The sequence below is a fragment of the Pseudochaenichthys georgianus genome, chromosome 18, assembly GCF_902827115.2.
Source record: "Pseudochaenichthys georgianus chromosome 18, fPseGeo1.2, whole genome shotgun sequence".
Lineage (NCBI taxonomy): Eukaryota > Metazoa > Chordata > Actinopteri > Perciformes > Channichthyidae > Pseudochaenichthys > Pseudochaenichthys georgianus.
Window position 1 is genome coordinate 10851069 of NC_047520.1, and position 144179 is coordinate 10995247.

At 41.1% G+C, this 144179-nt stretch overlaps 7 protein-coding genes, 2 long non-coding RNA genes and 3 other non-coding genes across 17 annotated transcripts; 2 read left to right on the forward strand and 10 right to left on the reverse strand.

Annotated features, from left to right (window-relative positions):
• Positions 1–3422: 3422 nt before the first annotated feature.
• sox19b (SRY-box transcription factor 19b) lies at positions 3423–8765 on the reverse strand. The gene is made up of 2 exons (XM_034106616.1): positions 7780–8765; positions 3423–5493 (listed from the first exon to the last, which is right to left on the reverse strand). The coding sequence occupies exons 1-2, from the start codon at positions 8436–8438 to the stop codon at positions 5235–5237; spliced, it is 918 nt and encodes a 305-aa protein (XP_033962507.1). The 5' UTR covers positions 8439–8765; the 3' UTR covers positions 3423–5234.
• A 10242-nt stretch (positions 8766–19007) lies between these two features.
• Positions 19008–25845, reverse strand: eif4a1a (eukaryotic translation initiation factor 4A1A). Its single transcript, XM_034105711.2, has 11 exons — positions 25779–25845; positions 24347–24389; positions 24065–24197; positions 23578–23717; positions 22646–22814; positions 22129–22238; positions 21692–21835; positions 21026–21163; positions 20584–20673; positions 20074–20153; positions 19008–19944 (listed from the first exon to the last, which is right to left on the reverse strand). The coding sequence occupies exons 1-11, from the start codon at positions 25799–25801 to the stop codon at positions 19800–19802; spliced, it is 1215 nt and encodes a 404-aa protein (XP_033961602.1). The 5' UTR covers positions 25802–25845; the 3' UTR covers positions 19008–19799.
• Positions 21305–21443, reverse strand: LOC117464128 (small nucleolar RNA SNORD10). Its single transcript, XR_004554022.1, has one exon. It is a non-coding gene; the product is annotated as a small nucleolar RNA SNORD10 (small nucleolar RNA).
• On the reverse strand, positions 22358–22495 carry LOC117464126 (small nucleolar RNA SNORD10). The gene has a single exon (XR_004554020.1). It is a non-coding gene; the product is annotated as a small nucleolar RNA SNORD10 (small nucleolar RNA).
• Positions 23249–23387, reverse strand: LOC117464127 (small nucleolar RNA SNORD10). The gene has a single exon (XR_004554021.1). It is a non-coding gene; the product is annotated as a small nucleolar RNA SNORD10 (small nucleolar RNA).
• Positions 25846–26789: 944 nt separating the features above from the next.
• Positions 26790–45320, reverse strand: senp3b (SUMO specific peptidase 3b). The gene is given in 14 exon segments (XM_034106125.1): positions 26790–28165; positions 28168–28188; positions 30689–30739; positions 30918–31001; positions 31258–31395; positions 32415–32492; positions 32597–32644; positions 32817–32964; positions 33613–33691; positions 33694–33723; positions 36328–36441; positions 41541–42260; positions 43006–43131; positions 44970–45320. Coding segments are annotated over 13 exon segments (1689 nt in total). The 5' UTR covers positions 43094–43131; positions 44970–45320; the 3' UTR covers positions 26790–28075.
• Positions 45321–46823: 1503 nt separating this feature from the next.
• Positions 46824–47693, reverse strand: LOC117463840 (C-C motif chemokine 5-like). The gene is made up of 3 exons (XM_034106313.2): positions 47531–47693; positions 47339–47450; positions 46824–47157 (listed from the first exon to the last, which is right to left on the reverse strand). Exons 1-3 carry the CDS (start codon positions 47598–47600, stop codon positions 47064–47066), a joined length of 276 nt encoding a protein of 91 aa, XP_033962204.1. The 5' UTR covers positions 47601–47693; the 3' UTR covers positions 46824–47063.
• Positions 47694–48789: 1096 nt separating this feature from the next.
• Positions 48790–49643, reverse strand: LOC117463561 (C-C motif chemokine 4-like). Its single transcript, XM_034105876.1, has 3 exons — positions 49497–49643; positions 49305–49416; positions 48790–49123 (listed from the first exon to the last, which is right to left on the reverse strand). The coding sequence occupies exons 1-3, from the start codon at positions 49564–49566 to the stop codon at positions 49030–49032; spliced, it is 276 nt and encodes a 91-aa protein (XP_033961767.1). The 5' UTR covers positions 49567–49643; the 3' UTR covers positions 48790–49029.
• Positions 49644–50498: 855 nt separating this feature from the next.
• tbc1d14 (TBC1 domain family, member 14) lies at positions 50499–95246 on the reverse strand. 5 transcript variants are annotated; one of them, XM_071206647.1, is made up of 15 exons: positions 95223–95246; positions 94434–94595; positions 89653–90397; positions 81878–82001; positions 73346–73470; positions 72225–72307; positions 71503–71620; positions 70395–70501; positions 60740–60814; positions 58739–58827; positions 58494–58565; positions 56742–56870; positions 53785–53894; positions 53436–53694; positions 50499–52750 (listed from the first exon to the last, which is right to left on the reverse strand). In XM_071206647.1, exons 2-15 carry the CDS (start codon positions 94480–94482, stop codon positions 52694–52696), a joined length of 2142 nt encoding a protein of 713 aa, XP_071062748.1. In that variant the 5' UTR covers positions 94483–94595; positions 95223–95246; the 3' UTR covers positions 50499–52693. The 5 variants fall into 5 exon arrangements, with proteins under 5 accessions (XP_071062748.1, XP_033961763.1, XP_033961764.1 ...); XM_034105872.2 differs by lacking the exon at positions 95223–95246 and adding an exon at positions 94891–95125; XM_034105873.1 differs by lacking the exon at positions 95223–95246 and adding an exon at positions 94669–94875.
• LOC139435788 (uncharacterized) lies at positions 65321–66740 on the forward strand. The gene is made up of 3 exons (XR_011644979.1): positions 65321–65399; positions 65777–65962; positions 66129–66740. It is a non-coding gene; the product is annotated as an uncharacterized lncRNA (long non-coding RNA).
• A 1603-nt stretch (positions 95247–96849) lies between the features above and the next one.
• kiaa0232 (KIAA0232 ortholog) lies at positions 96850–110435 on the reverse strand. 2 transcript variants are annotated; one of them, XM_034106422.1, is made up of 8 exons: positions 110105–110435; positions 107638–108207; positions 107180–107320; positions 104276–104345; positions 104091–104175; positions 100593–103950; positions 100319–100427; positions 96850–99733 (listed from the first exon to the last, which is right to left on the reverse strand). In XM_034106422.1, the coding sequence occupies exons 2-8, from the start codon at positions 107872–107874 to the stop codon at positions 99717–99719; spliced, it is 4017 nt and encodes a 1338-aa protein (XP_033962313.1). In that variant the 5' UTR covers positions 107875–108207; positions 110105–110435; the 3' UTR covers positions 96850–99716. The 2 variants fall into 2 exon arrangements, with proteins under 2 accessions (XP_033962313.1, XP_033962314.1); XM_034106423.2 differs by lacking the exons at positions 107180–107320; positions 107638–108207; positions 110105–110435 and adding an exon at positions 105201–105313.
• An 18195-nt stretch (positions 110436–128630) lies between these two features.
• LOC117463846 (uncharacterized) lies at positions 128631–134540 on the forward strand. Its single transcript, XR_011644918.1, has 3 exons — positions 128631–129362; positions 133269–133333; positions 134006–134540. It is a non-coding gene; the product is annotated as an uncharacterized lncRNA (long non-coding RNA).
• The last annotated feature ends 9639 nt before the right edge of the window (positions 134541–144179 follow it).

Consider the following 144179-nt stretch of genomic DNA (forward strand, 5'->3'; position numbering starts at 1 on the left):
GTATGACAAAGAAGTCAGAGTATAGAATGTTGGAACATGTCAAAAGACGACTCAGTATAGTATGTCAGAAATATAAAAAAATACAATATAATATCAGAAAAAAGCGTTGTATGATATGTGGAACATTTGAGAAAAATGGCATTGCATTGTTGGCTATGTCAAAAAGGTATGTCTATAATGTTTTAAATCTGAGAACAAGTTAAGTAAAAGTAAAGTATGTAGAAAGTATGCAAAGTAAAGTCAGGAAAACCACAACATAGCAAAAGATGGCAAAAATATCAGGGGGGGAAATGATGTTGACAATGTCCAAAAGAAAGCATTGTATAATGTGAAAAATTCGAAAATGAAAACATAGTATAGTAAGATGAATATATCAGAAAAAACAATATATTACTGCATGTCGAAAAGACAGTTTAACAGTTTCATGTGTTTACATGTCTATGTGAATGTGCGTGCGTGCGTGCGTGTGCGCGTGTGTGTGCGTGTGTGCGTGCGTGCGTGCGTGTGTGTGTGTGTGTGTGTGTGTGTGTGTGTGTGGGTGTGTGTGTGTGTGTGTGGTGTGTGTGGTGTGTGTGTGTGTGTGTGTGTGTGTGTGTGTGTGTGTGTGTGTGTGTGTGTGTGTGTGTGTGTGTGTGTGTGTGTGTGATTGCCCTGCTAGATAAGAGTTGTGTCTACTCCTGCAGGAATGCAGCAGGTGTACGTATTAGAACCTCCTTTTGAAGTGTGTGCTCTCCTGCAGCAGTGTTGCCAAACTCATTTCTGTCTTTTTGTGTTGATATAATTCCTAATTCCTCCTCTTGCCTGTTGGAATTCTCATTGAGGACAGAGACAACAGCAGCATATGAATGAGAGCTTGACCTGCCAGTGAGTGAGCATAAATTAACTTCCAATCCACTCTGCAGAAACATGCAGGTTATGACTAGATTGTGTGTCACCACAGTAAATGCCGATTGGCACTTAAACCCCCTGTTGGTAAGCACCACCTGATTCTCAGGCACACACTCTCACACACACAGCCTGACCACAGTTCTTTGTGGAGACTTTTAAGTCACTCTCGGCAGATCCATGGCAACCACTTGTTGAAGCCTCACTGCTTGTTGCTAAGTGATGGGATGTATTGGACCAGAAAATCCTTCCATTGACACTCACTCCACCCCCTTCTCCACCCACTCTTCTCCCCACCCCATCCCTCCCCGCCCGTGAACCGCAGCCAAAACAACCCACATATATGCAGGAACTTCCGCTGGTTACAGGGCAAGACAAGTTGGTTCTTTACCCAAATGTACCTAAAAGGTGAACATTTAAAGGTGTTATGTTCTACGTATTTGACATCCTCCTAAGATTAATAGAAAAAAATACTTTACAACAGCAAATAAAGAAACTTTGGTTTAAAGAGTTCAACTGTTTATATAGACATATCCAAGCTCAAAACAAATGTTTTGAAGCACCCTATTTTTATAATGTTCCCATGAGTCCTTGAGAAAGTTCCATAGGATCTTAATGAGGTTCAAGGGATCCTTGAGAGACTCAGGAAGCTCCAGTGGGGGTGCAATGATAAACAAAAGTAACACTCATTTTGATCTCATTTTCAGATGCACCATTGCCCATTGGAACCATTGACACAATTAAAAAGGCTACATGAACTACCATATTACCATCAAATGTTAAATGTAATCACTTTCAGACAAAGTTTTAGAAACTGCTTTCTCCTCAGACCCCCCCTGCATCTGTTCTCCTCCTCCTCCGGTTGATCCTGGTGCCCTCATCTTCCTCCCCCTCCTCCCCCTCCCATCCCCTCCCCTCAGTGACCGATTAGCCGGTGCGGGGTTCTCCCCATTTCCATGAGAAAGGCGGCGGTCGGTGAAAGGGTTAAGCCAGAGGACGAAGCCCCCCAAAAAGCAGCCCTAATTTTCTGCCCGGCGGGGGAGTGGGGGGAAGCGGGGCGCGGGAACAAAGACGCCCGGGGGAGGAGCGGAGACTCCGGCTTTACTATATGCACCTGCGGCCTGAAAAGCCCCGGACAATGCGCCTCCGACACGGCCAATTACGAACGGGCCATCCACCCGCTTTCTCTGTGGAGGGACGGAGGTGGGGGGACGGGGGGGACGGGGGGACGGGGAGGAGGAGGGGAGCGGAGAAAGTGAATTTTAAAAGAGGGTAAAGATAAGAAAGTAAATAATCGAGCTTTAAATCATTCCAGGCACTATAGACTGCCGCCCCCCATTCACCCTCACCCATCACATCTCCCCACCCCTGGCCCGGGCAGCCATGTTTCCCCGCTAATGTGCACTTTTGTCCGGGCTTTTCTTCCGAGCAGCGCTGACGGCCTCGCTGTGAAAGCGAAATAAAGGTCGGGTTTGATTGCTGGTATGCCATTCTTATTCTCGATAATGGTTCGGATGGATGAGGTCATGTTTGAAGCAACAGCTGAGAAACAGCCAATAATAGTCTCTGCTGACACAGAATACACCTGAGATACTGATGCCACTGGGACTTGTGAGAAGGGATGGCTTTAATTATAGTAAGCACAATAATCTCATGGGGGAACCATAATTAAAAGCCTATAATATAGGCCAAGTGTTTATGTTGAGAAATGTGATGAGAAGTCTAAATAGAATGTTTGAAAAACAAACCATAGGCCTACAAAAATACAACATAGTACAATGTCGATGTCAGAAAAAAGCACTGTGGAAAATGTTAGATAAAACTGATGTAGTATGGTATGTCTAAAATATCGTTAAAAAAGACCTAGTGTATGTTGTAAATATTAAAACAACTTAGTAGCTATAGTACATTGAAATTAAGTTAATTTGGATAATTCTGATAGGTCTACTTAAATCATTATTTCAGCCTTTAGTAAACCCAAGCACTTAGTTTAAATCTCTTCTTTTCAGAATTGAAGTTTTATCAGTCCAAAATTACCATTGACTTCCATTTATTTGTATGAATATGAAGTGTCTTGTGTGTCGATTGAATTTTCCATCCACTAATTGAACAAACTATTTTTCAACTTTTGTAGGAAGTTTTTTAAGTTTGCTTTTGGATTTACGTATCATATGGAAATAAACCGGCCTAAATTACATTTAAAAAAGATAAAACTTTACAGCGTAATCCAAGTTGTGTAAAATATGGAACTAGTCAAATGCAACTCCTCAGAAATAACTTGCATTTAAACAAGAATGTCATCTTTTTGTTCACACTGTCCACTGTTTATTTTAAGGTCAATGTTGGACTAGGTTCTATATGTATTGACAGTTATATGTAAAAACGTCTCTTAAGTGTAGTTGAAAACCGATGTGTCTGAAACTCCAGGAACAAGCTAGCAAGTGGACCTTGAGCAAGGATATTTTTCATCAGTGTGAAATGAGAATTAACTTATTGCTGTTGAACTAAAGTACACAAAAGCAGATAGCGAGACATCATTGATGAAAAAGGATTTGTACTTTTTATTAATATTGTCATGAATGCCATAACAAAGATTTTTTTAATCAAAAAAAAGAATCAAGACTCTTAGTATAAGAGCCTAAAAATGTATACATTATTTACATGAATGCTACATACAGTAACTCTAGTATATGGCAGCATTTACATACAAGAGAATTCAATCTAAAAATAGAGATACAAGTCAGTATAAAAGTTAAACACTTGGGTAACAATGTAAACATTCACGCATTACTTTAATAGAATTGCTCTCCCTTTTTCAAAAATAAGTAAGGCATCTGTTTCCAGTGCATGTTGAGTTAGTAATGGAATGCTTCAAAGTTAACCGTCGGAATAATCTACCACATTCAATATTCACAGTGTTTGAAGTTGAATATAAAGTTCCCTTTAGGTCCATAGCAGCACTAGTAACCAGACAGCAGGCTAGACAACAACAGCAGTCGGATTCAAAGAACCAGGATTAAAAGCACTTATTTTAAAGAACGATAGAATAACAGGTAAAGTTATCTGGAAAGGTTTAGAACAGATTTGCTGGAGATCTGAATCCTGCTTTGATACATTCTCTTTACTGGTAGTAAAACACAAACAAATTGACAGGTCGAAAAAGGTGCCTAAAGGCCTTTTGTCAATCCAGGTCACTTTGTGGAAGACGAGTCGTAATCTGCTATTGGGAACAAAACAACTGAAATGTAGCATTTCAGATTACATTTCATCCACTTACTGAAAAGCCTAAAAACAATAAAACTCTTGCCTAGAGCAAAGTGACAATGAAAACAGAGCGAGCGCCAAAACAACGCATCTGAACACTTACATCAAAAGATCAAATCTAAAACTAAATGATAGCAAATAAAGGTCGTACAGGCAGCAGAAACAGCATCACCCCTCTCCCCAGTGTAACCAGTGTAACCAGTGATCTGAAATGTAGGCTGAGCAGCAGCCTGGCTCTGCGTTGTGAAGAGACACCGCAGATCAGAAGCGGTTCTGGTTCCTGTGGATGCAGTGCTGATTGTCCAACAGGTGTTTTCCCAGGCATCCCACAAGATTTCATCAGTTAAAAAAATACACAAAAAAGCAAGCGTACTAAACCAAAGCCAGGGCAAAGAGTGTTCATTTCAAAAACAGCTTTCAGTTGTGCATTTACTTCCCCACCGACCCCCGCTCACATCACAACACATAAAGACTCAACGGGCACTTCAGCTCGGGTGATTGGTCTGTGTCACCAGCTGAGAGATTGTGTTGCCGTGACGTTTGTCTCCGTGCTGCGGCTCTGTGGTCCAACAGTGGAAGACTGAACCCGCCGACAGGCCCTGAGATCGGAGGTCACGAGTGCCAGTGTTTAGGGAGGGGTTAAATGGAGTCTTTTGACTTATTATGGAGAAGTTCTAAAAATATAAAAAGACAGAAAAAGGCAGAAGTATGTACACAGTAAACAGACGTGGCCCCTGTCTTCACTGCAGTCCTTCTGCTGGAGGGTGGTGGGCAGGGGGGGGCTCTGTACGTGTGGTGGTGGGGTTTATCTTTACTGGTGGGGCACCACAGAGGTAGAAAAACAGCTTTTCAATTAATAAAAACGTAGTCGTCACTTCACGTCTGTAACGGCAGGCACATCTGGATCTGGTAGACTACTGAGTGCAGGGAGAAAGTTTCCCTTCACACCGCGCGTCTCTTTGTCTTCAACGCCCGACTCCATCTCCTGTCCCGCCAGCTGTGCATCTTGAGCTTTCCAGGTCCTCCCACTCGGTCTCCCCCACCCTCCCCATCCCAGCTCCCCCCTTGACTCCCCACTTCCAGTCCTAGATGTGTGTCAGTGGGACGGTTCCGGAGAGGTAGTGCTGCTGGACGCTGGTGTAGCCCCTCTGTGCTCCAGTGGGGTCACTGCCGTCCCCCCCCGGCCCGGGGATGTACATGCTGATCATGTCCCTGAGGTCCCCCTGCAGAGGGCCCCGGTGGTGGTTGGGCACCCCGGTCGGAGGAGAGTGGGACACCTGTTCTGCCTTCACCATGGACATGACGGGACTGGGCTGCTGGGGACTGCTGCCGTAGGACATGGGGCTGTGGGGGGGGGGGGGGAAGACCCATGTTAGACACCATCAGAGTTTAAAATATAAATAGAAGAGAGAAATCAGAACATAGTGACATGTACAAATTTGAATTGTTGCAACACGTTTTAATTTGTTTAGGATGCACTGCATCAGGACTCTTCCCTTTCATCAACGTGTGTTTACTGTGTAACAAACTCACTTCAAATGTGTGAAAAAAAGACAACTTTTAAAACAAACTGAATATTCAAATCCAAAGACAAGGGCTGTTCCAAGATCAGCCACATTAACACTAATTAACTGTGGGAAAAGCCTCTGCAGTGAATAGAATAAAATATCAATTTGCATCTTCTGTAGGGTAATGGATTCTGAATGTCACAGCATTTAAAGTGAAACCAGATTTTTCTCACACCTACGATCCTAACTGAATCAGCAGTTTATTTTGTACGTTGAGGCAGTTGCATCAACTTCAGTGCACTTCTAACGGTCTGGGCCCCAAACAAGTATTATACATTGAGGCCTCTGGATCAAGACGTCACATAATCAGGGTTAAATTGCTCAAGGAAAAATACCTGCCAATAAAAAATTATATTAATTTGATTCATTAACTGGAAACCTGACATCATATGTGTTGAAAGAAGAAAACAAGATATTTTGGTCAGCTTCACTCCAACTCTGAACTCAAGTCACACAAAAAAGCATAACAAGACACAATAGGAGAGAAAAGGGTTTAAAAAGTCCCAAGTCATGGCAAACTGCATTGAAGCATCACTGCAGAGACAGCAACAGAACACTACAACATGGTGACTTGTTTTACACAATGTCCCATCTAATAAAGCTGAGTTGGGTCTAGTTTTATAAGCTTACCGCAAGAGAAACTTATATAGTGAAATAGTTTAAAGATACTAGGCTCCGAGTTTACATAATTACCTTGACCTCACATGGTAGGACTTCTGAGTTTCAGACTTATTTGTCTTACTTTAAAAACTCTTTCAAAATAATGTTTGTGACTCCTTACAGGAAAGGACAGGGATCTTGTCCTTTCCTGTAAGGAATCAAACATTATTTTGGGCGTATGACTAAAAGCTGCTGACAGACGAGTAACTGATGAGGCAAACCAAAACAGCTTTCACCTGCTGGAGAACAAAGCCGTTAACGCTTCAGTTGAGTCACCTGTCAGAAAGTGACCAAATGATAAAAAACTAGAGTACATTTCCACATCATCTATCCTCCTCACATTTGTCAAAGTCTTTGTACTGAAGGGGGACATGAGACCTGAGGCAGGGACCCAGAAGTGGAACTGGGACAATGGTTTAGCAGGAATAGGGGATTGTGGGTAAGGGACCACACACAGAGAGGCCCTTCCTACCGTCAAGTCATCCTGATCAACATTCCAGGCAGGACCCAGCCCAGAGCAAAGCGTCACACGCATAACAAGTAGGCACCAGACTGAAGCCTGTTGTTCCTGTGACTCAATGGGACTGAATGTACTTTATCGCAACATTTCCACTTGATTAAAGTCTCACTTTAAAGTGATGTCTCGCATCAGGTGCACTCTGTAGAATGGAGGTATATTTGCAGCTCCCTTCCTTCTTTCTGTGGTTCACATTAAATCCATTTAGATAGTTACAAAAAATAAAAAGTTAAATCAAAGAACATGTTTTAATGTTTCTTCAAAAGTTTGTCAATTAGTCACAACAGAACAAATATATTTTTTTTTTAATGGAGGGGGCCTAAGTGACTAAAGAGCTGAATTACACGGACCAACTTATAAAAAGATAAAACCTTAAGGAAACTAAAAATCATCAATTAAACGACTGTAGTCTCTGCGCATGCGCTCCCAGTTGAAGTAGTGCTTGTGTGAACTCTCCACTGATTGTCATTTAAAAGCATTTACAATAGATGTATCTATCTTTTTAAAGCATTTTTAGGGAGTCGGCATCACATACAATCATTTAGTGTATGCCTTGTAAGTAGTACTTCAAGAATTAGTACTTTTGATTAACTCTTTAATAATTTAAACGCGCCAGATTGTGACGCAGGTGGATGTGGCTATACCGTGTAGTTGGAGACCTTGTTTGGTGGTTCTCATTTAATTAAGCATGCTTCTCGAATTCAGACAATTTCCTATGGCATATTTAAATATAAAATAGATTTAAATCACAATTGAATTAAAGTCAGTAGGCTACGTGTTGTCCGCACTTTAGTTAGGATATGTTCTGTCAAGAGGAACGACAACGTTTCCAAATGTTTAAGTCAGTTACAAAAGTTATTATTGTACACCCGAACACACGCTCACCTGTAAGAGTTGGCTCCGTTCATGTAGGACTGTGCAGCAGTCATCGCAGGTGGGTACTGCAGGGCGGACAGGTCGTACCGGTGCAGCTGCTGGGTGTAGCCGAGAGCCTCGCCCTGCATGCCGGCGTACCCCCCAGTGGGGCCCCAGCCGTAGCTGTCCATCCTGGGACTGCCACCTTGGCCTTGCGCCGCCACCAACAGGTTCCCTGCTGACAGCGGGTACTTGCCCACCTGCGTGTCCTTCTTCAGAAGGGGCTTCGTCTTGCGGCGTGGCTTGTACTTGTAGTCGGGGTAATCCTTCATGTGGACGGCCCGGAGCCGCTTGGCCTCGTCGATGAAAGGCCGCTTCTCGGCGTCCGTCAGCAGCTTCCACTCGGCCCCCAGCCGCTTGCTGATCTCAGAGTTGTGCATTTTGGGGTTTTCTTGGGCCATTTTGCGCCTCTGTCCTCTGGACCAGACCATGAAGGCGTTCATGGGCCGCTTCACTTTATCCATGGGGTCGACTCCAGGGGGACACGCAGTTTTGGAGCCCGGGTGAGAGTTGCCATTGATGCCCATGCCCCCAGTCATGTTGCCGGTGACCGGGGACATGCCCTGAGAGGTCTGGTGAGAAGGCGGCTGGCCGGTGGGCTTCAGCTCGTGTTCCATCATGCTGTACATGTTGGAAAGTGAAGTTAAGACGGGTAACAGGAGAGTTAAACGCGGAAAGCCTTCGTCGCCGTCCACCTGGCGACCTGTGGCTTGGTTTAACCGGGAGCACCGGGTGATGCAAATCAACTAATTACTCACGACGCTTCCCGGGATTCAAAACACTGCAACGGACGAGCAGTGTTCACTTAAATGATATAAGTCTGGTTGTGGCAGTCATTACTTTGTCACTGAGATACACAAAGGTGATTTAAAAGCTTCTCCTCAGTGCTGTGAAAAACAACTTGTTGTCAGACGGCCAACTCTCACACTGAACTCTTCAGCTGCTCACTACCAAAGTTGCCCCGCTCTCATGCGCAGGCAGCTCTCTGTGGACCAATAAGAACGCGAGGAGCTTCAGAGCGTGTGCGCGCATGAATTTGCAATTGAATGGGTTTCGAGGACGCGCAAAACACTTGTTGATGACGGTGGGGGTGGGGGGGGGGGGCATTCCAGAGAGACAAGGCCTATCTTATTATTCAATTATTGTTAACCACCTGATCAATTGATTCACATTTAAATCGAAGGGTGTTTAATCAAAATTGTCCACAAAGGGAGTGTTCAAAAATCACTGCGTAGGGTTAATTAAACACACACACACACACACACACACACACACACACACACACACACACACACACACACACACACACACACACACACACACACACACACACACACACACACACACACATGTTTAACCTGTTTTAAACCTCAAACCACATTTTATGAAAGCAAAAATACTTCATAGGAAAAAACATAAGATAAGATAAGATAGTACTTTATTGATCCCAATTCGGGAAATGTTTGTGTTGCAGCAACATCATGCATTTAAATGAATGATCCCTTCAGGCCCCCTGTTGGACTTCATTCCTTCCCATTCTGCAGTGTATTTGTATCCACTTTGTTTAAGTGCCCATCAGGTGCAGTGGGGACTGCAGACAGACTACAAGTGGCAGCTTCATTATCATGTCCAGACTTCACAAGGCTTCAAAGTTGGTCAACTACTAGGACACAGCACCCCTCTTCACCACCTTTATCTGCATCGTATGGGCCCCACAAGGGTCTGGGTCTTCGTCTGCTTTGCCTGGGTGGTAACCCAAAAGATCACGACCAATGTAGGGCAAATAAAATAGGCAAAAGTTAGTGATATAATGACTCAAGGCAGTTTGTTAATATGTTGGTTATAGGCTTGAATCTTCAGTTCCCAATGGTAATTGTAACTTTTGTTCCACTCCCAACTTTGATTTACATCCGTCTTAACTTAATTTTCACAACACAGCCCTTGGCCATTAAGAGGGTAAACTAGTTCGACTCAATCAAAAACCTTAACATTATTATTAGTCCAGGCTAACAGCAAATAAAATGCTGTTGTGTCTTCTTTAAAGCGACGCTTTTGAGAAGCCTGACCCTCTTTTCAGACGATTGTGCTGACGACATGTCCCTATACACGGGTATTGATTCAGCTACAATGGCACAGAGAATTACTTTAGAGCTGCGGGAGAATGAGGAAGATCTTTGTAGGTTTGGCGAAATAGACCTCTTCTTTTGCTGTCCTCGGGAGTCTTTGTTAGCAGCAGTGTTTTCGGAAACTACAAGGACCGCGCTGTCTCCGATTCTACTCAACTTCATCCAGAGTTGGCTTCACTGAGGAAGTAGATCAATCCTTTCATTTAGCCTGGCAAACAAAGTGACATAGAGAAGCTGTTTGTTCACTTTTTGACACTTCTGTGGTATAATGCTGGCCAGAAGTGGGAGAAGTACTCAGATGTTGTACTTTAGTAAAAGTAGAAGTACCACAGTGTATGAATACTCGGTTTTAAGTCAAAGTCTGGCAAAAAATATGACTCAAGTAAAAGTAAAAAAGTATTATCATCAAAATATACTTCAAGTACCAAAAGTAAAAGTAGTCGTTGTGCAGATTGGTCCATTTCAGAATAATATATATGATATGTTTTATAATGATTGATCATGAAAGTGTTCTCAAAGCTGGTAAAGGTGCAGCTAGTCTGAATGACTTTGTAGACTGCAGGGTAGCTGGTGGATTCACTCCAAGTGGAACTACAGTCTGATTCAACACTTGGTTAGATTTCACATCATTCATCCACATCTGTAAAGTAACAAGGTACAACATAAAGGAATGTAGTAAAATAACATGTTTTACCTATGAATTGTAGTGGAATGGAAATACGCAAGTAAAGTACAAGTCTCTCAAAATTGTACTTAAGTAGAGTTATTGAGGAAATCTACTTAGTTACTTCCCACCTCTGTGCATGGCCAACATGAGCCATGGCCCCCGTTTACTTCCCCATTCCTCCCACACTGTGCCCAAAGTATTTGTTATAATCTTTTCTCATTGCCTCTGTGTTTTTGCATGGAGTCTGCTCAGTGAAAGCACCGTCACTATACATGGATGGATTTAACTCAGGAGTCCTAACTCTCCATGCAGCTAATTAGTTTGGGGACGCCAGCATTGTTGGTGACATCACCAGATCAGCTGGGATCATGTGATTACACATCAACATATCCATTCACCCAAATAATCTCATCTCAAAGATCCACTTACTTGCTTGTTTTGAGCTTTCAATTGTGTTGACAGCGACATTTAAACTGTCTTTGGATGTAAAAAAAAAAAGACATTTGACATTGATATTGAACCAAATACAGCACGTCCACAACACGAGATAGATAGTCCTGCTTTAATTGTATTCCCAACTGTAACTCTTTCGGTTTGCTTTGTTATGGTTTTTAGAGGGATATGCATGTTTAAAATAAGTGGAAGTACATCCAGATAACTCCAGTTTGAACTTCTCTCATAACTGAATAAAGGACTACTGCCGAGAGAGGAAACTGGTGAGCAGCATGTTTGCAGTGGAAACAGCTTTGTTTCATGAAATGCAGAAGAATGACTCTTTCTCCAGCTTCCCGAAAGGGCAACTCCATCAATTGTCTTGGGAAGTACTACTTCTATATCCAAAGGGAGCTGTGTTAAGTTTACTGAAACACATCTATAGTGAGTCGATGTTATTTGGGGCTAAAGACGGTTGTGTATAAGATTAAAGAAACAAAGCGGAAGTGCCTTAAAACAATGAATTCTGAGGGCCAGCAATGCTCAATTTCACTGGTTGCAAAAAGAGGTCTGATTCTATAAAAGTCTATGAAAAAGTGATCCTTCTTCTGATTTGATTTATACTCTCCGTTAGTATTTTCTGATAAGTTAATGATCTCAATTGGTAGTTTTAAGTCTTCTGCAATACAGGGTGGTGTTCATTGAGTAAATGATGATCCAGTTCAGAGAAAATTAGACAATGAAGCAGAGTATGATTTAGGGTGTGTCTATTTTGTGATTGACATTGAGTGTTTCAACCCTTTTTTTCATGATCAATTCATGGCTGCCTCGAAAGTCTTGTTCAGTGTTCAGTGATTCTTAGCTCCATCCTCTGATGTTGTTTCTGATTCCAAAAAACAAAGATGGAGATGGCAAAAATGCCAAGTTTGAGACTTCAGAACAAAACACCGCAAACCAGTGAGTGAAGTTGAAGTGGTTACGTCCACTTCCTGTATACATTTTATGATCTGACATAATTAAAGCAGAGGAGTCGTCTTTTCTTGATGTCATCATTTTTAAACATCTAACTGCATCAGAGAAGCACAAGCAGCTGTCCAACAAGTTATTTGGCCGTTAAATGTTTCTGCTACATGGCTTCAGTAAAACCCCATTGCATACCACTCTAGGTCAATCACCTGTTGGATATATCATGACTAAAATCCTGCCAGGCCGTGAACAGGTGAGAATCACTGCCACACACACTCCCATGAGCACAGGTGAGACAAATGCATTCATTTTTGTGTTTTTAATTGATTTGTTGTGAAGGTGTGTGTCGGCAACATCCCACCATAAGTGTGTGTAAGCGTGAGTTTTAGTTAGTTGGAGAGTGCTCTACTGTGTGTGTGTGTGTGTGTGTGTGTGTGTGTGTGTGTGTGTGTGTGTGTGTGTGTGTGTGTGTGTGTGTGTGCGTGTGTGTGCGCGCGCGCGCGTGTGCGTGTGTGCGCGCGCGCGCGTGTGCGCGTGTGCGTGTGCGTGCTGCAGGTGTGTGTTTGTGACTGTGTGTATGTGACTAATTGGGAATTGTGAGGTTCCAGTCTCCCGATTCCATCACCATGACAACCTTGTGTGGAATCCCTTCAAAACCTTGCCCCCCCCCCCCCCCCCCCCCTCCTCCTCCTCCTCCTCCTCCTCAAGGCTTTCCCTTTTCAAAAACAACTCACCAAGACTTTTTTTTCCTGCTCCCTCTGTCCCCTCATACACTTCTTTCACACTTGTGTGTCCCATCAGACACAACATGGCGGTCAGTTCATCCCTTTGGAGGTGACTTAAACACAATGTGTATCTGTTTGCTTGTCAAGGTTTAAAGAGCTGAAATGAAGACAGTTTTCAGCACTGTCTCTCTTCACACATCACCGTCCACCACACTGAGGATATCATTCAAAAAGTTCCATTCTTAAGCTCGCTGTTTTCTTCCGGTGTTCATTCAATAATGTAGGGATTGGAGCTGCCTTCCTTCAGCTCAGTGAGCACAGCTGTGAAAGAGCCCGTGGCAAACATATTAAACCACTAAAGCTGGCACCATACCAATAGACAATTGGACAGATTTGGGGTTGCGGTGGCATTCCCTGAACCCATTAACTGCCAAAATAATCCTGATATGTCTCCCCAAATGTGATTAAAATATATTTACAAATGAAAGTGTGAAAGGAAAAGCAATGCAGATACCCACAACTGCCAATGAGGACATGCTAACTTGGAAGCGTCAACAGCATGTTAGCTTGTAGCTATAGCTCGCACTATCCCTGTTTTAAACTAACAATAAAATACATTCAAATTTCTATCTGGCACTGAAACTTGTATAAGCCTGGCTTATTCTGTCTTCCTAGCCACGACTTTCCCCATCTTAGTTTTTGTTCTCTTTTTTTCAGAACATGGCAAACAAAAAAAAGCAGCAAGCTAACGACGACGGTCTGCCACAAAGTTGTTCAGAAGTCACGTTTGATCATGAGAGGTTCTGTGATGACAGCTGTGAAAGAGCCCGTAGAAAACTAGCCTATTAAACCATTAATGCCGGCCCCATAGCAATAGACCATTGGACAGATTTGGGGTAGGTTCCAGGCTGTTCTGAACCCATTAACTGCCAAAACAATCCTGTAATATCTCCCCAAATGTGATTATATCTATATAATATATTAACAACTCAATGGAATATTAAACAGAAACCCGCAACTGCTAATGAGAATAACTCGGAAGCATGTTAGCTTGTAGCTATAGCTCGCACTAGCCCTGTTTCAAACTATCAATAAATGCTACGTGTGTAAGCCTTGCCAAGTCTGTATTCCCAGACAAAACTTTGCCCACTTTTCGTACAGAAATGCAGCAAACTAACGACGACGGTCAACCACAATATCTTTCTGAAGTCACATGTTAGGTTCTGTCCCTAGATTTGCCATTCTGGTATGTAACAATATTTAAAAAAAACACTATTGTCCACCCTGAAAAATCACACTGTGTTAGATTTTCTGAGCAGATTCTAGCATGCCGATGCTCAGACGCGTTTCAAGAATTAGCTAATCCATGGTAGGAGAAAATGGCAGGTTAAGGTTGATGTGTATAATTGAATACATTAGTCATATCAGCTTTACAAAGCGTGACAGGCTCATGGCTTTTTATCCGTCTGTGTTGTTTTGTAATTTTTTCTGCTCTCTAGTGGCTAAAAATCATTGAATGCTGCTTTAAGCTAATTATGCCATAATATCTCCTGCTGACTTAAATGTGGACTCACTAAGCATGTCAGAGCACCGAGTCACATGACTTCTTTTAGCGTTAAAGAGCTTTGACCATGACATTTCCATTAAAGCCTCTCATTCACAATGCCCACAAAGTAATGAGAGGATCCAAATGTTATGGAACTCAGTGAGGTAAAAACAGCTTGATGGAAAGGAGGGAAAATCTGAATGAGCAGAAATTAAGTGGGATGAAATCAAGAAGTAAGAAGGGCAGCAGAGTGGGGGTGGGGGTGTGTCGATTATAGGGTGAGAAAGAAGCAGTGAAGACGGGCAAATGAAAGCCACAAAATGAAGGAAGAAAAGGGAGACCAAGATGGCGAAGGGAGAACAAGAGAGGAGGAGGAGGGACGAAAGGATGAAGGGATGGATGATGAAGGGGTGGGGTGTGAGGGTTCAGTGCAGGAGGGTGGTTTTGGGTGACAGGCCTCATTGAATAGACCTCTATTCTCCCCTCTGCTGGCTTCTCTTCTCATGCAAAGCAGGCCTGTTCAGCCTCCCAGCCATCCGTCACACAACAGAAAGACCATGGCAGGCCCTTTACGAGCCTCACACTCGCATAATCCTCCCCCCCACCATCTCTCAACCCCACAATCCAGCACCCAACAGGGGGTGGAGTGGGTAACAGGAGTGTGCGTGTGCGTGTGTGTGTGTGTGTGTGTGTGTGTGTGTGTGTGTGTGTGTGTGTGTGTGTGTGTGTGTGTGTGTGTGTGTGTGTGTGTGTGCGTGCGTTGGGCAGTTGGGGGATGGGCACCGGGGGTGTCTTCGCCAAGAAGGGCCACCTAGGCTGAGTGTGGGACAAAAAAAAAAAAAAAAAAAAGCAGAAACGTAACATGTTTTGAGGCTGCATGGACGTCATATTGGGACACCGGGGAGGTTAGGAGGGGTTAACCTGCCTGGGACTTAAGGTGTGTGTGTGTGTGTGTGTGTGTGTGTGTGTGTGTGTGTGTGTGTGTGTGTGTGTGTGTGTGTGTGTGTGTGTGTGTGTGTGTGTGTGTGTACAAGTTAATGACAGCTGGAGAGAGAGCAGTTTTTATTAGTGTTATTCGTGCTGATGCAGGACGCATATTCACTACTGTGCATGACAATGCTGCATACATACATACAGAGGACTGGATGTTTGTATATATGTGTGTGTGTGCGTGTGTGTGTGTGTGTGTGTGTGTGTGTGTGTGTGTGTGTGTGACATTAAGCCTGTCCTCACTACTTCAGAACTGTTTAAAGGTTAGTCATTGGTTATAGGGTTAAGGTTAGACTTATGTTTAGGTTGGGGTTAGACACGTTGTGACAGTTAGCGTTCTGGACTAGGGAATGCGTCACATATAATTAAAGACAATTAAAAGACAAATGTGTGTGTCTTGTGTCCTGTTGTGCTACATCCTATAGAGTTGTGCTTTCAAGCTGTGTAAAGATGACACTTAGTTGGTGACTTCAGAATTTTTCAACATGGGCTTTATTTGTTTAAATGTTTTGGGGTTTAAAAGGCTAAATATTAAAAAAAAAAAAAAGTGGTCCAGTTAAGTGAAGGCACTGTAATAAATGTGATCACTTTTATTTGATGTGCATTAATGCTGTTGCCCAGATATATAACATATTACAGAACTCAATACTGGAAAAACTTTAAATTTAAATGGACACAAAAACATGGAAAGTAGGGTCCAAGTTAAATGATTTGTAAACTTTACCAGACTCACATAGTCTGGTTTGAAAATATGCTTTGTTGAACCTGCTGCAGGTGTTCAGTTCTCTTTAAAATAAAAACACAATACATGAAAATTGCAAAAGACAGAAATTATGTTTATTCTCTATTACTATAACATCTTACTGACTTTGCTCAATTCATGGCAGAGCTGTGTGTTTGGAGTTTTCTGCCACAGCCTGGCCAGAGAAATATCTTTGAGGAGGGAAATTAGTGCATTTTTACTCTTACTTTATTTTTTCTGATCACCTTCACACAAATCCTATAATTTGTACCAATTAGGAACGAGGAACTGCAAAGGAAATACAGAGTGAAAGTGACAACACCCACTCAGTCAAAGAAGTACTTCCTGCTGTGAGGCAACAGCAACATGACAACTATATGTACTATAATAAAGGAAGGACAATACAGTATGTAGATTTTGACCTGGGAAATTGTCTGATATTGATGTCATTCCTGATATCCTGGGCTTAACACACGTGTATATATATAGTTCTCTCCAGCATACATCTCTCTAATACCCCCCTACTGTACTGTAACTACCACTCAGCCTAAGGCTACAGATAAATCATTGAACCACTTAAACAAATTCATGAATTCTGAGTCCATCTGGGACTGACATAAAGCAGTCAGGCCTTTGACAGAGTGGGTGGCCCTCATATTCACACCCTGGAGGGCCCCAGCACAACTACAGTCTGTGTACTGTGCAGCTCCACTGCGGCACATTAACCATTGCTCAAGGGCACTGCAGTGGTGGTAATGAGGGAGATGCAAGCGCTGTTCTATTGATATGTATCCTGTCATTTGGGAAATTGAACAGGTGGCCCTCTTAAATGTTTATATAAAAAAAAGGACCCCTTAAATATAGATACCCCATTAACATTGTATCTAGAACTATGTTTTACACTTCTGTAGTCTTAGTTATGTAAAAGTGATGTATTTTTAAACACGTTATACATACAATGCATAATTTCTAAAATAGAAATCGTATGTGCTTATCAGAGCATAGCATACACACACGAGAGAAGTGAAGATCGCATGTTATAAAATCGCAGATTCCTATATATGATATACAAAATAATGTACAATAACTGATTATTTTGGGAATTGTGAGGTTCCAGTCTCCCGTTTATTTGCAAGCACTTTTTCCTGGGTCTAATACAAATGATGTAGCCTATTAACCAGTGACAGATGGACACCTGAACCAATATACCGTGTTAATATAATCACATGATATATTTTGTTGGATAATATCTATGTTACATGATGTGTGATCCTCAACACTGACACACACAGCATCTATGCCTAAGAGGAGCTCTCCGCACAGGACGTGATGCGGTGAACCTGAGTGTAACGCAGTGATGGACAATGTCTCCCTCTAGTGGCGGGAAAGTTTATTACACCCGAGACCCAGAATCCATGTTTATTTTTCTCATCCAGCTTTCAGGACTAGGATAACATTTTCTTTATAATACTATCGGTTTTAAATACCGTTATAGCCAATTGTAGGAACATCTTAAATATGAAAACGTACATGCAGCCATTCTCATGTAATGTAGCGCATTGGTACTTATGGTTTAACCTTTAAACCTTTAATATTGGGAAAGCATTCCATGGTTTTATGCACAATGGCGTCACGGTTGTCAGTAAAAGGATGCGTTACGCCTCTTAAACTAAATTACGGCTCTAGTTTTTTGGCATGAACATATTTTTCTCGTGGGTTATTTGTTACATTTCCCCGTTATGGAAAACTTTTTATCAGTTTATGGGACAGATTCTTTTAATAGGACTTAATTTTTTAGATATATACCCCGTTATCAATGTTCAATTGGGCATAAAATCGATTGAGTTTGTATACCGTATACAAACTTTAGAAGGTCGTTGTGACGTCAGAGTCGAACAGCTGTACAGGTCCTAGTGAGGTTACAGGGGATGTTTAAATGTTCTACTTTATTTATACAAGTGACTAAAAGGATAAGACACTGATATACAATTAAATGTTTATTGCGGAAAGACAACCAGTATTGACATGCTAAAATGTTTTAAATACCAGGATGAAAACTACTGCAACCACTGGTTCGATGCAGCTTATAATGGTAGAGCAATAAAGTTCACGATATAAATAATATTTCCGCGGTGCCTGAGACCAACATTTGGCATATTAACTGTGCAGGAAAAAAGCATCTCAAATGAAAACCTCAGTGGGTTCATGGTTTTTAGCGCAGGAAGTTCGGACCAAACCTCAGAGCAGCCAATCAGCGACAGCTTCGCAGCACAGGTGGGCGGGGCTCTAAAACCAGTGCTTCGGCTGTGATCTTAGTGTATATTCATTAAATACTAGCCTTTCCACAAAGGGTTTGGCCATATCAGCTTTCATGCTATTCAACAATGCAGAGGCCAGTTTACACTGATAAAGAGGAGAAACCTTTATTTTTTTTAAAGACCATTAAAATAAATACTATACAGAATCCAATGTAGAAAACTTGATACCGGTTCGGTCTCAAAAGGTTAACAATTCCGTAAATTCATCTTAAAAAATAGCACTGACTACACACCTCAAAACATGACGGTTCTCCTACACACCAAACCCCATGACAGGCATTTTAATGAGCGCTTAAAGAGAGGGGGGGAGGGTCTCTATATACTTCATCTGTAGTTTGGTCCTTTCATATCAGCTCAGACTGCACCCCTCCCCAAACATTTTGGCGAGGGAAGTTACAAAAACACTCCGCCACAATATCAGAAAAACGCCAACAAAAAAATCAAGTGTCAAAAAATAAAATCTAAATGAACAATAACTCGAAGATGAATATGGAACGCGCTTGTCAGGGTCGAGAGGCAAAGTCCCCACAGCACTCACCGTTGTTTTTGCCTCCAAACGTCTGATGCCACCAGTCTTCAACTGAATGCTACTTGCCCAAATGACTACAAGTCAAGCAGTTTGTACAATAGCAATTAAAATATATATGTGAAACAGCAGTAAAGGATCGAAACGGTAAACCACTCAATCATGTTGGATTTTACTATATAGGTCTTTTTATTGAATATGCCCCGTGTACTCTAGCCCCAAAACCTTTTCTTAACATGATCATGGATACGAGCAAAAAGGCGCTTTTCAGTACACCGAAGGTTGTTTAAATACTGATCTGGTCAAATGCAGCACTTCCCATTCCATTAAGATCATTTGTGTGTTAAGTCCAAACTGAACTGCAGCCTAACCTAACGTCACCAGGCAGTGCAGACCTGGTGACGGTGCGAGGTGCAAATCAGCCATATTTAGCAAAAGTGTCGATGACTGTCAGAATGTTATCAATTGAGCCGGGTTGTTATTAATGTTAAGATTTTTCTAACAGCAAGAGCCAAAATACTTTTGATCATCAACTTGTTTAGGAGTTTTAATGTGCTTTTGGAAACGCGGTTATGTTTTTGCATGTCTGGGACCCGGTTACAAACTGATTTGGATGACGTTTTTGTCCTCAGTTTGCAAAAATATATTTTATTCAATGCTTTTAAGGTTTATACGCGGGACTAGCTGCAGAAAAGAATTGAGGTGCCAATATTAGGTAATGGACTATGGCAAGCAGATGAGGCAGGTCAGTAATTCATCCTTCCAAAACGACCGATAACTTTTTCAAAGGTTAGGAAGGAATAATGGCCACATTCTTCCTTTCCTTAGAATGTAGAGGGTAAAGTCATTGTGGAATTTAGCAAAAGGAAGTTCTCAGAATTCAGATCGTATAAGAAACAAGGTTTGACTGCTAAAATAGGTGGAGGGGGTGGCAAAGGGCGCATGGAGTAGTCTAGATAAGATCGGCCACATTCATGGGCATCTCCTCGACGGTGGTGTTGTAGAATGTCTCAATGTCCCTCAGGGTTCGCTTGTCGTCCTCAGTCACCATGTTGATGGCTACACCCTTTCTGCCAAAACGACCACCGCGACCAATCCTGAATAGAAAATAATAAGATCAGTTTAAATTGAAACAATACAAGAGCATGGGGCTGATCTAAACAGTAAAAAAAGTGCATTTGAAATACCCATGTCAATGTTATTATTTAACATTAACACCTTCTCACCTGTGGATGTAGTTCTCCCTGTTGGTCGGCAGGTCGTAGTTGATGACTAGGGACACCTGCTGAACATCAATACCTCTGGCCTGAGGAGAAACATAGTGAACATTAATTACAAGCTATAGACAAAAGGAGTAGACACGACTGCGGTCAAGGGCCAACTCTACACTGTATACAAATCACAACTTTTGGTAGAGGTTAAAAAAGTATTGCTTTAACTGAACTACTGCCAGGTAAACACATGTGTTCAATCAAAGTTAAGTGCACAAAATGATTAGACATACAATCTAAACATTGAAAGACAAGTAGGTAGGTAGTGTATTCCGCCAATTAGTTGTGAGTCAAGGACTAGAGCCAAGCTACAGTGGAGGGCAGAAAGCTTCTCTACCAAGGAACATTCAGTCCCACTCCATCACTGCAGATGGGAGGAGAGGGAACCCTGGACAGCACAGAACTCTGATACAAAGCTAACCTGAATTTGTAAAGAGAAAAGGTCTGTGCATTTATTGTACATACCAGCAGGTCAGTGGTGATCAGGACTCGACTGGAGCCAGAGCGGAACTCCCTCATAATCAAGTCTCTCTCTTTCTGGTCCATGTCACCGTGCTGAAAGAAATCAGGGGACATCAGTAAGACAGACAATGAAAAGACATGAACCAGCAACATGGCATGAAGATTCCAATCGGGAGCACAATTGACTTTTTTTTCACAGGACAAATAACTTGTATTGTTAGAATGCAAGTAGTTCAAATGATTAGACATAGAATGACAAGTAAGGAGTGTATTCCGCCAATTAGTTGTGAGTCAAGGACTAGAGCCAAGCTACAGTGGAGGGCAGAAAGCTTCTCTACCAAGGAACATTCAGTCCCACTCCATCACTGCAGATGGGAGGAGAGGGAATCCTGGACAGCACACCGTATATCCGGGTGTTTTGATGTGGAAAAGTGGATGATCTTACCAGAGCAGACACCGTGAAGTCTCTGGCGTGCATCTTCTCAGTCAGCCAGTCCACTTTCCTCCTTGTGTTGATGAAGATGACCGCTTGTGTGATGGTCAGGGTTTCATACAGGTCACACAGCGTGTCCAGCTTCCATTCCTGAGAAACAACCGCAAGGTCAGACACAGCCAAACTGAAAAATCATTTTCTTTTAGGACCCTCATGGTAGTTTAGTTATGCGTGATTATGCTTGTACATATGTTTACACTAGCTGATGACTCTTTTGAGCGTGATGGCTGCTGTATTCAGAAGTGAAGTAAGATCACGTCTCTGGATCCCTGCTGCATTGAGCACCCAGGCTAACAAAACGCCAACCTGAGTTACAATACAGCATGAGGAAACCGAGTCAGTTGACACGCATGGTTATCATCATTATACAGCAGGTCTCCTGAGTGTTTGTAGGTGCCACCATGTGTTACGTTTGAGTTCAGACATTCTAGTAAGCGAGAGCAATATGAATGGACCGACTAGTTAAAATTAACAGGGAAGTCCATTGATAACCTCCACACTTTACTTTCAGTGACATTTAAGGGTCAAGTATTTGTCTAAAAAAATATAGATTTTTAACATTTCTCCGTCATTTTCTTCGAATGCTGACTAACAGCGATAAATGAAACGTTTCTTCACCTCTTTCTCCACATTGATGTAGAACTGACGGATACCCTCAAGGGTCAGCTCTTCCTTCTTCACCAGGATTCTGATGGGTTCACGCATGAACTTCTTTGTGACCTCCAAGACATCAGCTGGCATGGTGGCCGACAGTAGGACAACCTGAAAACGGACGAGAGAAACGGGTTAAAATCGGAATGAAAACAAAAAAACTGATCAATAAAGCCCATCTAAACATTGAAAGACAAAAGGGATGTATTCCGCCAATTAGTTGTGAGTCAAGGACTAGAGCCAAGCTACAGTGGAGGGCAGAAAGCTTCTCTACCAAGGAACATTCAGTCCCACTCCATCACTGCAGATGGGAGGAGAGGGAACCCTGGACAGCACAGAACTCTTATTTAACGCAAACCTGACACTGTCTCTGGTAAATTACAGAAAAAATTCAAAGCTCTCACCTGTGTGCTGCTTGCCAGTTTCTGGAAAATCTCATAGATCTGGTCCTTGAACCCTCTACTAAGCATCTCGTCGGCCTCATCCAGAACAAACATTTTGATGTACTTGGCAGCTGTAAAGAAATGCAAATTAAATAAATAAACCAGAATGAACACGGTGTATCTAGTCTTAGTTGATTGTTTCAGGTCTGATGCAAGAAGGGTTTGATTAGTCGCAGGGAAAAACAGGAGCTGTATTCAGAAGTTAAGTATGATCACGTCTCTGAATCTCTGCTGTACCGAGGGCTTAGGCCAGCAAAACGCCAACCTGAGCCACAGCACAGCAGGAGAAACAGAGTCAGCTGACACGCATGGGTTTCATCATTATACAGCAGGAATTCTGATAAACGATCGCCCACCTTTAAATTAATTTAAGCATATGCGACTACAGTTGACTGTGTAAGGACAGGTGTCATACTAACATTTCAGTAAAATAAAGACAGATCAGCACCTTAACACAATTGTTTCCTGTATGACTTACAGAGGTTTTTGCGACTCAACATGTCGAAGACGCGGCCGGGGGTTCCCACCACAATGTGAGGGGCTTCAGCTTGCAGTTTCTGCACTTCATTGCGAATGTTGGTCCCTCCGATACAAGCGTAGCAACTGGCTCCCATGTAATCGCCCAAGGCCAGAACCACCTTCTGGATCTAAATATGGGGAAATAAAGTATTTTAATGGCCATCAAATGAATAGTAAATGTAAATAAATGTCAACAATGGTGTCATGCTGGATGGAGGTAAAACCAGTTTTATATTTGCCACGGAAGTACATTAAAAAATATTTAGGTTGAAGACCAAGACCCAGATTATTTTCCAGGTAAGGCTAAGTATAATGACTGTAATATGTATCCATTATTGTGCAATTTTTTTGAGAAGGTCCCCGTGAAGTAAATGTCATTAATTGTTATAGTCAGCATCTGGTGCTTAGTGCTGTAAAAGCAGGGCATTTCATTTTAAACCAAAAGCACATAGCTTCAGGTACAAGTGCTATTAGTTCCTTCTTTTAGGACCTTCATGGCAGTTTAGTCATGCAGATCTATTCGTTTACACTAGCTGATGACTCTTTTGAGCGTGATGGCTGCTGTATTCAGAAGTGAAGTAAGATCATGTCTCTGGATCCCTGCTGCATTGAGCACCCAGGCTAACAAAACGCCAACCTGAGTTACAATACAGCATGAGGAAACCGAGTCAGCTGACACGCATGGTTATCATCATTATACAGCAGGTCTTCTGAGTGTTTATAGGTGTTAAGCAGCCAGTAACTCTTGAACGCAAACGGCATTAATTAGTCTTTGTATTCGATCCGTTTCATTCATCTATGAAACCAGCTCCCAAAATAATCAAGTCTTTAAAATTAAAACTTCATTGCACATCTCTTTTTTTAGCTAAATGTAACTGTTTGCAAGCATACCTGCTGAGCCAGCTCCCTAGTGGGAGCCAGGACTAGAGCCTGAGTGCCTTTCAGCTCCACATCAATCTGCTGGAGGATGGAGATGGCAAAGGTGGCAGTCTTCCCAGTGCCAGATTGGGCCTGAGCGATCACATCGTAACCTTAAAACAAAAACAAAGATATCAAACCTCTGTTGTGTACACAGAAAAACTACTTTTAAAATTACTAACATAGACAAACCCTTTAGTCAGAAACTAATGGATGCAAATAAAAAGTTATACAGACTTTGGCACAAGTGAAGAATTCCCTTTTATGAATGAGATGTTGGAACAATATCCGCTAGGGCTGTCAAGCATTACTGACAGCCGGCACACAAAAAAACACACCCCTAAAAAGCTGGAATATTTTTTCTAGCCTAGAAAGTCAGAGTACACAGACCTAATGTTTATAAACAAAAGAAACATTGAACAACAAAATGTTGAACAAGGAAAGGACAAGCCTTACTTACCCTTGATACAAGGCATAATGGCTCTCTGCTGGATAGCAGAGGGCTTCTCAAAACCATAGGCATAGATTCCTCTGAGGAGAGCCTCACGCAGAGCCATCTCATCGAAACTGTCCGTGATCTCGGTCCAGTTGCTCTGGAAGGGATAAGACAAACACAATATTAATCATGAGTCTACAGAACATGAAAAAGGGTTTGCTTACAATTATGTATAATCAGTTTGTACCATGCACCTATGGTAGTTTCAGCGTATTTAAGTCTTATAGTGGCCTGTTGTGCACTCACCTCGATGACCCCATCGGGCTCCATGCCTTCCGGGCCATTCTCTCTGAGAACGAGAAAACAATAAAGTGTGTTAAGCCTTGCAAACTTGAATCGTTAACACATTTTAACGTAAAATTATTTTTATGAAATATTGTCAATTCAAACAATCAAGGAAAATGTGGAGTCATGTTATAAATGTGACTGCATTGTTTAAGACATGGCTTTAAAAGAAAATTCCCTTTTAAAGCCAATTATGGTCTCCACCCTTTTCCACCACCAGATTACACAATACACATTCTCCAGTCAATCAGACGATTGTGTTCCATGGTCACGCACACTTCTACCGACTAATTGCGACACATTTATTTTCTGTGCCGATAGATTAACTCTCTAAAAACACAATGTTTGGCTAAATCCTCGTGCGTGTACGCAAACGCCTTTTCTCCCGTCCGCCATTTCTACTGCATTCACTCAAGATGGTCGATTCTACTGTCGGGCTGAAAAAGTCGGAAGCCAGTCGACAGGAATGGCGGCCTAATCAAGTAGAATAGCATTGTAGCTTTAAAAAACCGACATATTTTAGACTTTAACTTACTACAATTAACGATTGTTTTGGGGGGGAAATGGTTCCCATGTCAAATTTGCTATTGGAAAGAATAAAAGGCTCGGCTACCTCTAGCAGGGCCGCAATAGCCACTGCCAACAGGCCCTGCGCCTCTTTATGTGGCCTTTTAATAACTCGTAGCCAGTGAAACCCCTCTGATGTGTGTGTGCCCACACAAACAATGCATTTGTTTCACGAAGCTAACGCATATCACCTCGTTAGCATATGCTAACGGAATTAACCAGCCTACGCTACCGGCATTGTGCGCATCCCCTCGATTAGCGCTGCGCGGCCATGTGCGCCCGTCGTATGAACTGAACAAATCTCTTTACATTTGCTGCGTTAACTACGAGATACGTTCACCATGTTAACACAAGCCGTTCATTACACCGTACTAATGTAAAATGTGTTAGTTATCATAATAGTGGAAACGGAAGCTTCTGGAATATAAATTGAGGCCTAGACCAGACGCACTCACGTGCTACGCAAGGCGCCGGTTGCCATTTAATTTGCTTCAGCGACGTTCAGGACCAATAGCAAAAGCCATCATTAGTACCACCAAATAAACGTGACACGATTTACGGGGTAAAATAAACATATTGGACGTAAAATAGTGAGTTTTAACTCGAGTCGTCATATTGTTTTATTAAATATGAAGAGCTGTGACGTTAGTCCGAGGCAGGCTATCGTTAGGCCTAACCGTTGCCGAGCAAATAAACCGTAAGATGTTTCGTTTAACGTCTACATTCCACATAGTCGTCGATAAGAAAGACGAACACACCTACGTTAACAGATTAATCGTACTCTAAAATCGTGAAACGCACACAAAACCATAAAATCGTTTCCTACCTATTGTCATATTCAGCCGACATTATTCCAAAGAAAGAAACTGCGGCAGAGATGTGTTATATACGTTGACAACACACAAAGGGGCCTTCTCATTGCAACAGATCCCCGTCACTTAGCTATAAGCCCGCCCACGGACACTTTTGATTGGTTCAATTTTACGTCACATAGGGGTAGGCGGGTCGTAACGTCTTTAGTGGCGCATGATTTTGCCCGCGTTAGCAGGCCAGAGGGGCGGTGTTTATATGTTACGAAAAACTGTATGGGGCAAATCAAGCTGCTTCTCCCGCGATACGCTGTAGAACAAAGTTAAGGTTCCCCATTCCTAGACCAGCCATTCGTCAACGCAGACAAAAGGCCGTACCTAGGGTAGAATTATTTTTTGTTTTCATCTGAACCATATTTCCTTACAAATAAGTGACAAATCTTATGACCACTGATATATGATGCAAAGTGTGAAACTGTATGAGTCATGTGTAGCATATTTAACACAAGGAAAAAAGCTGGATTTATGGTGTATGACTCATGCTGTCTGCAATAAGTATTTTATAGAATATGTCCCTAGATACAACTGTATCTAGGGATATTGGCAAACATGAATTGGTATTCATTATGCTATAAATTATAATAAAGCATAATGAATGCCAATTCATGTTTGGCATGTATTGTGAATATGACAACAGGCTTTCAGGAATACTCAGTTCAAACTGTCCTTAACATGGACTGTTTATATAAGGGTCCATAGCAACATTAAAGGCAAAATAAAAAACAAATGTAAATAATATCTTTGCTCACTGTAGCTTGTTATAATAAAGATTACATGTTCAGAGTACTGAATGATAAGTGTGATCTTAAGAACAGAATTTGAGTAATAGACTTCATTTGATACGACCATTTGTTTTTGTTTTGGCCCATAAAGAAATTCCTTGTATGTTATAACATACTGCAATACTACTGGATTTTGAATATGACGCCTATTTATTAGCATTAATAAAATGCACAGTCCAATTTTTGCCGCATATTTTTATTTTTAGCAACAATAATGCATTGTAGAAGATATATAAAACGTTCAACTCTGATGCATCATCTCCTGTTTGGAAAAACAAAAGAAAAGAAAAAACAGACACACCGCTATCAACAAAATCTACTTTCGTTATAACAAAAAAAAGAGGAGGAGGGTGCTGTAACTCCATTGTGAACATACTGAATCTGTTGTGTCGCTGTCGTGGTCCTCACCAAAATGGCTGTCAAACTTTCTAAGAAATACTAACCAGAGGATCAGTTTTGTATTTACTTGGAAAATAACCTATTAGTAGTCCTCCTTTTTAACACCATTTGTTTAAAGCAATAAGCATATCAACACATTTTCTGACAGATAAAACACATAAAAGATAAATGCAATGTAAAGATGCCCCTTTCTCAGGGCCAATATGTCATTCTGGCTTGTATGGGCAACGATGCGGATCCAGTCTCCCACATGAAAGATGTTTTATTTAGGGTTGAGGGCAATTTTCCAGCACATGGGTTGAAATGTGGGCTGTTCCATGGATGTCAATTCTGATTTCCTTAATAAAAAAAAAATGCACTAGAGAAGCTCTTCATACGCTGTTTTCGGACATCAATATGGCAGCATCAGTTAGAAAGTTCCATTGTCTCTTGAATTCAACTAAACATCGGAAATGTTACGCTGCATTACAAACGCTATGTGCTGACTAGATGGATAGAATTGTCAACATACCATTGGCTGTAGAGTGTGTGTTTCATGTTGGGTGTCAATGATTTGAACACAACATACTGTATGGACTGACTGGATGGATGGAAGGCATGTACATCCACAAGTACTAATTAACCACAAGCTTACACAGACTGGTTCAATTCGTTATGCCCTCCACCCAAAAGTGAAAGTAGTAGTCAGGTTGGACTTCAACCGTTTATACCTGGACTGTACGCTATTGAAATCTTCTCGAAAAAACAACGGTGGTCTACAATGGGATGGAAGATTAGCACATTCCCAAAACGGAAGCTATTCTTGGCCTCTGTCAACCACAAAGGAATAACCATGACATGGAAATTAAAACATTTATCAAAGGGTGGGGAGAGAGGGAAGCAAAGAGAGACAAAAAGTGAAACAATCACATCACCTACAATAGAAGAAAGAAGTAATTTCTCTGGATGTTGAGAAAAATAGTTTTTGTTCTCTTTCCCAGTCAATCGTTTGCTCCCCTTGCCCTCGGTCTTGTCGTATCACTGTCCCTCCATCTTGTTAAAGGAGCAGGTGGAGATGGCGGGCGGGCGGCGGGTCACAGGGTGAGCTTGCAGTGACAGAGTTCTTTGTACATTTGCCTCCTCAGCCTGGGCATATCCAGCTGGCCGAAGCTGAACGGCTTGCCCTAGTTGCCAGACACTTGCAGTACTGTAGGACGGTGGGGGGCACATGAGGAAAAACACAGCAAGTTATTAGCGTGTAGCAACGACACAAGTAAAAAGTGTGCGTTCCTACAGTGCAGATCAACAGGCTCCATGTAGTAGGTGTGGGACATGCGGTCTAAAAAAGTATTTCCCATGAATGACCAAGACAGTTGGTCTTCGGAGATGTAAACCCACCCAATCGGTCTTTAAACACGTCCTTTTTTCCCCATGCATTGTGGCTGTGATTTCATATCATGTTAACGCGTTGATTGTTATACGCAGTTAAAAAAGTTTCTCTGCAAAATTAAACTCAATGCAGAATACAAGGAAACGTGATGCAATAAGAGATCAACACAAGAAAATAAATGAAATGTTAAATACAATATACAGATTCATAGAGCTTCCATGCAGACAGTGAGTAGATGAAATGCCTGTGTTTGCCTTGTGTATCTATGTGTGTGTGTATATAGTGCATTAGGGTGGGTGCAGTGGGTAATATTTGCATATCTAATCTACCAAAAATGTTGCAGATTACAGTGTTAATAAATGCTTGAAATATAAATATAGATTTAAGCTTATCTTTTTGTTCTCTCAAAGTGCAGCAGATTGATGCATTGATGCAGATTAGGGCAATCCGAATTCACACCCTAAGAACCTTTGCGACGCTCAAAACTGATTTTAAATGGCTTGCCTCTCAAAATTCCCAGCAAATGTATTAACTGGTTCATTTAAGTTCGCTTTGCATTTTTTCCTTACAATGTCATTATTAGCAGGCTATTACATTACATTGCATTTAGCTGACGCTTTTATCCAAAGCGACGTACAATAAGTGCTATGCGAACAATATCTTGTTTTTATTTATTTCATTGAATTACTGTCAGTCCTGCACAACCTTTGAATATTTAGCACACTTATATACAAATCTACCTCTTGTAATATCTGCACAGCTTTCCAACTCTCATATTTTTATTTTATTAAGAGTATTTTGTTATATTTTATTGTATGTAGTTTTTAGTATATCTATATTTCATGTTGATATAATGTTAAAATACACTGACAATTAATCTTAAATTGCGTTTATGTATGCACCATAGGCTAATTCCTTGCATGTGTAAACCTACTTGGCAATAAACCAGTTTCTGATTCTGATTAGCTGGAACTAATGTGTTTTCATTTAAGATAATAACCCATTTAAATGAAAACATTAAAAAGTATGCCTTTTTTTATTGAAGGACTAATATTATAACACTGCAAATTAAATCGTTATACTAGCCTACAATTGTAGTCTAGTAATAAAATAGTGTATACATTATTCGAATATAGGAATAGTAGATAGGATTACTTATTATATAGTACCTTATATTTAATCTTTTTTCCCTTTAGACCCTTGCGGTTTATTCTTAAAAACCCTTACCCACCCCCCATTTTCCCTCTGCTGGTCTATGGCCTTGTAGAGGGTAACGGGGTACAGAGGGTAACGGGGTACAGAGTCGCTTAGATAAGCGGGGGAGTGCATCTGACGAAGAGATAGGTTGTTGTGCTCCCTATCTCTGTTTCTTATCCTATATCTAATAGAACTGCTCGGGTCTTGATAGATTGAGTGGGGAAGTTCATGAGATCTTTCTAGAACAGTGGTTCCCAACCTTTTTTCCCCATGAGCCCCCCCCAAATGACTCCTGTTGGAAGTTGCGCCAAGAATAACTTTTATCCAATGACCTTTTCCCTCTGTCTGTCTGTATTCTCTTGTTCCGATTAACCCAGCCAAATCTCTTTCTTGTTTTGTATCTATATCTACGCCGGGATCCGGAGTCGAGGCTGATCCTCTTGCTGTAGTCCTGTGTCTTGGATCCTCTATCCTGAGTTCCGGGTTAAGTCGTGGACTTCGGGTCGTGGCTGAACCTGTCTCTGCGGTCCTGCCTTGGGTCTCGTCATGCTGCTTCCCTGATGGCTTCCACAGGATTGTAGCTGACATCCTCGTGGATTCATCTTCTTATTACAGACACATGCATTTCCTAACATTCGGTCTATATGCTGTAAAATGTATTATCTCTTCGATTTACACATGGCATCTATTGCACGTCTGTCCGTCCTGGGAGAGGGATCCTTCCTCTGTTGCTCTCCCTGTGGTTTCTCCCATGTTCCCCTTTAAACTGTGGGTTTTCTCTGGAAGTTTTTCCTTGTACGATGTGAGGGTCTAAGGACAGAGGGTGTCGTTTTTCTCATACTGATATTCTGAACAATCTGTGCTTTTGTATTTGCTGTAAAGTGTCTCTACTGTAGGCTATTTCTTATTATATGTACAGCACTTTGGCTCGACCAAAAATCGTTTATAAATGTGCTATATAAATAAAACTTGATTTGATTTGATTAGTCAGTGATTTATTTATGGTAATTCTTAACTAATCACGGTGCAAATAAGTTGGACAGCCCTGGTATGGGGGATGTGAGCTTTACCCAGCATAGTCTTCCATTAATCTGCACATGGACAATAACATGAGACTCACCTGTAGCACAAAAGCACCGCAGTCGCTGTCGTTGTTTTGACGACCCACATTCTGAAACAAACAATCCACAAAACATGAGCAACTCGCAGGACAATAGTTCAAGTACATAACAAAGCCATGGTAATGTGTGAGTGGCTGGCAGCGGCTCAGCCCACACAGAGAGCTTTGTGGAACTAGTAACCTGAAGCCGTGTCAAAAAGGAGACAAATCCATCAGAAACAGAGCTCACCATTTTGAAAAAGCCCTTCCATCCCGTCAAAAAGTCTTGCTGGTCTTTTTTGATGGCCTCCGCTTGCAGATACTTAAAAATGTGCTGTAAACAAAAACAGAAAGACTTGAGACAAACTCTAGTCACAGACTTGTTTTATTAAGGAAGTCTTTATTGCTTTCCATAACAAGAGAGCCCACTATGAATATAATTGATAACATTGAACCAGTGGAAAAGTTCAAATGATAACATGAAAAACATTTTCAGTAAAAGAAGCATTGAGGGTCTCCAATGGCTTTTATATCTTTTTTTCTCCAGAATAATCTACGACTAGGCGCCTGGGGTTGCTGTGTGGTCCTACCTTTGGGCAGCGTCTGTTGAGAGTCCGCTGAGAGTCAAAGTAAGTGATGGCTCGGCGAGGAATGTCCACACTGACCAGAGACCAGTGGACCTCCAGGTGGATGGGGATCAGCAGCAGGTCCTTCTGAAAGATGTCAACCTGACGGGGAGGAGAGGAGGGAGAACTGATGTAAATACTACTGTGAATAAAATGTATCCATACTTTGAAACGTTTGAACAAAGATGGTTAACCACTGAGACTATCGAGGCAGTACGATAAGCGTGTTGTCATTTCAGGGTCTCCTGTGTGTCTGTTGCTGCATGTTTGTGAAACTGATAGCTTATATTAGCTTAACTTAAGTAGATCTTGTTAAAGCTCTTGAACAACGTGAAGTAACTGCCTTCTTCATCTAATCACATGTTAGCACAGCTCAAGCACTCATAACTCTCCTTCTCTTAGCAACTCTCGGAAATTCCTGCTCCTTTTGGCTTTGCTAACAGTAGCTACCGTAGATTGATATCTGGCGATGGCTCTCCTCCCTCCCTCTGGTGCTCTCAACGGTTCAGTTTGTTCCCTGCCCCCTTTAGTGCTAACGGTAATTGTATTAAATGTAGAATAGTTGTTGGTTGGTGGCGGGGATTGTAGCGATAGAAGGGCGGCTCCTCATCTTAAAATGTCAGTCGTGAGCTAGGTTTAGTAACACGGAAAGGTAGCTTCAGTGCCGTTCTGATAAGGCGCAACTTGGTGAGCTCAATGGCATATGTGTGCGTGTGAGATTATTCACAAAGACAATGATTCATGAGGAACCAAACTAGTATTGATACAAATCTAAATTATTACTTTCATGGGTAGTTGCCCCCAAAAGACGTTTTTTCTCCTACTACCAATATCTCTAGGATTCATCTAAAAACTATTTTTCTGATTAGCTTTTATTTGTCTTACTTAACCAGCTCTTCGTTTCTCCTGTAGGTCTATCATTACTCAGATCTTAGTTATTTTCTAATGTGTTTGTTTCATTATTTTTAATTGTATTCCTGTGTGTGCTGTAAAAGCTATTTAGCTCAACTGTGTTGTACATAAAGTGCTATATCAATAAAGTTGATTTGAGTAAGAAAAATGGTCTAGCACAACTTCAACTTTGAGAGGATGCAGAAGACACAGGGTTCTGACACACTTACATTTTTCGTCCACCGTTTGACTCCATCATAGCCGTTTGTCCTTAGCTTGTCATAAAAGAAGCTGTTGAAAAAGTGAACCTGAAGGGGAGAATTAGGGTAGATTGTTTTGGGTTTTAATGTAGCTCAATAAAGTCTTTGCATGAATTCTGTTTCCGCATGACATATTTAATTAATTTCTTTACCTTGTCTGGCACAGAGTCCATGACCAGGTCACCATACATGTTCATGATCTGAACAACAAAAGAAGATTTAGATGTTCCCAAGATGTCCAAAATCAACATCGCAAAGTGATTCCAAAATTGCCAATAAATAAGAGTTGAATATATTTCCTTCCATGATGCTAATAAGCTTTTCCTTTCCTGCAATACCAATTCAAAATGTGTAAAGAGTGTGTTGTGTTACCTGGTCGTTGAGCCAGTTCTGTCCGTACAGCGTGCCGAGGTCGTCCATGGTGAGGACATGGCGTTTGTAGTTGACTCTGAATGTTTTAGCCAGGGCAGATCCCGACGAGCGCTGGAAGGATTGTATTAGGTGTTGGACCACGGCTTTCCTATGGAAGCAGAATCACAAACAGAGAAAAAAAATGCCTTTACCTACAGTACATAGTGTCACATCAGATGTTTATGGTTTACCAACCTCTGGATGCCCTAATGAATGTCATAAATTATTAAGTGGATTTTATAATATTTCTTGATGGAGAGTGGTGCAGGATGGTGTATTTTTTTAAAAAGCAATTGTCTTTTCCCATTGGATTTCGGAATACTGCAGAAAATAAACTAACATTTATGATACTTCAGCATGATAAACCTACTTTTATATTTGTTGAAATTGAAAAATATTGCCAGAAGTAAAAAGCCAACGTTTGCATTCCTTCACATTACAAATGCTAAGCTAAATGCAGACTCGTGTTCAGTGTGATGACGTTTAGAAGCCTCATTCAGGCCTTTGTTTGCAGCTGCCTGTGAGCCACTAAAAGCTTCAGACATTCATCAGTAGGGTAATTACTGACGTATTTTATGTCGTAGAACCAATCATGACCAACCACAGACCTTATGTCAGGCATCTAACTGAAAACTCATTGACAAAACTGTTGACTACCAGGGGAGAGAACCGGTATAGCTTGTTTCCTGGTTGTTGTTTTTTAGCCACACAATTGCACTGCCTGCCAACCCCATGTCAGAAGAAGTGTGTGTCTGACCTGTGTGGCTGTGAGAAGCTCTGGCTGAAGATGTCCTGAAGCTTCTCCACGATGTCATCCACATGGATGGGGATCAACTGCCGTACTGCTGTAGAGACTCTTCAAGGATCCCTTGACAGAAGAAAGAAACAGGGTTTCTTACACCTTTTCCAAAGTCAAATTCAAGCACTTTCAAGCATTTTTCAAGGTGCATTTTCCAGCTTTTCAAGCATCTTACAGCTGTTGTAAATTACATATTTATATACACATACTCACATGATTATTTCCCTACCTCACATTAAGGTAGGGTACTTTTAGGTTGGTAGTGAACGCAAGTCAGAGGTACATGGTGTACTTCTACTCCACTGCAGTTCAGAGGTACATGGTGTACTTCTACTCCACTACAGTTCAGAGGTACATGGTGTACTTCTACTCCACGACAGTTCAGAGGTACATGGTGTACTTCTACTCCTCTACAGTTCAGAGGTACATGGTGTACTTCTACTCCAATACAGTTCAGAGGTACATGGTGTACTTCTACTCCACTACAGTTCAGAGGTACATGGTGTACTTCTACTCCACGACAGTTCAGAGGTACATGGTGTACTTCTACTCCTCTACAGTTCAGAGGTACATGGTGTACTTCTCCTGCACAACAGTTCAGAGGTACATGGTGTACTTCTACTCCACTACAGTTCAGAGGTACATTGTGTACTTCTACTGCACTACATGTATTTAACACCTTTAGTTACTCTACAGATGTGGATGAATGATGTGAAATATAATGAAGTCTTAAATCAGACTTTAGTTCCACCTGGAGTAAATCCACAAGCTCCCCTGCAGTATACAAAGTTATTCAAACTAGCTGCACCTTTACCAGCTTTGAGAACACTTTCATGATCAATCATTATAAAACATATCATATATATTATTCTGACATGGACCAATCTGCACAACAACTACTTTTACTGTTGCTACTTTCACTATATTTAGATGAGAATACTTTTCTATTTTCACTTGAGGAACAAGTGTGCAGGACTTTTACTGTAACAGAGTATTCCTACACTCTGGTACTTCTACTTTTACTAAGTACAAGACCTGAGTACTTCTACTTTTACTCAAGTACACGATCTGAGTACTTTTACTTTTACTCAAGTACAAGATCTGAGTACTTCTACTTTTACTAAGTACAAGATCTGAGTACTTATAATTTCACTACAAGATCTGAGTACTTCTACTTTTACTAAGTACAAGATCTGAGTACTTCTACTTTTACTCAAGTACAACATCTGAGTACTTATCCACCTCTGGTAGTGTATTAGCCTGAATTGTAGCCACAAAATCACGCAGAGCTGCATAAAAATCGACTCACAATGGTAACAAGTGGAAAATAATATTTACAAATGTGTAAAATGATTTTAGGTAATGTTGACTACTCAAGACACCTGACTTATACATCTTCAAAGGAAGACTGTGTTCATTCTACAATTACATGGGATTAAAACAAAATGTAGTTTTACTTGTATAATACTTCAATTTTATATAAAAGACAGTTTGTTTTCATCTGTTTTCAAATAAACAAAGTATTGGCTTTCAGAATATTAAACTTGTTTCGGCAAATTCAGATGATAAATACAACTTTGAAGCTTCGGCATAATTACAAGCGGAGAACGGAGTAATTTAACGTCACAGCAAGCATAGCAACAGCCGGTGTTTATTGTGAGTGTTTCCCCGGTACACAAACGCAAAAATACACAAACACACTCGCGAGCTTCCCCGAGACCAGTAATACAAACGAAAATGTGTCTTCGGGTCAATGTGACTGATTTCGAGAGAGCAAGTCACATTTGGTTTAGGCACGAAACATACAGTAGAAATACATTGCTTTCAAAATCGCTCTGTGTCGAATCAATAGATTATATTTCATGACTATAACACGAAATGCCGTGAGTGCTTCATCCTCTGAACACCACACGATGGCGACTGTAACGCACATACCATAGGTACGCTCCTCTGAAATGATTGTCCCCTGCAATTATTATTATCCCTCAATCGAGTTTGCTATTCAGCTCGCTAACGTTAGCTTAAACAAACGTAACATGCAACGTTAGCCTAATCTAAAATGCTCTTCTACGGCGTACCTTTCATGTTGCTCGTCAGCGCAGACTCTCGCATCGTTATTTGTTGCAAACTTTGCAGGAGGCTACTCGTGGGCTTGACCCCAGTCTTAGCCGTCTTCTGCTAGCCAACGCTCGTTGAAACGGCAACCTCCTGGCACACAGTCATCTATCACTCTCATCAGAATGCCCAGGTCACACGTAACACAAACACTTGCAGGTCGCGCGCATAGCGCGGGAAGGCCGCAGCGGAGCTGTTTTATGTAGAAACGAAGCAATTCTTTTCTTTTAATCTAAAAAGCGAACTATTCAGTCAGACAGACATTTTTTGTAAAAGTAAAGCATTTACATTTTCAAGCACTTTAACTCAATTTCAAGCACCATTCCCAAAATTCAAGCACTTTCCCAACCTTGAAAACACCACGTCAAATTTCAAGCATTTTCAAGGATTTCAAGCACCCGTACGAACCCTGAAGAAAGAAGCAGTTATAATGTCACCTTTATCTTCATAGCAAGCCAGAAAAAAGCATACTTAACCATTGAAGAGGTCCTACTCTTTCCTTTTTACCTATCAAAAAGCAGTTTTACATGTATCTGCCTGACAGATGTTGATCCGTACCTGTGACACAACTCATGTGTTCCTCAGTCAGGGCCAGCTCCACAGGTTTGGCCTCCACTTCCCGCCTCCCTCTGTCCTCTGGCTTGTCTGGAGAGCAGCCATTCATCCGTTTATCTGACAGAGAAAAAGGAAATAAAGTATTTATCCAGTGAAGATTACATGTTTTGCAATGTCATGGCTCTGATCATTTGATACATTAACAGCATAAATTACACTCTGTGAAATCTCAATGAAAAAAGAAGGGGGGGGGGGGGGGAATCTTTGGGAGCCGTACAAATGTCAAGAATCTGCCATTGTTGATGTGCTTTCCCACAGCGGGCACAAATGCTACTGGAGTGCATCATCGTAATGTTAGCAGATAAAGAAATAAACCAACTCAAATCTCTTGTCATAATAAATACAAATGTATTTCCATGCCGTCACAGTAACAGTAACCCATCCTATACAATTAACCATTGTTGTTCTCTACCGTCCACCAGGCGCCTTGGGGGACTTCTTGGAGGAATTAGATAATCTCCTCTCACACATCCCAGAAACTGGCCCTCCCGCTGCACTTCTCGGAGACTTCAACCTCCAGACAGGGAAGACATCTGAACTAACATCTCTTTTAACCGCCTTTGCTTTCTCACTGTCTCCATCCCCACCAACTGATAAAGCTGGCAATGTCCTTGATCTCATATTCTCAAGGAACTGCACCACGTCTAACCTCTCTGTAAACCCGCTCCACACATCCGATCACTTCTTCATTTCATTCTCTCTACCCCTTTCCAAACATAACAAATAGGGATGTCCCGATCACCTTTTTTTGCTCCCGATCCGATTCCGATCATTTGATTTTGACAATCTGCCGATACCGATTTTTCCCGATCCGATCTTTATGCAATGCATTAAGAGAAAAAAAAAAGGTAACAGATAACGGCTGGTCATCCAACGCGATGAATTCAGCTATCTTGGCTGTTATTGTGTTGGCCTTTTCACTGTTCTGGGGCAGTTTCTCTTTCCTTTTGAAAGTCTCTGAAAGTGTCGGTTGTTTCAGTGCCGTTACCTGAGTGGCCGCTGTGTACTCGCCGTGTTGTTGTTGGCGTTTGTTTCTCAGGTAGCGTATTAGATTGTTCGTGTTGAACGTAGCTCTGTTCTTTTCACAACACGGAACCTCTGCCTTGCAAACATTGCATCTGGCTGTTACACTGCCTTCGCTTTCAATTTTATAATACTTCCATACTCCTGACATTTTCTCTGTCCCGACTCCCGAGTCACCAGCTGAACGTAGCCTCTCGTTAGCTTACTGCTACTATTAGACACTGCGCCCACTCTGTTGCCAGAAAAATCCCGATCCCCGATTTTTTTCTCCCGATCCCCGATTTTTGGAAAATCACGTGATCGGCTCCGATCCCCGATCACGTGATCGGATCGGGACATCTCTAATAACAAACTAATCTCTTCTCATCCTGCACCTGTCTGCCGTAACCTCCGTTCCCTCTCCCCCTCTACCTTTGCCTCATCGGTGCTCTCAGCCCTCCCTTCCTCTGACTCGTTCCAACTTCTGCCTCCAAACTCTGCTGCAGAAACTCTCCTCTACTCTCTCATCCTCTCTGTCCTCTCACATCTCGGCAGGTTCGTCAGTCCCCTCCTGCTCCCTGGCTAAATGATGCACTGCGTGCTAATAGAACCGTCCTTAGGGCAGCAGAGCGGAAACGGTGGAAATCCAAACACCATGACGACCTCCTAACCTATCAGGCTCTCCTCTCCTCTTTCTCTGCTTCGATCTCTCAGACAAAATGCACTTTCTTTCAAGATAAGATCCAATCTTCCTATTCCAATCCCAAAAAACTATTTTCCATCTTTTCCACCCTCTTGGACCCTGCCAAAGCCCCTTCCCCCTCCTCCCTTCTGTCAAGCGACTTTGTTAACTACTTTGAAAAAAAGGTTGATGAAATTAGCTCTTCTTTTTCTGACTCACCTTTACTCACCGCTGGGTCACAAGACCCTCCTTTCACCCACACACTAACCTCCTTTCCCCTCTCTCTCCAAGTGAGGTTCTTACCCTCATTACTTCTGCCCGTCCTACCACCTGTCCTCTGGACCCTATCCCGTCAAACCTCCTTCAGACTATCGCTCCTGATATTCTACCGTTTCTCACCCATTTCATCAACACTTCTCTAACTTCTGGTCACTTTCCAAACAGTATCAAGGAGGCAAGAGTAAACCCTCTCCTAAAGAAACCCACTCTCAACCCGTCTGATGTTATAAACTACAGGCCTGTCTCTCTCCTCCCGTTCCTGTCTAAAACACTTGAACGTGCTGTCTTTAAACAACTCTCCTGTTATCTCCATCAGAACAACCTTCTGGATCCACACCAGTCTGGTTTCAAGGCAGGTCACTCCACAGAAACTGCTCTCCTTGCTGTCACTGAGGAACTGCACACTGCTAAAGCAGCATCCCTCTCCTCTGTCATCATCCTTTTGGACCCGTCTGCTGCATTCGACACGGTGAACCATCAGATCCTCCGTTGCACTCTCCAAAAACGTGGAGTTTCAGGCACTGCACTTTCCCTCCTCACCTCATACCTCAAAGACCGCACCTACAGGGTAACTTGGAGAGGGTCCGAGTCTGACCCTTGTCAATTACCTACAGGGGTCCCTCAGGGCTCTGTTCTTGGTCCCCTCCTCTTCTCCTTGTACACAAACTCGCTCGGATCAGTCATTAGCCCGCATGGTTTTTCATACCACTGCTACGCTGATCGACACCCAACTAATTCTGTCCTTTCCCCGCTCAGAGACCCAGGTCGTCGCACGCATCTCTGCTTGTCTCTCAGTGGATGTCTGCTCACCACCTCAAGCTCAACCTTGACAAGACTGGACTGCTTTTCCTTCCGGGAAAAGATTGTCCCACTCTTGACCTAACAATCAACATCGGCACCTCTGTTGTTTCCCCGACTCAGACTGCAAGGAATCTGGGTGTGACCCTAGATACCAAACTGTCCTTCAGTGCAAACATCGCTGCTACAACCCGCTGCTGCAGATACACACTTTACAACATCAGGAGGATACGACCCCAGCTGTCCCAGAAAGCCACGAAGGTTCTGGTCCAGGCTCTCGTCATCTCACGCCTAGACTACTGCAACTCCCTCCTGGCTGGTCTACCTGCATCTGCCATCCGACCTCTGCAGCTCATCCAGAATGCAGTGGCTCGTCTGGTCTTCAACCTTCCAAAATGTTCCCACACCGCTCCTCCGCTCACTTCACTGGCTTCCAGTAATTGCTAGAATCCATTTCAAAACAATGGTACTTGCGTACCATGCTGCGAATGGATCTGGCCCTTCCTACATCCAGGTCATGGTTAAACTGTACACCCCAGCGCGTGCACTTCGCTCTCTGCATCAGCTAAACGGCTCGCTGCGAGGGGGACCCAAGTTCCCATCAGCAAAACTTGGGTTTGCTATCCTGGCTCCAAAATGGTGGAATGAGCTCCCCATTGAAATCAGGACAGCAGATAGCTTGCACATCTTCCGGCGCAGACTGAAAACTCATCTCTTTCGACTCCACTTCGAGCGATATAATTACTAGGGATCGACCGATATGGCCGATACCGATTATTAGTAATCAAGGAGACTGATAACCGATATTTGGAACCGATATACATTTGCCGTAAAATCTTGGTGTCAAAATGTAGAATAACAACTCAACACAACTTCTTTGAAATGCATTTAAGCATAGCCTATATTATGTTTAATTAACTTTTGAACATCTTACAACTGGTTTCCTCTCTGTGCCCTTTTCTTTAGTGCAGTCATCTGCAATGAGTTAGAGAGAGACAAGAAGTAGGGCTGCAGGCTGACATGCTTAACTAACAATAATGCTTAATTTATTATATCTGTCTATCTAGTATAAAATCCCAATAAGCTGCTAGCAACTGCAAAACACTAGTGCTAGCTAATGTTTTGAAAACTATTAAAAGTGAGGCTATTACAGTAGACCTAACGTTAGTCTAGTAGCCTCACTTCTAATATTTTGCTAAACATTTGCTAGATACATGTTGGCTAGCTAATGAGCTTCACATATCAACCTGAAAAACTGCGAGGCTCCACTCGCAGCCCCTCCCCCCCACCACAGTTACTCCGCTGCGAGACGCTGCACGCACCCCCAACTCTGACTGACTTCCCGCGTCCCTGTGTAACTGGGAAACTGATAGAATCATAAAATCATGGTGTTTTTGCAACTTCAGCATAGGGGATAGGGATGTTTATTGAACTTCGGTTTAACACATGTATGGCTCTGCCGCTCAGCGCTGCTGCTTGCTTCAGTCTGTGTCTGCGTTCTTTCGCACCTGCTTGTAATCTGAGAAGGTCCCGCCTCTCTGGCTGGCTCCCGCCAGGAAAATCTTCAGTAATAGCCTATCAGATAGCGCTGTGGGCGGGACATTGCTCGTGTACACAGAGTGGTGACTGCAGCCAGAGAAACGGCCGCATCAGAGCCAATGTTTTATCGGCAATTTGATTAAAAAAAGGCCGATACCGATAATCGGTCAAATGCGGAATATCGACCCCTAATAATTACTAACAAATAACTGCCAACAGAGCACTTATATACTAATAAAGGACTGGCTTATCTATAGTCAGTTGAGTAGCACTTGAAATGTTTGGCTCTATGAAACCTGATGTACTTATATGATTCTGTTTTCTTCAAGGTTGTATCTTCCTGGTCGAATTTACTTATTGTATGTCGCTTTGGATAAAAGCGTCAGCTAAATGCAATGTAAAAATGTGGATTTATCGGCCACCTGAAATAGTCCTCACCAAACAATATCCTCCGGTTTAGAGGATTATAAATACTACACTGTTAAGCTGTTTAAAAAAATTGAAATATGTTGTGAGGCGTTTTAAAAGATGTTCAGTAGCAACCTAATGGCCAGCTCATGGTCAGAAAGTTTTGATAAACAAAAATGGTTGCAGGGTTTTTGGCAGTGTATTGCATGTTAACTCCCCAAATTTCAGATTTTAGTGACAAACCGCTCTTACAAGATTAGCACAGCACCCAAAACACAAAAAAGACACTTGGCTTCTGACCCTGAAAAAGTTCCTGGTGGAAACACTGTTGGATGATTTGGTCTTTACATGCAATTAATTTGATGTAGATTTGTTTGTATTAAGAAAAACAAAGAACCTTGCCATTGAAACATATTCAGTACGTGTGTTAGAAGTGAACGATCAGTACCTCTCTCAGAGTCTGTGAACATCTCGTCGTTGCTGTCCTCCTCTCCGTCGGAGTACGGAGACTGCTGGTACCTTTTTGTCCTCCTCTGCTTGCCGTACAAGTGGTGCGCTCTCTGCCGGTAGCGGAGCCCCTGGGAGCAGACCCACTGCGCCCGCTGACGCCAGCTCTTCCAGTGCCTGGTGAGCCGGAAGCCCAGGCCTCGATGGGTCCTCAAACGCTGCCAGCGCCTCTTCTGAACCCGGTACCTGCTGAGGGGGGGCCGGAACACGTCACCCCCCTCGGCCTGGGAGGCGGCAGCGCCCCCAGCGACGTCGTCCCCATCTTGTGCCTTCTGTTGTGGTCCATGGTGGTGTAGGTGTGAGTGAGGGAGCTCGCTGGACTGGGAGGGAAAGTCTGGGATCTCCCACTCCAACGGCGCCTGGTCTCCGCCATCTTCCGGCTCCTCTTCATCATTCTCCTCTTCATCCTCCTCCTCTTCCTCCTCCTCGTCGTTTTCCCAGCCCTTGCCCTCAAACTCTAACTCGTCCTCGCCATCCAGATTGTTATCTTCCTCCTCATCACCCATTGCCTTGATCCTAACAATACCATCCTCCTCCTCTTCCTCCTCCTCCACATACTCGCCCGTCCACACCTTCTCTTTCTGCCCCAGTCGGAGGTGCATGGGGCTGGGTACGCTATGGCCCGACACTGGGACGATGAGGTGGTCCCCAGGAATCCCACCTGGATACAAACATTGACTATCATCAGCTACATTTCTTCCCAAAAAATATTTAATTTTTGGGTTACAATTTTTTATAAATAATACACATGCTGTCTAAAACCTGACATTTATTTCAAATTTGAGTTATAATGTGCTTGTTATAATATACATTTAGAAAAAGTAATTGTGTATTGTGATATCCGATTAGGACTGCACGACTTTACTTCATATTATTATATTGACTTGCAATGCAATTGCGATTGAATTTGAGATATTAAAAATAATACAAAATGAATAACAATTAGTATTTAAATGACCATGGTGTGACTTTAAAAAAAAGGTTCTGTACAAAACTGGGATTTATATTTCTCATTATGATACAGTTCCATTAAAAGAAAATGCTAATGGATAATATGCAGAAAGGTCATTATTTTTCTTAGCAGAGGTGTGTTCGAGTATTAACAAACTCTGAAAAGTATTCAACCAAGCCGTGCAATAATACTCGATAACACAGCGCTACTAAGCAAAATAATGACCGTTGCTAAGGATGATCAAGGGAGAGAGGGTATGTACGAACTAACAGTAACAGGGTATGGGTTCTGGCGTGGAAAAAGAAAATGTGCATAGACTTGGACACAGAAAACCTTCATTTTAAGTTACGTTGTTGCAGTTCCAGAATCTGGTATTCAACTGAGCTGTGTAATAAAAATAAATTATCATGCAGCTAGCAGGAATGTAAACATTAACGATTGATAAAAAGCCCACCTCCTCCAGTGTCGTCCTGCCCCACAGCGGTCAGACCCAGGTCACCCTGCCAGCGGTTCTGGGCCAGGCTACCGCCACTGTCTCGCATTGTCCACGGACAACCCACAACCTGCGCCAGCTCGTCACCTGCAGACCACAAACACAGTTTACTTTACTTTCTCTCGAAATGCAGATGTTAAAAAAGGTTATCCGGCATGCTCCACACTAGTCACATTGGTAATTTATAAGATTTAGTTGTGCCATGTTTCTCCTAAATGATGTTCATCACCACATTCTGGGAAAATGAAATATCAAGTGTTCTAATTAAAAACACCATGTGATTAAACGAAGGGTAAGAGGAAACATCTTTTAAAATCAGCTGCCTTAGGAGAAAATGGGAAACCAATAATTGACCTGAAATCCAGCAGTAGATAACATTTTCACATGTAGAAGTGGACAGAAAAACAACTGTGACATAATCAAAGTCCCTTTATGATAAAAAATATCCGTGGGTATCAGATAATCCTTCTGAGCTGCGGAGTAAGGTTGGGGCACATTACACCTCAGCAGTGGTTTAGAGTAACTGAGTAGATTTACTCAAGTACTGTACTTAAGTACAATTTTGAGGGACGACTTAGACTTTACTTGGGTATTTCAATGTGTTGCTACTTTGTACTACCCCACTACAATTCTGAGGTAAATGGTGTACTTTTACTCCAGTACATTGCCTTTATAATAATCCTATAATAATCCTTATATTTATTATAGCGCTTTATCAATGACTCTCAAAGCGCTTTACAAATACACATTACACATACATACATACATGTAATGGTCATCGACTTTAACGTGAAATATAATCAACTCTTAAAGCAGACTTTAGTTACACCTGGAGTAAATTCACAAGCTACCCTGCAGTATACAAAGTCATGAAGCTTTACCAGCTTTGATAAACACTTTAATACTATAATATAAGCATGCAATTTGTATTATATTGAAATGGATCAATCTGCACAATGAGTACTTTTACTTTTGGTACTTTAAGTATATTTTTATGCTGATTCGTCATTTTACTTGAGTAACATTTTGATTGCAAGACTTTTACTTGTAACAGAGTATTCCTACAGTCTGGTACTTCTTTTACTCAAGTACAAGATCTGAGTACTTCTTCCACCTCTGCACCTCAGCAAAGCACCCTTCATGCTCTATAATGACAGGGCTGCAATTGGAAAAACAAGCGGGAAATTGCAACACTTTACCACGAAATGTAAATAAGAATTACCTATGACCTCCCAACGGACAATTGATAATGTGCATAAATAATACCTGCTTAAAAAAGTAATTAAACCTAATTGTTCTTGTTGACATAGGACAAGCGTTTAGCAAGCAACACTTGGTTTACATTATACACATTTCATTCATAATGCATATGGCTGTGTTACAGCAGAGCAGCTTTGTAACACCGGGACTGTCGTCACCATGTGCACCTGGTCGGAAAGCGGATATGTAACTTAGCCTGCTAGCTACACTGGGTACGAGTATAACTAAACAAATGGGCGAATTAGCTTTTATTAAAGTGCATAATTTGCTGCAGGGGATATGTTTTTAAAAAGCTGCTCTATGAAGGGGACAATTCTTTCCGGTGCAGGAAATAGTCACTACCCAGGCTAGCTTGTTCGCATTTAGCGCTAGCAGCATCACCGTCACAGTTTCAGCACTTAAAACCGAAATAAAAACCCAATTAACTGCAAACTGTGTTTTGTATGTAACTATAACTATCCGAAGCCCCCGCAACACCATTTATAACCAACTGAAATAACCATAGCTCTCCAATAATCCGTTGTCTATGCTAGCTAGCATGTTAGCTGGTTAGCTATGTTGTCGTTAGCTAGCTAGAAGGGAGCTGCCATGTTAGCAACAACAAAATAAAACGCCCGGCTTTACTGTAGTGCTTCCAAAGCTAGGTGTTCATATCATATGCTTACCGTTGGACTGCAGATTTATATGAATGTGTGTCCAGCTGCTTCCAACTGAATGTTGGGCGTGCTTAATTTAGTCAGGGTATCGAACCAAAACAAATGCTAATTTACGTTAAACCTCATTCAATGAAGTCAGGTGTGCAGGAGCCAGATGTCACCTCCTTGAGAACTTTGATTTATTTTAGGTCTTCCGGTTCAACGAACAAATTAAACACTAAACATTAAGTATAGATTGCAGACAGAGATCTGTGTGAAATCGACACGAAAATCTATAAGAAGTGAAAAAGAACGAGATGCGCTGAGCCGGATCACTGCAGATTTTTCGCTCTCATGTCTACAACAAGTCCGTCGCGCAGCAATGGCGTCATCGAGAGTATCATCAGGATCTGATCAGGATAAGGGTTTTGACCCCCCACTTTTTCTATTGACACAATTGCTCATGTTGTATTTTAACAATTGGATTCGGTATGAGTTTATGAAAGTTATATGTTTTACCGGGTGGTGTAAAGTACCTAGGTACATTTACTAGTAGCCTACTATAGTGTACAATGTTGAGATACTAGTATTTTACTTGAGTATTTAAATGTGTTGCTACTTTGTACTTCTACTCCACTTCAATTCAGAGATAAATGGTGTAATTTTACTCCACTACACGTATTTAATACCTTTAGTTACTTTGCGGATTTGGATTAATGATATGAAATATAATCAAGTCTTAAATCAGACTTTAGTTCCACCTGGAGTAAATCCACAAGCTACCCTGCAGTATACAAAGTCATTCAAACTAGCTGCACCTTTATCAGCTTTGAGAACACTTTCATGTCACATCAATCATTATAAAACATATCATATATATTATGATTAATTTTACTTTTGCTACTTTAAGTATATTTTAAAGCAAATACTTTTCTACTTTTACTCATGTAACATTTGTAATGCAGGACTTTTACTTGTAACAGAGTATTTCTACACTCTGATACTTCTACTTTTAGTCAAGTACAATATACTTGAGTAATTTTTCTACCTCTGGTTTTACAAGAATAAAGTAGGTTGGCAGGTTTTGTATAAATAAAGAAAACGTGTTCTTAGGTTATTATCACAGTGTTCAACTTTGATTATAAATTGTAAATCTCTCTTCCTGGCAGTCGATTAAACATTTGTTCAATAACATCATCTCTTGAAGAAGAATCTCGGTGTTTCTGATAACGTTTTTTAGATTCACTTTACACTAATTTTGATGAGACTTTTGTTAAGTTATAGTTTGGGTCACAACTTAAAACACATGATAATAAAGCTATATTTGACAATGAGATGAGGTATTATTTGTATCGAACGATAATTTATAGTAAATATTCTGAAGCTTATTTCTAACTGCTGTACCAAAAGGTGGCAGCATAATCATTATGTTAAGACTGTGAGGCCAGACAACACATTTCATGAATTACAATAAAAATGAAGATGGTTTTAAGATTCTCCGAGTTGAAAAAAAAAAGGAACATTATTCTCTCAAATGAGTTAATTTGGCTTCGAAGACATGACCACAAGTACTCTTCGCTCATTTTAGATTCTGACCAAAACGAAATGTTCTTATTTGCAAAGGTAAGACCTGAAATGAGCCACAAGAGGCAGACATTCAGTTTATGCTTTTATTGTTAGTCGTCTTTACTGATTGTAATGGTCTTTATACGAGTCCTCATTATGATCTCTGTTTACTACTGTGATTCTATAACTATGCAAATAGATTGTAAGAAAAACAATAATAAATATGATGTGATTAATTCCAAGTAATACTCACGGTCGGTAATCATGCAGCAAAAATGTAATGGTGTTAATGGGCAAAGGAAAAGAGGAGAGTCGGTATTCCTTACATTGTTCTTTATTCAGTGAAACGGTATGGGTAATACAAAGCAACCAAAGCAATAGCAAAAAAACACAGGTTGGTTATATCATATATGCAGGATCAAAAGGAATCCATTTGGGGGTAAAATGCTTTTGAACCATTACAGATTTACACATTAACACCAAAATCATGATCTCATTGCATTTTAAAGCAACAGAAGGCGCAGGCACTTTAAAAGAAGGATGAGCGGGCATGGAGTTTTAAAAGATCTTTTGGTCCAAACTTGTCATGACCCTCCCAACCCAGTTAAGCTTCGGATTCACACAGAGGGTAGCACCTTTCATCGTGATCAGACTGAAATAAATAAGTAAAAGGAGGAAGGAAAGGGAATAAAATAACAGATTAAAACCAAATACAAAGTAGGAAATGGAGACTCAAAATCTTACTGTATTTAATGAGAAAAAGGACATTTGTGAAGTTCTTTTTAAACTAATTCTGCTTATTATTCTACATATAAATGTAAGGATTAACTTACACGGCTGCAGTCATTGAGCATCTGTTGTCGGTCATGTAATACGAGCGGACGTACTTTTTGTTCAAATTTCGCGGGTGGTAATCGAAGCAGCAGTCGTCAAGACCACTAACATCTGGAGAAAGAAAAAAAGTATAATGAGTTGAGAAGTGTAACAGAAAATGTTTTAAAGAATAACATCTTAAGTCATCTTACTGTTGCAGAACACCGAGGCGAATAGAGCGTGTCCCAGGATGCAGAGCAGGATGATGTGACTGGTCCTCATGGTGGCTTCTGGAGATGTTTCTGGATGTGATGATGGAGGTTAATATCAAACCACTCCTCGTCTGCAGGAAAGTGCTTCTGACAAAAAGGTGGTGGGGTGTTGTGTTTATCACGATTGAAAAAGTATTTTAAAAAAAGAAGGTGTTGCTGGTGTAAAGGAAGGAGGACATTGTGGTTTTAAGGCGACTTTTTGCCTTTTACTTTTGCTACTTTAAGTATATTTTGATGCTAATACTTTTCTACTTTTACTTAAGTAACATTTGTAATGCAGGACTTTTACTTGTAACAGAGTATTTCTACACTCTGGTACCTCTACTTTTACTCAAGTACAAGATACTTGAGTACTTTTTCTACCTCTGGTTTTACAAGAATAAAGTAGGTTGGCAGGTTTTGTATAAATAAAGAAAGCGTGTTCTTAGGTTATTATCACAGTGTTCAACTCAGATTATAAATTGTAAACCTCTCTTTATGGCAGTATAAACATTTGTTCAAATGACTTAATCTCTTGAAGAAGAATCTCGGTGTTTCTGATAAAAAAAAATGTAGATTCACTTTTACACTAATTTTGATGAGACTTTTGTTAAGTTATAGTTTGGGTCACAACTTAAAACACATGATAATAAAGCTATAGTTGACAATGAGATGAGGTATTATTTGTATCGAACTATAATTTATTGTAAATATTCTGAAGCTTATTTCTAACTGCTGTACCAAAAGGTGGCAGCATAATCATTATGTTAAGACTGTGAGGCCAGACAACACATTTCATGAATTACAATACAAATGAAGATGGTTTTAAGATTCTCCGAGTTGAAAAAAAAAGGAACATTATTCTCTCAAATGAGTTAATTTGGCTTCGAAGACATGACCACAAGTACTCTTCGCTCATTTTAGATTCTGACCAAAACGAAATGTTCTTATTTGCAAAGGTAAGACCTGAAATGAGCCACAAGAGGCAGACATTCAGTTTATGCTTTTATTGTTAGTCGTCTTTACTGATTGTAATGGTCTTTATACGAGTCCTCATTATGATCTCTGTTTACTACTGTGATTCTATAACTATGCAAATAGATTGCAAGAAAAACAATAATAAATATGATGTGATTAATTCCAAGTAATACTCACGGTCGGTAATCATGCAGCAAAAATGTAATGGTGTTAATGGGCAAAGGAAAAGAGGAGAGTCGGTATTCCTTACATTGTTCTTTATTCAGTGAAACGGTATGGGTAATACAAAGCAACCAAAGCAATAGCAAAAAAACACAGGTTGGTTATATCATATATGCAGGATCAAAAGGAATCCATTTGGGGGTAAAATGCTTTTGAACCATTACAGATTTACACATTAACACCAAAATCATGATCTCATTGCATTTTAAAGCAACAGAAGGCGCAGGCACTTTAAAAGAAGGATGAGCGGGCATGGAGTTTTAAAAGATCTTTTGGTCCAAACTTGTCATGACCCTCCCAACCCAGTTAAGCTTCGGATCCACACAGAGGGTAGCACCTTTCATCGTGATCAGACTGAAATAAATAAGTAAAAGGAGGAAGGAAAGGGAATAAAATAACAGATTAAAACCAAATACAAAGTAGGAAATGGAGACTCAAAATCTTACTGTATTTAATGAGAAAAAGGACATTTGTGAAGTTCTTTTTAAACTAATTCTGCTTATTATTCTACATATAAATGTAAGGATTAACTTACACGGCTGCAGTCATTGAGCATCTGTTGTCGGTCATGTAATACGAGCGGACGTACTTTTTGTTCAAATTTCGCGGGTGGTAATCGAAGCAGCAGTCGTCAGGACCACTAACATCTGGAGAAAGAAAAAAAGTATAATGAGTTGAGAAGTGTAACAGAAAATGTTTTAAAGAATAACATCTTAAGTCATCTTACTGTTGCAGAACACCGAGGCGAATAGAGCGTGTCCCAGGATGCAGAGCAGGATGATGTGACTGGTCCTCATGGTGGCTTCTGGAGATGTTTCTGGATGTGATGATGGAGGTTAATATCAAACCACTCCTCGTCTGCAGGAAAGTGCTTCTGACAAAAAAAAGTGCGTTTATCACGATCAAAAAAGTATTAAAAAAAGGTGTTGCTGGTGTAAAGGAAGGAGGACATTGTGGTTTTAAGGCGACTTTTTGCCTGCTACAAAACTTTCCACTGGGTTTTTCAAAGGCTGAGGTAGATTACAGGAAATGCATGTGGTTAAAGAGATGTAGCTCAAAGTACTGACGTGAAATACTGTGAAACCAAATGCTACAATATCACTATCGCCATTATAAAATAAAACAACACCTATTAAGACACGGAAATTAAGATGTTTTTTGCATTTAAGCGTGATTCATTACTTTCCATATACGAATACTTAAAATATAGCAAATAAAAATGTATAAATACTGTAGTTTTAGTGCTCATTAGAAGCTGCTTTAAGTAACGTTTATTGAAGTTTTATTGTATATTGAATTCATTTTACCTCATAAGCTCAGTTATAAAATAACAAAACAACAAATTCTAGTTAAGAAACAGAAGTAATACATTATAAATAAAATACAAAAGATTGAAAAATGAATAAAATAAAATATATACATACATAATGCATGAATAACTAAAGCCTCTGAATATTAAGGCAAGAAAATTCAACTAAAACAAGAACTACTGGAAGTGAAATATTAAAATTGACAAGATTAAAATGATGTACTCTTAAGTTTGTTTTGAGCGTGTGGTAAGAGCCCACATTAAATATGATAATGTAAGTCAATGTCTTGACTCCATGTTCTGATAGTTATTTGGTCAGCAGCCTTTTGGAGTCGAGAAGGGCCAAATTGGAAATGTAAAGTTGACGAGGTCTGTCAAGGGTAAAACAATAAACATGTTCTACTGATAAAGACACGCTGGTTGAATATGTACAGCTTTTTATTTTTAATAAAAGCATTGTTTATATACAGATCAAGTGAGACAAAGTTGCATTGCACACCCTCAGCCGTCTCGATGTCTGTCTGTCGCTCTACAGTACAACAGAACAGGTCTCTCCGGGGGGGGGGAAGAGACAAAGCAAGAAATGACAGCATATTACACTTTATATTCAAATTAGTTTGATTGAATTTTGCTTCATTGTGGATCACACAATGTGTTTTGTTATCGGAGGAGGGTAGTGTTGGTGCAAGTGCCACTTAACACAAACACAAACTTGCATTGTCACGACTTGAACTCGAAAAAAGGATCAAAAACAAACAACCCGTTTAAACCTGCGATAGATGACAGAAAGGGATGATGCGAGGCACAACTCAAAGGCTGACATGTATGTGCTAAAAGATTTATTGCCGTCCTGCGGTGTGTACCACACGGGGGGGGGGGGGGGGGGGGGTCGAGAAGAGTGATCAGAAAGTGTGCTGCATGGTGCTTAGCTGACGCGCGCACTGACACACAGACAAGCACAACATGATGATTTACAAATGAAAGGCGCTTCCTGTTTCCACACCCAGTGCTCCCGTTATACTTCAGCTGCAGTCCAGGCATTTCATAAAGTACATTTAAGCTCAAATAAATCATCAATAGTACAGGAAACAAAAGGAAGTAACACAAAAGTTCCTCACGAAGAAATGCCGTTTCTGTGCAAAATGGGCAACATACACGGAAAAAGAGACATTTATCATCCTGTACGGGACCCTAAGTAAGATGGTCCTTCATTTATTAAGATCAACAAATGCCGAACCAGTGTCAACAAATAGATTGATTTCAAATCTCAACGGACAAAAAAGTAATTTGGACTCATTTTTACCCAATCTCATTATTCATCAAAGCAATGCTGTAATAAAAGCTCAACCACCAGTGATCTGAATACTGGCCCCGCCCCCTGCTGGTCGGGACACATCCACCACAGTGTGAACGCAGCCACATTAAGACACGCAGAGAACAAGAGCAGCCAGAGCTCCACAGGGGTTTACTGACGACCACATTTGTTCACAATAACAGGAAACCTGAGTCCAAACGACACGTTAGTAAGAAAAAAGACACACTTGCCACCTTTTATCGTGTCTAGTCGACTCTATGAAGCGCTCTCTTGCTTGAAACTATCACCATAAACCATACATACTCGATAAAAGCCGGGCAGTTTGCTACAGAATGTCAAGCTGCTGTGTTTTAAGATTACAGCGGCTGCAGTATGTACTTGCTAGAGTGCATATGACGACTTTTCTATCTGTTTATGTGCTTGTGGGGGCGAGGCTCAGCGAAAACCCTTCATTTGACTGGAACAAGTCCTGTTTTTGATAAATATGAATAAATACAAACTTTAAAGACTTCACACCCACACCAAGACATCAGGAATCAGAACACTAACAAGCTGAAATGTACCTCAAACATTAGGGTGGGGGTCCAGTGTGACAATGACTGTTTTACAGCAGCATCATCATTTACTCCAGTGTCATCGACATAAATAATCTGCAAAACAAATTTTACAGGCAGTTTACGACCTCCTTTTAGAGGTTTTAAAACAAATGTAACAGTGCTCTCGCAGACACCAATTTGTCTTCAGCATGAAGGCGACGTGCATTTCACAGATGTATAACCCGTGACAGAGTTGACTTCATGGAATGGTTCAGGAAACAACACAAATTAAAAACACATTCAAAATCAAAGTGAAGGAATGACAGAAGATCTGAGAAAAATAAGGTGCAGAAAGTAAGAGATATAGCTGAAGCTATGACTCGGGAGATGTGGAGATTTGTTGCACTAAAAAGCCACATTTAGAGAAAAGACGAGTGGAAGCGTTGCTAGAAAGATCGACAGCATAGAATTAAAGTTGATTTCCTCTGGTGTGTGTGATACATTCGTCAGCCTCTACCAGCTACACTTTCCCGCCTCTCGCTGGGCCTCTGAGGGGAGGAGGGGTGATGGGAGATAAATAAGGCCTCGTGTCCCTTCTCTCGCCCCCTCCAGGGTGCTGGTTCCTGTGAGAGCAGCGAGGCAAGAGGTTTATCTCAGACGTGTCCCGCTGAGGTTAAAAGTCTTGCTCAGGTCCGTACTGCCTGCTGAGAGTCCAGTTTGATTCACCGAGAGCTGGAGGTGACCTGGTTTCCTCTGATCTCAAATCAGCGCTTCAGCACCGGGCTGCATCGCTCCGGATCTTTCTGTAGCGCCTGCAGGACCTGAGACACACAGAAACAGTTAGAGATCCACCAATCAACTGGCCATGACTGATGATAAAATCAGCCTAATATTACTTTTAGGTCAAATATTCTCACTTAAAAAAATCTTTTAAAAGCTGGCCGATAATAGGACATTCAATTATTTATGTGGCCCTTGATATTGTCACTATATTTTAGGGTTGACTATTGATGCTCTCAGGAAATATTTACACATGATGAATAATCATCAGTAATGTGGATATTTCTGGTAAATCCAGAAACTTTATTCGTCCTGGGGTAAATTTTATTTCTTAGTTGAATAAATTAAAAGATGAATAAAAATAGAAAAATGTAATCAAAATATTGATATAATAACATAAGTTAAAAAAATAATGTCCAATAAAAAGATAAGAATAATTGAAAGAATATTTCTATCAAGAGAAACTAAAATAGAATACACATATTTATGTTAACTAAAGTAGTTAAAGTAAAGATGTGACCATTGTACTACGATATATAATGTATATAGATGGGTGTATTATTTTAAATAATATATTAATGCTAAATTAAAAACCAGAAAAATCAACACTCACGATACCAATTTCTAAGATGCTTTATATCAAAGTACTGATATAATATCAATATATATATTGCCCAGCCCTAGCACCAACCCAAAGCCCTCCAATGTAACTCTCCGACATCCTACCTGCGCCCACTTCCTGTTGCGGCTGGTCATGTGGATGGCGGTGATGTGCTGGAAGAGCTGATCCGCTGGGATGAGGTCGGGGAGGCGGGTGAGGAACTGAGCCATGTGGATGAAGTCCATGGGGGAGAGGACGTCCTGGTAGAGGCGCAGCAGCCCCAGCCCCGTGCGGAACAGGAACTCCTCGTGGTCTCTGCAGAACACGTCCCACACCCGGCACGCCAGGTCCAGTGGCAGGGACTTACTGTACAGAGTGAAGATCCTGCAGGGAGGAGGGGGGAGATACACGGATCAACTACAGCAGATTAAAACAAGAAACAAGCACGTGCACTGCAGGAAGTAAACAACTCACCAGTCGATTAAATAAATATCAGGGGTCAAGTTGTTTTTCTGGAAATGTGCAAAGAGCTTTGGTAGGTTTTCTTCAAAGAACACTTCAAAAGCCGCAAAGTAAGTCAACATCTGCAAAGAGAGGAGAAGGTGGTCTTAAAGAGGGGTAACACAGAAACCACATGAGTGTTCAACAAGATGGAGGCTGAGTCATGTGTGGAGGGGGGCCGTTGATTTCTGTGGTGTGTGGCGGCTTCAATTAGATAGACCTGCTATTGTATAAAAAGCTACACCTACGCTTTAATGAGGTGTTGGTCCTCATGCTGTATGTATTATAAGTTAACTTATAATAAATATATGCGCTGAGGCCTCTCCTTGAGGTCTCCTCTCCTGTTCGGGGTTCCCAACAAAACCCTGGACAGGCTCCAGTATGTCCAAAACTGTGCTGCTAGGGTACTCACACACACAAAGCCGTGGCAGCACATCACTCCCACCCTCATCCACCTCCACTGGCTGCCGGTCAAGTCCCGCACAACCTACAAAGTCCTCCTCCTCACCGACAAGGCCCTCCATGCACATGCCCCCCAGTACCTTTCGGACATCCTTCACCCGCATGCCCCACCCCGGAACCTGCGGTCCTCAGACTCTGGCCTGCTTACCACCCCCCGCACCAAACTGCGAACCTTCGGGGACAGACCCTTCAGTGTGGCAGCCCCCACCCTCTGGAACGCTCTCCCTGCGGAGATTCGCAACATCCCCACACTCGACGCCTTCAAAAGGGCTCTCAAGTCCCATCTGTTTGCCAAGGCTTTCGGCCCCTAATCGATCTGTTGTCTGTCTGACTTTTGTTTTGTTATATTTGTTTTTTGCCCTATTACTTGTAAATCGACCTTGGGTCCCTTGAAAGGCGCTATATAAATCCAAGCTATTATTATTATTATTAAGAAAGTAATGCCAGTAGAGTAGAGCTTCCAGTTTACATGTGAATATTTGAGTATTTCCTCAGTGATCTGCAATTTTAAACTAATTATATTATGGTTTGGGACTGTTGGTTAAACAAAATAGATGTTTGAATGATTAAATTAAGAAGATAATTGACAGATTTATCAATTATTAGTAATTTTTTGTTGCAGCCCTACCTTGGAATACGGGTGTAACGATAGCTTTGATATTTAGAATTGAAATATTAATGTCATGTTATTAATAAACATTTGGTTAAACCAGGGGTCTGCAACCTTTTTGACCAAAAGAGCCATTTCGCTCCTTTTTTCCAAAAAACGTTTTGTCTGGAGCCGCAAAACATATTTCATAGTTTTTTATTGTTATATCAAACAAAAACTACAGTTTTTTTGCATTTATTAGGCTATTTATTACATGATATAAAACTGTTAACCTCTAATAAGAAACAAAGAACTTTTATAAGGAGAATTAAAAATAATACACAGGCCTACTTTAAAATAAATTAAACACAGCACTTGGGGAGTCCTCTGCACATTTGAAGGGGAACAAAATATTATTAAATGGGCCCACTTTGAAATAAATAAAACATATATCTGCACCCTAAAAAGAGTTAAAGGTAAGAATAGAGAAACCAGCTCGAGTGCGCTAGAATTTGAAAGTACACAACCGGAAAAAATATGCCTCTTCCTTCAGACTTTCTTACAGAGCCCCTCCTCCAACACACACGAACACGCACATGACCAATGAGGGCACGATATAAGTTTGTGCCCAGATGGAAGGCTGACAGGCAGGTAGGCCATCCAGTTATTTGCCGGCTCAGATGATTGGTCGTGCTTTTTACAGCGCTACGGCTTTCAGAGATTAATTTTTGTATGTATTTATTGTCAAAGCATTTAATATATACATTGCTATCGGGACGTTAAGAGCATTCCATGGAATATAACAAAAAGTGTTTTCTGAAATAAATTACATACCCCATTGAATTATGACTGAAGATCGTCAGCTGTCTTCCTCTCCCTCGTAAAGGCTGCACCACCGTTGACAACTTCTCTCTACATATCAAACATACCGGTAAACCAGCATCGTTTGCTGTGAAAGCATACAACTCTGTCCATGCAGAATTAAATCCTGTGTTCCTCCGGTACTTTTCTTTGATTTATCCATAGCTCGCTCATCGAGCCGGGGGTCAGGTTATTCGCCTCCAAGAAAAGGCCCTCGCGCGGGACCGGAGCAGGATGTGACGCATATTTTAGTTGACCTAATTAAAACCGTTTTGTTTTTTATTTATGTGTCACAGTATCACCTCAAAATACAACATACGAAACATTTTCAACCATCCAACAAAATATAAATAGTCCTACAAATACTTTTATTTTATTTCCTTCTTATTTTTGTCTAAGCTCAAGAGAGCCAGAGCAGAGGGCTTAAAGGGCCGCATGCGGCCCGTGGGCCGCGGGTTGCCGACCCCTGGGTTAAACCATGTAAATTGTCTCGCCCTTAAATAATATCATGTTCTTTTATTATTGTACCCTTCTGGCTAAAGACCCTCTCTCTTCCTCCCTACACTCATAATAGGAGGAAAAAGAGATACAATTCACAAAGACAAGATAAAGGATGAATTTGACTGATGGTAGGGATTTCAAGCAAAATAAATGTAAAAGATGTAATAATAATAATAATATCGTTATCCTGATTTAATTTGGCAACGACAGTTGTCTGATATTGTGACAGTCATACTTTGGAAGCAATATCTTACAGCGGAAAGACACTGTATATTTATGCATTTAAGGTCATTAACTATCATTTTAGGTCAGGAATGAACTCCAATGCTCATGAAACATACAAAGTTCAAATTAACAATTTGAATGTAGTTGAGCTACAAAAGGCATGTGTGAAATGTGTAATCACAAGCGCAGTAAGTGAGGGGCTGAATGTGTGTGTGTGTGTGTGTGTGTGTGTGTGTGTGTGTGTGTGTGTGTGTGTGTGTGTGTGTGTGTGTGTGTGTGTGTGTGTACTGACAAGGCTGTGGTCCACTCTGAAGAAGGCCATCTGACAGGGCTTGTTGAGCAGATTGGCAAAAGCTATAAAGGCATCGGCTGTGTCCAAGTTCAGGATGAGCACTGCTGCGATGAACGACATGCCCTGCACCTGAACACAAAAACACATATAGAGTTTGAACAAGCAAACACAAAACCCCCCAAACCCCCGGTCTGTCGGGGTCTTGTATGTGGAAAAAAAAAGTGTTACCACGAAGCGTATATTTTGACTTCCGCTGTAAAAATAATTTCTGAGAAAAAAGTTAACACCTGCTAGCGGTAAGTTTTACCCTAATTTACACTCATGCCAACTTAAAGCACTCTATTAATCTTATTAACTGTAACAATCATAATAAGTTGAGGTTCAATATGAAATTTAAAGAAGGAAACGAAATGCTGATGCAGACAGATGCAAAGGAGAAAACAAAGACGCCTGCACAGAGGTGAATGCATAGTGTGTGTGTGTGTGTGTGTGTGTGTGTGTGTGTGTGTGTGTGTGTGTGTGTGTGTGTGTGTGTGTGTGTGTGTGTGTGTGTGTGTGTGTGTGTGTGTGTGTGTAGCAGCTAATGGGTTGGGGTCAGTGCAGGAAGTCAGTCATTTCCACCTAAGTACACACAGCGTGGGACGCAGTGAGCAGCAGCGAGGTTAAAACCACAGTGGCTTATAGACGTGCAAACAAGTTCATGTGAGAGGACGAGTATCCAACGCTTTTTTCTTCTAATGCTACCGTCTTCTTAGAGAGTTTCACGCTGGAAAAACACTGAAGATGTGTGAGGCATTTTGAGTTTTACAATTGTGGAAATTCAGAGAAAGTGACCACAACCACCTCTAGGAACGTGTAGCTGACATCAATTTACACATTCCTCTAGTTCTGTGCATCTGTTGCTATTATATGCCAAATAAAATGAATATCAAACAAAACCTATATTATCCATTTATTGATATTAACAGAATTTAAACAGAATTACGGGTGCAACCATGGATATCTGACTGACATGGTTCGAAAATACTTGTTTTGACACCTGTGCTATTTGCACACTTTTGAAAATAGCTACACCATAGATATTTATTTGTTTAAGTTATCGAGAAAAATATTTCCAAAAATACCTATGAATTCAATATATAATCAAATGTATCCCCGGTTGTAAATAGCATTGTTGACTATAGACACCCGGGTGCAAATAGCATCTGCCATCAACATTTCAGGTTGCATTAAACCAGTATTCTCTTGCTAATCATCATATTTTTCTGAAAAACTACTAATAGTGTGAAAATAAAGTTTTAATCACTTTACATTATGATCAATTGAATAACATTTAGAAGCTTATCCTACGCTTATAAAAAGCTAAATTGTAAAAAAACATGAGGTCTGAGTTTAAAATGATTACTTTAAGTTTTGGTTGTTTGCAATATGCAGACAACAGAAATGTTAGATGACACCTCACACTAAATGTAAACCAAATATTGGAACATTCCAGTCGTAGAGACCACAATCAAACTGTAGGTGTTATGTGGGAAGTCTGTGCTGTGTCATATTTAACCTTCATGATAGGCAAGTGTGACATCACACATGCATGCAGATCCAGAACACAATATCTACCTACATTAAAGGCCTTTATTTGGGACTATGTGACAGCTTTCTTAAAAAGGCACGATACACAAAGTGAGACAAAAAGCATTCAATGTGCTTGTGGAGCACAGGATGCAAATGCTATGTTTTGTGTGTGGGACTTACGTAGCCGACGTCTGGCCGGTAACAAGTGTATGCTCCCAGAATGCTGTGCAGCACATCGTGATATGGCCCGCCCTGATGTAACAAAAATAAATTAAGAACCAACAGGCATAAAGTACACTCAAACACACACCCTGTCCCGGCATTCAGTGTCTGATGATACAATAATATCAGAGTAATGTTACAGAGTATTGAATAAAAAACAGAAACAGAAATATTATAGGATTGCTGAGCTTTTCTTCACTGACCTGCTGGAAGATACAGAGGTGGGGGAAAGTTCTTGAGATGTCCAGCTTGATGAGCTCCAGGCTCGACTCCCGATCTGACGAACCAGCATCTGGAAACACGGCAAAACAATTTTTTTATTTGTCATTTAAAAAAGGGGCTTTTTGGGATTTCCCTTTCCTGTAGTGTGTTTTAGGTTTTTGTTCATGTAAATGGTCTGTAAACTAAGTGTTTGAGTACCTAACTTTCCTCTTTTTTTTTTTTTTTTTTTTTTTTAAATTAGGCTTTTCATTTTCCAATTCCTGCATTATTTTTCCATCCTGCCTTTGGTGTGATAAACTAAAAAAAAAGAGAGAAAAAAAAAAGTCGGGATAACGAGAAACTAACCCGTTATCCCGAGTTTTTTCTTAGAAAGTTACCGGTGCGCCAAGGAGGAAGTGCAGCACACAGGAGACAACCATTTCATTGCAGACTGTTATGTTTATGTGCGGAAATGACAGTGCATACATTATTTGAGATATATTTCGAACTCAGACTTAAATTTGAAGGACATTTCGGCCAGGGGTGTAGAACTATTTGTTTAAGCACCGGATTGGCAAAACAGGAGAGTCTGTAAACCAGTCTGCTTTGATATGAATTAATGTCCGTGAATCTCAGAGTAGGTAGGAGACACACACACACACACACACACACACACACACACACACACACACACACACACACACACACACACACACACACACACACACACACACACACACACACACACACACACACACACACACACACACACACACACACACACACACACACACACACACACACACACACACACACACACACACACACACACACACACACACACACACACACACACACACACACACACACACACACACACACACACACACACACACACACACACACACACACACACACCTCTTGGTGACCGGGGACATCTCCTTCATAAAACTAATAAAAGGGGGAGCAATCGGGCAGTTCGATGTGTGTGGTTAAAACGTAACAGCCTGCACGTCACTCTTTAGCTGTTCAATGAAGGTAACACAGTGTAGGCGGTGCGTAAAAGCTCTTTGAGCGCTGGTGCTGCTCTTCTCTGAGTTGCACGTCCCGCTGTCTCCTGGAGTGACCACACACCCCTGGCCGAAATGTCCTTAAAATGAAGTCCGAGTACGAAATATATCTCAAATAATGTATGCACTGTCATTTCCCCACGTAAACATAACAGTCACTCTGCAATGAAACGGTTGTCTCCTGTGCGTTCCACTTCCTCCTTGGCACACTGACACAAACCCGTTATCCTGACTTTTTTTTCCGTTTTTTTTTTCCCCATGTCCCTTTGGGGACTCCGCGCACATTGTGCCTGACTCAATAATAAAAATTTAAATAAATAAATAAAAAGAAGATGGTGAACCCAGTCGAGCATTAAGCAACTTAAGAGCTGGATATTATATTTCCCTTTGTGGGCTCCAACATGTAGCTAAAATGCAATCCTGAGATCCAAAAGACTGCATGTTGTGAATTGGTTTAAATAAGATATAGCTGGAGTTGGTGTTTATGACCAATGGGAATAAAAGGAGTGTCAGACTTTACAAAGCTTTTAAATACATTTTTAGAAAAACAAAGATCTAAAATACATGCAATGAGTAAAAAAAAAAAAAGAGGTTTGGATAAAGCTGTAACAAAGTGACATCACTCTGTAACACTCGTACTTCTATTGGCTAGTGTTCCAAAACATTGTATGTGATAGGCAAAGGGGCGGGACATCTCCAAGAGGTTGACCAATCACAACAGAGCCGGCCAGCTAACCAATCAGAGCAGACTGGGCTCTGGTTTCAGACAGAGGGTGAAAAGAGGTGCTGCAGCACAGGCAGTATGAGAAAAATAAAGAGCTTTTGAACATTAAAGCATGGAGACATGTCCCAGTAGAGACACTACATACTGATATGAACCTGAAAATGATCATAATAGGGCCCCAACAGCAGAGGATTTTCTCTTTTTTTTACCTTCAGCCTCTAAGGACGGTGCTGGTGTTGTCCTCCACTTCTCTTTGGCCCGGGACAGACAGATGTCATACAGCTCTGCAGGGTCACATAACACAGAACAATCAATGAGAGAAATAGAGGGCGACTACAGAAAAAGTGGAGAACATGATGACTGGACAGATCCACTTCAGATGATATAAGGATTCACATTACTCTGCAGCAGTAACACTGGAGGTAGGGGTGTAACGGTATACGTACCGAAAATATTCGGTTCGATACACGTGTGTACCGAACGAATATAACGTTAAACGCAAAAAATTGAGAACGTGAACAACTTTTTGGAAGTAATCTCAAGTGCTGCGTCGCAGCGTTCAGTGTAATTTGCTCACATTGGGTTCAACGCGTCATAGAGCAACCAAGTAATTTCATTGGACGAGAGGCATACTATGAGAGCTGATCAGAGGGATGCGTTCAAATTGAGTCAGTAATTTGGGGAACTGTCGAACGCAGATAAAGTTGAGCTCGAAAATCCTCCAGTATCATTGAAGTCACCGGTTTGGGAACATTTTGGTTTCGCAGTTACGTACAAGGGTGACGGACAAAGACAGGTGGACCGAACCAAAGCTGGTCGTCAGCATTGTTCAACTAAAATTGGAAAAGGCATCAACCGAACGTGAATATCACCGGTACCAAAAGAAAAAAGACTGAAGTGCAAACCCAACTCCCACTAGCATTTAAGCCTCCACCATTCGCAAAAAGTTCAGACCGAGCCAAAGCTATTACAAACGCCAAATATCCTTATGTTGCCATGTTAGCAAAGCGCTACCTGGCGGTATCTGCTACCTCTGTCCCCAGCGAGAGGGTGTTCTCCACAGCAGGAGACATTGTTAGTGCCAGCAGATCTGCCCTTTCGGCAAGCAATGTGGACAAGTACATTTTTCTTTAAAAAAACATGAAAATACAATGACAAGCCTAATGTCAAGCTGGCTGCTTAGGCGAGTACTAGTACAGTACATTTCAAGTACAGATTATTTCAGTTCATTGAAATGCTGCATCTTAATGTTTATTTTATTTTGTATTTATTTGAGTGAATACATTATTTGATTTTGATTTGATTTGATATACTTTATTAATCCCCGTGGGGAAATTGTTATTGTTATTCACAGATTAAAGGTGGGGTAGGTACATTTGAGAAACCGGCTCGAGAAACACTTATATTCCATGGAATGCTCTTAACATCCCGATAGCAATGAATATCTTAAGTGCTTTGACAAAAAATCCATAAACAAATATCATCTGTGGAAGCCGTAGTACTGTAAAAAGCAAGACCAATCATTTTAGCCGGCCCGGCTAAAATAACTGGATGGCCTGCCTGCCTGTCAGCCTTCCATCCATAGATATATATATATATATAAGCACTAGGGCTGCAGTCGGATAGTTTAAAAATCAGCTCCTAAGTTCTAACCCTATCGTCTATTCCTTGACCTCTGAGTGAAACGTCACGGGGTTAAGGGATAGTGGATAGGAGAATTCAAAAGGACTTAGGAGAAGAGACTGCGGTACTTTAGAGAATCCGAATGCACTTTCACTATCCGACGTGTTTATGATGCGCCAGCGGACGTCATTGTGTGCGTCTGCTGCTGTGGGGAAACCATGGAAACCACAGTTTTCTATACAGTGGACTACAACATGGATGTTTAATAAGAACGAGGGACTACTGTAAACTCATCTAGAGACTCTGCACCGTGCTCTGATGCTGCTGCTTTGCTTTATGAACGTGGAAAACAGAGAAACATATTCTTCAGGACCAAAGCTGGAATTTAAATAAAAAAGGAAAGTGAAACTTATGCTCGTCACCCTCTCCCTCCGGTCCACATTAATACCAATGATCCCAATACGTATGATTGATGAACTAAAGATCTTAAAATCAATACAGATGTATTTATTATGAACGTTAGTCCTTAAAGGGAAATGGAAACACTTTTCAAACTGCTTTCCATGCGACAATATTACCATTAGGAAATGTATTTATCTAGTCTATTTCCAATGTAAACGATCGAGATACGCGAATTTACTTTTTGAAATACATGCCTAATGACCATGGGCGCTTCCATTGCTCCGGGACTTTTCCAGTGACGTCACTGACTGGCTTCCTGGGCCAAAGCTCAATAACAAACAACATGGCGTGCAATGCACCAGTAGTTTACATTACAAGAAAACGGTCGTCGTCAGGAGTTTATTGTATTGCCCCAGGCTGCACAAATGGATTTATACAAAGAAGGAAGAAGTACATTTCCATAGGCTGCCACTAAAGGATGAGAAGCTGCTCAAAGTCCAGTCTGGATGCCTGGTTCAATACAAAACATTGGATTTGAAGCCAGGATCTGTTCCCACAATATTCGATTTCTCAACGTATGCAGTCGGGAACACCGACCGTCCCAGCACGTCGGCCGCGCAAGACAATGATAGTGTCAACAAACGTGAAGTTTGAGCCACCAAACGAGTTGCTTCAGCTGCCGAGAGAGAGGTAAATATTGCAGCACTACCAGATTACTAGCTCACACATGTATTTACTGACACAGTGTGACCTTATTAATTAACGCAATCGCGTCCAAACTAAATGGTAGCTATTATTATGACGCACAATAGAGAATTGGGGGTGTTCTATAGCTCAACTAATTAAACTGGCATACACACGCTCATCTGTCGAAAACAGCCCTAAAAAGGCTAGTATTGCTATCAATGGATGGTATTGCAGGACCCAGAGCGCACGGAGCACAGAGCGGACAGCAGATAACGGAATTGCAGTTGTATTGCTTATAGATTATCAGAACATTTCAAAGGGGACACAGCCCCATTGGATATTAACCTATGGATTAACTACATCATCGTTTTTATCGTTGTAATGCCATTGAAGACCAGTTTATACCAGACAATGAGGAAGGTAAGCCGTTAGCCTGGCGTATGTTAGTACCTAGCGCCACTTGTTTTGATGTACGTTTTTGTGGATAACCTCGCGAGTTTGTATCTTTCAGTGTTGAGGTGGGCACCGTTAGATTCTGTGTCTCCTTGCGATCATAAACGATGTGTTGGATGTGCGGCTAGGATAAGTAATAAGGGAGCTAGGAGTGATTTTCGGTGCAGTAATAGGTTAGCATTTTCGCTCGGGGCTAATTCAGAGGCTCACTGTTAGCATTGTGTTTTTTAAATTTTTTTATTCCGGATCGTATGCCACTCTATTCGACCGAATCGGTTCATAAGCATAGGCCATGGGATGCCTGGTAACTGTAGATGCTTCCACATCAATGTCATCTCCCGACGAATAGTCAAATTCATCGTTCAAAACGTCGATCTCATTGCAAAATTCCTCCATCGCTGCCATATCTGCTACGTTGTGTTGACTTCTGGTGGAGCGAAAACACAGCCAGTGACGTCACCATTTGGGACTCCCCTAATGGCGGCGGCCTGGTCCCGGAATTCCCCACCCGGCCGGCGGATAATTAATTTTCTTTTGGCGAGTAATATCATATACAATAAATATTACGATCAATATCCATTGTAAAATGAATAAACTACCGGAATATTATAACTGTAATTGGTGTTTCCTTTCCCCTTTAACATCTATCACTGTGTATATCACCATTCAAACATCTTTTAGAAGTTGAACAAACTCCACACAGCTCGGTAAAGACTGAAATGTTGACTTTATTTGATCATTTCAGTAAAAACTAACGTTCATATTTCTCTTTTTGATTATAATACTGATGAACGTTCAAAACAAAGCACTTTGGCAACTTACCACCTATGTTTTAAAAAGCTTAATAAGCACCGTAACTTTCATGATATAATTTCTCCGTCATAATCGGTTGTTTCCGTGAACGGCCGACTGTTGAGTGACGGCAAATGCTGCGGCTGCAAGGCATTGTGGGGCAGCATTTTCGCTTCTCCTGTCGGTTAGGGAGGTCCAGTGGTTCCTAAGCTAAAGGAGGTTATAAAGGAAGTTTGAAACCTCCTTTCCTATCATTCTCATCATTCTAGAGAATTCGAACGGCACTTATCATGGCTGCCACTGAGGGACTTCCGGGTCATTTCACTCCTTTAGGAAGGTTCCTAAGCTAAATGGACTATTCGACTTCAGCCTAGATGGCTCATGGGACATTTTCCAGCGTAGCTGACCGGCCGCCATCTTGCTACAGTTAACAGTTACTCTGATTCGCGTTATGGTAGCTGTTGTAAGGTGAGTGATCTGCACAAAAATACTCTTAACTCACTGAAATCTTGACTGATTTACAAACGGTTTGGTTTATTATAAACATGATTAGCATGGCTATGATACAGGATGCTTGGACATGTTGAAATTGCAGCTTTTCTTTGTGTATGTGGTTGTATTTATTAGCTGGCTAATAACAAGAGGCTGTCAGTGAGACCTAGTATTACAAAGTTCACCCAGCAACTTTACACCAGTGGGAGAGGCAGAACTGCTCTTTCTTTTCAACACAACTTAAGTTACACATGATTTCTTCATTGGTTTGGCTTGTTAAAAACATCTTGCATTATGATACAGGAATTTGCTGGCTTTGTGTTTACAGAAGTACCTGACTATGCTGGACTTTTGTGCAGCCTACGGATGCTCTAATCACCGCAGTTTGGAAACAAGAACTCGTGGGATCACCTTTCACGTGTAAGATATGACAATATTATGACTAAAATTAGGATAATTGTTAATTACTTAGTGGATGTATGTATATTACAAGTCCTGCTACACAGGATCAGTGGGGCTATGTGAGATAATAGTATTGCAAGATTGTTGTTGACCCAGCCTCTTTAGAATATGTTGTTACCATTTCTTTACACAATTATTTAATGTTTCTATTGGACACCTTTTTTATTACTCTTAGTGTGGTTGTCTTATTCTTAAAGTAGGCTATACATACATGCATACCAAAAATATGATAATTTCGGTGTGTATTTTTGTCCTACCCTTAATGTTAAAGGAAAGAAGGGAGGAACATGTTGACAATAATTTATATATCTGGCTACCTTTCTCATGTTTTTAAGGTTTCCCAAAACCAAAGAGAGGAGGAGGCAGTGGGAACTAAGAAGGGACGGTTTTGTTTCCTGTGACAGGACACTGCTCTGCAGTGAGCACTTCAGGAGTGAGGAATTTGACCGGACAGGGCAGACTGTCCGGCTTAAAGATGGTGTTGTGCCAACAATATTAACTTCCCAGCTCATCTTCAAAGGGTATGTGTATCATTGGCCAACAACAATTCCAGGTGTATAAGATTGATATATAAATGTGATTAAATGTCACACTTTAGTTTTTCTTTCTGCAAGTTTAGGAATAAATAATGTGTTGTGTATTACAGCACATTTTAAACACTCAACATGTCTTTAATGTTTATTTTAGCCGGAAGCAACAAGAAGCACAACCACTTCAAGAAGAGCGGAAGATGAACCTCAGCCTAATGTTGTGAGTATTCTGAATGTGGCCAAGACCAGAGAGATGGTCATTGATTTCAGGAGGGTGAGGACGTCTCCTCTACCCCTGTGCATTCTGGGAGAGGATGTGGCTGTTGTGGAGGACTACAAATACCTGGGAGTGCACTTAGACAATGGGCTGAACTGGAGGATCAACACTGACGCTGTGCACAAGAAGGGATATTAGAAGAAGGATATTAATTTCCATATTACTATTATTTATATATTCCTATATTTTGATATTTATATATTAATGGCGAATCGCTACCACTAGGAGCATATATCGCCACCTACTATGTATTTATTAAATCTTCATGTTCCATGAGACGCAGCACTATGTTCCCCACATATGTTTATGTTTGCTCAGTCTAATAAACCCATAACATGGTTGTGAAAGAATACCAAAGCTGAGGCTGGACGATGATTGATTGTTGGTGTGCCATGTGTCACCGTGTGTCTTATTGGTTTTGTGTTATACTGTATTTTATTGTGTGCAGCTGGTCCTTATCTCCAAGACACATTTAAAACAAATAACCTTGAAGTCCCATCTCTCCCCACCTGCTCCTGCTTCCTACATCCCCTCCACACCACACCAAGTTGTTGTTCTTAATAATAATAATACATTTATTTTGGGGGGCCGCCTTTCATAACACCCAAGGACACATAGGATAGTTTATGTTTAAATTGTTCCCTATATTGCATAGGGGCAATATAGGGAACAATTTAAACAATGGATTTTGTGATATATCAGCCGGGGTGAGACAAGACAAACCACAAATGGACTACAGAAGGACACAAGGTACAGTTTATATTATTCTTGGTCTTTTTTCAATAACATATTTCAAAGGTTCTGGATTTGTTTACAAATCTAGAAACTAAATACAAAACTAGGATGATATGAAGATCTCATGTCAAAAATAATTGTGATAAATTAGACAGAACTGGCCTGTCTGTGAGCACATTTTATGTTGGTTTGGTTCTTCTGATAAAGGTGTGAATATCTAAATAATATACCAACATATGCTATTGTCATTAGTTGTGTCCCTGTTCTTAAAGCTAAGGCATTGCTAAATTAACAACTCTTGGCTTACAGAGTGGTAACATGAGACCGATTTTTATATATAAAATATAAATGTATTTTAATTTTATAATTTATTTTAAATATTAACAATATAATAAAATAAACGGAAATATATACACCGGCAAATATTTAATATAAATACCTTGTGTGTGTGTGTGTATAGCTATTGCTTTATCTGATTAATGTTATTTTCATATGAAAGTCCATGATTATAAGTATGCAGTATCATAACTACATCTTTGATGTTTATAAAAAACCAAACCGTTTGAAAATTGGTTGGAAATTGGGCAAGCTATGGTTATTTAAATAGTAAACCATAATGTTATGAATGAGAGAACTTCCTGTAGCAAGATGGCAGCCAAGTGGCAACGTCGGTCTCCATTGGCCAGCAGCGCGGGTGAGTCATCTAGTGTTACTTTATATATATCTATGCTTCCATCTGTGCCCAAACTTATCTCGTGCCCTCATTGGTCATGTGCGCGTTCGTGTGTGTTGGAGGAGGGGCTCTGTAAGGAAGTGGCAGATTTCCTCCGGTTGTGTATTTTCAAATTCTAGCGCACTCGAGCTGGTTTCTCCAAAATTACCTACCCCACCTTTAATTATAATTAAAAACCCTAAACAAATATTTTATGTTTTGTGAGTAGTAGCACAGTAAAGTTCAAATACAAATGATTTCAGTTCATCGAAATGCTGCAACCGTAATGTTTATTTTATATTTATTTGAGTGAATACATTATTCACAGTTTAATAATAATAAAAAACCCTAAAAGATATTTTATGTTTTGTGATTATTTTTTCTGCTGTACCGAAAACGTACCGAACCGTGACCGAAAAACCGAGGTACGTACCGAACCGAAATGTTTGTGAACCGTTACACCCCAGAAGTGATTCAAGGAAAGAGATCTCCCTCCATTACCAGAAGAAATCCAATATGATGCGACGTTAGATAGCCTGGGATGTGTTGTGACCTGTGGCTGCCCTCTAGTGATCCAAATATTGAGCTTTCTGAGACATGGAGCTCTGGTGTTATTGTATTTACTCTTTTTCTTGAACAATGCAATAAAGTGCTTAATAAAGGAAATAGAACCAGACATGGTAAATCAAAGGAAAAAAGGCCAAAAGAAAAGAGCACAGAGGAACTAGATAATACAAAATAAAAATAAATAGTATTAAAAGCATTATCTATAAAACATTTCAGACTTGTTCTAATGATCCAACAATGTGATTCAATTGGGCTTATATGAATGATTGGGGGGGGGAAATGTTTTTGTTGAATGTTATGTCAACTGACTGGGAGGGGGTGAGATACATGGATTTTGTCACTCTTATAACTCTTCATCTCTTTTATGGATGATTATGCTCTAGGTGCAACCACAACTCTCATAATGAATAGCCTACATTTTGGAAAGTTCTGGAGTTACAATCAGCGTATAATGTTCCTTTGCAGATTAACTGACATTTGCTCGCGTTGACATCGGAAACAATAGATATAAGTGACATCCTCAGGAAGTATAAGTAACTCTGCATCTAAAAATATGAGTATCATCTTAGTGTGTCACACCTTACTTTTATCATACACTTCTGTGGTCCCTCGATTAAGGAGGCTGGTGTTAAATTACAGGCTGTTTTTAACATTATTCAGACTCAGCTCTTTGAACTAAAGCTTCTTTTAAATGTGGAGAAAACCAAGGTAATGCTCTTTTCTTAAGCTAAAAAGACACCAGAGCCTGTTTTAGATATTGTAACTATGCAAGGAATAAAACTTGAAGTGGTTACCTGTTACAAATACCTTGGTATCTGGCTTGATGATTGTCTCTCTTTTAAACTTCATGTCAATAACCTGCTTAAAAAGCTGAGGGTTAGGCTAGGTTTCTTCTACAGGAACAAGTCCTGTTTCTCGCTTGAAGCCAGGCTGTGACCTTTTTACCTGTGCTGGACTATGGGGATCTGGTCTATATGAATGCACCTGCCAATTGCCTGGTCAAGTTAGATGCTGCGTATCACAGCGCACTGAGATTTGTGACAAACTGTAAAGCATTAACCCATCACTGTACCCTGTATGCAAGGGCTGGTTTGCCTTCACTAACTGTACGGAGGCTCAGTCACTGGTACATTTTTATATACAAAGCCATGTTAGGGAAACTTCCATCTTATATCTGCTCCCTGATCTCATGGAAAATTGTAAGTGGCTACTGCCTGAGATCGCATGCTGTGGTTTTATTAGATGTGCCAACTGCTAGGACTGTCTTAGGGAAGACAGCTTTTAGATGCGCAGCTCCTCTGTCTTGAAATAGTCTGCAATTGAAATGGAAACTGAACAATCTGGTGCCACTAAATGTTTTTAAAGCTCGGTTGGATGCTACTCAATCGGAAGCTATTGGTACCTGTGTATGTGGATAATTATGTAAATTATGCTGTATGATGTCCTTTTGTTGTTCTATTTATGTTTCATGTGGAACTACTAGAGCAGGTCTCCCTTGGAAAAGAGATCAATGATCTCAATGGGATTTATCTGTATAAATAAAGGTTTGAAATGAAATGTAACTTGAGTACCACTAGAAGAAATATAAATCTTAGAAATGCAAGTAGTAGCATTAGCAGCAGCATTAAACCTAGGAATAATGGCACTGAGCTTATGAAAAGACGGACATGTTTGAAGGGGACTGAGCTTTGTATGAGTGTGTGTTTGTGTATAGAGTGTATATGTAGAGTGATAATACTGTAGGCCTGTGCTCCATTTAAAAAGGATGAGTAGCACAAAGCACAGAGCGGACGCTTATCTGCGAGCAGCCCTGAGGAGCATTCACTGAGAGATATGAAGTTGGTGCTTCTTTAGAGTGTGGAGAATGAATTTGCTGTGTGTGTGTGTGATCTCCAAACTGCATTGACAGCTCATTAAAATGCTCTTGTACTGGGAGAGTCATTCAAAAATCCTTCTCCATAATTGACACTCTTCTTTCCTCTCCTATTTATCACACTACCACTAATCAATTAACATAGATAGAACTAGTGACATCTGTCTATCTGTGTGTGTGTGTGTGTGTGTGTGTGTGTGTGTGTGTGTGTGTGTGTGTGTGTGTGTGTGTGTGTGTGCAGTCACAGGTTGGTGTGTACCGTGTGTGATGTTGAGCTCGTTGCCCACGGCCAGGCTCCACACTTTGCCCCGCACACTGGGGGGGATGCCCTGCCACCACAGGTCCCTCACGCGTCGAGACGTACACCTGGAGGAAGGTGAAGTGTGTTAAATGTTGAAAAATAGACACACAAGAGGCTGCTTCATAACTGCGTATCATAGAGGAGCATCATTCATTGATTACAGCCACAAGGGGGCAGTCATTTCCTCCACTTCTGAAGATTCAAAGGTTTATTGTCATAGCATTCACAGTGAATTCACTGATTCCACATTAAGTGCAGGACTTGACTCCTCTTCAAAATAAAACTTATCCTTAACCCATTTACTCATTGTTTATGTTTACTATATGGTCAAATAAACCAAAAGTCTCTACAAACACCTCGGCAAAGTAAATCTGAGATATTACACCTGGACATGTAGGAGTGGCAATACTTTGGAATTCTACATAACTTTATGACAAAGGCCCAACATGCTGGAATTAATAGGTGCCAGTTCTGCTTGCTTAACAGGTTGTGTTCTGTAGACCTCATTGTGAATCATTATGTGTTTGCATGCTCGCCTACAGCAGCTGCTCAGTGTACGCTCTAATGAGGCGACACAATAACTGACAATAAATGGCCCTGTACTGATTTGATGCACTGATAAAAAGAGTGGCATATATTAAATTCCCATGTAGGCCTAGAGGTCGTCATATCTTAGTAATCATTTTACACAGGACTTAATAGATGACTTAAATATATACTGATAGTGTAATAAATGTTACGCTAAGTGCAACACACCGAGCATACATTCATGTATACAACTGCTGGCTGACTGTGGTTGGGGTTTAAACAACGGTATGCTAAGATGTTCAGTTATTTAAAATGGTGTTTTCATTATGATAACATCCTCATATGTTTGCCAGGATTTTAAGTGAGACTCATTCATCAGCATAAATGTGGCCACATGAGGCAGTGTAACTAACACAAAGCTGCGCATGTGAGTAGAGTTTTTGCTATGGGTAAAGGACAGTAGAAATTATGATTATGTGCTTTGTAATTGAAGGAAAATCCTTATTTCTGTCATCATAGACTGAGTTATTGTACTCACGTTGTGCTCCAGTTGGGTAAGATCTCCTGGTTCCAGATCTGGGCGGCCGTGCCGATGCTCTCCTCCAGCTTACACCGGACCTCCAGCTGCTTCTTCCTCTTCTGAGCCTCCTTCAACTCTGCAGACAGGAGTGAGGAGGAATGTGGTTGGAATCAAATAAAGGAAACGTTAGAAAGAGCTATGATAAAAACAACATGTCAAGATATACAAATTATTTTAAGTTTATTTCCACATCTGTGCAATAATCCTGACACGGCACCATTAAAAGTAACCCGCACTATACATACATAAAATCTGCATTGTTTGTACAAATTACTTTGACCTGCACTCGCATCTGCACATACAAGTAAATATATTTAACAATACGAACCCAAATATGTATGTGTTCATTCAACTGATCAACGTTTACCTTGATGTGATATCTTGTTTTATTTAATTTCTATTTTCTGTATTATTTCTTTACCTCGTGAGAATCTGTACTGTCCTGTTTTTCATTCTCACTCTGTTGCTGCTTTAACTCCTGAATTTCCCCACAGGGATAAACAAAGGTCCATCTTATCTTATACAAACTAAAGTGTATTGCATTTAAATTGTGAGATTTGCAGTAAATATTCTCTGTAATTTTGTAACATTGCAAAGTCATCCCACGGGCCGGATTGGACCCTCTGGCGGGCTGGTTTTCCGTGTGCTTGATACCCCTGCTCTGAACCTGAACTCCTCACCTCTCTTCTTGGCCTGGGCCACCATCTCTTCATACTGCTGTCGATGCTTCTGGGCCTCCTCGGCGGGCTTGGCAGGCAGATTACTGTAACACACATCAATGCAGGGAAATGGATCAGCCACTATGTGTTCTCTGAGCTTTACGTGAATTATTCATGTTGAGCTAGCTTGCATGGAACAGCACAAAGTGCACCCTTAATGTGCTCCATATTAAAAATACAACAGGGCTATTTGTGCTGCTGAAAACCAGGTTATACGAGTGAAAGCTCCAGAATTAAAATGGACCTTTGTAAAGAAAATAAATTATATAGTAAAGCCTTTTTTTCATTTTGAAGATTTGACAGTTATTTTGTAAATATAAGTGATAGAAAGGTATTTCAGTATTTCGTTTTTATACTCCAAATATAATCTACATTGTATTGGGTCTTCTTAGTGGGAATCACGTGATTTTAAATGTCACTGTGTATACGCTTTTCATTCATTTCGGGCTACAAACAAATGGTTCATTTTAATTGAACTAATGTAACTAATAATGTAATGTAATGTAATGTAATGTAATGTAATGTAACTAAGGCAATAACACACATGTTCAGTGTTTTTTCAGATGAGTTTCACCAGTAGGGGGTGACAGTAAAGAAGGAAAGGCGGTGGGAGGCTGAGCTCACATTTTTCCAGTCATGGTGTTAGAATAAACTTCCTTTTGTTCACACAGGAAATCAGGCCAATTGCTTTTTACTTACTACGAGCAGAAGTTTTAACCGTGTGGCTGAGCAGCAAAACTGAATGAAAAATGAAGCCTGGAATATGTCTGTGTGTATGCCTGTTTTAAGATTTACATTACCTGTTTTACATTTAAGAAAAAAAAACTAGGGTAATGGAGCCAGGCTGAGGGAGGGTCATTAAACTTTCAGCAGCGCCTCTCTTTGTGACTGTGATACAAACAGGGGGAGCTGGAACAATACTGAATGGGGTCTAATGACAGAGGAAGGAGGAGTGATAAAGGAGGAATGAGGGGAAGATAGAATAGAGGCGACACTGTCTGATAAGCAGTGAAGAATGTGGGACATGCTAATATCCCACAGATATTCAACTACGCCACAGACAAGTGTCAGTGTTTACATACGCAGGTCTGTCCTCCAGTATGAGTGCGGTGGTGGAGAGGGGCTCAAAGTCCAGGTTTTTCCTCACACCGTGCCTGGGAGACGTCGGGTTGCCAGGTCCAGCTCTGCCACTCTTCGTTTCATATTCCTGTGGACAAAAGAAACACATTTAGACTTAGACTTGACTTACTGGGGAGTATTAGAGGAAACAGTCTGCTTTTGCTGTTCATGAGATGTGCGCAACATTAATACACACAGCGAAAGATTGGTGGATTACTTGCTTTATAATCCATGTCAAAGTACATGAGTAAATTGCCACAAGGAGACCTTAAAAATCAATGTGATCAGACTCAACTGCTAGGATGTAATAGCTGGGGAAACATTCTAAAACATAATGAGAACTTTTTGTGTACGTTACATCACACAGAAACACTGAGACATGTCTTAACCTTGTGACAAGGCTCTTTTGGCCTTTGAGCATTTGTCAGCTGGTGTCTAATGAGTGTTGGCCTATAGGAAGAGGAGGCCATGTGACTTTCAGTATGAAACAGCAACCAACACAAGGTTTACTACCAGCTGACTTCTGTGTTTGTCTTAAAGAGCACACACAGTTCAGGGAAGACCTTTAGATAAAACCCAAGATTGTCTGGTTAATTTAAAAGCCATTGTATTTAGGATGAGTGCAACACATACACACATACTGTGTGTCCAAAATGACCTGCAGTGTGCATGGAGCTGGTTAATAATGTAGGCAGCTTAACACAGCGCTGCCACAGGGCCGTTCACATTGGTCACCATACAGATAGGGAAATCTATTCTCCACAATAGCTGTGTGTGTGTATGCGTGTGTGTGACAGATGCTGTCCACGTTTATTATCCGCCTTTGTGTCACGTTCTTTTTGTTTCCCAAAGCCAGGGGGACCAATAAAGTTAATTGAATAAGTCCCAATAAGGCAGGGCATCAGAGATTAAAAGTAATAGACATAAAAAAAGACAAATCCATCATGACCTATTGATAATAGCACCTAACGGAGAGTTAAGTTCTATACAAGAGTAATGAAATAGGCCATAAAATAAAAGAATAAGCAGTCAAAACAATCTATATATAAGTGCTCAGCTGTGTGAGTCTTAACTTAGGCACCACAAGCTAAATGATAAAGTCAGCATGCTCACACGCTTACAAATACAATGCTAACATTTTAAGTTTAGCAGGTAATGTTCATCATCTTAGTTTTTGAAAATAGTCCCACATTCTAGAACATATGCTTATTTCTTTCTTGCAGATTCTTAAATGAGAAGATAGAAACTCTCAAATCAAGTTGAAGAATAGTTTTGCTTGAAATTGGACTTGCTAGCCCAAATTTGTCAAAAGATAAAATAAATATACCTCTACCAATACCTCTCATTGAATGAGAATTTATATTTAAAGCACAAATATGAGAATGGTACCAATTTTACCCAACTGATTCCAAGAAAGCAACAAATAGATTGAATTAAATAAATACATTAGAAAGTGAAAATGTGCCAGTCGCCAGTGTCTCTACCTTTGCAGAGACCAAAGAAAGGCCATGTCAAAAAAAAGGTGACCAGATTACAGAGTAATAGCAGGGTATCATCTTATCTACACATAGCAGGGAAGCAGAAGAAAAAACAGGACCAGAGATAGTCGAAGGGAAAGCCTGACAGTAGAATGCCTCTCCTGAGGATTGAGCATTAGTGGAAAGCAGTTGACACAGAAGACAGAAATAAATGAGGGCCATGATGAATTGAGGATGAAAGTCAAGAGTGCTAAAGGAAGTGAACTCCCCCGTCACTGGGAAATGGAGGTCATTCATGGGTAAGCCTGTACTCAGCACTGGGATGGGAGTAGAGTGCTACACAGAGGGCTGAGTCACCATTCTGATGTGTACTTTCCCCTATTTCTTTGCCATCTTTATCCTGACTTTCATCTTCCCTGCCGTTTGTCCATCCCTCACTCACTTAGAAGCTTAGTGACTTCCTGTGGAGCCAGTTGTTTACTACTGTAGCTGGAAGGCTAACCTTTATAAAGCTAGCTAGCTGGAAACATGCTGGCCCTACTAAGTCACACTAACCCTCTAGCTAGATTGTTAATGGTCAGTGAGCAAGAAAGCTAGCTTGGGCCCTTTTCTTTTTTTTTTCAAAAAGGAAAGGAGGCTAGGATACTTCCTCCATTTATGATTCAGTTTAAAATACACATATTTGGGTAGTTTTGTTAATAATTTCTTGTGCAGTTAACAAATCCCCAGTTTAAGATTAGCTTAATGTTATTTTGAGAAACAGACACATTCACAAAACAATATGTCCCTTGTGCGAATGGTTGACCAGGTATTGATTTTCTTTGTGCTTTAATGAACAGGTTACATGGATGTGCTGCTGCTGGGCATTTCAAAGACAGTGTGTACCCGAGGGAACCTCTGCAGCTCGATACAAAAACGTAAGCTAGAGTTTAGGTCCCTGACAATAGATGAATACTGCAGAAAGAGAGAGGGAAGACGACAAGAGGGAGGTAGATGGGGGAGGGACCATTTGGCATCTGTCCAGCAGCAATGCAGGTGCTACCAACAAGGTGAAACACAAGACATAATGTGTGTGAAGCTGTACCGAGAGAAGGGGAGGTACATGAGGTGAATGGTGCAAACAAGTATGTGAGGTTGAGAAACTCCCTACAATGAGATATTAGCTAAAACAATAGACTGATGGTGCAATATCAAGATACTGGAGCTGAATCCGGTAAAGACTAACCGCATTACATTTCTTCTCGACAACTCGTTCAACTGGTGAATCAGCACTTGGGCTGAACGTTATCAGACTTCAAACAGCTCCCTCACACAGAAAAACATTAATAAAACTTTGATTCATACAGAGTGTGAAGCTCCATCATCTCAGTATTTATTTTGTTCATATCTATTAATGAAGTTACATTCCTGTGAAAAGCCATCTTGCATACATAAAGTTGTATATTTCTCAACAATGGGAAGAAACGCCAAGGGTTGAACTTTATTCTTTCGTTGTATGTAGCTTTAAGCTGTTGCAAAAGCGACTGCGTCCCATGATAACCTGCTGCCAGGGCAACCGGCTTTGTCATGCTGGCTCTTAGTTGTTCTCCAATTTCCTGTTAAAGCAGCAAGAGCTCTCTGGGTGCCTGACTGGCTTTCACGCTCACTGCCAGTGTTCTTTATGCTTTCAAACTAAAAGACAGACGTTTTTTAAACTATTTTTACACCATGTCTGTAAAGTTGTACAAAAAAACAATTAAGTGCTACTTAGGTAACGGCATGTTTTGCAAGTTCCTTCTATGTGCAAAAAGGAGCTCAGTGTAACACTGTCCTTCTGTTTGCTGTGTATCTATGCAATATATTGTAATGAAAACACTGGCTTTCTAAATGTAAGCTATGAGACCAATGGCCCACAGCAGTGCGCCTAGCCTGCTTTCACTACATGCCAATCACAAGGCTTCTAACTGGAAACTGCTTGAGGTAGTCCCAAAGTATTTTCCGAAGCCCATCAAGTTCAGAGCGACATGTCAATGAGTCAGATGGCTTCTGTGTGGTTGGCAGTGCTACAGGTTAATCAGAACTGTCCAAATTCAACACGGTTATGCCACTGATTTCCTTTAATGGATGTTAATTACATTACAAAGTCATTTATATATTAGCATTCTCAAATAGGAAAAAGTGTCCTTAAATGGAGCACTCTGCTATGTCCATTTTAAATCAGAATGTGAAAGAAGCACCTTTATATTTGTGGTGAATGATCTCCTAAATCTCCATTTTGGACTCGACCAGCTGAGTAACAGTTACCGCAGGGGAGCTGAGGATTCTGTTAGTAAGGCTGTAATGATCTGGCAGCTTTCTTGAGACTAAATATGCAATATCCAGACAAACAGATGGAACCACGGGCACTGGCGCGAAAGCATTTTAAAAAAGAAAATATCAGCATGCCTTCTAGAAAGCGTAAATAAACACAGATACAGCTGATCTCTAACTGCATCAGCAGTATATAATATATAATATATATATAATCCCTTGACATTCATACAAAACCATACTGTCATACTGTTGCACCTATACATTCAATGGAAATGGGTCATCTACTGGTTAGACATCATCAGTCAGGATATAATAATATTTCTAAGACTGCCATCACTACGAAGCAGAGCTACGACAAGCTGAAAGAGAATATTATGTGAAATCCTCTGCAGCGTCTCTCATGCTCCGACTACCAATGCCCTCTGATTCCGCCAGACAAGGAGACGGGTCACCCAGCTCATCCACTGGTCCTCGCCGTGCAAATGCTCACTCACCATGAACACTGCTGTTCCCTACAGTCCTCCGCTGGGGATTTGTTTCCAAAAAACCTTAGTGTAGCGTCATCGCTGCTCCTGGCAACAAGACACCCAGGAACGAGAAGGCGAGGAGATCAGAAAGGAAGGCAGAAGGACAGTCAAGCTGCCAAAAGAGGGACACTCCCCGCATTGGAGAGGATGCAGCAGCAGCATGACACCCCTCTATTTCCCCCCCCTCCCCTCCTCTGTCTCTGAGCACTGACGCTAGCCTGAGCTGCTCTGCATCAGGTCTATGGCTGCTGCTGTGCGTTTGTGTGTCAGAAAATCAGCACCGCCGTCTGTTATTAGTCACCATCGCTGCACTGAGAGGAGCTCTGTGCTCTGCTCAACCCTGGCAGCCGTGCTATTCAATCCCAGAACAATGGATCAGGTTTCAGCTACTGCCTCTCCTAATCCAGTCAGGACTCAAGTGTTGATGCAATGTACACATCTACTGCTCTGAGAGAAATTGTTCCTCTGCTAATTGGATGTTCCTCACTTTGTGTTGATGCAGTCGTTGCCGAGCAATAATGTAGCTTTCACAAGAGTAAAACAAGTTTTCAGTGTCTCACTCTCAAAGGGGTAATACCGTGAAATTCCTTTTTTTTTTTTTTTTTTTTAAAAATTGTATTGTAATCATTCTTGCAGGAAGTGATGAATTACCTTAAATTGTCGCATGTTTAATTGCCATATATTGGTATGACAATATTACTTTACTGAGATATACGATACCTTTTTGTCAGGCTATGCATGTAATATTTATCCTTACATATACATATATATATATATTAGTGCTGTCAAAATTATCGCGTTAACGGCGGTAATTATTTTTTTGAATTAATTGCGTTAAAATATTTAACGCATTTAACGCATGTGCAGAATGGCCCGCCCCATACGTGCCACCAGTGGCAGCGCCAGGGTATGGCTGGGGTAGGCACCGTAGGCTACACCCATACCAAGAAATGGCTTAGCCCCACCATGAAAAATGATGTTAAAGTAAGCAAAATAAAGTCTGCGGAGTAAATTGCGCGGAGTAAATTGCACAGACAGCAGTTAGTAAGATTGATTTCAGTCGCCACGGTTTTGAAAACTTTTGTCACGTAGTGATCGTCTTCTCAATAGAACATCTTTGATAACGGCGTGGTGTTGTTGCAGGAAGTCCCGACGCAGAATACTTTTGCTGTAGTACAGGGCAGAGCCATATAATAGTAATAATATGGCTCTGGTACAGGGGTGCACATAACTGGTACGCAGGTTATGTGCGTAATCTGAAATGCGTACCGTCACTTGTGTCACAAAGCGCATTTGCGTACCGACGTACTTGTGAAGCTTTTCCAGAAGGCGGTTAGATCACCGGACGACAGAGTCGGTCTCCGTGTGCACAGACAGGGCTGCTGTTAACCCCGGTCTGTACAACGGAACTGTGCCAAAACTACGCCAACCGGCTGCGGAGGGAGACTCCCTCCTTCACTGGAGAACTGCGCTAAAACAGCTGATCACAACGTTCACACTCTGTGGTCACGAAGTACTCCACTAGCGCGCGCGCCCCCCCCCCCCCCTGTCGACTTTCCTGAAGTACTCCCCCGTTGATAGAAATCAACACGTAATCAATTAAGACCCCACGGTTTGATGATTGATAGGTGTGTGGGTCGTCTTTCATTTTGACACGCAGACAAATGTTATAATAAACATACATACTGTATGTTAAATTGATATATCCGCCTTCTTTCATTTATCTTTCCATTCCCACAACAATATACATAAATAAATGGCATATTTTGGACATAGTTCGAATGGTGATTAATCATGATTAATTAATTTTTAAACTGTGATTAATCTGATTACAATTTTTAATCGTTTGACAGCCCTAATATATATATATATGGATGGGAATTTGAAAGCAAATGTATATTCGAATATTCGACCCCCAAAAAAAAGCGGTTAACCGATTAACCGAAATAAATAAAAAAATAAAAAGATTTAATTTTGAAAAATAAATAAAGACATGTTCAAATAAGTATAGAAACCAAGTCGAATTTGTCAAATGTATTGAACTGGTGATCACAGTTTGAACAGTTGACAGCTATAGGCCTACAGCTTTCATGCTTAAAACATAACTTGGTTTTTAAATGAAAGAGGGATCAAACACGAACAACATAACGGGTTAGGGTAACGTAACCGTGATTTGAAAGTTAAAATGCCTGCTGGGAATAGTTCAATTTCAGTTCAGCCCTACATCCAAAAACTCAGAAACTCAAACAGCCTGAGCTGCCGCAAAATGTAATTTAGAGTCTCAGCGGGGAACGGAATTTCTTTCTTCAGAAAGCAGCAATAGCATTTCACTGTGCCCAGACATTCTACTGAGGCCCCTAGATATATTGAAGTCCCCAGGCTGAAATGGTGTAAATTAGAATGTAAAAACCTGATTCACAGCATCCTCACAGGGGAAATGATACTGGCTGAACAATAACCTTGGCAAATAAAGCATTAAACACACAGAGCGAGCTGACCCCGCCCTCGAACAGCCGCAGGACAAAAGCATGAAAACCTAGCCGTGTTAACCGATTCCCCAGGTTCAATATAGTGTTACAGCCACAGATGAGATGGGCTGCAGATAAGAAGCGCAGCGTGTCAGTCTTCAAGCATTCATTTCTAACCATTACAACAAGAGTCAACAAAACAAGGTACATGTTAAAGGGAGGATATGTAAACTCTTTGAACTGCACATTACCAGCCTTTCAACCAGGTTAAAAAGGTCTGTTAATGTGCAGTTCAAACAGTTTCAGTACAGAAGAGAGTGCTACTTCCGTGGTGTCGGACACAGGGATAATGGTAGACCAATAACAGGCTTCTACGGGCTCTAATTACACGCTGCCATCATGTTCTCTGGTTTATTTGACCAGAAGGGAGATGCTGTGGTCTTTAATTGGCTTTTGAATGGTGGTGGGAAATAACAAGAGGAGTGTACAGTCACCGGCTATAAAAAAAAGAAAGTCCGTTAAAAGAACTATACTTTTTTTATGTTAGCTAGCTTAGCAGACAACATGCACGTAGGACAAATCTTAGAGAAACACTAAATAGACATTATGTTATTTCACATTTGAAATGTTTTGGGTTTTAAGTCAACACATTTTACTTCCATCTGGGGAAATGGATAAAAGGTAGCCAAGCAATTGTTATTATAAGTACTTATGTCGCTAAGGGAGCTACATTCTTTATTGGAAATAGTCAGGCTACAGTGACATAACTCTTCAGCTAACTAAAGATAAATTAAAGCTTTTTCCCCAAAAATAAACAACTCATCTTAGGTACCATAGTACTCCTGAAGATATCTGTAAATGGCCAAATGAAAATAGCAATGCCGCCTCATGCTACTAAGACATTTTGTTAAAGTACATCTATTGTGGTTTAATACATATCTAGCCCTGTCAAATAAGTTTCTAAGCACTGCGAGTAGTAGCTCGTGCAGTTCTTAAGATAGCCAAAGGAGCTAAATGGGGAGTTCTGTAGCTGAAGGCATTGTACTACTTTTCAAGAACACAACTACCATTGTATAGTATGTTACTGACATTTTAGAAATCCATTTCCATAGTGTCTTAAAACAACAATCTTAGTCATAGTTGTATATGTTATCATGAGTCCTTATAATGTTTGTGTACAGCAGTTATTGGTCTGTATTGTCCATGGTACAGTGATAAGCCCTGCTAAAAGGCTTTACTGCATCAAAAGCATTCGCTCATCCATTTGACCTTTGAGCAGCAGCTGTTCTGCACCACAAGCTGCTGCAGCACTGTCCTAATTGAGGTTTTAACAGTGTAAAAGTCAACTATAACCAAAATAACCAACTATTACATGAATTATCTAAAATCAATGGAGAGATGTAACGTACGCAAATTCAAACATAGCAGTGCAAATTGAACGCAAGGAGCATATTATCAAGTAAAACCTGTTAATTTAAGTAAAATGAAAGAAATATTCAAAGTCTCAGTCAACAAACCACACAAGCACTTGAAGAAAATCATGATTCTTGTGTATTTTTAAAACTAATTTACAGCAAACGTACAGCAAACGTACTCAAAATGACATTGGAATTGACATGTTGGTCTTTGCTTATTGGTTTAGGCAAAACCACAAGCCCTTCCAAACAGGATATGGTTAATAAACACAATGATAGACTGCGTGTGTAAACCTGTAAAAGGAAGATTTCTACCTTCTGTATTCTCTTGGGGTCCTTAACGGGGCCTTCCCTGAGGGGGACCTTCCCAAACAGCTTCCACCCGGGATCCTTCTGCTCCACCGGCCGATTGTCCTTCACCCTCCTGGCAAACAGGCTCCTGGGAGACAAATGAGAGAGGGAATTCGATTGGAGGACAAACATGTATATAATATGAGGTAATTAAAACACAAGGGCAAAGCATAGAACACAAGCTACGATCGCGGTCCTCACTGGGTCCCTCTTGGGGTCTAAAGAGCTGCAGTAAATGTGTGTGTGCATGCTACTGCAGAAGTTTACGACTTAGATAAGCTCACAACAGGAATCTGTGGATTTAAAGAACAAAGGGTAAAGGCAATGTGTGACATCATGTGAGCTGTCAGGCTGGTCAGGGACATTTAAACTAGACCTGGACGCATAGAATGGAGCAGTTATGACTTATTTTTGTAGGCTAACCCGGAAGGTAGCGAGGGCTCCTTCGACAAAAAGCTAATGGGATTTTCCATTAGCTTTTGGAATATTTCAGAAAATCTGTGGCAAAGAAGTTTATGATGCTTACACGTTTTGTTCAGCAGTAAAATCTCTACATATTAACACTGCTTTAATAAAAATGGAAGCATAAAGCAGTTGCCAGAAGTAAAGAGCTAACGTAATGCTATAAATAAACTACATCACGGTAGCATAACTCCGCTAAGCTAAAGGTAGATTGTGCGACGGGCGCGATGATGTTAAGTTGTTTGTTTGTTTGTTAGCAATTGCCTTTTTTAGGACATTTACCAGTGGGATAGCGGGGTCATTCAAAACGTGATAATCTTGAAACCTTGAAGACCATACTTTAGTCATCTAACCAACATTTGAAAAACCATTGAAGAGAAAAGGGAACCCGTCACTGCTGCCTTCATTAAAGAATAGGAACTTTCCAATTGAAATAACCACTAAACTATCAGCTCTGCACCCAAAACTAAAAACCACCTTAACGCGTAAATAGAACAAGAATCTGCTCGCTGTGTTCAGCTTCCATCCACCTGGAGTCTGAATACCATATGCAAAGCTGCTGAAAAGCTTCCTCTTTTCAGCAGCTTCCACTGTGTCATTTAGCCAGATATTCCTTTCATTTATCCATCAGTGCCGCGTTGGCAAAGAGCGGTTAGTGGGGCTTTAATTAAAAGCTTCAATAGAGCCCTGTCATGAAATGAATAATGTGAAATTAAAAACCTTTTCTAACCAGGACACTTAACATAACACACAGAGTAAAGAGGAGTAACATCAAAGAGGGCATATGATGCTGTTTGTCTGGGTTACATCTCATCAAGAGTCTCAATGTTAACTGCCTTATCTTATAATTAAGGGACATTGTATTAGTCAAGATTAATAAGCCGTTCCGATAAGGAAGTTGTGATGGCACCATATGGCCAAGTTGGAGATGTTTAAATATTGGCCCATTGTCTACGTATTCAGCATATAGACTAATATATTTGAGAACATGTGAGAATTACACTAACTGGCGCTATAAAAATAAGCACGTTACTTACTAATGGTGTAAGAATTCTTGCAAGTCATTTACGCTAGAGAAGCTGCCCCGAAAAAGACTTATAGCAGTCATCTTTTCATGCCACTTTGGCAGTTTTAAAAATATTCTTTGACATTATTTACTTTCCAATGGAAACATCTTAATCCAACCCTAACCACAACCCATTTCTTCCACTGTATTTACTGATACTGAAGAACACAAGATAATGCAAGCATTGGAAGGTATTTTCTCATTAAGTAGGGGACTAGAAGGTTTAAAGAAGAAGTTGAATGACAACACAGCAATTTCTTAAAGGTTGTGAACCCGGTACAAAATGCAGTGACATTAAGCCTCATCTGTTCAGCTGTTCCCAGAACTGAACACTGGAATCACAGAACGGGATACAAGCAACCACTAGATATTTGCAACTTTTTTTCGTGGAAAGATAAGAGACATATGCTGGAAGAAATGAGGCATCAGACACTTGTAGAGCAACATTTTATACTAAGGAATGCAGTCATCTGTGTACGGGAATATCTGATGTTATCAAAGTAACCCAACTCCCCTCTGAGGAAAAGGAACAAAACATCAGCTTTCAGTTTCAAAGAAGAAAGCATCTGATCCAAGGGGAAGATCATAAAAAGAACAGTGTGACCAATAACAGCCAGTGAATTCCAAACTCAAGGTCCACTTGCAAGTTTTTATTTGAGCGTGCACTGCCTTTTAACAGTCTTCATCAGCGTTCATGTCCCAAGCTCTAGTTATCACCTTTTGTAATGTGCTAAAGTTTGATACTCAGGTCACATGATGACAACAGAACCATCTCTATTTCAACTGAGCAAACTCCATTTGCTGAATAAGACCATTAAGCATTAGAGATGTCCCGATCCGATCACGTGATCGGGGATCGGAGCCGATCACGTGATTTTCAAAAGATAGGAAGAAAAAAAATCGGGGATCGGGATTTTTATTTTTTTTATAAAATATTTTTATTATTTTATTTAATGTTACAAAACAAAAATGACCATGTTCACGTCTTAAAATCATCCTGAGGACTTAGTTTTGGTTTAAAATTACACAACATCATGTATGTGTTGCTTCTTTTGGGCTTGTTTTCAGACCTGGTTGCTTATTTCTCTGAAATCTGGCAACAGAGTGGGCGCAGTGTCTAATAGTAGCAGTAAGCTAACGAGAGGCTACGTTCAGCTGGTGACTCGGGAGTCGGGACAGAGAAAATGTCAGGAGTTTGGAAGTATTATAAAATTGAAAGTGAAGGCAGTGTAACAGCCAGATGCAATGTTTGCAAGGCAGAGGTTCCGCGTGGTGGAAAGAACAGAGCTACGTTCAACACGACCAATCTAATACGCCACCTGAGAAACAAACACCAACAACAACACGACGAGTACACAGCGGCCACTCAGGTAACGGCACTGAAACAACCGACACTTTCAGAGACTTTCAAAAGGAAAGAGAAACTGCCCCAGAACAAAATAACAGCCAAGATAACTGAATTCATCGCGTTGGATGACCAGCCGTTATCGGTTACCTTTTTTTTCTCTTAATGCATTGCATAAAGATCGGAAAAAATCGGTATCGGCAGATTGTCAAAATCAAATGATCGGAATCGGATCGGGAGCAAAAAAAGGTGATCGGGACATCCCTATTAAGCATGATTGAAAGCTCCGGAAAAATATCAAAGTCTGTAAAAATCCTTCGTTGCGTCAAACTACTATTTCAAAAAGGTCAATGAAGAACATTCCAGCTCAACCAGGGACTTTTCCAATAACTCGGACAAAAATTGACAATTTATTTTTGTCCGAGGACACGCTGAGGTGGAAAAATAAAGTGCACCCAGGCTTTGAACTATGGCCTGGGAGCACTTCTTCAGTAACCCTCTGAGCCAACATAAAACAGTGATGGATTGAGGTACAGAGGCCAACTGAGTCCTTCATTCACAAATCAAAGCCTGACTTTTAAGTTTATGAAAACTTCATACACCAGATTGTGCTGTACAGTTCATCAGAACATTATGTTTTCAATGTATGCCACAGAGTGGGTGTTTACAATGCAGGGACGTGCATTTGCATTCAGTCCGGGTCAAAGTGTGCCTCAACGTGACCTCTGAATGGTCCAGTGCTCAAGTGGAACAGCCGGAAAAGGGCAGAGCTGCTTGTTTGTATGTTGAGTTCAAGCTAAAGGCTTTGCACTGCACTGCTTTGTGACACGATTTCACAACATTACGTTCAGTCTTGGTGTGTGCACAGGAGCTGATAAGGTTATGCTTCAGGTAACAATGGCATGGAAATACCAAACAAGCTAGTACAAGAATTGGGAAAGAACATTGAGTTTTTTCCTTCAGAAAGAACATCAGAGTGTCTGATGAGGAGCTGCTTCCACACACTAAAGAGTTTAGTATGAATGTAATCCAACAGAAAATAGACTTTCTAGTACAAAAGTCATCACTTCTGACCAAACTTCCAGTGCTTTCTGGCATGCAGAACACACAGAGATGAACAAGTACAAAGAATGTCAACTAGAAAACTAACTTTGTATGTGCTAATATCCTACCTGTCAATGAACAGAAGTAGTGATGGGGTTGCCATGCTGCTCTGTCACCACAAAAAACGGAATTCTCCCCCAAAAACAGAGAGAAGGCACCCGAAGGGTTCGAGAAAGTACAATTCTTTAAAAGAAGAGCAGAGACTAAAGCTCTTCTTTAGTCAAGATTCAGGCCCATGTCTTCCAAAAGTTTAAGGTGGAGAGAGGAAATAGTCCCACACGGCCACTATGTTCAGAGACAGTGAGATTGTGGAGGAAGAGGCCTGACTTCACAAATGGGAGGGGAGGAGTGGGTGTGAGGAGAAGGAGTCTGAAGGGCACTGAGGGAATCAGTAACTTCTCCGTTTAAGGGAGGAGGGATAATAGTAGAATAGATAGAATAGTAAGGGGAGGTGCTGCCATGGTGTATTACACTAAATGTAATTCATTTTAAATCAATTACAGTGGGAAAAAATTATACAAATCTGTCACTAAGTGTTACGTTAGTGCCAACACTGGTGTTAACACATTTACAATGTGCTTGTGTGTCAGCAGGATAACAGAAGACTCGTCATAAAGCGACACACGTCATAAAACGACACAGAGGGGGTCAGGTTACAGCTTCTAAGACCGGTGCAAAAGTGACAACAACAAAAAATACAAGTTTGACTACGTGCTGTTAACCCACTGCCTGTTCCTTCAAGGAAAACTCAATAGAGAGTGGAATGTGGCAAAGCAGTGAGAGGAAATTAAATACCATCCTAAGAACTACTTCCAAGAACTCTAGACTAACTTTGCTGAATTTTGGATACAATTTCAACATGCTCTTAGGTTGAAATATATAAACGTGTTAATAGTGAGTTAGTAATCAACACAGCCAGAGCAAACCAATGTATCGTATGTAAATTAATACAAAAAGTTGTTATGGGTAAACAGAAACCTATAATGAAGGGTCTTGTGGAAACCAAAAAGTCGTTTAGGATTTGTTGGATCATTTTTGAATAGGTCAATTCATGACTAAGCTTCCCTCACTGATTATTTTTCTAATTCATTTTCAGATCTGGATAAATGTATAACTTTTTCTTTCCAACTTTTCATTCATAGTCTTGATTTTTAATCTTTGTAAAACGCTGAATGTAGCTCGGTTTCTCCTTTCATTTTGGTTCTTGTTTGTCTGAAGAAGGCTCACTCGAAGATGAGTTGTTGGAGTTCTTAAAAATGAAATAAAGAAAATAATTTGAGATATTATAGTGGTGGTTGACAAGTCATTATTTAATTAACTTAACAGTTGCAGATGATTAGGTAATCAATTATCTATTTGATGCATTCAGCGACTAAATATTCAAGCTCTCAAAATAATGTATTGAAAGTTTGAACCACGGGAAATGATAGACTAATGATACCCAACAGAGAATCTAAGCAAGACAAAAGAAGACAAAAAGCATGGCCATGCATATCATATGCTCCTGCCGTTTTGGTAAATGCATTTAAAAACACTAGGTGGATAATGGCTGGGACCACAGCTGGTCAACAGCCAAAGTAATCATGGATCATTATCTCAAAAAGGTAACATATTGTCCCCCACCTGCTCCGTCTGCAACATCAGAGAGTAAGACGCACTCCCAATCACACACAGAATTAGAATGTAATGCCTTGTCTTCTTTACAAACAGAGCAGCACAATGATGCAGTCCAAACTAAAAATGATGATGGTGGGATTTAGGGTATTAATTAGGGCTGTCAGTCGATTAAAATATTTAATCGCATGATTGTCCATAGTTAATCGCGATTAATCTCACATTTTTTATCTGTTCTAAATGTACCTTAGAGGAATATTTTTCTAGTTTTTAATACTCTTATCAACATATGAGTGGACAAATATGCTTTATGCTAATGTTTATTATCATTTGAACAATGACAAATATTCTCATGAATATTAAACACAACAACCTCTGAACATTACAAATATCCACCTCAATTCAATCTGGAACCTCTCTCATTCAATAATACAATACAAATGGGGTGTGTGTGTGTGTGTGTGTGTGTGTGTGTGTGTGTGTGTGTGTGTGTGTGTGTGTGTGTGTGTGTGTGTGTGTGTGTGTGTGTGTGTGTGTGTGTGTGTGTGTGTGTGTGTGTGTGTGTGTGTGTGTGTGTGTGTGTGTGTGTGTGTGTGTGTGTGTGTGTGTGTGAGAGAGAGTGATGGATCGTTGGAGCTATGTGCAACTCAAGGCATATGCTCGAACGGGAGCTGCCTGGACGCTGCAATCATGTTGCGCAAACTATCCGTGCTGAGAGTGTGCTCACTTTTCGTACAATGTCCCGCTGTCTGCTTCCTGCATCAAATCAAGTGCTCGGCGCAGTTGTGGCGAAATGTCGCTCCTCTGTTTTCATTTAAACAGCTCCTTATATCCGTTAGCGCAGCTAGCTAGCACCAGATGCTAACAACAACAACAATGCACGTAAGGTCTCTCTCTCGCTCGCTCGGGCCACACATACACACACCCTCCCGGTCCTCCAGATGGCCAGTCGGTGCCTGCCGGTGAGCGTGGAAGTGTGGTCTGCCACAAGCGGGCAGCAGGAGCGGGGCTGTCAGCATCAGCTTGTAGATGGTATTTTAAACTCGATGCGCTCTGAAACTACGGGGCGGCCGAGGAAAAAAATACACATGCGTTAATCGCGGTAAAATAATTAGTGGCGTTACTTTTTTTTTTGCATTAACGCGTTATTATTAACGCATTATTAACGCGTTAACTTGACAGCCCTAGTATTAATGGAACCCTTGACTAATAAAAAGGCAAAGTTGTTTTTCATTGGATCGAAAAAAACACCTTCATTTAAACAAGGTTTTATCTTTGTCATGTTATTAACGAGAAGTGCACTGAAGTGACACTGCAGCCAGGAAACGCAGAGCTCTTTGTTTTACGGAGGGTGTAGGTGAGCTGTAATATGCAAGAGTGGAGGGGGGGGGGATATGTTGGCTAAGCAAGGTTTGTAAAGGAACTTTGAGCAATGGCTACTTCTCTAAGGCTATATTATAAAGCCTTCCACACAGAGTCGAACGAGAGGAAGCAGAAAATGATTATTAGTTTGCTGAGGCCTATTTTTCTATTTCTGGCCCCTCCGGTGATAACCTGTGCTTTATCTCTTGTTATACCCAAATGATAGAACAGGCAAGTGAGAAGCAATATTTCTTGCTTCATATTGTTTACCCATTTGTCTTGATGCTAAAGTAGGGATATTTATTTAAAACTTCCAAATGTCATTGTTGTAGTCCCAATTAAAATCAGCTTGTTATTTTAACCTTTTAACCTTTTTTCAGTATATTTCATCAAATTCTCCTATGACAAACCTTATATTGTTATAACAACTGGGTTTAACTATATTGCAAACGGCTTTCTGTTAACCCCAGCCTCCACTTATGGGCAAATAAGCTGCACTCCATTAAAGTGTGTTATAAATCATTTATGAAATGTTTCTACACTGCTTATGAATATTAAACAAGGGGGGGTTGAAGTAAAGTGTTCCCACCCAAGTCCTGGATAACTGCAGGTATGGCTACAATGAAATGATATGGCAACTACCTTGATAGACACAGAAATTGTGGGGCGAAGTTAAAATGAATGAATGATCATGACGTAATAAAGAGCATGGAGCCCGGCTTTTGTAGTGCAAATCAACCATCTGAATAAAACATGAGTTATCGTAGACGGATATTCTGAACATACCTGTTGAATAAGCTTGCTAGAGGTCCTAATTTCTTTAGCCTTCCATCCTCTTCCAGATGCGGACCCCGTACAGGACTCCATAGGTCTCCGGGGTTTCCAGGTGACGTCGTCAGCGTCACGTCTGTGAAATGACTGCCGCTGCTGTCGTCCGTCTCCAAGGTAACGATGGCGCTGGAACTGGAGGTGACGGTGAAATCCAAGATGTCTTCATTGGAGACGGACAGCTCGGTGCTCATGCTGGACATGCTGGATATGTCATCGCTGCGGTTTAAAGCTCCGACGGCCGTCCCCGTGGTGGTTGACAATCTGAGGGCGGGGCTAAGGTGGCGGATGGAGTCGTACCCGCTGCGGGGGAAGGTGGAGGATTTACGGATGGAGTTGCCATCAGTAGAATCTTCCAAAGTTAAAGTGGCGGGCGAGTAGGAACTGGAGTCAGAGACGAGGCCTCCGTCACCGGTGCGTTGGTGGGCGTGGATGATGGGCTCTGGAGGGTTGATCTCCAGAGTGGGGATACCCGAGTCCTGGGAAGTCAAGCTGTGGCAGTCCTGGTTCAGGTCCGAGTAGTTTTTTTGGGGGCTGCAGTAGTAGATGGGGGTGGAGGAGCAGGATGGCTTGTAGGTGGGCACGACCGTCTCACTGTGCATGGTAGAGCTGAGGTCATGGTTGTTGGTGTGATTGTGGAGGTCAGAGGCAGCCAGCTCCGTCACTACACAGCCATTCTGCACTATGGCTTCTCCAGACAAACCTTCAGAAAGAAAGTGACATTTAATTAGAGGATTTTTACACAACAGTTTTTTTAATAAAACAATTTAACACCATTTTAAAAGAAACTGGGACATTGTGCAAGCAATACATTATCCATCCCTTGTTTGATTGTGCTTTTGTATAAAAAAAGAAAAAGAAAACATGTTTGTATTTATCTTTAATTGATTTCATTTTTGGTTTGATTGTTTACTTATTTATTTTACGTTGGTTTGTGTGCAATTGTTGGGTCACTAAAAAAGATTGAACTATTAAAGGTGGGGTAGGTAAGTTTCAGAAACCGGCTCGAGATACACCTTTTGTTATATTCCATGGAATGTTCTTAACAACCCCGTATAGCAATGAATATCTAAAGTGCTTTGACAAAAAACCATAAAAATATTTCATCTGTAGAAGCCGTAATACTGTAAAAAGTATACCTGCCTACCTGCCTGTCAGCCTTCCATCGGGGCACAAACTTATCTCGTGCCCTCATTGGTCATGTGCGCGTTCGTGTGTGTTGGAGGAGGGACTCTGTAAGGAAGTGGCAGATTTTCTCCGGTTGTGTATTTTCAAATTCTAGCGATCTCGAGCCGGTTTCTCAAACTTACCTACCCCACCTTTAACTGAGAAAAATGCGATATAAATACTATTTGACCCTAAATAAAGAATTTTAAAAAGGTTACAATTCTACTATTCTGAACGATTTCCAGTGGTGTATAGGTGTGACATGAGCTCAAAGGGAGCCCAACTTTTTTGTACCAAATTCCAGGGACCCTGAATAAGACTATCCTGCGAAATGGAGAACATGTATTATATAATAATGATTAACTGTATGTTTTATTGATTAATAGTAGGCTTTTATAATCCACATGTTTTAAAGTTTGAGTCTGCTTTAACTGAAAGAAAAAAAAGTCAATAGTTTCCACTGACAGGTGGGTCAATAAACCACAAAGAATTGTTCCAAAGAAGTCCAAAAGGATTTAAAAAAAAAAAGCATACTTATTAACAATAAAGATTTGAAAAGTCAGACATACATACATACATACATCTTCAGAAAATGTGGTACATTTATAAAGGCCTCGATTATATAAAATTCCTTTTAAAATGTTATACAAAAACTAAAGAGTAATTATTTATTTGATATTCTATGATTGGGTGTTGTAATGCTTTTATTTCCACTTGTATCAGATTTACTGTTAATCAAACTGAAACACACACAAATTTGCAATGTGCGTTACAACTACACTTTCAGTCAAATTGATTGACAGAAGTAGAATTATTCTACAATAATTTAAATAACTTATAGCTTTTCATCAACAAAAAAAAAATGCTAAACATTCACTGGTTCCATCTTGTAAAAAGTGAGAATATGCAGCTATGACAGTTATTATAGCGTTGCAAATTGAATACAACTCGGTTATGGATGGTTTGTTGGAGATGATAAGTAATATTAAGATGTCTCCTTGGCCCAGAGCATTTGAATCCAACCCTGAATGTGATGCCATTTGAACATGTGTATATATGAGATGTATTCATACTAGGGATGTCCCGATCACCTTTTTTTGCTCCCGATCCGATTCCGATCATTTGATTTTGACAATCTGCCGATACCGATTTTTCCCGATCCGATCTTTATGCAATGCATTGGTCATCCAACGCGATGAACTCAGCTATCTTGGCTGTTATTGTGTTGGCCTTTTTACTGTTCTGGGGCAGTTTCTCTTTCCTTTTTAAAAGTCTCTGAAAGTGTTGGTTGTTTCAGTGCCTTTACCTGAGTGGCCGCTGTGTACTCGCCGTGTTGTTGTTGGTGTTTGTTTCTCAGGTAGCGTATTAGATTGGTCGTGTTGAACGTAGCTCTGTTCTTTCCACCACGCGGAACCTCTGCCTTCCAAACATTGCATCTGGCTGTTACACTGCCTTCGCTTTACATTTTATAATACTTCCAAACTCCTGACATTTTCTCTGTCCCGACTCCCGAGTCACCAGCTGAACGTAGCCTCTCATTAGCTTGCTGCTACTATTAGACACTGCGCCCACTCTGTTGCCAGATTTCAGAGAAATAAGCAACCAGGTCTATGAAAACAAGCCCAAAGAAAGCAACACATACATGATGTTGTGTAATTTTAAACCAAAACTAAGTCCTCAGGATGACTTTAAGACGTGAACATGGTCATTTTTGTTTTGTAACATTAAATTAAAAAAAATATATTTTATAAAAAAAAAAAAAAAAAAAAATCCCGATCCCCGATTTTTTTCTCCCGATCCCCGATTTTTTTTAAATCACGTGATCGGTTCCGATCCCCGATCACGTGATCGGATCGGGACATCTCTAATTCATACAAATGAATAACACCAGCTCTACATAATACAATATTTAAAGGTTTTTTCTGCTTGACCGGGGTATCAGGTTAGAGTGGAAGCCTTGAGAGGTGAAAACTAATCCCACAGAAACCGGGCTGTAACTGGAGTCCGGACTGTAATGTGAACAGGGGCCCCAGCTGGTGTTAAAGCATGATATAGCCTTTACTGGAAAGGCTATATCATGATTTAACACCAGCTGGGAAGCAAAGCTAAAGCTAATGGATCAGGGTCTCCTATCAGTCCTGTACTCAAGCACCATAGTGTTGTAAATGCTAATGCCATGGGCAATTAAAATAAATAGGTAGGTAAAAGGGAACGGTCAAATAAATAAACATTAACAGACAACGGGGCCTTTTTTGTGCAAATGTTTGACACATAAAGCCAGATTCTTACCCAAGTTTTAAACCCTGACCTGCAGGTTGTCATGTGATTTGGGTAAACTTTGTCCCAAAATATAGCAAAGGTTGGTCTTGTGCCACTCTGGAAATAATCTACAACCAGAGGTCACTAGAACATATCAATAAATAAAGTAATCTGTACAAACTCACTTACTTTTATTAAATGTATTACTGTGTACTGCTGAAAAACTGGCATTCTTGTTAGCCTAGCTTATGTTTTAAAACATAAACGCAAAGCCCTTTATAAGGTTTTAACCACAAATCATTCAAAAAAGTATTAGCATAGTAGTGTAAAAGCAAGGCCACGCCAACATAGGTAAGGCATGACAGAAGAAAGAGGTGACTGACTCCTTATTGGCTACTTAATTAACTGAAACACCCATTAGAGTATGCACACACAAATCTTGTTCTGCAGGTCATGATATAATTATTAATAGTATGACTTTCAGTGTGGGTAAACATAATCTCACAAATTCTAAAATAAGGGCATATGCTTCAGTGGTTTTCTAAGAAAAGTTGTCCTCCGTTTGGATTCGGAAGCAAGTTCCTAAGTAGCACTGCTGCAGCGTAAGATTGGAATGCATGGTGTGATCAGGATGTGATGCATATAATACAGGGCACATGACATAAAACATATTTGATAAGTATGCCTGGTTTTTCAAGCCTATAGGCCTCATTCTTTCAATGCAGCTGTATTTATTTTAAACAGATACATTCTATCACCTTGAAGAATGCTGGTTAGCAAAAATAAATAGATAAAAGGTTGTTTTTTCTCTAAAAGTGCAGCTTGGTATTTGTACTCTTGAGTCCTAAATCAAGTGGTTTAGCAATTCATAAAAGGTTTTGAGCCATTTTGCTGGGGTTAAAGTTAGAAATTAATAGCAGCTGTGCAACTCTGTATTCTACTTTAAAATCATGTTGAATTCCAAACCGAATACAGAATTAATGATTCAGAAAAAAACAGTGGTTAGAAAGTCTACATTTGAGCTCAGAAATTGACTTTTAGTTAATTAGATGTATGTCGAATTTATTATTGGCCTTAAATTAATCACAAAATGCAAAATGTTCTGGTTTAACAACCGTATACATGTGTAATATTCGAGGTTGAATTGAACTCAAATAATTTTTAAAGGCAGTTTGGCGTGACCTGTAATGTTGCCAATGCCAAGGGAGAAATGCACATTGCCTACAGTATGAAGGCACAGTTCATGTGGTACGTGTTATTAAAGTAAAAAATAAATACATAAAAAGGTCTGAAAGCGCATCATAATAACCTACCACAGCGGCTGTCTCTGCGGTCCCGGGTCCCGGTGGTCGTGTTCGCCATGATGCCGGTTGATGCTACAGGTGTCCGGCAGGTAGCCGCCTGCTGAAGCGGTCCATGGTGATGCTGTGATATTGCTGCTGCACCGCCCTCATCCCCCTGCCTCCTCAACGCAGCTTAGAGTACACAAACAGCACCAGTGTGAGGAAAAGAGTCGAAAAAATATAATATAAAAACATGTAAATTCACCTCTGGGGAAAAGGAGGATGGTAAATATAAACACGTCTTCCCGGACTTGCTACCGACGATGATTCTAGCAGCGCTTCCTCAAGTGAATTATATCAAAATAAGTTCAAATGCGACGGACATGTTTTGCTCTAACGTCATCTCTACAGGAGAGGACACGCTTCACCGGTGTTATAACAACAAGCACATGTCATAAGTTTATCCGGTATCGTTAACATTTCATACCTGTTTTGACGCTTCCGCCGCCATTTTAAACCAAACTTGTACCGTGAGTGCGGTGCAATCGAGTGAAGAATGCTCACCGTCGATGGATTCACCTGTCTTGAAATGAAGGCATTAATAATCGATCGCGTACATGCAGGCCAGCGCTGATGCAGGCTAACTTGTACTTAAGAACACGTTAGTAATCCAATCTTTATTTCAGACTCAAGGTCCATATCACAAAAAGACAAAACACTCATCAATAAATAAGATAAAAAGCTAAACACAAAACAGATAAAAACAAACAGATAAAAACATAAAATCAGTCCAATCACAGCGAGCAAACACATGCTCACCGTCTGTAGAGGCTGTTGCGCCAATGTCTCCAAATCATGGAAGAGAACCGGGTAGAACTCTTCAGAGGGTTAATTAAAATCGAGATAACATTATTGTCCGAGTCTTCCAGGCGACACATGAATCTGTACATTAACTTTCTTAAAAATGCTTGACATGTAGGTACCCCCAAGTTAACAAACAGCGCGCTGGCACTGTGCCATCTCGGTACCCTCAGCAGCAACCGTAAAGCATCGTTGTATGCAACTTTTAATTTGTGCATGCTTCTAGCCTTGTAGTTACTCCACAGGTGAGCCGTGTACAATGGTGTAGAGAAAGCTTTAAAAAGTGATACGTTGACATCTACAGAGCACTTGTGAAACTTCCGCATTAATATGTTTGCCTGGGCATACAGTTTGCAGCGTTGTCTATGGATGTCTTTGTCATCTGTGAGATCATCAGAAATATAATGACCAAGGTACTTAATCTCACTGCACACAAGAAGAATGTTGCAACTGAGAATAAAATTAGGAAATACAGCCTTTTTATCCTCTTTACTTCTCACAATCATGATGCTACTCTTCTTGGCGTTATACTTAATATTAAAATCAATGCCATACTGGGAACAAGTCCTCAGAAGCTGTTGTAAGCCAGCACTGCATGGGGAGAAGATGATTACATCATCTGCGTACATAAGGTGGTTGACAAGTTAAGTACATTTAAGTACGGTACATAAGTACAAGTTTGAGGTACTTTTACTTTACTTGAGTATTTCCATTTTATGTTAGTTTGTACTTCTACTACAATTAAATTGTTTACCTTTACTCCACTACATTTATTTAATACCTTTAGTTACTTTAATGCATCAATAATTATAATCAAAACATATAATTATATTATTCTGAAATCGACCAATCTGCAGAATGAGTACTTTCCTATACTTTGGTATTTCTAGAATTTACACTTTCCATGCTTTAAAATTGTTTGCTGCGTATATTATTATAAATACCCCTCCTCTATGTACTTTAAGTGCAGTATAAATGCCATAATGCTACTGCAACCATTATCCCAGGTACTGTCTCACCTGTTCAATCCGTCATTTAACTTATCAAACTTGTTTTGCACAGCACCCTTTGTGGGATGGGCGACTGCCTGCTAAAAATATACTGACTTGTTGCTTGATGAACTGCTATTTCAAAGGTCAAAATTAAACCCTTGCACTCAAAACAACTGCAACATGTGCATTGGGAAAGACATTCATTCAATTCTAATTTTGTGAGTGTCAGATCACACAACATATATAACATTTTATAAAATGTTAAATATAACACTATTTTGATGACTATTCAATTTGGCCTCAAATGACTATAAGCTAATAAATGCTACAATAATAGTATTTTTTTTGTCACAACTTTTAGCATGGATGCTGTAGTGTCAAATACAAAATATTGCTCTTTTATTGAATAAAATCTGCATATACAATTTAAAATGTAAGGGTTATTTCTTAAATTGTTTGCAGCTTTTCACTTCACTGTTGATAAGTATGAATAGAACATAATGATTAAAGCTTGTGATATGAATGAGTATCATCACCCTGCCCTCTAGTGTCGCCATAAGGTAAGGTAAGAAAAGAAACAGGTAAACTCAGACTGAGGTTTGGTTTATTCCTTTATTAGATGTTAAGAAAATCCACAATGAAACAAAATAATTTACTCAGGGTGTACATGAAATTAGAACAACACATCTACTCGGGGCAGATGGGATTCAGGAAAATATAGGAAAGGGTGAAGGAGCGTCTAGGTGGGAATGAGAAGACGAGGAAAACGTTCAGTTTTCAGTGCCGGATCTGTTCTTTAGACCACAGTGCAATCAGAACAGTGTTATTCCAAACACATATACCCTCACTGAATGCATTTTTCCTTCTCACACGCTTTGTGTTTTTAACACGGCCTATCAAAATGGAAGAATTAAACGGAGAAAGGTGTAAAGCATTCCTTTCACCTCCCATCTAAGTTTTTGTGACTTATCTTCTTACACACATTCACTCACAGATTCACACAGTCATAGCATTCTTTCAATTTAACCTCACTTTTATTTATTTTTTAAACCAACATATTTTTTGTTAAATCCAACATAAAACGAGTGTGATGTTTGCATGCTGCATTTCTAGAGACAGTCGGTGTTTTTGTTTTTTTCCTGTCAGGTGTCCCTCACTCAAAACGTATCAACATGCTAAATTAGCTGAATGACTTTTCTCCGTATATTCTTTAATGTTTTCATGCGCCAAAGGTATTGCATAGGACTTTTGAATTCCCCTCCACATTGCTTATGCAACCTACAATGGCTTTTTTTTCTTCCCTAAAACTATATGTTTACGACAGTCACCTCTGTGGTTTGCGCGGAAGGAACTCCTGTCAATAATTTCTGCTCTACAATCAAAAGAAAAGTTTTTACATTAATGCATCGATGCACTGTCACAGGTCTGAGTGTAGATTATGCTTATATTAAAAAATTCCTGAGTGTCTGGTGACTGTCGAAGAAAGGTGACAAGACCCTGAAGTTGGAGTACCTTGGGGCCCTTTTTTATTAATTGAAGTGGCATTGGATTGAGCAAACCATTGGTCTGTAAATACAGTCATTGCAAAATCAGGAAGCCATTTACAAAGCCATGCCAACCTGCGACTTACCGAAAGTCTGCACATTTTGAATTGCCCATAACAGAAGGATAGTTTTAGTTGTGTGCTTCAGTTTCATTGTATGTGATGAAAAGTTACCCTACTACTGGCCTCACTACCTATAGTTTTTAGCTGAAATTGAAAGAAGGTAAAAGCCAGAAGGTTTGCCAATTTGTTCAGGGCTTTTCAAATTTAAGGGGCGCTAATATGCATATGCAGTTTTTGTGAACGTAAGTCTGGATACATTCACGTTTCTCTGATATAAAGTTCTAGTCCACTCATTCTGAACCTCCACAAGTTTTGCCAACACACAAACACACACACTCACACAGTGAGATATTACTCAATATTTCAACAAGATATATTGTAAACCAAAAAAAATAACACCTCATATGAAAAAAAAAAGCATTTGTACCTTAGAGTAATTATGCCATGTTTTTGGTTTGACCTCCACTCGCCACTTGCTTGGTTATACATTTGTTTAGTTGCAAAATGGACAATAAACCATTGGACAATGCTGATTCTGTCCTTTCTGTTTGGGGACAAGTAACTTAAAAGATGAACATGAGATTTAAACACCTGCAAATATTTCTGCTTCTGCTGCAGGCCTGACAACTAAGAGGTTAACTTAAAATAAAAAACCAAGCCACATTAAACAAGAACTGCGATCAGGCTAATCTTTTTTTCTTCTTTTCTCAATTTTTCCGCAAAAAGATATTCATGGAGTCTGACTGTCTGGACTACAAAGAAAACTATGCCATCTACTTGTATCACAGCCATATTATGGAACTGCAATTCAAAAGATTCTTGAACATATTTATAGCACCAATATTTTGTACCATAGGAATTACAAAAAATTAAAACAAAGTTTCATTCAATTGCAACACAGGTGTCTGCAGACATGGCTGTAGTCTTATCATGTTGGGTTTTTACCCCAAAACAAACTCTTTTTTCCCCCCAATTATTTTACAGCATTGTATTTCAAGTAGATCATTAGTATTTTTTCCAACAAAACTCCTTTTGATTTCCTGTTTTTTAGTTTTTAAAGGATTTTTTTGTTTTCTTTTAGCCTCACAAACCATACTATGTCTACTAATAGCTTTTGTAAGACTATCACCATTCAAAAATGAGACTCATTTATGATAACTTTTCACACAAGGGGAATTTATGGATATTTAGAAGAAAAACTGCACACATTCTCTACTTCACATTCAGAAAGTCGTCCAAACAAACTAAATTAAACTCTCGACATTCTTACACAACTCAAAAATCTCAACTTCCTTATAATTATCTTTCTGAACATAAGATGGAAAGTAGAGTATGCAAAGCAGTCGTTTCACACAACTTTATGTTTAACTAGAAAAAGAGGAGTGAGACTGGCTGGACGAACATACATGCACAACCATTCAGATACCAGCAACTAGCAGTATCCTAGCTCAAAAGCAAAGATGGCGGGAACAAAACTGACAAGGATAGAACAAAAGATTGTCCCTACTACCCAACTCTGAGACTTGAATGAGGATCAGCGTACAGGAGAACCAAATGAAACAAATTCTAAAATGCCTAAAGTGCATGTTTGCACATGGCATCACTCAAAGACAGAACATATTTTTTGAGTTTTCCTATTTTCTCTCACTTTTTGTTGATCTGATTGCTGATTACACAATGTTTAGTAAATGAAAACCAATGTGTGGGGGGTTTTGGATGGGTGTGTCAGAAAATAAGCCTACATTAGGTTTTTCCAGCTCCGAGATGAACCTGAATCTTTGCTGGTAGAGGTCCAGTCACAAAAGGAGAGGAGAGTGTCCTCTACGACAGGAGTCCTCTGCAAAACTGGAGTAGTCAAATGTTGCTGCTCCCTGGAGAAAGAAGTCAGACAAAAAAGGTTAGATTGATACAAGTCTAAAAAGTTCCATGCTGCCTATGTTTCTCCTTTACATCCTACACCTATCGAATGTTCAAACTGACTGTCAGGCTCATGACCTGATTAGGACTTTCAGCCATATTTTCACTGCTAATGTTTTTCTAAAACCCCCTCAGTGGAATACAGGTAGCCGCCACCAAAAATGGGTATACTATTTAGATAGCTCATATATTTTGATGCCTGCAACAGCAGAAGCTGATGGCCAGTATTATACAGGTATGTCTCTAGGATCTTATATCACAATATTGGGACAATCAATCAAGTTTCTAGGTCATGGCACCTGATAGGTCATACTTTTTTTGAATTAGATTGTGCTTTGTATATAGCACTGATAGACATCTATAAAGAGTGTCAATGTGAATGTGTTGTGGGAGGAAGGTTTGGGCCCACGATAGGGAGTCTCTGTCCGTCATACCTAATACAGTTTTAATAACAGTTAAATAGTTGGCAGTGATTATATTTTCTCTTTGCTGGTGAATAAAATGTAAAAGTATTTTATTAATTTTTTTAAACGGTATACCTGTACACTGCGATCCAGGGAAAAGGGGGGAACAGAGTGTGTTCTGCCACCAGCACTCGTCTTGCTGGTTGCCGGTTCCTCTCTGTCCACTTATATTTAACAGAGGGAACTATAAAAGACAAATGAGAAGAGGTTAGTGTGTCAGTAAGGTGAAACCCTTTTAACAGCCATTTGACAGATTGTGAAAACACTGTGTGGTTATGCAAACAGTTTTGTTGTAATGCACTAGCACACAGAACATTCTTACGACATCATTTTAGGAGGAAACCCTCACCTCTGGAACATCTCCCACAAAGTCATAAGCAATCCCATACTTGGGGATCTGACCCGCTGGTGCAGAGAAGCAGGACTGCTTTTCTTCTGAAGATTTCTTCTTTTGAATCTTGCCGACAGAGACGTCTGTCTGTCCGCCTGCAGTTGATGCGGCCTCTGCAGTCTTGCAGTCTAAGCAAATCTCTTGCTCAGCAATTGGCAGGAGGGTACTGGAGCCCTCCTGTGAATCCAAAGAGGTCTGGGCACTCTTCTCCATGCCAGACTTCTTTAATCTGGGTAAGAATTTACCAGATTCCAGTTCGGACTTCCCGTAATAGGGGCCTTCACATTCTGCATCCTCCTCCAGAGGTTTGAGATCTGCCTGAGGATCATCGAAGACGTCCACCGGCGCCAGGATGGGAAAACTCAACTCCTCCTTGTCAGTCTCGGCCTCGGAATCACTCACTCCACCGGGAGACAACTCTGAGGCCGATATTGGTCGGAAATGAGTCCTGGGGGAGATGCGAATGGCCCTGTACTGCGTCCGGTTGATGCCATATATGCGTGGGTGGAAGGCTTCATTCTCTGAGTCCGAGCAAAGAATCGACTTGGGCTTGAAGCCCGGACTGAACGAAGCCATGTCCTCAGGCTCGAAAGAACACTCGACGTGGAGGACTTGAGAGAAGGGATTGTTCAGGTTGAAGGATGCGAACGGGTATTCCGAACCTTGCTCTTCACCACGCAAGCCTCCGTAGGACCCGAGCAAATCTTCATGGAAGATGAAAGAAAATCCCTTATTCAATCCATCCCCGCCACCTCTAATGGCCTGGTCACTCTGCCCAAAAGACACAAGAGGTCTCCACAGGGGCCGGTGCCCGGGGGCAAAGCAGCTGCCAGTGTTCATGAACACATCTGTGCCGGTGATGGTGAGCATATCTGAGCTGGAAGCAGACGCAGCCGCAGCGGTACACTGTAGCAGGCTATCTTGGGTGTCACTAGGTGGCACAAGAGCCCAATTCTTATCCCCACTTAGTGTCTTCAACTCTCCATACACCCCTCCAAGGATGAATGCTGTGTTCTCCTTGTCAGAGTTCAGGTCCCAGGGCTTGGACGGAGTCATATAATCCCCTGCACCATCTACCTTGGAGAGTTTGTTTTTGGCTAAGTCCTGTTCTTCCTTCTTGCCCTCCCAAAGGTGATACTCTGAGCGCTGCACTGCTTTTTTCTGAGGTCCCTTAATTGGATCCCCTTTGGCCTGCACTTCCAGGCGGCTGCAGCAGTAACCGCCGGACTCATCTGAGAACAGGCCCTCGCTTGGTTGTTCTGCTCCTTGCTTCGCCGTTACAGATTTTTCATCTCCTATTGCAGTCCAAATGTCCTTTATTATCCCTGAGCTGTAGTCGTCACCGTGTTGGTTTGTGTCGTCCGAAAACATGCCAGTGCTGTACTGTTTACCCTCGTCCTCTTCCAATGCTATACCACAAATGGACTCCAATTTAGATTTTTTGGTGAAGGTCTTATTGGATGCCGTGCTAACACTGACCTCCTCACATTTGCGGCCAGAGTTCGCCTGCAAGAAATCCAGGATTTCATCCTCTAGATATGTACCAGAGAGAGGAGGGATTATACAATCAATCTCTTCATTGCCAATTTGAACAGCATCCTCAGTCAGAACATTTCCTTGCTCGTTGTCTGAACGAGTCTCCTCTGAATGTGACCACGGACTGCAAGTTCTTGTTGAAAGATTAGAACAGTGTTCAGTTTCGTCAAAGGCACTATTTTTGGTCCATATTAGCAAACGAGACTGTTTATTAGAATGCGGGTCGAGACAGCTACTAGAATCTGTGTTGTTTTCATGACCGACGGTGAGTGAGTCGCGGGGAAAAGGGAACGTGGGGCTCTCATACTGCAGCTCGAAAAGAGAGAAGCAGGATGGTTCACTGGTGGCTTCAGGGACAATTGGCTCCTCCAGATTTCCAGATAGTTTGCTCAGGGTAAACGAGACACTATCAAGGAGGGGGGAGAGGCGGATGGGAGAGTCTCCTATGAAGCTTTCTCCATCTATATCTTCTGAAGTGGATGGTGAATAACATCCCCACACTTGAGCCATGTTTTCAAGATCCTCCATTAGGAATCCAACTGATCCCGGAGGTTCTTGTGAGTCTGCCCGTATTGCAATTTTCCCATGCTGCTCAAGGCCATCTAACACTAAACAACATTCTGCCTCAACGTCTCTTTGCTCTTTGCTTTTTTGTCGAATCATGCTTAAGATCCGACTCTCTTGTATAGAGTCTGAGGCACTAGTATCCAATATGGATTGATAAATGTCAACTTCATAGAAGTGAGTGAATTCAGACAGATGCTTGTCATCTAAATCTCTATCCTCTGGCTGAGGGCAGCATGAGGTCCCAGTGAGTTCAACACTTTCATCTTCTGCTTCGCCAGGCCCTTCCACAAAGTGCCCATCCACAAAAGAGCCTGCTGCTAGGTACGCTCTCTGGTAGCTCTCATTGGCAATGCAGATTCCCTGGAATCTCTCCGGCAGCCTCTCTATGTCGGTCGACAAATCAAAACCATCAGGAGAGTCTACCTTGTTGCGATATTTTGTTTCCAGCTTGCTTTGCCTGCTGCAAGGTACAAAATACTCTGTGATGGGCTCAGTGTACCAAAGAGGCTCCTCCATGTATTCCTTTCTGTTTCTGGCCTCAACCCCGGACTCTTTAGCCTCCTTCCAGCCTGGATCTCTACGAATCTCTTTCAGAGGTCTCTTCCCCTTCTTGTAAAGCTGTGGTTGTTTGGCAGCGCCTCCAGTGGCGCTGCTACTGCTCCCTCCTGTATTTCTTCGCTCCTCCTTTTCAATAACCTTCACCTGCAGCTTCACCTGCCCACTGTTGCGTGTTCTCTTATTTTTTGCAGCCTCCCTGGATTTGTGCCTTATTCTAACTGCCTTGCTTCTGGATGACTTCAAGTCACTGTGGTTCCCGCTAGAGCTTGAGCCGGCCTCACTAGAGCCAGAGGACCAGGATCTGGGTCTGTTTTTGCCCTCAGATCTGTGTCTCATCTGTCTCTTCGAGTGGATGGTAGATTTCTCCTCTGCTGCTGCACCACCATGGTATCGATTTTCTTTCTCCTTCTTGCTCCGTCGCTGCTGGCCTCTCTCGTTGGACGTCGTAGTGATGGTACCACATGCTTCGAGGTTTCTCTCCTTTGCAGCCTCCCCTTCACTATTGCAATCTTTTGGGGAAGAGGTGTCTGTGCTGGTCTGTGGAGCAGCAGAGGATGAGCTCGAGTATGCGCAGGCCTTAGCCTTGTTCCACACCGTCATGATCTCTTGGAGACAAACAGGTTTCTCAGACAAAGAAGGAAAGGCTTCATAATACCTGCAGTCACAACAAAAAGAGAGAACAATAGATGTAAATGCATTCATAACGGTACAGTTGAAATAAACAAATGCATGTGGATGTTGTTCTGCAGTCACTTTTGTACATAAAATGATTCACATATCCATTATGTAGCTTACATTTCCACCTGGTCCTTTGAAGAGGGGGACTCAGCTCGCTCTGGAGACTGAGAGCCATCAGATTTCTTTTGTATCTGTTTCTCTTCTATAAAAAACAAATTGAACAAGACATTTTATTAGTGCAATTATTATTCAAATTCTTTCTTTCTTTTTACACAACACTTAGTAATGATAATCGAACAAACCTTTCTGTTTGTTTTGGATGTCCTTTAGTTTAGAGCAAAGCTCTTCAACCAGGCTCTCAATTCCAGAGTTCTGCACAAATGAGGGCAAAAAACAATAGTTAAAATTGGTATGAGCATGTTCCAACTCAAAAACCTGTTTTGGGAAAAAAAGTTACACATATAAAGACCTTCTCAAAAGTCTATTGAAATTGCGTATCCTACTATGAAACAGAAATGATGATGATGTCAATATCATGGTAGAGTTGTACTGATACTACATTTTCTTAGTGATATATTGTACTGATCAGTTGAAATATCAAAATCCTGCTCAGTTATTTTAAGGGGGAAACTGAATCATGTTTGGTCTTTGTGATAAAAAGAACATTGAAAAGATATTTGCAAAACAGCTATGACATAAACAAAAGAAATATAATAGATAACTCAAACTCCAAATACAACATGACTCCTGAGATCTAATAGCCTTACTGTAGGTAAGAATGCAGAATTCCCAAAAGCTACATTGACAGAAAATGTGAAGAATGAAAGGCATGGGGTTGACACAAGTCAAGCCAGCTGACTTGCGAGAGCTTAGGCATGCTCGGTCATGACTGTTCTATATTTAGCTATGCTGCCGAAATACTTTTTGCAAAAATAAATAAATAAAGAGGCTAAACAACAGGACAAGGTATTGCCTCACTATGTTCTGAGTAAGTGAACATTTACTACATATCCGGTTTAGCTTACTTCCTTCTCACATTGAGCAATTTGATTAGTGGAAAATGTAAACAACAAGGGTTTGAAATAAACAAGACAACAATGTCAGGTGGCAAGCTCAATCAATCAGGCACTGTCGAGGGAAATAGCCTCAAACAAATCATCTCAGTCCTGCCAGACACTTTAGCTCACTCCTTCCTTGTTCCCTCATCCAGAAAATAATATTCCTTACCATGCCGCCTCATGAAAAGCCAAGCAAAGTTTTCTCCTGCCTTGTGTTTCCTCTTGCATCATTGTGCTAATGCCGGTCAGCTGACAACCGACCGACTACGCTGTTCACTGCTGCAATCCTGCGCAGCGTGTGCTGGTTAAAAAATAGACTGCAGAATCTACTCCCCAGAGAGGAGCTCAACACTCCTCCTCCTCCTGCCTTGCAGACCCTTCCCCTCCCTCCAGCTCTACGTTGTGTCATTCTCAACGAGATCATCCTCCCCTTACTACTGCCGGCAAGTGACAGAAATGTCAGTAAATCTCTGTGGCTTTATGATTCACAACAAGGAATGGATAACAATACAATAAAATCTTAAGATAAATGCTTGTATGCGAACAGCACCATTGTAAGGTCACTCATTATAAGTGAGTAAAGCATGGTGTTTGTTAAGTCCTGACTTTAATATGACCCTTTTCAATGAACACCAATTGGATGCAATTGAAGTTACGATGCATGTACAATAAAGATCTTCCCTGATTTATAGCATTAGCTTCCCGGAGAGATTTATTCCATGTCTATTCACCGTGATTTATACAATTTACATCTGCATGACTGCACATTAACAAACAGCAAGTATTACTAGTGTTACAAATTGGTGACGTGCCTGTATTCAGACTCAGTGTTTCCCCTATATACAAATAGTGGCGGCGCAGCACCACTGCTGAAATATGCGTGCCGCTGCTAGGTGGCGCCAGCCAGGTACCCAAAAAAATGTTTAATAATTAATTTTTTTACTTTTAATTTTTGTATTAAAATAATAATAAGTGGCAACCCTTTTTCATTTTTTATTGTTTGTTATGTAGATGTGTAGTATTTGTGTTACTGTATGTTCAATAAAGGTGTATTTTTGCTAAATCTTGAGACATTGCCACTGTATACTGGCATAGGCGGTCGCCTAGGGCGCCAGATCTGGGGGGCGCTGCGCTGGTCCCTCTGGGAGGGAAAAAACCTTTTTGACCGTTGGCGCTCATCCTAATTTTCGGCCTTGATGTAACAACATTCATAATTAAGTAAATGTAACACCCTTTTCACCCCGGTTACACTTTTAATTTGCCCTGTACAATGGGCGCTGTAAGTGATGAAAGTGGGAGATGTTCACAGCCAAAGTGCGAGCGTGGGAGCGAGAGAGCGAGGGAGAGAGAGAGAGGGCGCACCGGTACCGGCGCTGTTGTTATTAGAATCTGGTGCTAGCTGCGCTAACGGATATAAGAAGTAGGTGTTTCTACAACCAGGGTGGAAGAGAGCTCTCCTGTCAGACTGAGAGGCTCAGTGAGGTAAAGGACTCTGAGTGTTTAGATAGTTAATTTTAGTCTCAGTGGGTCTCAAACCACAAATTATATAAACACATATTTCCAAGGCACTCCTTTATAATTATTAGGATGAATAAAAACAGGTTTGAAATCATTCCAATGTATACTACAGGACAGTAATCCAAAAATATCGTTTAAAGTTGGAGAGATACAAAAATATGCATAAATAAATGTTAACTAGCTAAAATAAGATATGAATGAACAACAACAATAAAATAAGTTACATTTATTTGTTATTGGCTATGGTAGGTTATTGGTTATGTTCATAGACTTATTTGATTATTAAAATGTAAACCGATCTTTTTCATATGGGTGTTTTAGAGTTGTACCCCCTAGATCACGTCTCTAGTAATTGTGTGCTCAAAGTGCAGCAGATTGAAGCATTTTACTTTAAAATGTTCAAAAAAATCTTTGCACTTTGCACGCACACTAAAAACTTCCACGCGCTCCGCACTCCCATTATGCTGGGCCCACATGCCTTAGCACCGCTGCTATGACTTCATCCTAGGGGAAACACTGAGACTGCTTTTCACTCAAAGGTTTCAGAAAATAAGAGGCAGGTCAAACAAAAGCCTTACTTGAATAACACTCCTTTTAAATGATTATATTGATATTGATATTAGTGCTTACTTCATCAGATGCAGAGCGGAGGCATTGCACAGCAGCTTGCTTCTTCATTTCCTCGAGACTCAGGTCAGTCCCTCCTTTCTTCTTACTCTTGCCCCATTTCTTTCCAGCTCCCTTCTCCCAGCCCAAAAAGATGTCATTCTCCTGTCACACAAAATGAGAAAGTCAGTCCGAAAAAGACACACTGGTGTTACTATTACTATTTTTAAAGCATAACAAGAACTGTAATGACAAATGACAGAGATCAAAGGACGTTGTACAAGTGCTATGATGTGAAAGGAATCCCCCATTATTAACCTCTCCTGGCACATTGGTGTCTTTTTCTAATATTCACAAAATAACTTCCCTTCCTAAACAATGCGTACTGCCCACTCACTTGACAATGCAAAACACAAACAGTTGACAAACAGTTTTTTAAGTTTTTTGACAAAGAATATTTCCAAACATTTGTGGGTGCTTACCTGGTCCTGCAGGTCATAGTCGTAACTGTCATGCAGAAGGAGGCTGAGGACGTAGCGGGTGTAAATCATGGCATCTATCCCGCACTTCTCAAGCTCCTGGCCAAGCCAGCTTTGTACTGGACCCAGCGACTGGAACAAGGACATCTCTGAGGCAGGCAGGGGGCCAACGAAGGGATAGGGGCAAGAGAGGTTTTCAGGAGGAGCAGGACCGTCTGAATCGGTGCTCACTGGACGCATGGGACCTCAGGTGTTGGCCATTCTAAGGTGGAGTAACATTGTGATGGGTAGTTCCTGTAGGGTGGTCGGTTGAGAAGGGAACAGAGAGAGGACGAGGCAGAACCTTGGGAAGAGGGGGTAGTCACTCCAGCAGGACGCACTGAAGCGACTCTGCATGGGGAGGCATATAGGATGTTTTTTTTTTATTATTGCTTTTAGCAAAAAGGGGATTTTACACGTCAGGCATGGCTTAGGCTGCTGATAGATCTCAGCTGCTGAGCAAAACACAGGATGTGTTTGCGTCTCAGTCGGAGTGGTCCATTTTGGGGCTACGTCTTACTTCAACGGCACAACCTGTAACAGAGCAAACATACATTGGTTTTCAATATTTAATGTAATCATTTTAAAATAACTTTGAAAAGGACGTAGTCTGACTGTTTAAACTTTAAAGCCTTGCTTACCAGCAAGCTAACGGGCTCATGAGAGATCATGAACTCTTGAGATAATGCAGCAGCAGTTCTAATCATGACACATTATGGTGGTGCACCCTTTTACATGTGATAAACAGGTTGACAATGTGATTGTGAACGAAGGGATAGGGGCAAGAGAGGTTTTCAGGAGGAGCAGCTTAACTAAGTTGTAAATGTGCTTCACATTTACAACTTAGTTAACTCTTATTCAAGTGTGCATGTGTAATAACCATCTATCTATGCAACGGAGCATAATAACTTTATCACAGAAGTGCTCATGACCATGTAATTTTGAAACGATTGGATGACAGCAAGGCTTTGTAAAACTACTAAAAGAGGAAGTAACATGTTGCTTGTTGTTCCCTTCATTGCAATCACATAATCAACAGCTGAATAATTTAAATTGGCAAATAATTACAGCAAGTATGTCCTGGATTTGTGCCAATGACAGGACAACAATGACAATATAACTCGGGCAACGGGCCGGGGATCGCTTGCTGTCAAGTGCATGTGTTGTATATGGCAGCAGCGGATTAGGGGACCGACGTGAAGAGCAAATGGAGGCTGCGGCGATTTGATTGGCTGGACCCGTCGTCCCATTATGGTTTAGTCGTTTGCGACGTCAATAGGGCAATATCAAAAGTTTCGCAGTATCCGAACCAATTATTTAGCAGAAATAACTATATCGCATTTTAACAATGTCGGTAAATAATAAATACGGAAGGACAACAGCTTAAATAAGCTAGCCCCATCGACAATTGCTAATATGGCTGACCAGTGTCTACAACCCAGCTGTTTCTTGTATTCACATTAGCCCCGGCAGCTAGCTTCAGACTGCACTGCCCACATACCAACTTCTTCCTACAACCCATTTTGTTCACTGACATGGAAAGGGAGCAACGTAATGCCATTTGTACATAGTTACCGGGCTAGTTATCTTTATTTCAGGTGCATTGTAACGTTGTGCAAATAGGTATAGTTTACAGAGGCTAACGTTACATTGCTGGGCTGCCGAGTGCGGCAATACAAATGCATAACAGCCAGGGACAATCATAAGGATTAAGAAGTATTGTCATTATTCTGATTAAATACTACACAATCAGTGTTTGGTAGCTGCTGAAATGTCAATAAACGTTACAGTGACTTGTGATATTGTCACTTTGCAGTCAAATGGCAAGGTTAGCTGGACCACCGACCTTTAACGTTAGCTTATGAGCTAAGTTAGCCAAGTTAGCTGCTCGTCTCCGGTCAATAGCAGTTAAGTATTACTTTTACGGTACCATAACGGGCATCATGACAGGTTAACACCTATGTTATATTGCAGTCTTATTAATGTAACTCCAATTGCGATGTCCCCCGTCCCCGAGCAGACTAACGTTGGATTGTTATGTCGGGCAGGTGAACGGAGGCTCCTCTGTACAGTGACATTAGAGCCCTGGCCGTGCTCCATTAAATAGTTAGCTAGCAAACCGCAACACGCAAACGTTAGGCCGAGTCTAAACTTTCAGTTGGAGACGTAGCGCCCAGAATGGCCAACAGTCAACATACATTCTGGCAAATTGTCCTGTACACATTGAAACAGTTAGCTTTCACGTCCGCTTGTTGTGACCGAGGGGGAGGCGGCTGCCCGGGTAGGCAACAAGCGGACTGTCAGACGTTTTCCTTTCAAAATGTACGCCATATCGTCATACAACGAAAGAGTAGGCTGACTAAACACAAAACATGGAGAAAAACAACACAGTGCGACAGTAAGTTCCAAGCCGGTTCTCTGGTTGACCTACCTGCCGTGGGCTGAAGTAAAGAGAAGCGGCGAAAGGGGAGCGGCTATTTCTCTCCCGCTGCCGTTCCGAGCTCGAGCTCTGGAATCCGCTGCGGTAGCATCGCGTATCATGGACGCCGACAGAAATGGCGCTGTTTTCACATCCACTGCTTCTTCAACAGCGTCAAGGAAACCGGCGACATTCCGGCTCGAGCATAAGGAAGGTCATTCCTCGATGATACTGATACCCAGAACCACAATGTCCGCTATCGAAAAGCCAGTTTCATTCAGAGAGGACTCCTGGATTCGCCACCCTCCGCGTTCGTATCTAGGCAACAAGGCAAACCTCTGCTGTCCTGTTCTCAAAGGTTTGATTCCTCCGCTAGGGTATTGCATCAGAAGCCCAACTAGTGCTCTTAATATTTGTAGGCTAAAAGTAGAATGATGAATTACAATGCGCAGATTAAACTCAGTACTACAAATTAAATAAGAGACTTAATATTCTCTCTTGGGTCAACGTTATAAAAACGTTCTTAAAATAAAAACAGACACACACAAAAGTTTTCAAAAGAAAAAACACATTAATATTTATTATTAAATAGTACACGATATAGCGTACACACAAGGTTGGGAGGGTTACTTTGTAACTGTAATCAGTTACTGATTACTGAATACATGGCTCTGAAAGTAATCCGAATACAGTTACAGTTACGTGTCTTAAAAAAATAACGTAATCAGATTACTTTTAGATTACTTTTGGATTACTTTATTTTTCCATCACAGATGGGTATATTTTGGTGAACAGGAGACACAAAAAGCAAAAGGAAACTGAACGTGTTTTTACTGTTTTAATGGTTTATCAAGAGCACAACTGAAACACAACATCTGAAACGATGCAACAACATAATACACTTTTTGGGGATGCAGCTTGGGATGTGAGGAGTGAGGGACACGGCTTAGAACGGGCGTGTCGCCTTCTGTCCTGCCAGTGTTGGCAGGACATGAATTAAAATGTCGAACTCGGACTTCATTTTAAGGACATGTCGGCCAGGGGTGTAGAGCTATATTTGTTTAAGCACCGGATCGGCAAAACAGGAGACTCTGTGCACCAGTCTGCCTTGATCTATGAATTCATGTCCGTGACACTCACAGTAGCCTATCTGCTGCCCACAGCTGTTTTATAGAAGGAAAACCTCCTTCACTTCATGAAATATCTGCAGCACCAGGAGGCAGCGGGAGGGTTAACTCAGAAGACGAGCATGCAATGCCTTTCACGCACCGCCTTCGCTGTGTTTACCTTCAGAATCATAAGGCTAAAGAGCGACCGCAGGCTGATGTGTTTTAACCACACACACCTACACACACGCACACGACTTAAACGCAGACTTTTGTTCCTCCATGTTTCGTTGTTATTGTTTCACTGAGCGGACCCGCCCCTTTTCTTTCGCTCCCTTTTTTGGTCCATCTGCGGCGGTAAAAGTTTGTGTGCGCTGTGATGATTCGGCTGTACCTTTAATAATGAATATTAAATGTTGTGAGGAAATATTTCCAATAAGTAATCCAAAATGTATTCACTTCAGGTTTACGAAAGTAACTGTAATCAGATTACTCGTTTTTCAACGAGTATTCTGATTACGTAACACCGTTACATGTATTCCGTTACAACGGTTACAACCCAACATGACTAGACTTGTCAATTATCATTATTTTTCTTTTTAATTAGATTAGATTAGATTTAATTTATTGTCATTACACAGTACAGGTACCATGTAACGAAACGGTTTCTCTGCATTTGACCCATCCTAGTGTTAGGAGCAGTGGGCTGCCATTATGTACGGCGCTCGGGGAGCAGTGTAGGGAACGGTGCCTTGCTCAGGGACACCTCGGGCAAGGGACTTGAACTGTTGACCTTCCAGTTGCCAAGCCAAGTCCCTATGGACTTCGCCACCACCGCCCTCCCTCAGTTTCTATGATAAATAATAATAATCTTATAATCTACCAAGTGTACACCTAATAAACGTAGTCAACAACACATCTATTAAAGTTAAACCACAACAGAAATACAAATGTTTGTGCAATTGTGCCATTTGTATAAGTATTAGCTTTTATAAGTTATAGGTCCTAATTTTTTTACAAAACAACAATACAACTGCTTTTCAAAGATGTATTTCACTAAGTGTATGTGTGAGTGTATGTTGTGGGTGGTGCATATTCTTTAGGCTCGCCACCTGTCCAAGGGTCCATAGTGTGGCACACTTCAAATGCCCTCTGGACCCTATAGGGTCATGACCTCTGGGAAGAGACGAGTCGAGGGCTATTGACCAGCTGTTTGTGCTCCTGGCACAACACACACACACACACACACACACACACACACACACACACACACACACACACACACACACACACACACACACACACACACACACACACACACACACACACACACACACACACACACACACACACACACACACACACACACACACACAACCCCATGCTTCATTGCCTACTCGATTACCAGGCGTTATTATCTTCATGTGTTTGAGTTTGAGGTAAGTGTGTGAAAACAAAAGAGGACAGGAGAGTATGCACGTGCAAATGAGAGCAAAAACTAAATAAAGGGAGAGAGGCAGGTTATACAGGCAAGCATTTAACTACAGTTCAGGGTCCCTCAGAGTCAGCAGAATAATATTGAGTACTGCTTTTTGATGTTTAGCTAAGGCGAAACACAAATGACTGCACTGAGGCCTGATCGAAGTGGAAGTGTTTTCCTCATCATCCTGTCACTGATAACATCTCCTCTGAACCTCCACCTCAGGCACATCACATGCAACAACATAACATCCACAGAGAAACATCTAAATCACCACTGCTGTTTGCTCCAACAGCTTTCTCATTTGTTAACTGAAAGTCAATTTGGAGCAGATGGCATGGTTAAAAGATGCACCATAATCCTCTCCCAGGAAGGGGGCTATAGATGGGGGAAGGAGCCTCTGGGTGATTTCACTCAAAGGTTGTGTACTGTAAGAGAAGTGTGTCCCACGAAGCTTTAGTGTTGCTTTGCACCTTCACAGCGAGTTCACAGTGCTATCTGAGGTGAAGCGGATTATCATCGGTTGGTCACTGAGGTAAATGCTTTATTCCTCATAGCTCACAGGCTTTAGATGTGGTATAGTCAAGGTTGGGTTGTAACGGAATACATGTAACGGCGTTACGTAATCAGAATACAAAAATCAAGTAACTGTATTCAGCTCGCGTTACATTTGAAAAACGAGTAATCTGATTACAGTTACTTTCGTAAACCTGAAGTGAATACATTTTGGATTACTTATTGGAATTATTGGTGGAAAGATTTCCTCTCAACATGTAATATTCATTAGTAGTAGGTACAGCCGATTCGAATCATCAGAGCCGCCGCAGATGGACCAAAAAAGCGTTTGAAAAAAAATCGCCGGTCCGCTCGCTCAGTGAAACAATAACAACGAAACATGGAGGAACACAAGTCTGCGTTTAAATCGCGAGTGTGTGTGTATAGGTGTGTGTGGTTAAAACACATCAGCCTGCGGTCGCTCTTTAGTCTTACTAATGATTATTTCTGAAGGTATACACAGTGAAGGCGGTGCGTGAAAGGCACTGCGCGGCGCACTCGTCTTCTCAGGGGCTGAGTTAACCCTCCCGCTGCCTCCTGGTGCTGCAGAGATTTCATGAAGTGAAGGAAGTGTTCCTTCTATAAAACAGCTGTGGGCAGCAGACACTGTGAAAGTCACAGACATGAATACATAGATCAAGGCAGACTGGTGCACACTCTCCTGTTTTGCCAATCCGGTGCTTAAACAAATATAGCTCTCCACCCCTGGCCGAAATGTCCTTAAAATGAAGTCTGAGTTCGACATTTTAATTCATGTCCTGCCAACACTGGCAGGACAGAAGGCGACACGCCCGTTCTAAACCGTGTCCCTCACTCTCCTCACATCCCAAGCTGCATCCCCAACAAGTGTATTATGTTGTTACATCGTTTCAGATGTGATGTTTCAGTTGTGCTCTTGATAAGCCATTAAAACAGTAAAAACACGTTCAGTTTCCTTTTACTTTTTGTGTCTCCTGTTCACCAAAACACCCATCTGTTATGGAAAAAGAAAGTAATCCAAAAGTAATCTAAAAGTAATCTGATTACCTTTTTAAGACACGTAACTGTAACTGTATTCGGATTACTTTCAGAGCCATGTAATCAGTAATCAGTAACTGATTACATTTAGAAAGTAACCCTCCCAACCCTGGGTATAGTGTACACTGTGACTTGTTTACATTGTCTCTGTGTCCTAACACAACCTTTGAAGCATTTTCAAACTCAAAGCTATGATTTTTTTCCGCTACTCCAATTTACGTAAGTCTAAATACATGGGGTGGTTCAAAACCTGTAAGGGCGTCAAGAACATTTTAGCTCATGTTTTTTTTTAATCTGCTGGGTCAGGGGGCTTTTATTTTTTCAGTTTTACTAGAGTTGCAGACAACAGAAGTTAATCACATGTTATCTAGACGAACTTCATTAAAATCACCTGGACAAAGACAGTCACATGTCAGGATTCATCATAAGGACTAATGCTATTGTGACAAACAATCCTCACCTCCTTTTAAGTTGACACACTTCTCAGAAATAATTCTTTTTACAGAATTTAAATACTTTTCCCAAGAAGAGACCAATAACAGATGGGGCATTATTAACAGAGACCAATCAGGATCTTTGAGGAAGAAAGAGATCCCGCCCCGGGCTAAGCCATGACTTTGGTTCCTCTTTCTTGTCTCCATCTGTTTACCACATTCTGCTCTGTCTGGACTCTGTCTGCATGCCTGGGGGCACATGCACTCAGATCTCCTCACTGATGTAACAGTGTAACAGCCTGCCTGAGTGATGTTTTGTTCCCTGTTGCGCAAATCTTTTCTGGCACCAAGCCATGTACAATACCTCACCTCAGGACATTCAGAAAGATAATGAGAACAGCTGTAGATCCACTTTGCTGAACGTACAATTACTTACTATGTACTGTCTTACAATCATCTCTTCTTTGTTGCTGTTGTCATGCTGTGTCCTGTATAGATAACATGGCTTCAAACTTGTATTAACAGCCAATATGTTGGTTATTGATTATTGGACAAAACAATATTTTTCACAATTTTCTGACATTTTATTGGTCACTTGGGAAAATAATTGGCAGATAAATAGATAATGAAAACATATTTTGTGGCAGCCCTATTATGTGTTAAGTTGAGATTTATTTTTGAATAATTTAAAGTATAGGAGTTGATCCAATTATTGATTTTGATGCATTCTTATTTGCTACCAGTGTCTGTGGTGTAGAGAAGCGTTTCACATGATTCTCATAACATTCTGATCAACAGGATCACCTTATAGTTTCCATCTGTGTGCGACACTTTTTCAGAATGGCTTGTTGGATCCCATAATTTCTGACCAATATTGTAAAAATGGGAATTCATACAAATGTTTTTGTCAGTAGGTTATTTTTTCTTTATTAGTATCCCTATCAGCACTAGCATGAGCATTGTCTATTCTTTCTGGGGTCTGCACACACACAGTCAAACATGCATAAAACAAACAAAAAATAGCTCATCATTTCATGCAATTAACAATTCAGAATGAAATGTAAACACAAATGATCATCCTTTTCTAACCATCATTAAGCCAAATGGAGATAATACAATTGTACATACCCACAGACACAGATCAATTATAATTTATGATACGGAGATCTTGTTAAAGCAAACTTTTGAAACCTACTTTGGAATGTTCCTGAATAATATGGACCAGCAATGTTGGAGGTTGTCAAGGGATTTAAACTACTGATTTTTAAATGTATCAAACCGATGTCATCTGGAGGCCTTAACACATTTCTGCGCGTCCAAAAACTTTCAATGAATTCATATATCTGATGACTGGCTCCGACAATGTGCAAATGTGTCTATGCTGAAGGACTTGTCTGGGGCTGCTGACGATAAAGAAAGGACAAAGTCTCCTTGTCATGTGTTTCACTCTGTGTGTATAAGACAGAGAGCAGTCCTGTTCTCATCAAGATGGTGCCCCAACATTTTTACTTACGTCACAGGCAAGCGGCAGTAAAAGCAGGAAAATGTGGATTACATCATGCGGTCACAGTCTATCCACAGAGAGCCTGTTATCAGCACAGTACAGGCATGAATGTGCTCTCAATGCAAATAGCACGGCCCCACGCCCCTCTGTTAACCTGTCTGCTGTCTGTCTGCAGCATGCATGATTACTGATTCATGTTTCAATGGGTATACAAAGTGCAGACAGTTTGTTTTTCTTTCTCTTCGATCAGAGCCTGCTTAAACATTAAAAAAAAAGTACATTTAAAGGAGCCTAAAACAATCTGGAGTTGATTTTTTTTATACATTTACATAATGTATGAATGGAGCAGTGGTGGAAGAAGTTCCCTGAAAAACTGAAACGTTGACTTTAATTAAATGTATTATATCGACAGATTTCACATAACTGTATTAGGTTAGTAGTTGAAAGCAATACTATTGAGTTCAAATAACTAATATTAGATTCAACTTAATATTATTGCTTTCACCTAACCTAATACAGTGACGTGACATTTGTTTATGCAATACATTTAATTAAAGTCAACGTTTCCGTTTTTTCAGTCAGCTCTTATAGTAAAAGTAAGAATATCGCAGTCTAAAAATACTCAGTTTCTGCATTCAAAATGTTACCTAAGTAAGCGTACAACATTATTTGCATCAAAATATACTTATATTTTTTTATAAGTAAAGGTGCTCATTATGCAAAGTGGCCATTTAAAATAAATAAATATATATAACTGGTTTATAATTAGTGATGCATTATTCCACAGAATAATGCATCACTAATTATAAACCAGTCCAATTAAAATGATGGACCACAGTCCATCATTTTAATTTTGCAGCTGTTAAAGGATGACATAAACATGAATAACTTGTTATACTGCCAGGTATTTTCATCCTTAATAGTACTGTATTAGTTTATTTAATGTTTGTATTAATCATATAAACCTGCATAAGTAACTAATGTTGTCAAATAAATGTAAAAAGTTCAATATTTTCTGCCAAAATGTAGTGGAGCAGAATGATAAAGTAGCATAAAATGAAAATACTCAAGTAAAGTACTTGTACCTCACAATGTAGGTACAGTACTTGAGTACATTTACATAGTTATTTCCACCACTGGAACGTAAACGCGATCATCAAAATGAATGTAATGTGAATCTTATTCCTCTGTTCTATAGTTCGACAAATAAAAAGAATCCTCTATAAATGCACTATTTTCTTCCTGTTAGTTATTTAAGTCAGACAGAATAACTGTAAAAGACTGAATAACACATTTGGAGAAGTATGCCTCTACCATTTATTTATCATATTCTTGATTTTTTTGTGGTTGAATGTCCACTCGTAAAAACTAACAAAGCTACATTTAACTATCAAACATAAATATGTACCATAACATTTCATTACTCTGCATGTATTCCAGTTCCAATGGTTTCAACTTAACGCTCAGCTGTGAAAATCAAGGCCATTACCAAGATCAGCTGCTGTGTCACATGCTCTCATGTAACTGCAATCATAGTGAGTGCATTTGATGGATCATCCATCCATCCATCCATTCATCTTCTCCCGCTTATCCGTGGTCGGGTCGCGCGGGTAGCAGTTCCAGCAGAGAGCCCCAAACTTTCTTTTCCCTGGCGACATCAACCAGCTCTGACTGGGGGATCCCAAGGCGCTCCCAGGCCAGCGAAGAGATATAATCCCTCCACCTGGTCCTAGGTCTACCCCTTGGTCTCTTCCCAGCTGGACGTGCCTGGAACACCTCCCTAGGGAGGCGCCCAGGTGGCATCCTAACTAGGTGCCCGAACCACCTCAACTGGCTCCTTTCGACACAAAGGATCATTTCATACATAATTATATAATAGAGCAATTACGCCTTGGGCCCATTTACTACAAGCCTTGGCCATAGAAAATAATCATTTATATTCCAAGATAATAATTAAAATAAGGGTGGGACTAATATGATAATAAATTCTTGCTCCCACACTGAAAAAACGGAAACGTTGGTTTTAATTAAATGTATTATGTCAACATATTTCACTCAACTGTATTTAGTTAGTTAAAATAAATAATATCAAGTTTAAATAAATAAATATTAGGTTCAACTTAATATTATTGCTTTCAACTAACCTAATATAGTTATGTGAAATCTGTTGACATAATACATTTAATTAAAGACGACGCCTCAGTCTTTTCAGTGCTTATCATGAGTGTAGGTCAAAGGTGACAGTGCTGACACTACTGTCATGAGAGCTGATGTGTGTGTCTGTTCCCTCACTTTCATACTTAAGAGCCACTTTAAAGCTTCTTACACATGGATTTTTCTTAAAAAAACAGCTGTCTGGTTCTGCCGTCTTCAGAAGTCAGAATTCATCAGTGGAGACAAGTCTTTAGTCTCCACAGCAGACAGATACCAGCATCCTGTTTGACAGAAATGTCCTCGTTGACACTAAGTTGAAAGGAATGCTGTTGTATAAATTCTGGCAATTGTTTATTAGCCCAGACTCAACCCTCCACGCCACACACACAACATGATGTTCTGGGAAGACAGGTTTGAAGGAAAAAGGGATTCATGTGCCCAACTGTCACAAGCAAATCACCCTCCAAGGTTCTACTCCTCTTTTACAATGCAAAACGAACACAAATGATTCCAGGCATGCATCATTATAAACATAAAGCCTTACTCAGCAACTGTCTGTGGTATGAAGAGACGTGTCACATGGTTTTCATTGGGCTCAAAGTGTCTTTATTGATACTTCTAATATGGCATTTCACTGATGGAGTACACACTTTGGCCTGTGGGTGGCGCTAGAGAAAAAGTCAAGAGATCACCAAAGTTGTTAAAAATCATTCTGGGGCGCCATCAATGTGCAATCCATTCAACAGATTTCAGATTGAAATCTCTAGAGCCAATAGCTACACTCGTTTGTCAAAAAAACATTGCCATTGATTAATTTAGGGAAGAGTAATAGATACAACACGTATTATAGAATGAGCTCTACAAAACGTCAAACATTTTGATATAATTGAGTTTCTTATGTACCAAACATGTTTAATACAATGTATTTAATTGACTAAATCCACAAGGAACTGGACCTGTATATGATCCTGTTTCGCAATGAGGACAAATCACATTTAATCTGTCTTTGTTAGAATGCTAGAACAGTTAATAATTTATTCATCTAGCAGACATGTAGCCACATTAGCATTAAGATATATATAGGTAGATAGGTAGATAGATAGATAGATAGATAGATAGATACATACATACATACATACATACATACACACACACACACACACACACACACACACACACACACACACACACACACACACACACACACACACACACACACACACACACACACACACACACACACACACACACACACACATACATACATACATACATATACATTGTTTTGTAACAGCAGCACTTTGACAGTCAATGTACAATAATTATAACATTTCTTAAAAATAGAATAAAATACAAATAAACATAAAACATTTAAAGTGTAAAACAATATATACTGTACATATTATCAGTAAAAAAGACATTCAGAAAAGTATCTACACACTAGAAAATATACAACATGAAAAAGAATGCTCTTTAGAATCAGAATCAGAAACAGGTTTATTGCCATAGGTTCACACATACGAGGAATTTGACTTGATGTCATGGTGCAGACATCAAATATAAAACAATATACCAAAGGGACAGAAACATATAAACATAGTGTACTACATTAAAAACATTAAAACATGTATAATATGACCCAACACATTCTCACTCTCACATTAACTCTGGTTTGGTCTCTACCACCTCCTGCGAGAAATATGTATTCATCAAATCTATGTTAACCTCTCCATTTATACCGCCAATATTAGGTTCAACTTATTGCTTTCAACTAACCTAACACAATTAAGTGGAATTTGTTGACATAATACATTTAATTAAAGTGATGTTTCAGTTCTTTCAGTGTGACGTCAGGTCAAACAAACGTGTGAGCCTCCAGCAGCTTTTGGATGGTAACAGACATATTGCAGACGTTCAGTAGAACCCAGTGACGCCCTATGACTCCTGCAGTCCACAAAGAAAACACACTGGGTTAAAGTTGGGAGACAAAGAGCAGCAGTGTGTTTGTCGTGCTCCTCCTGCTGAGAGTCAGCAGGACACCCTTCAGCTCATAAGACCCCACATGTGTGTGGCTCTAAAACAGAATGAGGGATTCATAACTGCTGCACACCTCCTCACGTGGATCCAGCCATGCAATGTGTGTGTGTGTGCGTGTGTCTGTGTGTGCGCTCACGCGTGTGTGTGTGCAAACATCTAACCAAAAATAGCTTGCATTGGCACTTCTCCAAAATGAGTCAGTGTGCTTTTAAAGAGAGACTTATTAACAATTAACAATGCCATTTGTTATGACTAATACAGGCTTTTTACAGTCTTGGGCATGGTGATATTTTGTTGACTTGAATATCTGTTGCTATCCTAAGTTGTTACTGGACTTCTGTGCTAGTCATGGATTGGCCATAACAAACACCATGTTCGAACATAAGGATGCTCATAAGTGTACGTGGTATACGTACAGAGAACCCTAGGCAGAAGGTCCATGATCGATTTCGTTATCGTATCATCGGACCTGAGGCCGTATGTTTTGGACACTCGGGTAAAGAGAGGGGCGGAGTTGTCAACTGATCACCATCTGGTGGTGAGTTGGGTCGAGTGGCGGGGGAAGCCTCTGGATAGACCTGGTAAGCCCAAACGTGTAGTTCGGGTGAACTGGGAACGTCTGGAGGAGGCCCAAGTTCAGGAGGCCTTCAACTCACACCTCCGGCGGAGCTTTTCGGGCATTCCTGTGGAGGTTGGGGACATTGAACCAGAGTGGTCGGTGTTCAAAGCCTCTATTGCCGAAGCCGCGGCGGGGAGCTGTGGTCTCAAGGTCCTAGGTGCCTCAAGGGGCGGTAACCCTCGAACCTCCTGGTGGACACCGGTGGTCAGGGAAGCCGTCCGACTGAAGAAGGAGGCCTTCAGGGATTTGTTATCCCGGGGGACTCCCGAGGCAGTTGCAAGGTACCGACAGGCCCGAAGGGCAGCAGCCTCATCCGTGGCCGAGGCAAAGCAGCGGGTGTGGGAGAAGTTCGGAGAAGACATGGAGAAGGACTTTCGGGCGGCACCAAAGTTGTTCTGGAAAACTGTCCGACACCTCAGGAGGGGGAAGCAGGGAACCATCCAAGCTGTGTACAGTAAGGATGGGACGTTGTTGACCTCAACTGATGGAGTGTTAGGGCGTTGGAAGGAACACTTTGAGGAACTCCTGAACCCGACAACTCCGCCCTCTATGTTAGAGGCAGAGCTGGAGTATGACGGGGGATCAACGCCAATCTCCCGGGGGGAGGTCACTGAGGTCGTCAAACAACTCCACAGTGGCAAATCCCCGGGGGTGGATGAGATCCGCCCGGAAATGCTGAAGGCTCTGGGTGTTGAGGGACTGTCATGGTTGACACGTCTCATCAACGTTGCGTGGAAGTCGGAAACAGTACCGAAGGAGTGGCAGACCGGGGTGGTGGTCCCCCTTTTCAAAAAGGGGGATCAGAGGGTGTGTGCCAATTACAGAGGCATCACACTACTCAGTCTCCCCGGGAAAGTTTACTCCAAGGTACTCGAAAGGAGGGTCAGGCCGATTGTCAAACCTCAGATTGAGGAGGAACAATGCGGATTCCGTCCTGGTCGTGGAACGACGGATCAGCTTTTTACTCTCGCAAGGATCCTGGAGGGGGCCTGGGAGTACGCTTATCCGGTCTACATGTGTTTTGTAGACTTGGAGAAGGCGTATGACCGGGTTCCCAGGGAGTTACTGTGGGAGGTGCTGCGGGAGTATGGGGTGAGGGGGTCTCTACTCAGGGCCATCCAATCTCTGTACTCCCAAAGCGAGAGCTGTGTCCGGGTCCTCGGCAGTAAGTCGGACCCATTTCCGGTGAGGGTTGGCCTCCGCCAGGGCTGCGCTTTGTCACCAATCCTGTTTGTAATATACATGGATCGGATTTCGAGGCGTAGTCGTGGGGGGGGGGGGTCTGCAGTTCAGTGGACTAAGGATTGCACCACTGCTTTTTGCAGATGATGTGGTTCTGATGGCTTCATCGGTCTGCGACCTTCAGCACTCACTGGATCGGTTCGCAACCGAGTGTGAAGCGGCTGGGATGAGGATCAGCACCTCCAAATCTGAGGCCATGGTTCTCAGCAGGAAACCGATGGACTGTCCACTCCAAGTAGGGAATGAGTCCTTACCCCAAGTGAAGTTCAAGTATCTCGGGGTCTTGTTCTCGAGTGAGGGATCAATGGAGCGTGAGATGGGCCGGAGAATCGGAGCAGCGGGAGCGGTATTGCAGTCGCTTTACCGCACCGTTGTGACGAAAAGGGAGCTGAGCCGGAAGGCAAAGCTCTCTGTCTACCGGGCCATTTTCGTTCCTACCCTCACCTATGGTCATGAAGGATGGGTCATGACCGAAAGAACGAGATCGCGGATACAAGCGGCCGAGATGGGTTTCCTCCGCCGGGTGGCTGGTGTCTCCCTTAGAGATAAGGTGAGAAGTTCGGTCATCAGGGAGGGACTCGGAGTTGAGCCGCTCCTCCTTCGCGTCGAAAGAAGCCAGTTGAGGTGGTTCGGGCACCTAGTTAGGATGCCACCTGGGCGCCTCCCTAGGGAGGTGTTCCAGGCACGTCCAGCTGGGAAGAGACCAAGGGGTAGACCTAGGACCAGGTGGAGGGATTATATCTCTTCGCTGGCCTGGGAGCGCCTTGGGATCCCCCAGTCAGAGCTGGTTGATGTCGCCAGGGAAAAGAAAGTTTGGGGCTCTCTGCTGGAACTGCTACCCCCGCGACCCGACCACGGATAAGCGGGAGAAGATGGATGGATGGATCCTAAGTGCAAGGTCCATTTACTTTAGTTACCCAGAGCGTTCAACCAAATTTCAAAGCCTACAAAATAATAGCTTATAATGTTGAGGCAATAGGCCATAAAATAACATTTACTTTTTTTCTTTATATATTTCTTTATTATTATTATTATTTGTATGATTTAATTTGATGATGATTTGAGTTGAATGTTTTACTTTATATACGTTGTTGCATGCCTATATACTTTATTAAAATGCATAGAGAAAAGCTATACAAATAATAACATAATAATATGTTGGTGCTCTTGTTCACATTACTTATTGGTAATAATGTAGTAAGAACAGAATAGAGTAAATAGACATCAAAGTAGATTTTATACAGTGAAAAGACACAAAATACTTGCTCAAAATCCTTTTTACCTGTAAATTATATAGATAGTTATAGTTTTAAAAAACTATTTTTTTTAAAGATGGCAATATCTGTCAAAATAGAAGAAGAGAATTAGCAACTTAGTGATTAAAACTTCCATTTTTTTGCCATCCTGAAAATGTCAGAAATGGATTCAGCATCCTCAATAACCCCCAAGCCAGTCCAAAATTGTCCAAATCTGCCAAACATTTATTTGATTATTGTTTACATCGGCTATAATTCCTACTTAATTGTGCAAACATATGCAAGTTATCAAACTATACATTTCTATCATAAATGTTGGGGTTCACTATGCTGGCAACAAGATATCAGTCTACTTATTCAGTTCAGTCTAGTCTATTTTCTTCAACAAAAATAAAAACTGTGTTTAGTGTTTATTATATGTGTCCTAAAGGTCAAATACAGTGAACTCTGTGCCCCACTACACTTCTTCCCACCTGAACCTCCTGACTCCACTGCTCCATCGTCCTCCTCGCTGGAGACCTAATCCCCATAAGCCCCCATAATGCCCCCAGAGAGAGAGTAAGTGCAGAGAGGATAGTGTTGAGTGGGAGTTTAATGACTTTACAATCCGATTACAGGCCGGCCACGTTCCACTCAGCAGCCGTGAGGCCTTCCTTCAGCCAAACCATCTCCATTCACAGAGAACGGGATGGATCCAGGTCATTCAGGGTGGCAGGAATGATAGATTATTACAAATAACCAGGGCTGGGATGGTTACTTTAAAAATGTAATCCGTTACAATGACTAAATGTACAAAAGATTTGACCTACTCTGAGCGTCAACATATACAATTAATGATTCCTTTCTGTTTCTTTTGGATTACCTCAATATCGAATGCAATGCAAATAAAAACCAGAGAAAATAAATAACAATAGAATGCATTTTAATTAAGTGTATGTTACAATGTAATCTTGGAAAAGAAGAAACAAAGATATATCTACTGTAGTAATAGTAACAGCTGTTTAATCTTAATACATTCATCAAATACATAGACTGTATTTTTGTTTAATAAATCAGGTGTCCACCTACTGCATTCAAATATATATATTTAAAATAAAAGTAGCCTAAATATAAACCACGAAGAAAATGTATTTAGTATGTCTATGATATTTATTCCAAAATGTATTGTAACAATCACAATAAAAAAACAAAAACTTAACAGTAATCTGATTACTTGTTGTAGTATAATTGTAATCAAATACACACCTTTTTTTTGGATTCCTCGTTATATGTAATCTGCAGAAGTGGAAGAAGTCCTCTGGTCTTGTACTTGAGTAAAAGTTAGCAACAAAAGTATCTGTTACAAGTAAAAGTCCTGCATTCATAATGTTCCTCAAGTAAAAGTACAAAAGTATCAGCATCAAAATATAGTTGAAGTACCAAAAATAAAAGTAGTCATTGTGCAGATTGGTCCATTTCAGAATAATATACATGATATGTTTTATAATGATTGATCATGAAAGTGTTATCAAAGCTGGTAAAGGTGCAGCTAGTTTGAATGACTTTGTATGCTGCAGGGTAGCTTGTGGATTTACTCCAGGTGGAACTAAAGTCTGATTTAAGACTTGATTAGATTTCACATCATTCATCCAAGTCTGGAAAGTAACTAAAGGTATTAAATACATGTAGTGGACATAGGCAGCGCGTGAGGCTCAGGTTTGGGAAGGCTAAATAACTTATTTTACCAGCCTCCGCCTCCGGTGTCTATAGAAAAGAGATCAACTCAGTGTGCGGAGTTTAAATCTCTCAAGTCATATTATAGGATAAAGGAAATACAGTTTAAACTGCTGTATGCAGAGAAGACGCCGACGTGTCGCACTTATCATTCATATCACATTCAATCAGAGCCGTATCTGGCCGTGCAACACTCACAGTGTCACAGACTGTATTCAGAAGTATTATTTTAAGCAACACATTATTGACGAAACACTCAACTCAAATGTAATTAAAGTCAGATCCACTCGTGTCTTAGATGGGGCAGTGATATCATAAAACTGTTACGCTTTCAAACACTCGGTAGTTTATTTATTTTTTAACCAGTTGTTCTGTATTCACCTTGCAGGTGGCTTGTATCCTGGATCAGGGGCAGACTGGGGGGAAAAAGTGGCCCGGGGATTAATTGACAGACAGGCCCACTTAATGCGCGGCATGTATCGGCCAGCCGGCGACGAAAGTATGTTACTTAGCAAAAAACCCTATGCCTTTAATGTTATTTTGGACCATTATTCATATAGTAATCACATTGAGCCCTTGAGTTGCCTAGAGCAAAAATAGTTACGGCATATATTTAGTGATTTTAATGTTAACAGATCATTGATGCAATAACATTTTGACCCAATTTGCCTGACTTGACACATGGAATAAAACATGGGCAACGTACGAAGCATCCTCAATGTGGGTGAGACAATTTAACAGGGGGTGTGGGCAGGTGGTGGACCTCACCTCCTCTAGGGGGGTCCGGGGGCAAGTTCCCCCGGGAAGATTTTTTTTAAAATATTGAAGTTAAATGCATCAATCTGGTCCATTTTGAGAGCAAAATTAGGGACTAAATCTGGCAGTCAGTAGGGGCTTGGACTGTGAGCCGCAGGGTCGCCGGTTCAAGTCCCCGACCAGACCTATTTGGAGTGTAGACTTCTACTTGGAGAGGTCCCAGTTCACCTCCTGCCCTGCCTTGGTGCCCTTGAGCAAGGCACCAGACAAGGCTGTACCTTTAGTAATGAATATTACATGTTGTGAGGAAATCTTTCCACCAATAATTCCAATAAGTAATCCAAAATGTATTCACTTCAGGTTTACGAAAGTAACTGTAATCAGATTACTCATTTTTCAAATGTAACACGAGCTGAATACAGTTACTTGATTTTTGTATTCTGATTACGTAACGCCGTTACATGTATTCCGTTACAACCCAACCCTGGCCACACCCCACTGGGCTGGGCTGGGCCGGAACACTTACAAATGTGGGCCGGTAGGATTTAGGCACAAAAAAAAGAGTTTTAAAGGTAGGTAGCCTATAGGTAAGAATGGAGAAACCAGCTCGAGTGTGCTAGAATTTTAAAATACACAACCAAAAAAAATGTGCCCCTTCATTCAGACTTCCTTACAGAGCCCCTCCTCCAACACACATGAACGCGCACATGACCAATGAGGGCACGAGATAAGTTTGTGCACAGATGGAAGGCTGACAGGCAGGTAGGCCACCCAATTATTTCCCCCGGGCCGGGCAGATAATTGGACGTGCTTTTTACATCACCACGGCTTCCACATGAAATATGTGTACATATTTATTGTCAAAGCATTTAATGTATTCATTGCTATCGGGATGTTAAGAGCATTCCATGGTGTTTCTGAAGTGAATTACCTACCCCACCTTTAAGATGAACCTCTGATCTGTTTTGGGTCTGCCACTAGAGGGCAGCAGAGGGCTTCTGTTACTCAACAGCCAGAGCTCCCTGCTAATAGGGTTGACCTGACCATGGCCCTGGGCCCTTCTCACTTCGGTTAAATGGATTCCTTGCGTCCCTCACTTGCGTCGTTTCTATGTGACTAGTCCCTCCCACCCAGTGTTGGGCAAGTTACTTCCAAAATGTAATATATTACATATTACTCTCTTTTAAAAGTAATAAGTTACATTGCAACATTACTGTCTCTGAAATGTAATGAGTTACACTACTTTAGTTACTTTCACCAAAATAACCTCAAAAGAATGGCTAGGTATTTGAAATGCTAAAATGTAGTTTAGTGCAGCTCATTATACATCCAGTGAAGGGCAATGTGGTTTAGCATAACAACTGTGTAGGCCCTTAAGGCTAACACCTTTTATTACACGGCTTAGTTGAATACTCGATTCTTATTGTAAATTCTTAACATGTGACACGTTGTTAATACTGCAGTACAGACCACTGTCAAGGACTATAATGAAGGTTGCTAAGGAGGATCAAGAAAGAGAAAGGAAAAGAAGTTAAAAGACGGAGCGCTGGACGTCAGATAAATCACCAGAAGAAGGCAGAGAGGAAGTAAACAATAGCAAGACACGGAATGGGCTCTGTAGTGTGTTTAGAGGCCGTGTACAGGCCCAGTTCCAGAACAAAATGATTTAGGGTGCCTTTGAGATTACAGGGGGCGCAGCAGTAGCAGGTTTACATGAGCAATAGTGGCCGGCAACAGCAATGAAAAATAGCATTGATGGTCCCGAACAGATTATGGCATTTGTTATGTTTTGAAACCAAGCAAGTGAGAACATTTCAAGTGAGTTAAAAGTGTAATCCTGAAATATTTCATACAGTCCAAAGTGGACTGTGGCAAAGAAAAGCACAACAGCTTCAAAACTGTACTGATAAAACAAATGAGAACATATTGTAAATCAAGGCACATATTATTTGAACCAGCTCATGGTTTGAAATGGCAAACATTGAAAAGCAAAAGTATTATTAAAACCATGTACTAAATCATCACCTTGGTCCCATCATATACTCTGGGAAGAGAATGTTTACTGTGCTTGAAAACTGGTATCACATCAGCATGTGAGGTTGACTTTGTGACCTGGAGAACATTTCAGCTGCAACATTAGGTTGTTGATACGCTTGGGATATGAGATCTTTTTGTAGCCATTCGTGGTGAAGGCATCTGTGCTATTGTGTGCATTATTTTTTACCCAACATTTCTACAGGCATGGCAGAATATGAATCTATTTTCACATGAATATTCCATTGTCTATTTTTATGCCACGAGCTGCAAAATGACCGCCTAACCCCACTGTACAGGCGAGTACTTGTTTAGATATACCTGGACAGGCTCTGTTTTGCCGTGGTATCCTGGCACCTGCGGGCGGCGCAGAGGGGCGGCGTAGTTTTGGGAGACAAGACTGCTGCTCCGGGAGCAGAGTCAGCGAGTCAGGCGGGAGTAAGCTAGTGTCCACAACGGAGGGTCACGTGATGTCCCCATCTGACCTGTTGCTACTGTCTGCAGCAGATGCAGTGTTGCTGGCGTTTAGTGATGGTTGCTTTAACCATTTTCGTATAAATGATTATCCACAGATGTGTGTCACTCCTGTGGAAGCACTTTGGAAATGATGCACGCGCAGCGGTCACGCGCACCTGACACAATTTGTTGTTTGTATTTTTCGCTCCGTTCTCTTTTTTGAATAGAGGGTGCATAACATTCAACTGCCCGAAGATCCCGACGCGAAGCCTGAAGGGTAAACACCAGGTTTACTAATCTACTCGCACAATTTGTCTGGTGTCCGAATGTCTCGCTATGTTAGTAGGCTACATTCAACAGAACACCATTTCATTTTGGGTTGAAATGTGTTGTAACTGCGTTACTGAGCATTGTAACGGGTAATATATTACCCACATTTCATTAGTAATGTGTTACATTACTTCGTTACAGCAAAAAGTAATATATTACTGTAACTCCGTTACTTTTGTAACGAGTTACACCCAACACTGAAGCATGGAAAGACGCAAGGAAAACACGAGAAGCGGGGAAATTAGGTTTGCATATGACGTCACGGGTGACGCGGCGTCAGCTCAGCCGCCATACTGGAGTACCAAAACAAACACCGTAATACTCATAGCCTACCTGTTTTTTATTGGACATATAATGGTGAACTTCTGTGCTATTGTTGGCTGCGGCAACAGAGGTGATCGAAACAAGGGGCCAAAGTCATTTTACAGGCTGCCGGCGGTTATAACACACCAGGGTGAAGCAATGTATGCACTTTCAAAGCGTCGACGGGAAACATGGCTCAATAGGATCGGACGGGAGGATCTCAAACCATCCAACCACAACTATACTCGCGTTTGTGGGGATCATTTCACGTCAGGTAAGTGTCAGGTTTTACATACAAACATTCAAAATCAACATACAACCCACTTATTAAGACATGTATCTTAACAAGGACATATGAATCCTGGAGTCTGTGTCATCGATCGACATATCAGATTGTGGAGTATCTACAAAACAAAGTCATCCCTTGGCTCAGGTCATTTTCCCACCAGTCTGTCAATCCCCTGCAGCGCTTCGTTTAACTGTAATTTAAAGAAATTCCTCCCCCTACTGGCCATTTGATTATATGTAAACAGTAACGGTGTAGGTACCAGATGTGTTCGGGGTACCAGATATGTTCGGGTGTATTTCCGTCGCATCTGTCATCCGTCATATCCGTCTACTCACCTCCCTCTGCTCCCAGCGCTCTGCTGCCACACACCGGCCGTCTGCGGAACTGCAGCCGGAGGAACTCGGGACAGCTTGTTATGTGTGTGTACTTGTGCACATAAATAATGTTTCTAATTATTTACAATTAAAAAAATATATATATTCTGCGTTACTTCAGCCAACACTTTTATAAGGCCACTAGATTAGATAATTACGAAATGTGTAGATAGATCTTTCAGGTTGTTATTTTGTCATTGTTTAATGTTTTATTTACCTTTTATATAGTACTTTTTATATAGTATCTGAACTTTGGAGAGGAGTTGGGAGACACACGACACATCAAATCACATCTACAGATCAAGACGAAGCGACTGGAAGTACTCCTAGCGTGGACATGTTTGTGAAAATGTGTGCAAAGTCTCCGAAAATCCTAAAAATAAGCTCATATTTGAATTCCCCATAAAAAACACATCATTCAGTAAAAACAAGGCCCCACTGATCATCTGCTCCCTGATCTCTCTGCGAATTGAAAGTACTTATTGCCTGAGATTGCATGCTGTGGTTTTATTAAATGTGCCAAGTGCTAGGACTGTCTTATGGAAGAAAGCTTTTAGATGTGCAGCTCCACTAACATGGAACAGTCTGCAACAAGAATGGGAAATTACCAAACTAGTACCACTACATGTTTTTAAAGCTTGGTTGGATGCTACACAATCAGATGCTGTTGGTACCTGTACATGTGGATAGATATGTTGTTCTGTTGTTTATGTTTGTATGTCTTCATGTGGAACCTACTGCTGCAGGTCTCCCTTGAAAAAGATATCATTGATATCAATGGGATTTTAACTGGATAAATAAAGGCATTGAATTGAATGTCCAATGAAAACATATCCAAGTGTAACAAACATCCAGTATTAACCTTACTGTTTTTTTACTAACAGTAACCAACTAATAATTTTCATAAAGTGCATATTTATTCCAAACTCACAATATATATATGTAATAAAACAATGCTCAATGGTACACAGTATCCAAACTCTTTAGGCACTGGTCAGAGACATTCATGTAAAGCAGATACTGAATCCAATACTGGTAAAAACGTTGTAGAGATCAAATGTTTCCTTGTCTGAATGGAGAAACCTAATTTTTCAAACAACATTTTTAGTGTGTGATTTGAAAGATAAATTCTGATCAATAATAAAACCTAGATATGTGTATGTAGTGACCCTTTCAATGTAAATATCAGTCCCTTGAACAGTACAAATGTTGGGGAGAAAAGAAGTTAACTTGTTGCCATTTGAGAATATCATGAGTTTGGAGTTGTCTGCATTTAATACGAACTTGAGTTGAGATAAATGGGATGGAATAACATCAAAGGCAAAACATAAACAACAGAACAACATATCTATCCACATGTACAGGTGCCAACAGCATCTGATTGTGTAGCATCCAACCAAGCTTTAAAAACATGTAGTGGTACTAGCTTGGTAATTTTCCATTCTTTTTGCAGACTGTTCCATGTTAGTGGAGCTGCACATCTAAAAGCTTTCTTCCATAAGACAGTCCTAGCACTTGGCACATTTAATAAAACCATGAGATCTCAGGCAATACGTACTTTCAATTCTCAGAGAGATCAGGGAGCAGATGATCAGTGGTGCCTTGTTTTTACTGAATGATGTGTGTTTTTCATGGGGAATTCAAATATGAGCTTATTATTAGGATTTTCGGAGACTTTGCACACGTTTTCACAAACATGTTCACGCTAGGAGTACTTCCATTCGCTTCGTCTTGATCTGTAGATGTGATTTGATGTGTCGTGTGTCTCCCAACTCCTCTTCAAAGTTCAGATACTATATAAAAATACTAAAAGATAAATAAAACATTAAACAATGACAAAATAACAACCTGAAAGATATGTATTCTATCTACACATTTCGTAATTATCTAATCTCGTGGCCTTATAAAAGTGTTGGCTAAAGTAACGCAGAATATATATATATTTTAATTGTAAATAATTAGAAACATTATTTATGTGCACAAGTACACACACATAACAAGCTGTCCCGAGTTCCTCCGGCTGCAGTTCCGCAGACGGCCGGTGTGTGACAGCAGAGCGCTGGGAGCAGAGGGAGGTGAGTAGACGGATATGATGGATGACGGGAGCGACGGAAATACACCCGAACATATCTGGTACCCCGAACACATCTGGTACTGACCATAGACATATAATAGACATATAAACTCTTTATATGTCTATGGTACTGACAACCATAGATATATATAAACACTAGATGGCTCACCCGCGCTGCTGGCCAATGGAGACCGACGTTGCCACTTGGCCGCCATCTTGCTACAGGCAGTGCTCTCATTCATAACATTATGGTTTACTATTTAAATAACCATAGCTTGCTCAATTTTCAACCGATTTTCAAACGGTTTGGTTTTTTATAAACATCAAAGATGTAGTTATGATACTGCATACTTATAATCATGGACTTTCATATGAAAATAACATTAATCAGATAAAGCAATAGCTATACACACACACACACACACACACACACACACACACACACACACACACACACACACACACACACACACACACACACACACACACACACACACACACACACCACACACACACACACACACACACACACACACACACACACACACACACACACACACACACACACACACAAGGTATTTATATTAAATATTTGCCGGTGTATATATTTCCATTTATTTTATTATATTGTCAATATTTAAAATAAATTATAAATAAATTATAAAATTAAAATACATTTATATTTTATATATAAAAATCGGTCTCATGTTACCACTCTGTAAACCAAGAGTTGTTAATTGAGCAATGCCTTAGCTTGAAGAACAGGGACACAACTAATGACATTAGCATATGTTGGTATATTATTTAGATATTCACACCTTTATCAGAAGAACCAAACCAACATAAAATGTGCTCACAGACAGGCCAGTTCTGTCTAATTTATCACAATTATTTTTGACATGAGATCTTATCATCCTAGTTTTGTATTTAGTTTCTAGATTTGTAAACAAATCCAGAACCTTTGAAATATGTTATTGAAAAAAGACCAAGAATAATATAAACTGTACCATATGTCCTTCTGTAGTCCATTTGTGGTTTGTTTTGACTCACCCCGGCTGATATATCACAAAATCCACTGTTTAAATTGTTCCCTATATTGCCCCTATGCCCCTGTAAGGTGTCCTTGGGTGTTATGAAAGGCGGCCCCCCAACATAAATGTATTATTATTATTAAGAAGAACAACTTGGTGTGGTGTGGAGGGGATGTAGGAAGCAGGAGCAGGTGGGGAGAGATGGGGCTTCAAGGTTCAAGGTTATTTGTTTTAAATGTGTCTTGCACACAATAAAATAAAATACTGTATACCACAAAACCAATAAGACACACAGTGACACATGGCACACTAACAATCAATCATCGTCCAGCCTCAGCTTTGGTATTCTTTCACAACCATGTTATGGGTTTATTAGACTGAGCAAACATAAACATATGTGGTGATCCCACAGGTTCTTGTTTGCAGACAGCGGCGATTGGAGCATCCGTAGGCTGCACAAAAGTCCGGCATATTCAGGTACTTCTGTAAACACAAAGCCAGCAAATTCCTGTATCATAATGCAAGATGTTTTTAACAAGCCAAACCACTTGGAAGAAATCATGTGTAACTTAAGTTATGTTGAAAAGAAAGAGCAGTTCTGCCTCTCCCACTGGTGTAAAGTTGCTGGGTGAACTTTATAATACTAGGTCTCACTGACAGCCTCTTGTTATTAGCCAGCTAATAAATACAACCACATACACAAAGAAAAGCTGCAATTTCAACATGTCCAAGCATCCTGTATCATAGCCATGCTAATAATGTTTATAATAAACCAAACCGTTTGTAAATCAATCAAGATTTCAGCGAGTTAAGAGTATTTTTGTGCAGATCACTCACCTTACAACAGCTACCATAACGCGAATCAGAGTAACTGTTGACTGTAGCAAGATGGCGGCCAGTCAGCTACGCTGGAAAATCTCCCATGAGCCATCTAGTGTTTATATATATCTATGCTGACAACGGCTGTACAGTCCCTGGCACCTTTTCAGAGGCTTTTGGTTTCCTCAATTATTTGTCATGTTCCAATGTCTTGACACCAGCATTTTAAATATATCTAAAGTCTGACTTCGCCTGTCAAAAGAGGTCACATTTGTATTAATTAACAGTTCACCCAGGATATAACTGACCTACAATCTGATTTATTTGCAGGTAAACCAGTGGCACTTTTTGACAAAAATCATCCTGACTGGGCACCGTCTGTCAAATTGGGCCACGAGAAAATTACAGCACCTTCCCCTGCTACACATGCCAGGTATAAACGCGCCAGAAAAAGGTCATCCATCGCACCACTTGATCTCTCCAGCATGGTGTCTGATATTCCATCTCCAGAAGAGCCCGCACCAGTGCTGGGAGCCACTGGGGCAGAAGAAGGAATGATTGAACCAGAGACTGGCACTGCAACTCAGACTGATTTGACTGGTGAAATGATTGACAAAATGTCATTTGAAATTAATAATGTAACAACAGAAAATGTTAACTTAAAAGAAAAGCTTGTAAAGTCCACAATTTCAGAGAGTACATTTAAGGGCGATGATGACCGTGTGCGGTTCTACACTGGACTTCCTACTTTTGCCATTCTAATGATGGTATACAATCTTGTGGAACTGCACATCAGTGTGAACGCTAAGAGTTCACTGTCTAAATTTCAACAGTTTATACTGACACTAATGAAATTAAGATTAAACCAACCCCTGCAAGAGCTGGCTTATAAATTCAACACATCCACGTCTACAGTATCCCGTGTGTTTACCTTGATTATCGACGTCATGTTTAAACGTATGAGTTTCCTTTTGAAGTGGCCATCTCGAGAGGAACTCCAACTGACGATGCCTATGGATTTCCGCACTCATTTTGGTACTAAAGTGGCTGTTATAATAGACTGCTTTGAAGTTTTCATTGACAGGCCATCAAATTTAATGGCACGGGCTCAGACTTGGTCAAACTACAAACATCACAACACCATAACATTTCTCATAGGAATCAGTCCGCAGGGTGTTATATCATTCATTTCAAGGGCATGGGGTAGCAGGTCCAGTGATAAGCATATTACAGAAAATTGTGGCTTCTTAGATAACATTTTGCCTGGTGATTTGATTTTGGCAGACCGAGGTTTCAATATAAGTGACTCAGTGGGTTTCATGTGTGCTGAGGTTAAGGTGCCTGCATTCATGAAAGGCCGGAAACAATTATCAATGAAAGATGTTATTGACACAAGGAAAATTGCTAACGTGCGAATTCATGTTGAGTGTGTCATAGGATGTGTAAGGCAGCGATATACCATTTTGGGAGGACCAATTCCTATAGATTTTTTACTTTCTAAAGATGTGGATGGAATTACATTGATGGATAAAATAGCTGAAGTGTGCTGCAACCTGAATAATGTGTGTGATACTGTAATACCCGTTGATTGAGCCTTTACATTCTGTTACACCCCCAATCAACCCATATCAGATTGAAAAATATGATATGTTTGTATTGTAATTATTATTACATTATTGTCAATGTTGTACTTGGTCAATTAAATGTCTTGATAATCAGAAAAGTGATTTGGGGTTTGGTTGTGTAGGGGAATGTTTGAACAATTATTTAAGATGTTTTCAGGCATGGAAGATTAATGTTTTTCTCTCAAGTTTTCTATTGTCAGATTGGACACATCCCAAATTGCTTGAATGTGGTTTCAGACCTGCACTGCGCAGAATAGTACTGGTAGAATATTCAAGCTTGGGTAAATACATTTGGAAAAAAACAATTGAAAGGGCAAAGTATTATATTTATTACAGGTTTCCAATTTACCCATTGAAAAAGGGTGAAAAACAAGTACGCTCCTTTAACTGTAAGCTGCAGAGATCACCTCACATAACAGAGATACATTAACATTGTGTCCATATTACAGTTTTTTTCAATGCTAAAACACATTTTTTGAAAGCAGGGCTTATTTTCTCAAAACACATTCACAAAACCATACACACAAAGTGCAAAACACCTCATATATAATCACATAAATATATACACTGTCATTCAGATTGATTAATACTTCTGTTTCTTTTGAGAGGGGACATGCTGTTGACATTTGTCACAATACCAGCTTCCTTTGGGGGCAACTGTTATACCAACACATTCAAAATGAAACCAGGTAGTTTCACAATTTGTGTTATCACATCCTATCATGGGAAGCTTTTCCTCTCCACGACAAAGGCACCATTTGGGTACCAGTGGTTGGGTATCGGTTGGCTGAGTCAGAGTGGCACATACAGCAGGGTCTGGTATCAGGCAGAGAGGCCTTTTTGGTGCAGTAATGGAGACTGGTGTAGTTGCACTGGGAATTCTGGTGAAGAATTGCCCACTCAACTCGAGGAGAATGACCTGCTGAAAGAATTCATGAGCTTTGGGGTGTACCTTCTCCCAAAAGTCAATATCTGGGGTTATGCGTTCAAGATGAATCTTTCCATTCACCCACAGAACAAAGTCAGCATATTCAACATCGCATAGAAATAACTGGGTCTGCACTTGATAGAAATAGGCATGGGTCTTCTTCAGCCTGTCCTGTCCATCATGTGATTCCAGACATGTATGGTCTGACGGTGCAGCAACACAGTAGGGGCATTTAATTTCCAAAACACCTACACCACAGCACTTGCAGGACACAACACCATCTGGAGTAGCACCTAAATATGGAAATGTTGGCGATATCACGAGCCCAGAATCCTGGCAAATGAAACTCATGTTGATTCATAATTGTAATGTAATCTTCACGTGCTGATTTCTCGTGATTACATCCCCATTCAGTAGCTGCAGTTTTAAATGTTGTGGCTTCTGGGTAACAAATAGCTTTAATCAAGCTAAGCGATGGTTTACTTGCACTTGTTGAACATGCTGCCTTCATACGAGATGCTGTAATCCGCCCAGCTCTGTATCGATACCAGAGTTTGGATTTGGCCTGTGTTTTTGTTGCCTTCTCAATGACATCCGCCTCCGGCTTGGTGATAGCTACATTGATCCCTTGGCAATGTTCTGTAAGCGCTTTATGGTCCATTTCTAGGCAGTTCTCACTTTTTAAACTAGAAAGCGGCTTAGGAAATGTTGACAAAGTCACTTTTGGGACAAAATCGGCATTGTGTGGAGCTGAGATTGTCAATATTGCACACTTCCTTCCAGTAGATTTCAGTGATGCCAGGAAAGACTGTTGCTCAGCATCTGTCGCTTTTGGAATTTCCCTCGAGTGACGTAAAAGTGGTGGTGTTGTTGTTGTTGTTAAATTAGCTGCATCACCAAGACTGTCAATTGCTTGGCTTAAACGATTCCTTCGTGTTTTAGCCAAACTAAAGTCAATGTCAGCAACAGGGGAAGGTGTTACATCCTTCACTGATCCAGGTAGAAGCCAATACGCCTTTTCCTGGGTAACTGTCTTGGCATCACGTATCCGTACAGCTGTTTCAATGTAGAACAGGAGAGATGCAACATGGGTACATGTCGATCCTAAACCAGCCTTGCAGTTGCAGTTAGCTGTGATGACGGCACCATCCTTCTTCATCAGTACCCACGGACATGTTGGCGGCAGCCCAATACTCTGAGAATGCAATACCTGAAAAATAAAATACAAAAATATTATAAGATTGTTGACTATTTAGAACCACCAATATTTTGGTCCAACTTTACTTTCAAATACTGATTGTTTACACAACCAGTGGGTGGTCAGCTCTTGTCATATTCCTATGCTAGGTAGCCCATAACAGAAGCTGACAACCAAGAATAGGTTCACAACTTTTGTAATTTAAATATATTGCAATATATAATAAAGCTCTAGTTATAAAGACCTTTTCATAAAGCACGTGTAGCTCAAAGTGCTTTACAAAATGGCACACATCACAAGTTAAAAATAAACCACAAGAAATTCCCCTCAGATCAGATGTTAAGACCTTTACAGGTGCATGCAGCATAGCAACAACATATAACATTTTAACAGGTTAAGAGACAGGAGGAGGTAAAAGGTATGATAATAAAAATAAATAATAAGACACAAGACTAAGTTTATTGATGCAACAATATCCCTATAAATTAAAGTAAACATAAATACAAAGCTGGTGTTTAAAAATGTCCACTGAGTTGGCCTCTGATATTTCTTGGTAGGGTAGTGCAGCCTCACCCATTTCATTTTGGGGGACTTTAGGGATATTTAAAAAGCCAGCTGAAGAGGACCTCACGAAATATGTACTCACTTTTCCAGCTATTACAGCCACATCTCCTTGATATGCAACGCAAACGTCGCGGATCCACCCGGATGTGAACTGGTTATGTGCATCGAGTCCTTTGTACGCCTTCATTTCCTCCATGGTGTACAATGGAATAGGCGAAAAAACGAGGTAGTTCACGATATCAAAGTAGGAAAGTGAAGGCCATGAATTTATGTCGGTGCTGTAATCATTAACGGGAATCAAATAAGGGTCCACCGAACCAATCGACGCACATTTGTCTCTGTAAACGGTCTTATCCTCCGGGTTTAGTGATTCGTAGTATCCTTTCATTTTCGCCATTTTTGAACGCTCCCGCCAGTGGAGTGGTACGAGTGGTACTCCAAAATGGCTGCCGCGAAATCCCGTGACGTCATTAAGAAGCCTCTATAGTCCATTTAGCTTAGGAACCTTCCTAAAGGAGTGAAATGACCCGGAAGTCCCTCAGTGGCAGCCATGATAAGTGCCGTTCGAATTCTCTAGAATGATGAGAATGATAGGAAAGGAGGTTTCAAACTTCCTTTATAACCTCCTTTAGCTTAGGAACCACTGGACCTCCCTAACTGACAGGAGAAGCGAAAATGCTGCCCCACAATAGCCGCATTTACACTGCGGTACTTTTCCCACAAAGGTTCATGCAAACTTAGTTCATGATCGCGTTCACACCAAAAAGAGCCGGTACTAAAAGTAGTTCATGCGAACCTTTTTACCCCCTCGAAAGTCCCTGCTAGAAAGCAGGGACTTTCGAGCGGCTCTTTTTTGAGAAAAGAGCTATATTCCTGATTGGCTGGGCGAATTGCAAACCACGCCCCGTAAAACTCCCAAAAAGTTTTGTGAAGCCGCCATTTTATTATCCTCGCATTAGCATTATTAGCATTAGCATTAGCCCAGCGCAGAAACGCAGAGAGACTAACTTATGGCAACACAAAATAAAACATGGGAGCGGTGGAGATGAGGAGGTGTCGGCGTTCTGGCGATTTACTCGGAAGGCTTCAGTAGAAGCTGCTGGGACTCCCAGCAGCTTCTACTGAAGCCAGTCCCCAACTCCGGGGACTTCCGGCCGGGGACTTTGGGCGGCAGTATACGCCGTGAAGTGGGTTGCGGCCTGCCAGTAAACCCAAAGCAGAAGAAGAAGAAGTGACGTCAGCGGCTTCATTTGCCTAATCCACCCCCAGGAACTTTTTCTGGTGTGAACGCGATCTGTACTTAGTTCATGCGAACTAAAGAGTTCGCATGAACTAAGTTCGCATGAACCTTTGTGGGAAAAGTACCGCAGTGTGAACGCGGCTAATGCCTTGCAGCCGCAGCATTTGCCGTCACTCAACAGTCGGCCGTTCACGGAAACAACCGATTATGACCGAGAAATTATATCATGAAAGTTACGGTGCTTATTAAGCATTTTAAAACATAGGTGGTAAGTTGCCAAAGTGCTTTGTTTTGAACGTTCATCAGTATTATAATCAAAAAGAGAAATATGAACGTTAGTTTTTACTGAAATGATCAAATAAAGTCAACATTTCACTGAGCTGTGTGGGGTTTGTTCAACTTTTAAAAGATGTTTGAATGGTGATATACACAGTGATAGATGTTAAGGACTAACGTTTATAATAAATACATCTGTATTGATTTTAAGATCTTTAGTTCATACAATCAAACGTATTGGGATCATTAGTATTAATGTGGACCGGAGGGAGAGGGTAATGAGCATAAGTTTCACTTTCCTTTTTTATTTCAATTCCAACTTTGGTCATGAAGAATATGTTTCTCTGTTGTCCACGTTCATAAAGCAAAGCAGCAGCATCAGAGCACGGTGCAGAGTCTCTCAATGAGTCCGTCGTTCTTATTGAACATCCATGTTGTAGTCCGCTGTATAGAAAACTGTGGTTTCCATAGTTTCCCCACAGCAGCAGACGCACACAATGACGTCCGCTGGCGCATCATAAACACGTCGGATAGTGAAAGTGCATTCTGATTCTCTAAAGTACCGCAGTCTCTTCTCCTAAGTCCTTTTGAATTCTCCTATCCACTATCCCTTAACCCCGTGACGTTTCACTCAGAGGTCAAGGAATAGACGATAGGGTTAGAATTTAGGAGCTGATTTTTAAACTATCTGACTGCAGCCTTGGTTTTAAGAGCAATGGGACGTACTTTCCTCCTGAGCGTCACGTGAAGCGATGTCCGTTTGTGATGACGCTGCACAGCCGAGGAGAGAGGAAATGAAAAATAAGAGAAATGAGAAAGGCCCCCTGTCTCAGGTCGACTATTTTCATTTCCTCGCTCCTCGGTCTCACCGGAAGTTGATTGGTCCGCGCCATCTTGAGTGCCGTCCCATGGCTCTTATTTCTGCCGGAGGACCGAGGATCCAGGACGATAATGCCATGGGACAGAGCTGGGCTGCAGTCGGATAGTTTAAAAATCAGCTCCTAAATTCTAACCCTATCGTCTATTCCTTGACCTCCGAGTGAAACGTCACGGGGTTAAGGGATAGTGGATAGGAGAATTCAAAAGGACTTAGGAGAAGAGACTGCAGTACTTTAGAGAATCCGAATGCACTTTCACTATCCGAAGTGTTTATGATGCGCCAGCGGACGTCATTGTGTGCGTCTGCTGCTGTGGGGAAACCATGGAAACCACGGTTTTCTATACAGCGGACTACAACATGGATGTTCAATAAGAACGAGGGACTACTGTAAACTCATCTACTCTGCACCGTGCTCTGATGTTGCTGCTTTGCTTTATGAACGTGGACAACAGAGAAACATATTCTTCATGACCAAAGTTGGAATTGAAATAAAAAAGGAAAGTGAAACTTATGCTCGTCTCCCTCTCCCTCCGGTCCACATTAATACAAATGATCCCAATACGTATGATTGTATGAACTAAAGATCTTAAAATCAATACAAATGTATTTATTATAAACGTTAGTCCTTAACATCTATCACTGTTGTTGGAGTCTACCGGACCAGGTCCGTCCTCCGCGCAGATCGTTTGGATATGGCCAGAGCGGGGTCGCCGTCCGGATCCGCCAATAACCTTTCTTAGTTCTGAGGGAAAAGGAATTGTGACACTATTCTCTGTTAGCTGTACAAAACTAGACTTTGCACTCCAATGGATTGTTTCTTCAAATAAGCACTTTATTACACAGTTCAACAAAGATATATCAATCCATACTATACCACAAAACGCCAGCGCCTTGGACTCCTTCTTGAGTTCCCACCGTGACAAGCTCGTCAGTGTGAGATCCCAGTTGAAGTGAGTCCAGAGTACTGAATACATCCTGCTTATATACTGTTCCTAGCGGAGCCCCCACCTTTGCTGCTCTCTTGTGGTTTAATCTGCCTTTGCTGACCCTAGCAACTCTTAGGTTAGCCTTTGGCGCGCTTTTGTTTACTTCCTTATTTGCTTTCACTCACAAGACTGCCCTTGTGAACTGTTGCGCCTGCTTGGTGGGTGATTTAGTGATGAGTTCTGCAACCTTTTGGCTTATCAGTTTGGACATAACAGGATGCCTCTGTTCTTAATCTGGTTGACCCCGCGTTTTGTACCACACAGTATTGACACCGTATATTTCCACTGAGGCTGCTCAGCAGTTGGACTTTAACACAGTACTGTACTTTTCCACTCAGACAGCTCAATGTCTTTTCCAGGCCCACTATTTTTTATATTCACTGCCACATTTGCCTTATTTTTATCCTTCAATCCCCCTTTTGCCCCATTCTAATGATTGGGGCAACAAAGCAACGCTATTGTTTATGTACATTTATGTCAGCTGTTTTAGGCTTCTGTCTCTCTTTCCCACATTCTGCCATACGGTGGTACTGGTGGTGCTGTTGGGAAAGTGTCCATTGCTGCCGCTTCTTCTTCGCCTTCTTCAATGTCTGGGTTGTTTTCTAAGGATAGCAAGGCGAGTTGTTGGCCCAGGGGAGGAGAAGGTGCTATGGCGGTACTAATTATTTTGTCCACCATTGAGCGGATACATGGGATGCAGCAGCACCCGCACAAGGTCAAAATTGCTGCAAACACGGCCATTGATACCAATACTGAGGTGACCAGGGTTTTGTATTTACCAAACACTGACATCCATTCATCCCATTTACCGTCAATACCAGATTGATCTTTCATGCGGGAGTTGAGAGTTTTCAGACCGTCCAGTGCTATTTGTAGAGTGCCATCTGCAGCGGTGTTGTTGGGAATGAAGGTGCAGCATTGTTCTCCGAACATTGCACATACTCCGCCTCTTTCTGCTAGGAGCATGTCTAGGGCCATTCTGTTTTAATAGGCCATGAGTGATGTGGCTTTCAATTGCTCACTAACTGCCTTGAGTCCGGCATGTGTGAGGTTTCCTAGGCGTTGGACATTATAATGAACGTAATTGATGCGGTCTGCGTTTTTATTGATGACACACCAGGGGCAGATGACGGATGTGAAGCCATCCGCTACTTGATCGGCTATTTTGTAGTCACTTGGTACGCCCCGTGGTACCCCTATTGCGTCTATGTACGTTGGATCTGGGTCAATCATGGCTTCGCGTTTGACTCTGTTCGTAGTATGATAGGGGTATTGTTCTGCCAGGTTTGTTATGTCCCCTACTTTTAATTCATTGGCACACATTGGTTCTACCGGGGCAGGAATTATGTGGAGCAGGGGTCTGGCTCCCATACAAACGAGGCAGTCATCGCCTGTGTCTAGCGCGGCTTGTTGTGCCATCAGTAACCAGTTGTTGCTGTTTGCTGAGCGTCCCGAGATTCCAGTTGCTACTTAGGAACTCTTGATCAGTTGTCCACTCCTTAGTGGAGTGGATCACCACCCCCTTTTGGACGGATAATATGTCAGATTGTGGTCTTTTAATGCAACTGGACATGCATACGTATATAGAGAATTGGGGGCTTGGCGATGCCTTGGGCCATAGATAAAAGGATGCGCAAGGGGTTTCATCTTTCTTGGGTTGGGGTACCCCCGTTAAGTCTAACTGTACTATGAGGCCAGACGAGGATTTTGCTAGATGTACTCTTTGCCTTACTTTTTTCGCTGTTCCTGTTGACGATGAACTCCAATCCGCCCCTGTCTCTCCCACCAAGTCGGTCCACGCTCGACCATAGCTATATCTTTCATTGGGATCGCCTTTTCCGAACCAAAAGTCTAGCGTCATGTACCATTGGTATTTGTTTCCCCACGACCCTCCTTTTTGGTTGCGTTCGTTTGACAAACTGGTGTATGGGATGAGGGTAGTGGTGCTTGAGTCCGAGGGTAGGCAAAGTGTCAGCGAGATGTGTCTTAATGCATCTTTCTGGTTACATTGGGTGAAATTTGCCATATCTACTGTGCCGGCCACATTGCGGACGTGTCTAGTTAGGCTGTTTTTTGGAGGAAAAAAGGTATCTTGCGTAGTTTCATTTTGTGGGGAATTTGGATTATTACTTTGGTCAATGATTTGCCTCCCCCTTTCACCCACTATGATAAGGATTATTCCAACAATGATGAAAAAACAAAGTGTTAAGGCCAAGCAATAGAGGTGTTGGTTAGGTCCTGAGTTCTTCTTCATCTTCGTTTTTCTTGTAAAAGTTATTTGGTGTATCAGTGTAGGTGAGTGTCTCTTGTGTGGTGTGTGTATGTGATGCGTGTGGTGTACCGCCTACTTTGGGGGAGCGGTCCCTTGTTGTGCCTCCTCGCCGGCTGTTATCTCCTGGGCTGCCGTTGGTTCTCCTGTTGTCTCCTCCTCCTCGGAAGTGGAGTCGATGTCCACACTTGGGGGTTGGGGGGCTTCGGTTGTTTGCCTGATGTTCAGTTGGCCTAGGTCCTGGATGGTGTCAGCGAGGGTACTGGTAGGTGCTGGTGCTTCCACACACCTGCTCCAGTGGTACCACGTGTCTCCTTTTCCGTCTACTCTGACTGCATGATCTGTTCGCTGGGTTACCTTGAGTGGTTCAGAGAACCTTGGAGCACACCACTTGGGTTTGATCATCTTCAGGCGGACGTATTCAGCGTCCCTGCTGCCCTCAGCTTCCTCTGTGTGTCCTTTGGCTCTGGCTGCTGTGGATTCGTCTGCGAACTCTGCAACGAGGCATTTTAGTTGTTTATAGTAGGCCTGGTGCACC

What these genes read in the sequence shown, in the direction of transcription:
- sox19b (XM_034106616.1), bottom strand. Translation starts at nt 8,438, where the DNA reads ATGTACAGCATGATGGAACACGAGCTGAAGCCCACCGGCCAGCCGCCT. An exon ending in AACGGAGCCAACTCTTACAG is followed by an intron (nt 5,494 to 7,779) that starts GTGAGCGTGTGT and finishes CCCCCCCCACAG; the next exon opens with CCCCATGTCCTACGGCAGCA.
- eif4a1a (XM_034105711.2), bottom strand. Translation starts at nt 25,801, where the DNA reads ATGTCGGCTGAATATGACAATAG. An exon ending in AGCCCGATGGGGTCATCGAG is followed by an intron (nt 24,198 to 24,346) that starts GTGAGTGCACAA and finishes TATCCCTTCCAG; the next exon opens with AGCAACTGGACCGAGATCAC. An exon ending in AGGGAGAACTACATCCACAG is followed by an intron (nt 19,945 to 20,073) that starts GTGAGAAGGTGT and finishes TTTTCTATTCAG; the next exon opens with GATTGGTCGCGGTGGTCGTT.
- tbc1d14 (XM_071206647.1), bottom strand. Translation starts at nt 94,482, where the DNA reads ATGGCGAACACGACCACCGGGACCCGGGACCGCAGAGACAGCCGCTGT. An exon ending in ACCGTCCTTAGAGGCTGAAG is followed by an intron (nt 58,828 to 60,739) that starts GTAAAAAAAAGA and finishes CCGTGTTTCCAG; the next exon opens with ATGCTGGTTCGTCAGATCGG. An exon ending in TCAGAGTGGACCACAGCCTT is followed by an intron (nt 53,895 to 56,741) that starts GTCAGTACACAC and finishes CTCTCTTTGCAG; the next exon opens with ATGTTGACTTACTTTGCGGC.
- LOC117463561 (XM_034105876.1), bottom strand. Translation starts at nt 49,566, where the DNA reads ATGAGGACCAGTCACATCATCCTGCTCTGCATCCTGGGACACGCTCTA. An exon ending in CGCCTCGGTGTTCTGCAACA is followed by an intron (nt 49,417 to 49,496) that starts GTAAGATGACTT and finishes TTCTTTCTCCAG; the next exon opens with ATGTTAGTGGTCCTGACGAC. An exon ending in TGCTCAATGACTGCAGCCGT is followed by an intron (nt 49,124 to 49,304) that starts GTAAGTTAATCC and finishes TATTTATTTCAG; the next exon opens with TCTGATCACGATGAAAGGTG.
- kiaa0232 (XM_034106422.1), bottom strand. Translation starts at nt 107,874, where the DNA reads ATGCGTCCAGTGAGCACCGATTCAGACGGTCCTGCTCCTCCTGAAAAC. An exon ending in ACTATGACCTGCAGGACCAG is followed by an intron (nt 107,321 to 107,637) that starts GTAAGCACCCAC and finishes TTTGTGTGACAG; the next exon opens with GAGAATGACATCTTTTTGGG. An exon ending in TCAAAGGACCAGGTGGAAAT is followed by an intron (nt 103,951 to 104,090) that starts GTAAGCTACATA and finishes TTGTGACTGCAG; the next exon opens with GTATTATGAAGCCTTTCCTT.
- LOC117463840 (XM_034106313.2), bottom strand. Translation starts at nt 47,600, where the DNA reads ATGAGGACCAGTCACATCATCCTGCTCTGCATCCTGGGACACGCTCTA. An exon ending in CGCCTCGGTGTTCTGCAACA is followed by an intron (nt 47,451 to 47,530) that starts GTAAGATGACTT and finishes TTCTTTCTCCAG; the next exon opens with ATGTTAGTGGTCTTGACGAC. An exon ending in TGCTCAATGACTGCAGCCGT is followed by an intron (nt 47,158 to 47,338) that starts GTAAGTTAATCC and finishes TATTTATTTCAG; the next exon opens with TCTGATCACGATGAAAGGTG.